Source organism: Carcharhinus amblyrhynchos, chromosome 2 (genome assembly GCF_965287045.1).
Source record: "Carcharhinus amblyrhynchos chromosome 2, sCarAmb.v2.hapA, whole genome shotgun sequence".
Classification (NCBI taxonomy): Eukaryota; Metazoa; Chordata; class Chondrichthyes; order Carcharhiniformes; family Carcharhinidae; genus Carcharhinus; species Carcharhinus amblyrhynchos.
This window is the reverse complement of record NC_137325.1, coordinates 109,487,307-109,620,950: the sequence shown is the minus strand read 5'-3', so window position 1 is coordinate 109,620,950 and position 133,644 is coordinate 109,487,307. Positions and strand designations below refer to the sequence as shown.

General features: G+C 42.4%; 2 protein-coding genes across 5 annotated transcripts; one reads left to right on the top strand and one right to left on the bottom strand.

The window, feature by feature from the left end:
• Window positions 1-60,431: 60,431 nt before the first annotated feature.
• LOC145357535 (ADP-ribosylation factor-like protein 5B) lies at window positions 60,432-84,380 on the bottom strand. 2 transcript variants are annotated; one of them, XM_080210989.1, is made up of 6 exons: window positions 83,981-84,371; window positions 78,983-79,043; window positions 77,008-77,155; window positions 69,307-69,390; window positions 68,348-68,499; window positions 60,432-62,100 (listed from the first exon to the last, which is right to left on the bottom strand). In XM_080210989.1, exons 1-6 carry the CDS (start codon window positions 84,024-84,026, stop codon window positions 62,052-62,054), a joined length of 540 nt encoding a protein of 179 aa, XP_080067115.1. In that variant the 5' UTR covers window positions 84,027-84,371; the 3' UTR covers window positions 60,432-62,051. The 2 variants fall into 2 exon arrangements, with proteins under 2 accessions (XP_080067115.1, XP_080067124.1); XM_080210998.1 differs by lacking the exon at window positions 69,307-69,390 and having other exon boundaries at window positions 83,981-84,380.
• A 314-nt stretch (window positions 84,381-84,694) lies between these two features.
• On the top strand, window positions 84,695-127,224 carry nsun6 (NOP2/Sun RNA methyltransferase 6). Of its 3 annotated transcripts, XM_080210959.1 has the most exons (14): window positions 84,695-84,824; window positions 87,474-87,588; window positions 88,525-88,637; window positions 93,516-93,671; window positions 102,374-102,462; window positions 103,030-103,139; window positions 105,175-105,328; window positions 107,456-107,537; window positions 108,857-108,976; window positions 116,344-116,488; window positions 117,500-117,648; window positions 118,683-118,808; window positions 125,147-125,217; window positions 126,408-127,224. In XM_080210959.1, exons 3-14 carry the CDS (start codon window positions 88,560-88,562, stop codon window positions 126,616-126,618), a joined length of 1,491 nt encoding a protein of 496 aa, XP_080067085.1. In that variant the 5' UTR covers window positions 84,695-84,824; window positions 87,474-87,588; window positions 88,525-88,559; the 3' UTR covers window positions 126,619-127,224. The 3 variants fall into 3 exon arrangements, with proteins under 3 accessions (XP_080067085.1, XP_080067091.1, XP_080067102.1); XM_080210965.1 differs by lacking the exon at window positions 87,474-87,588; XM_080210976.1 differs by having other exon boundaries at window positions 125,147-126,485.
• The last annotated feature ends 6,420 nt before the right edge of the window (window positions 127,225-133,644 follow it).

Below are 133,644 nucleotides of genomic sequence, written 5' to 3'. Positions count from 1 at the left end.
AAAAACATTGTGCCACTTAGCTCTGGTTTCAAACACTGTGTGTTAATTCTATGTGTAGGGAGTAACCATGCACAATGTGTTTCTCCACAGAGGTCGGGGGGGAGAATCAGACAGAAAGAACTCTCGAATTCATTTGCATAATTTTTCTTTATTCTTTATTCTTTTCATGGGATGTGAATGTCGCTGGCTAGGTCAACAGCCAAAGTCGGAGGTGTGGTAGATAGTGAGGAAGGGTGTCTTAGTCTACAGGGAGACTTAGACAAGTTGCAGAGCTGGGCCGAGAGGTGGAGGATGGAGTTTAATGCGGAAAAGTGTGAGGTAATTCACTTTGGCAGGAATAACGGATGTGTAGAGTATAGGGCTAACGGTAGGACTCTGAATAGTGTGGATGAACAGAGGGATCTAGGTGTATGTGTACATAGATCCCTGAAAGTTGGGAATCAAGTAGATAGGGTTGTTAGGAAGGCATATGGTGTCTTGGCGTTTATTGGTAGGGGGATTGAATTTAGGAGCTGCAGCGTCATGTTGCAACTGTACAAAACTCTGGTGCGGCCGCACTTGGAGTATTGTGTGCAGTTCTGGTCCCCACATTATAGGAAGGATGTGGAGGCTATGGAGAGGGTGCAGAGGAGGTTTACCAGGATGTTGCCTGGTATGGAGGGGAGGTCCTATGAGGAGAGACTGAGGGATTTGAGGTTGTTTTCATTAGAAAGAAGGTGGCTACGAGGGGACCTTATTGAAACATATAAGATGATTAGAGGTTTAGATAGGGTGGACAATGATAGCCTTTTTCCTCGGATGGAGAAAGCTAGCACGAGGGGGCATATCTTTAAATTAAGGGGTGGCAGTTATAGGACAGATGTCAGGGGTAGGTTCTTTACCCAGAGGGTGGTGAGGGATTGGAATGCCCTGCCTGCTGCAGTTGTAAATGCGCCTAGTTTGGGGGCGTTTAAGAGATCCGTGGATAGGTTTATGGCTGGAAAGGGTTTGGTTTAGGTTAGAGGGTCATTGTTTTTTAACTGGTCGGCGCAACATCGTGGGCCGAAGGGCCTGTTCTGCGCTGTAGTGTTCTATGTTCTAACATTTGTTGTCCATTCCAAATTGCCCTTGAACTGAGTGGTTTGCCAGGCCATTTGAGAGGGCAGGTAAGAGTCAACCACATTGCTTTGTGCCTGGAGTCACATGTAGGCCAGACCAGGTAAAGGTGGCAGATTCCATTCCCTGAAGAACATTAATAAACCAGATGGGCTTTTGCAACGATCAATAATAGATTCATGGTCATTGTCGGAGAAAGAAAGATCCTAGTAGGTTAGAGCAGATTTTAATCCATTAGCTATTTAAAACACTCACAGAACTACCAACATTGAGTTAAATGACTCTAAATCAGACTTATAAGCTAATGAGAGAATAGTTTACACACGTGAATGCTGTAAGAGATTTAAAACATGTGATTATGATTTAAATGCATATTTTGATATTTTAAATGTATCAATTGTATTTTCATAAAACAATTGTGCATTTTAGCCAAAAGCAAGTTGCTACAAGGCCTGATGGTACAGGGACTTTCAGGTAGAACCACACTCTTAGGAAACAATGAAACCTCAGAATGTGCAAATCCTTATCAATGAGAATTGCTAGCAGTAAGATTCTCAGGGCAGCTTATGAGTGGATTTTTTTTCACTATCCAGATAACACAATTCCTTTTCTGCGTTATTCTGATGTGGCCAATGTCATGGAGGAAAACGGTGGGTATTAACTTTGACCTCATCAACTGGGGCTACTAAGAAATAGAGGAAGTTGAGTCAGCAATAGGGAGAGGAAGTATCTGGATTCCATAGACCAATGAAATCCCATTATGTCAGGGGATAAAATGCAATTGGCTAAAACATATGACAGATGTATTCATGATTTAAGTGTACTGAAGATGATTGATTCAAACCTAATGAAAGATGGGAGAATTTGATAAGAAAAATGTATGATTAATCTATCCTAAACTGTATACATCAGAGTTGGAAATGTCAGGTTGCTCTATGCCTCGAGTGACCTAAGACTCTTTGATAACCTCTCTCTGCGACTCACTGGTTAAATAAAAGATGTATTTTTAAACTGGAGCACTGGCTTTTCTGAGTCTGTATTGGCTGGAGTTTTGGCGATACCAGGTACTCTACCACCTCACAAACCCCACTATCGATCATCATTAGCTTTCAATTCTAGAATAATTAATTGACATTAAATTCCACCAGCTGCTTTGGTGGGATTTGAACCAAAGTTCCAACATTCCCTATCCTTGACCTGAAAGAAACATTTTGAAGCAAATCCTGCCCACCTCAATTAAACCAGCAATATAAATACTGTGGCTAGAAGAGCAGATCAAAGGCTGGGAATTCTTGGGGAGTAACCTCCTGATTCCCCAAAGTCCGCTGTCTACAAGGCACAAGTCAGGAAGGTGGTGCAATACCCTCCACTTGCCTGGAAGAGTACGGGTCCAACAACTGTCAAGAGGTTTAACATCATCCTAGGCAAAGCAGCTTGCTTGACTGACACATCATCCACCATCTTCAATGTTCAGTCCCTCCACCACAGTGATGCACAGTAGCAGCAGTGTGAACCATCTACAAGGTGGACTGAGCAACTCCCCAAGTCTCCTTGGATAGCAATTTCCAAAACCCTGACCTCTGCCAGTTAGAAGGACAAGGGCAGCAGATGCATAGGAACACCAACACCTGTAAGTTCCCTTCCAAGCTGCACACAACTCTGCCTTGCAACTATATTGCTGTTCCTTCTCTGTGGCTGGGTCAAAACCCTGAAACACCCTTCCAAACAGCATGAAAACTGCAGTTATTTATGAAGGTGGCTCACAACCAACTTATCAGGTGCAATCAAGAATGGGCAGCATTTGCCGCTAATTCAATGATGTGCACACTCTGTGAAAGAATAAAACTCATGGCCCTACTATTTCTGGCCCTCTTCATTCTCAGTTTTGCAGAAGGCATAGAGGAGCCCCTCCATATTAACCAGTCCTTATGATTGCCTTTCTGTCTCAATCACATCCAGCTCTCCCTTTGGGGTTGCTGGTCATTCCTGGATTGGATCTCTACCTTGAGGAACAAAGCCTTCACTCTTAACAGGACAGCAAATGCAGAGGCAGCCAGTTAGGAGGCTGCCTCCTGGAAGTTTGCTTCAATTGGTGCCCAGATGTCATGCAAAGGCACAGGCTCTCTATTTCTTTCTGATGCCGGGATCTTGATGGTCACTGTAAAATTTGGCTTATTAAATCTGTTCCTCTCTCCCCAGATGCTGTGTGACCTGTAAAGTGTTTTCTAACTCTTTCTGTTTTTATTTCATATTTCCGGAATCCAAAGCATTTTGCTTTTGTTAAACTAATCAAGTTAATCCAGTGCTCTTTTAGTGGTTAAGCAGGTATGCGACTTGACAAACATTGACCAAGATCATTAGTTTAGCAAAGTGGAGTGAGAAATTGGACAAAGAAAATAATTCAATTTTCTCATAAACAGCTTTCAACGTTATCTACATTGTCACCACATTTAAAGAATCAACAACTACCATGAACATAGAGATAATTCTTTTTATCGAACTGATCCCTATGGGTCACATCTATCTTACATCATGATCCAAGGTACAAGCTCCATGCTCGTTCCAAAAGAAATAAGTCGCAAAAATCAGATGTAAAGTGGTGTGGCCTCAGAGGCCCAAAGTGGTATTTGGGTCATGTGTACACAGTCCCTATATGAGTGGCTCTGGATTGCTGAGGTTGTTAGTATGTGTGAGTGAGGGTCCACTGGATGTATGCAGAGTGGGCAGATCAGGGTAGATATGGATGGCGGATTTGGGGGCTGGGGTTTGGTGGGAGGAGTCACTTTAAAGTTTCTTACCACAAAATTAAATACTGTATACTTCTCAAACTTTTCTTTTGAATTTAAACAGGCAGATAATTTTTTTATTTTGCCCTAAAGTCGACACAATTCTGATGACATGTTGTGTTTACATACGAGATAATCTTGGGCCTCATCAAAACAAGTATAAGAAAATAAAAACAGGGTGTTGAACCATTCTCACTGATTTTATTACTCTTGCAAAGTCTGTGAATGTAATCCCAATTTGTCCCTAAGGTATTGCTCCAGGAAAGGTTTTACAAATCTCTACTCCATTTCAGGTTTACTCACAGCCCTCCCCCCCCCGCTCCCCCCTCACCCCCACTGATTCTGCACCATCCTACTTAACACCTCAGAGAATGTGGTCACACTGTGGGACTAAAGATTCTCTGGGGGTGAGGATTCCCGATCATCCACTGTAACTTTGGTAAAAACAAAATCCATTGAAATCCCAGAGAAACAGAATCAAGGGCAGTTACCACAGAGGTTGTTCATCGAAAGCACTTCAATGCTTCTATAAATCATTGCTTTGGAAGTTGATGTCACATTTTTTGCTGTTGGAACTTCTTATTTATTAATAATATTTTTCCACTTAATGTGCCTGGTTCTTTCACGCCTCAAACAAAAATGAGAATTTTTAAAAATACTATTTGCATATTTATTTACTACAAACGTAATGTATCGTTGTATGGAACCTGTGGATAGGCTGTATATTGATGGTGTGTAACACAATTCTACGACACTGGGTTGGCACCAGAGACATCAGAGGCTGTATTAGCTACTGAGTCAAATTGTTTTGTAATTATAGTGATTTCTTTCTAGTAACTTTTCTAAGTTGATTGTTTTATGATTAATTAGCCTTTGAGACTCAGCATTTTGCCTCCAAATTCGCCATTGTCCCAGTCACTCTGCCTATTGCACGCAGCTTTAATGACAGAACCTACAGTTCTGCAGTACCTTTCACAATGTCTCAAAGAGCTTTGCGGCTAATTAAGTACTTTCTGGTCATGGGTATAATGTAGATAATGTTCTCAAATAGCAGAGCCAAATGCTCTGCTCTTGCTCCTAATAAGTGTGTTCGCGTGTCATTCTGGATTGATGAGATGAGCTGGGTTAGATGGTCTTTATGGTCCATAATTATCTTGCAAACAGAGCGTGGAATTGTGTCTAAATTCAGTTTAATTTGGTGCTTATTTGTTTACTGTGGGCAGACTTTGTGGGGTGAAATTGCCAGTTTAGGACACTACATTAAATGGCCTGTATCTTTCGCCTGCCAGCTATATGCGCTCTGCGAGCCTGGAAGCAGACGCAAAATGTGTTCCCAGCCACAGTCAGTGCTGGAGCACAATTTCATGCTGGCTGACCAGTTAATGCCCCTCCAATGTGAAATATGCTCTATAAAAGGCTGAGTGCTCCCTGGAAGGGTGGGAAATGGGCATGTGCCAAGAAAAGGGGTGCCAAGAAAAGGGACTGGCATTTCCAATGTGTTCCCTCAGGGCACAGCCACTGCAGAGCTGTCTCAGGAAACAGCTGATCCATGAATAACTAAACCACAAGTATCTAGGCGACAGAATCAAGCACAGAGCTCAATCCCCAGACCCATTTGTTAATTTTATTTCAGCCCTGACAGTTCATCAAGGTTGAAGCTAAAAAGTAAAGGCCGTCTGGCCAGTCAGCCTGTAAAAGCAGACAGGTCACATAACATTACATTCAATTTGCCCCTTAATGGGCTATACTGCCTGCTTGATTTTTGGCAGGTATGCTTCCAACTTTCATGCAACCCATGGACCCAAAATGTTGAGTGAGTGCGCAATGACGTCGGGACGGGCACCTGTCTCCTTCACCCACAATTTCACACACTTCTGGATTGGGCATACAGCCAATCAATGTACATCTCTGGCCCATGTTATAAGATGAATTCTAGTTTACATTGAAAATGTGTTTTCTACAACAGCGTTCCCGTGTATTCCCTGCTGTTTTTCATCAAATTGATTACTAGGGAAAAAGATTAAACACCAGTGGCACAAAAGATTTTCAAACTGACAATTTTCCATGCAATCACTGATTCTAGGTTCAAACACACTGTTGATTTATGTATAAAACAACTTAGCAAACTAGTCATGTGCCTAGTATCATTCATCTGTAGTACATTTTGTCACTGCAGATTAATCTCTTACTAAAATGTGCCATTCCTTTAAAAAATATATACATCGAACTTGACAGAACTAATGTTTGATGTGATTTACTAATGTAAAAAAGGACAATTAAAAATACGCAAAAACAGAGCAATATAATACGCGAATGCTAGGTCCTACCCTCTTGTGCCTGCATGAAACCATCCAAACTAGAACTCAGAATTAAATGGCTGTTTGCTCTAAACCACTTTAAACTATCTTGTTTCACAAAAATAACTTATATTTCTAGAGCACCTAAAAGCATATTATAAAGCATCCCAAAGTGTTTCATAGGAACATTATCAGACAAAATTTGATGTTAGGACAGCTTGATCAAAGGGACGGACTGGAAGAAATAACCTAGTGTGAACAGAGGTCGAGAAGTGAGAAGTTTTAGGAACAGAATTTGAGACGTTAGGACTGAGTCAGCCAAAGGCTTGTCAGAGCTTAGCATGGCATAAATGGTGAAGTGATAAAAGAATGCACAAGAGTTCAGTATTTAAATAAAAATTCACGGACACTAGTCATTTCACAACGACAGTTACCAGTTTACTCCCTCTACTGAATCATCAACAGAAAGGTAGGAATCTTTAAGTGATTCAACACTCATATCACAATCTAAAATTCACAAGGAATCTATGAAGTTGGATGTGATATTTTTAACATACATTGGTAGGACAGATTTAGTGATGGCGTATTATGATTTGGAATTTACAATGTCGTTCTTGTGGATAGCAATTTTGACATTGGCCAAGATGGCAAGTGGGTGTCACTAATTCAACTGTTCATTCAACACCCAGAATCTTCATTTCTGGTTGAATTGAGAAATATGTATAAGGGGCAACCCATCTGATTACCACCCAACTTAAATTATAGCCAGAGATAACATTAGAATCATAGAATCATACAGCGCAGAAGAAATTGATTGAGTCAGCACCGACACATTAGAAACAGCTAAAAGCCCACTTAATCCCATCTGCCCATCTTGGCCCATAGAACTAAAAGTTATGACATGCCAAGTGCTCATCCAGATACTTTTAAAAGAATTTGGGGCAACCCGCCTCCACCACCCTCCCAGGTAGCACATTCCAGACTATCATCAGCCTCTGGGTAAAATAATTTGTCCTCACATCCCTCCTAAACTTCCAGCCCCTCACCTTGAACCTATATGCCCTCATAACTGACCCTTCAACAAGGGGGAACAGCTGCTCCTTATCCACTCAGTCCACGTCTTTCATAATCTTGTACACCTCGATCAGGCCGCCCTCAGTCTTCGCTGCTTCTTCAAAAGCAACCCAAGCCTACACAACCTCTTTCCATAACATAAATGTTCCATCCCAGGCTTTAACCTGGTGAACTTCCTCTCCACCCCCTTCAGTACAATCACATCCTTCCAATAATGTGATGAAAAGAACCGCATACAGGACTCCAGCTTTGGCCTCACCAAAGTTCTATACAACTCCAACATGACTTCTCTGCTTTTGTAATTTATGTCTTGATTGATAAAGGCAAGGGTCCCATATGCCTTTAGCGCCATCCTATTAACATGCCCTTCTGCTTTCAATGATCTATGGACAAACATGGCAAGGTCTCTTTGTTCTTCAGAACTTCCTAGTGTTCTACTGTTCATTGGATACTTTTTTGTCAAATTACTCCTTCCAAAGTGTATCGCCTCAACATATCAGGGTTAAATTCCATCTGCTACTTATCTCCCCATTTGACCATTCCACCTGTATCTTCTTGAAGCCCAAGACACTCCGCCTCACTGTTAACCACCCATCAAATCTTTGCCCCAAAGAAGCATGGATTATATGTTAATGTATGAACTAACACTCATCCAGATTTGGAAATTTATTGATGCTTCTTCAATAACACTGGGTCAAAACCCTGGTCCTCCCTTCCTACACATTATGTCTGCTGCAGTTCAAGAAGGTGGCTCATTACCAGCTACTCACGGATGGTTAAAGATGGACGATTAATGCTGGCTTTACCAGTGATGCCCACACATCATAAATTAAAGAAACAAAGCGATGTGAGGTTCTCTCGTCGAGGGAACACATCACTTCCCAGCGGAACTGCGTAAAACACTGAGATTGAATATAGAAATATATGAAAAGGAACAGGCTATTGGCCCCTTGAACTTGCTCCACCATTCAACATGTTTGATCTTGTATCTCAAAGCCAATTTGCTGCATTATCCCCATATCCCTCCCTACCTTTAACATCTAGAAATCTGTCCATTTCTGTGGGGTAGCGAATTCCACATACTCACCACCCTTTGAATGAAGAAATTTCTCTTCATCTCAGGAGAAATATTCTTCCTACTTCTAACCTGCTGAGCTCTCCGAATGAGCAACTCATCTAGTTCCAGTCCCCTACTTTCTCCCCTTAGACCTGCGCAGTCTTCCTTTTCGGAAGTGAGTCCAATTCTCTTTTGAATCCTTCAATTGAACAATTACCCCAAATTCTCAGGCAGTACACTTCAGACCCAAACCCCTCACTGCATGCAAAAGCTTTTCTTCATATCACTATTGCTTCTTTTACTAATATTTTAAATCCATATCCTCCCATTCTTGATCTTTTCAGGAGTGGGAACAATGTATTTCTATCTAATCTCTCCACACCTCTTATAACTTTGACTACCTGTATCAAATATCAATTCAGCTTTCTTTCCTTGATTGAAAATAATCCTAATTTCGCCAATCATAACTGAAGTTCCTCACCCCTGGAACCATTTTTGCAAATTTTTTCTGTACCCTCTGTAATGCCTTCACATCCTTCCCACAGTGCGGTTCCTAGAACTGGATGTAATACTCCAGCTGCAGGCAAACTAGTGACTATACAAGCCCAAATAACCTCCTTGCTCTTGCACTCCATGAGCCTAATAATAAAGCCCAGAATGCTGTCCACTTGATTAACTAGTCTCTCAACATGTTCTGCTACCTTCATGCATTCAGGTACCATTGCTCCTGCATCACCTTTGGATTTGTTATCTTTATTTTATACTGTCTCTCCAGGTTCTTTCTGCCAAGATCAATTACTTCACATTTCTCTGCATTGAAATTCTGCTGCCACCTTCCTGCCCAGTCTGTCAACTTGTCTCTGCCCTTTCAAAATTCTAGCCGACCTTCCTAACTCTAACTCTTCCTTGAATAAGTTCAATGATACAGCCTCCGCTGCTTTCTGTGATGAGAAGTCCACACTAAGAGAAAGAAAATCTCATGTCCATCTTAAATGGCAGTCCTCTAATTCTTTAGCCATGTCCCCTGATTCTAGTCTCCCTCACAAGTAGAAACATCCTCATGGTATCTACCATATCAAATCCTATCAGGGTCTCATATGTTTCTATGAGACCAATAATAATTAATAATAAAAATTCCACCATCGCAATCTGGTGAACTTTCTTTGCACTCCCTGTATGGCCAGTATATCTTCCTTAGGTAAGGAGACCAAACTATACACAATACTCCAAGTATTATTTCATCAAGGTGCGATGCAATTGCAACAAAACATCTTTACTCCTATACTCAAATTTTCTTGCAATGAAGGCCAACATACCATTTTCCTTCCTAATTATCTGTTAAATGTGCATGCCAGCTTACAGTGACTTGGAACAAGGACACTAGGTCCCTTTGGACATCAACACTTCTCAATCTCACATCAATACTGGGCATTTATTTTATTCTGGATTCATTCTGAATTACATTAATTTGAAGGTCCTACTGTGAAACAGAATATCTTTGCACCAAGATTTGATTGGAAATGCATCTTTAGTTGATTCAGCTTTTAAAAAATCACCTTGTCCTTGAACCATTACAGTCCACCTCATGTAGGTATGCCTACAGTGCTATTAGGAAGAAAGTTCATGAACTTGATCCAGTGACTATGGGAGCTGTGCATTGATCTTCAAACACAATCCCCCGATCACTTCAACATGAAATAAAGGAGAAAAACAATTAAAATGAATGATGATGACCTCCAATCCTTCAGATACTTAGAATTTTCATATAAATCTAGTTAAATGTGATCCGTAATGTAAATTAGCAATTGATTTTTGAATATGAATATGAATACACACATTGATTTGTTTGGATAATTTCATGTCACGTAATTATTTATTTGAAAGATCGCACACTGGTGAGAAAGCCAGACTGGTTGCAAAGGATTGGAAATTTGTTCTGCTAGATTACTCATGCACTGAAGATGCAAATCTACCTCTGTAACTCCCAAAGAAATTTCACATAACCTTGCAACCAGTCTTGAAAAGCAATTCGAACAAAAGGGGCAGCCCTAAGGGACTCTGAATGCAATAGACTTTGTTGATCATTAATACATAACTTACATTTCCAGCTACTTTTGTATTGCCAGAAAACTTAGATGTATTACTTCCTGTCGTCTCATCTAAGTCATTAATATAGATTTTAAATAGCTGAGGCCGCACCACTGATCCTTGTAGCACTTCACTAGTTAGGGTCTGCCAACTTGAAAATGCCCCATTTAATCCTGATCTCTGCTTCCTGCCTGTTAACTAATCCTCTATCCATGTGAATATATAAAGTAAAAAAAAGCCTATTTGTTATACACAAGGCAGGTTTAAAGTAACACTGCAATGAAGTTACCGTGAAATTGCCTTCGTCGCCACAGTCCAGTACCTGTTTGGGTCAATGCACCTAACCAGCACATCTTTCAAACAGTGGGAGGAAACCAAAGCACCCGGAGCAAACCCACGCAAACATGAGGAGAATGTGCAAACTCCACACAAACAGCGACCCAAGCCAGGTATCAAATCCAGGTCCCTGGCTCTGTGAGGCAGCAGTGCTAACCACTACACTACCATGCCGCCAAATTCTTTGAGCCCTTGTCTTGTGTATTAACCATTTGTCTGGCGCTTTATCAAATACATTTGATTCATTTATGTGATAAGAAATGGTTGAAGATGCTGAATACTGCAAAGACTATGGGCCCTGGCAACATTTCAGCAATAGTACTGAAGACTTGAGCTCTGGAAATAGTCACACAACCAGCCAAGCTGTTCCAGTATAGCTACAACACTTGCATCTATCTGCTAATGTGGAAAGTTGCCCAGTTATATCCCATCCACAAAAAGCAGGACAAATCCAACCTGGCCAATTATCACCCCATCTGTCTACTCTTGATCATCAGCAAAGTGATGGAAGGGGTGATCAACAATACTATCACATGGCAATTACTCATTGATAACCTGTTCGCTGATGCTCAGTTTGGGTTCTGCCGGGGCTATTCAGCTCCTGAGTTCATTTTGGCCTAGGATCAAACAGGGACAAAAAAATTTGAACTCAGAAGGTGAGGTGAGAGTGACTGCTCTTGACATCAAGGCAACATTTGAGTGGATGTGGCACCAAGGAGCCTGAAAAAAACCCTGCAGTCAATCGGAACCAAAGGGAAACGCTCCACTTGCTGCAGCTGTATAGGGCATTGGTGAGGCCGCAGCTGGAGTACTGTGTGCAGTTTTGGTCACCGCACTTGCGCAAGGATATTTTGGCCTTGGAGGGAGTGCAGAGGACGTTCACTAGGCTGGTACCGGAGTTGAGGGGGTTAGACTATGAAGAGAGGCTGAATAGACTGTGCTTGTACTCGTTGGAGTTTAGAAGGATGAGGGGGGATCTTATTGAGATGTATAAGATGATGAAGGGGATGGATAGGGTAGAGGTTGAGAGGTTCTTCCCGCTCAGAAAGGACAGCAGAACTAGAGGGCACAGTCTCAAGATAAGGCGGGGGCGGTTTAGAACGGAACTTCTTCACTCAAAGGGTGGTGAATCTCTGGAATTCTCTGCCCGTTGAAGTGGTGGAGTCTACCTCGCTAAATATATTTAAGACGCGGGTAGATAGGTTTTTGGTAGGCAAGGGGATTAAGGGTTATGGGGAGAAAGCGGGAAAGTGGAGCTGAGCCACTTCAGATCAGCCATGATCTTATTGAATGGCGGGGCAGGCTCGAAGGGCTAGATTGCCTACTCCTGCTCCTATTTCTTATGTTCTTATTTCTTATGTTCAGCACCGTTCCTTTAAAATTGAAGCAGTCCATGTCTAAGTGCAACATGACCTGGACAATATCCAAGCAAGTAACATTTGCATCACACTATTATCAGGTAATGACCATCTCCATTACAACATAATCTCTTAACATTGAATAACATTACCATCACTGGAATCTGTATTATTAAAATCTTGGAGTAACCAAAGATCAGAAACTGAACTGGATCTGCCAAGTAAATACTGTGGTTATAAAAGCAAGTCACATTCATGGCATTTTGCAGTGAGTAACTCACCTCTGGCTCCCCAAAACGTGTCCATCATCTACATGGCTCTAGTTAGGCATGTGATGGAATACCCTTCATTTACCTGGACGAGAGCAGTTCCAACAACACTCAAGAAGCTTGACACCATCCAGGACAAAACAGCCACTTGGTTGGCACCGCATCCACTACCTTAAACATTAATTCATTCAACCACCAAGACACCCTATTACAGAAAAGATATTATTGAACTAGAAAGAGTGCAGAAAAGATTTACTAGGATGCTACCGGGACTTGATGGGTTGAGTTATAAGGAGAGGCTGAATAAATGGGCCTTTTTTCTCTGGACCGTAGGAAGCTGAGGGGTGATTTTATAGAGGTCTATAAAATAATGAGGGGCATAGACAAGGTAGATAGTCAATACCTTTTCCCCAAGGTAGAGTAGTCTAAAACTAGAGGGCATAGGTTTAAGGTGTGAGGGAAGAGATACAGAAGTGTCCAGAGGGGCAATTTTTTCACACAGAAGGTGGTGAGTGTCTGGAACAAGCTGCCAGAGGTAGTAGTAGAGACGGGTACAATTTTATCTTTTAAAAAGCATTTAGATAGTTACACGGGTACGATGGGCATAAAGTGATATGGGCCAAATGTGGGCAATTGTGATTAGCTTAGGGATTTTTAAAAAAGGGCAGCATGAACAAGTTAGGCCAAAGGGCCTGTTTCCATGCTGTAAACCTCTATGACTCTATGACACCAACACAGAGTAGCAACAGTATTTGCCATCTACGGGATGCACTGCAGTAACTCACCGAGGCTCTTCAAAAGCATCTTCCAAACAACAAACCCAAATGTGGTGAACCCTGGAATATTCATTTCCCAACCTTCATAGAATCATAGAGTCCCTGCAGTGCAAAAGAGGCCATTGGGCTCATCAACACTGCACCGACTCAAGTATCTTACTCAGGCCCTTTCCCCCTCACTAGCCCTGTAACCCCATGCATTTTTCATGGCTAATCCATCTAACCTACACATCTTGGGACACTAAAGGCAATTTAGCATGGTCAATCCACCTAACCTGCACATTTTTGGACTGGTCAACTTGGTCACCTTGCAAACATGTCTCTTCATTGTGATTAGGTCTAAACCATTTGTCTCCATTTTCACAATTAATTCCTCTATGTTATGGCAAATTCTTCACATATTCAGATAAAAACCCTTTAATTTTTTATTTGCATGGAACTTATTCACTAATATACTACCACCATTAAACTCTCTGTCCCTTTCTGTACCATACTGTTTGCCTTTACCCACCAAATCATTACATTGCTCTGGTCTGCTACTGACTCAAGAACAGTTTCTCGCCTGGTGCCATCAGACTTTTGAATGGACCTACCTCGCATTAAATTGATCTTTCTCTATACCCAAGTTATGACTGTAACACTACATTTTGCACTGTCTCCTTTCCTTCTCTATGTATGATATGTTTTGTCTGCTTAGTGTGCAAGAAACAATACTTTTCATTGTATGCCAATACATATGACAGTAATAAATTAACTTAAATCAAATCTTTAGATTTCTAAATTTTCCTTCATCTGAAACTTGCCCCCGCTCCTTTTTAGTTTTTTTTGTACTACATATGTGTAAAGGCAAGCTGCGAGAGGCATACAAACAGTTTACAAAGAGATATTAATAGGTTAAATAAGTGGACAAAAAATTGGAAAATGGAGAATAATGTGGGAAATGTGAAATTACTCATTTTGGAAGGGAGAACAAAAGAACAGAATATTATTTAACTGGAGAAAAAAAATGAAGAAAACTGCAACATTAAGGGATTTGTGGGTACTTACGCACAAAACACAGAAAGGTAGCATACAGCAGGTAATCAGAAAGGCTAATAGAATTTTGGCCCTTAGTTAAAGGGAGCTGGATTATAAGAGTAGGAAAGTCTTGCTGCAACTGTACAAGACACTGGTGAGACCACATTTGGAGTAGTCTGAGCAGTTTTAGTCCCCTAATTTAAGGAAAGATATTACTTCACTGAAAAGAGATCAGAGAACGTTCACTAGGATGATTCCTATTAAGTGGAATTGTCTTATGAAGAAAGGTTAAATAAATTTGGACTCCACTCATTGGAATTTAGAAGAATGAAAGCTGATCTCATCAAAAAATATAGGATTCTTAAGGAGCTTGAAAGAGTAAACGCTGAGAGAATATTTCCCCTCATAGGACCAGAGGACATAGTCTCAGAATAAAGAGGGACAATTAAGATTGAGATGAGAATGAATTTCTTCTTTCAGGTGGTTGTGATTCTTTGGAACTTTTTGCCACAGAGAGCTGTGGGAGCAGAGTCCTTTGGGTGAATTTTCCCTTTGTCTCCACTACGAGAATTGCAGCAGGCGAGGAGCAGACCTCAGAAAGGTCTATTGATCTTGGGTGGGATTTTCCGGCTTTGGAGCAAGCACAGCCAGAATATCCCGCCGCTAGTGTATATTTAAGGCTGAGAAAGACCAGTATTAGATTTCAAAGGGAATCGAGGATTACAGGCAGCAAAGTGGATGTGAGGAATGTTAAATCAGTCATGATCCTATTGAATGGCAAAGCAGGCTCGAGGGGCCGAACATCCTACTCCTGTATCTATTTCTAGTGGCTTATGGTTTTATTGTACAGTGTTTGGTGAAACTTGGATATTGAATTATGCATATGAATACTCATTAGATGACAGTTGTGAAGATTGTTTCATATGACTGACCAGAGTGCATTTTGTGATGTTTATTTGAAGACTGCTCAGGGGATATACTGCAGGCATGTCTGATAATCTAACATTAGAAAACTAAAGGTGCAACTCAAGGGAGCTTACATTGTAGATTATGCTTCCATCAAGGTCTTTACTGAGCACACTAAATGTTAGCGTTCAGTCACCTAGACAATGCAGGTGAAGTGCTATTTAATGCAACCTTGTCAAGATTCAACATTCAATCTCACCTGCTCTATGCTGCCTTTTAAGGGGAATGATTGTGTGGGAGACAAATTAACACAGCAGCCAGAAAATAGGCAAATTCAACCAGAGGGCTGTAATTTTATGTCCATAACCAGCAATTGGATTGTTAAGTCTGTTCTGAATAATGTTAAAATTTAAATGGCATACTTGCTTTTTTGTTTCCCACTCATGGCTACTTTCATGCTGCTCTTTCTCGGACAGCGGAGGCACTCATCTGGATCAGATGGGACCTTCTGAATGATGTGCAATTATGGTCCTATCAGTTGATAGAATGCCAGTGCTAATTTAACTATCTACTGAACAAAGAGCCCTTCACTAGACAGCTAGAGGGTTGTTTTCTGCCAATCAAGTCCCTTGATCATTTTAAATAGTTTGATCAAATCACTCCTTAACCTTCTAAAGTCAAGGGAAGAACAGGCAGGTTTATGCAGCATGTCCTAATAGCTTAAATCTTTAAGGCCTGTTATAATTTTGGATAATCATTGCTGTACTTCCTCCAAGACCAATATATTAGTCCTGACATTTGCTGACCAAAATTGAATGCAGTATTGCAGATGGGAGGACTTATCTTTATAGGTCAACTTAGATTTCATAATGATTAAAGAGCCTGAATTATTCAATAATCTAACCGTAAGGGTTCACTTAACTAACAGTGGCCATATTATGATAGTTTTCAGTATTAGGTCAGAAAGGGAGAGGGTGAGTCACAAACCAAAGTTTTACTTTATGTAAGGCTAACTTAAGGGGAATAAGACAAATGTTATAAGAGTCACTGAGGACAACTGTGAAGAATTTTACAAACATATTAAGAGAAAGTAATACCCACAGTAGTGCGGGTTCCTTAACGATAGACGCAGGATGCAATTTGGAATTAGATAATAGGAGACTTATTCAGTAGTGACTTAGTATCACCCTTCGCATTAGATACGTTGGAAACTAAAAATAAGCCAAGTGTGAGGGGGAATTGGAGAAATTCAATATACCTATAAATATGGTGCTAGAGAAACTATTGAGTTCAAAGATATAAAAATTTGCAGGCTCCAATGTTTACTGTAATTACTGGACGCGATTCAATGTGGCTTCAACAGTAAAGGGTTTATTAAATTAATATAAATACATACAGGCTAAGGATCTGTCAGAAACATTCACACTTGTCTAGTCTCTTTTCATCCCTGCCTCCAACTGAAGGTCCTCCCCAGCCCAGGACACACATCCTTGCTCCCAATGCCAGGTTTTCCATATGGTCACTCTATAGAGTCCAGCCCAAGCATGTGCCTGCAAAGGATTGCACCTTGAAGGGCCACATTACCACAATTACCATCCCAGGATAATAAAATAAGTGAAAGAGGAAATTGTTGATGATTAGTTATGGTCTTACATAATTTAACATGGTCAATCAACCTAACCCACACATCTTTGGACTGCAGGAGGAAACCAGAACACCCAGAGGAATTGCGTGCAGACACAGAAAGAATGTGCAACTTCCACACAGACAGTCACCTGAGGCTGGAATTGAACCTGGATCCCTGGCACTGTGAGGCAGCAATGTTAAAAGTGTCACAGAGCGAAGGTGGGCAGATCAAGTTAAGAGACAGATCAGCCATAATCAACTAAATGGTAAAACAGGCTTGAAGGGCTGAATGGTCTTCTGTTCATATGTTTCCATGTATACAATTTACCTCCTAATTTAATGTCACCCCTAAATTTGGAGGTACAAATCTTCATTATTAATATATGTAGTGAAATTAGAGAATAAACACTTCAGTCTCTCGCTGTCTCTTACTTCTCACCTAGTTGTCAATTAGGAGAATATTCAATCCATTGATCTTGTCTGCAGACATCTTCAAACACCAACCCTACTGAACAAAGAGCTCTTCATTAGAGGATGGGAGGGCTGGTTTCTCCCTATCAAGCCACTTTATCATTTAAAGTAGGTTGATCAAATCATTCCTTAAGCTTCTAAACACAAGGGAAGGATAGCCAGGTTTATACAACATGTCCTAATAACTTATTTGCATCAGGCTAGTGGATGTTCATGAATTGTGATTGCATTTCTGTTGGCCAGAGGCAGCTGGAACATCTGGTAACTGTCTACCATTTTAGAGGGTGTATCCAAACGTTTCAACCCTTTATTCAATGCCACATGAACCTCCCCACACTACCTCACTAGGGCCTATTTCTTCTGTCGCAGAGGTCAGTGTGCCTCCTTTCTGCAGCAGACAGCCCCACATGAATGTGAAATATAAAAAGACTTTGGGCTGGCAAGTATAATTTTTCCAGCACTGTATCTATTTCAGCTTTTTGCATTTCCCTGATGAAGCCAAGGGCACTGCCCTTTCAAGCGAATTGCTTCAGGAAGCATTAATAGAATCCAATACCTTAGCACTGAAAATTTATGGAACATCGCATATGCACAATAAATTCAGGCGATAGCTTGACCCAAGAGGATGAGGCAGAGCCGGTGACTGACTATTTTACAGCTATTTGCCTGCTTTTTGTGGAAAAGAATGCATTTATGATTTCCATCTCTGTGAAGTATCTCCTGTTGTAATTTGCTATCTGGTCACCTCCACTATCTTGGTTTTCGATAGCTGGATTCTCAGTTGCAAAACCACTCGGGAAGAATAATGGATCTCAGTCAGGCAAGATTAGAATCTCCCATACTGCATGAGCAGCACCCAAATTGAGAATGTTGGGTAATCTTCAGAATGATCAATGATAACAAAAATGGAAAAAATTGTGAATTCAGGAAATCTGAAAAACAAAGCAAAAAAAAAGTGCTGAAATCGCTTCCCCTTTGGATGTTGTTAAAGGTTTCACACAGAAGGAGTTAACCCATTGTCTTCTCTTTCTGGTGCTGATCGAACTATTTCCCTAGATTTTACCAGCCCTCCGGAGGTGGACTAGGAGAAGGGAAGCCTGGTGAAATGGTGGCAGATGGTGCCAGGAGGGAAAGTCTTCATGCTGCCACTGGATTTTTATTTTGCTATTCTTTCATGGGATGTAGGCATTGTTGGGAAGGGTTTCAATTCATAGGGCATCTGCACTAGTGCTGCAGAAGGTGTACTAGGGCAGCACAGCGGTGAGCACTGCTACCTCACAGTGTCAGGGACCCAGGATCGATTACCGGCTTGGGCACTATCTGTGCAGAGTCTGCACATTCTCCCTGTGTCTGCGTGGGTTTCCTCCGGGTGCTCCGGTTTCCTCCCACAATCCAAAAGACATGCTGGTTAGGTTCATTGGCCGTGCTGAATTCTCTCTTAATGTGCCTGAACAGTCATCAGAGTGTGGTGGCAAGGGGATTTTCACTTCATTGCAGTGTTCGTGTAAGCCTACTTGTGACACAAATAAATAAACTTAAAATTGGGAGCTGTATTGTTGGAGTGATCTCCACTTGAATCTTGCTGGGATGAGTGTCCCAGCAAGTCATATAACGAGGGCAAACAGAGCAGGCTTTAATTTAAATAGGCAAGGGATCATATTTGGGAAGATGTGATCAGAGTAAGATAGGAATAATGGAATTTAAGATCAGATTGTGACAGGAAGGGACAGAGTGTACAAACCTAAGGATGCATCAGCAGATAGGGTTAGAGCTTTCAAAAACTGTTTTTACAAAAACTCAACAGAAGGTCCTGTTTCTGAATGCACGTTGCAGTCAATACAAAACAGCTGAATTGACAGCACAAATAGAAATAAATACATATGATCAAATACCCATTGCGCAGAAATGGCTGCAGGTTGACAAAGACTGGGATCTAGGTATTCAAGGTTACAAGACACTTAGGAAGCTAAAAAAAAAATGTAGAGGGTAGCTCTGTTAATTAGGGATGATATTGGTGTAATAGAGAGAGAGAATTTTAGTTCAGGAGGTCAAGATGTAGAATCAATTTGGGTAGAGAGGAGAAAATTGTAATGATAAGGAGTCATTTGTGGCAGTGGTTTACAGGCGCTCTAATAGTAATCACACTGTACAATAGGGTATACAGGAAAAAAATGCTTGGGGTTCATAAGAAAGATACTGAGGTAATCATAGGCAATTTTAATCGACATATAAATTGAACAAATGAGATTGGCAAAGGTTGTCTGGATGATTAGTTCATAGAATGTTTTTGGGACAGTTTCTTAAGAGCAGCACAATTTAGCGCCAATTTAGGAGATGCTACTAGATCTGGTAATGTGTGATGAGGTAGGATTAATTAATGAACTCTTAGAGAAGGCAGGTAGCAGTGATCATAATATGACTGAACTTCACGTTTAGTTTGAGGGAGAGACGATTTGATCGAAGAATAATGTTTTAAACTTAACTGCGGCCAATTGTGAGGGCATGAAAATGTTTAGGGCAAATTTTCCCTCCAAATGTCAGTAATTAACTGGAAAGGCTTTTATTGCAATCGAAGGTAGTTGTTGTTGCGATATGATGTATGTGTATATTTAAGAATGTGTATCTTAAACTGCTGTCAATCTAATGAGACAGGATATGATGTTGTAGCCCCATGCCATTCAAGTCAGAATACAGTGGCGTTAGTCAAAGTCAGATGCACCTCAGGGTAAACATTGTTGGGGGATAGGGGGCGGGGGGGGGGGTGGGTGCGGGATTTGAGCCCATATTCTCTGTCTGTGGGAATATTGGTGTGTGCTCATAATCCGGAAAGAGCAATTTGTGCCGGCAAGTTTCTGAGTTTTGACCTTACTGGCCCCTCACTGGTGGAGTGGCATAAAATGCACCACAGGACTGCAGAAAGCTCATTTCAATACATTAGAATGTCATTAGTGAGCACTCTTGCCAGGACTTCCCCTACCAGCAGATATTCAGCGGGCGTTGGCACGATGACACATTGGCACCATTTACAATAGCTCCACATGTGTGAACATGACACCTTTGCCTCCGAGGGGGGCCTCAGAGGTGAGTGCTCAGGCCAGTAGCACCCTTCACAGTGTGCACTGAGCAAGGAGCACTGGAGAGGGCTCTGGGGACACAGATACATTCATCGTGGCTGCAGGTGGTTCCCTGAAATGCCATTTCGGGGAGAGAGGTCAGGAGGTGTCACCAGCAGGCCTTACCTTCCCTTCAAGTCAGGGAACCCCTTGCTTAAAAGGGGTTGTGAAGTCTGGTATGCAGGCAACACTTCTCAGGACCTCCTTCCTTGATTCCTGTCTATATCACAGCTGAGGGAATGCCCTTCCTTCGTGGGAGCTGGCAAGTGGGTGGGAGAAACATGGCACTGCCATTCTCACACACCACAGGGATGAGGCACTGTATGAGTGCAGTGGTTCCCCCAAACTCGATGGCCTGAACAGGCAGGGTGGAAGCTCTGTGGTGCAATTTATTGCCAAACATTTAAAGCAAAATGGTGACCTAACTACACAAGTGCCTATATTCACCCATGTTCACCAAGTGCCTACGGTTTCTTAGGCGACAGTCCATGCAAGGGTGGTGAGTTCACAATTTTCCATCTTGAATATATTTGAATGTATTTAAATGTTATTAACCCAAACCCTCACCAGATATTGACCCCTGCCATATATTGACACCATACTGATGTGAGCCTGTCATGGAGCCCTGGTGATGCAAAGGAGAGGGAACTGGCCAGACAGTGGCCTGGCAATGCCCCTGGCATCAAGCCAACCTTGCAGTGCCAACCTGTGCCCGAGGGAAGGTCCTAGTGGGAGCCTCATGGGAGTGGGGGAGGGATTCATTTAGTAATAAAAGCAAATTGCTGTGAATGCTGGAATCTGAAACCAAAAAAGAAAATGCTGGAAAATCTCAGCAGGTCAGGCAGCACCTGTACAGAGAGAAAAGAGCTGATGTTTCAAGTCCAGATGACAGTTTATCAAAGCTTTTTTTTAAAAAAGGAAATAAGTTCAGTGGGGCAGGGGCATGCTGACTCAATGGGCCTACCTGGATAGTCCTTTTTGTGGATTTTGGGAAGTTGGTAAAAGTGGGCTGTCCGGGATTGGGAGACTACGAGGCTGGAAGCTGTGGGGACAAGGCATCCAGAGGAAATGAGGTTGGTAATGGTGTTGGAGATAATGGCTTGATGTTCAGTGGTGTGGTCATGATCCGGGGGAGGTAAGAGGAAGAATATGAGAGTTGGCGCTCAGTGCCTGTGGGGTAGAGGTCAGTATGCCAGATGACACCACCGCAGTGGGTCTGATCTCAGACAATGACAAGACAAAGTACAGGAATAAGATAGAGAACCTGGTGAATTGGTCCGGCAACAATAATCTCTCCCTCAATGTCAACAAAGCAAAGGAGATTGTCATCGACTTCAGGAAGCGTAAAGGAGAACATGCCTCTATCTACATCAATGAGGGTGAATTAGAAAGGGTTGAGTTTTAAGGTGTCCAGATCACCAAGAACCTGTCCTCGTTCCCCCATGCCAATACGATAGTTAAGAAAGTCCACCAATGCCTCTACTTTCTCAGAAGACTAAGGAAATTTGGCCTGTCAACTGTGACTCTCACCAACCTTTACAGATGCACCAAAGAAAGTTGGTTGTATCACAACTTGGTATAGCTCCTCCTCTGCCCAAGACTGTAAGGAACATTAAAGTTTGTGAACGTAGCCCAATCCATCATGCAAACCAACCTCCTGTCCATTGACTCTACATACACTTCCCACTACCTTGGCAAAGGAGCCGGCATAGTTAAGAACCCCATGCACCCTGGACGTTCTCTCTTCCACTTTCTTCCTTCGGGAAGAAGATACAAAAGTCTGAGGTCACAGGCCAACCAACTCAAGAACAGCTTCTTCCTTGCTTCAGTCAGATTTTTGAATGGACCTGCCTTGCATTAAGTTGATCTTTCTCTATCCACTCGCTGTAACTGTAACACTACATTCTGCACTCTCTCATTTCCTTCTCTATGAACGGTATGTTTTGTCAGTATAGCATGCAAGAAACAATACTTTTCATTGTATGTTAATACATGTGACAATAATAAATCAAATCAAATCAAACAGCGCCTCCTTTGTCGGCAGGTTTGGTGACAAAGTCGGGGTTGGACCTGAGGGAGCGAAGAGTGGAAAGTTTGGAAGGAGAGAGGTTGGAATGGGTGCGAGGGGTGGGCAGGAAAATTAAGACAGCCGATGTCCCATCAGCAAACAGTTGACAAATGAAAAAATTGAGGGCAGGTAATTGTCCCAGTGGGGGTGTCCATTTGGAGGCAGAATGTGGGAGACACATGAAAGGATCTGTGGAACGGGGGAGGACTTTTGCTCAAAGAAACATACACGAAGACGAAGGTAATGGAAGAAGAGTTCAACATCATGTCAAGCCCGGAATTCATTATTTGTGAGGACGTAAGGGTACAAAGCTGAATCCTTTGCTGAGAACAGCACTCTCAGCCTCAGAGAGGGGAAGGTTGGAGGTTATGGTAAAGACACAGCAAGGGCTGGGGCTAGAAGAGATGGAGTTCGAGGGATTGGGACTGGTGAAGGGCCTGGGATGGGGAGTGGTGTTGACGAGTTGTTCTTTTCTGTCTGCAGGAAACAGGAAAAGTTTTTTGTTAAGACTTTGAATGATGCAGAGGGTGAAATGAAACTGGGGACAGGGACAGCTTTGAGAGACGTCAGACAGTACTGCTGGTGAGAGATGTTGAGTGTCTTCATGTGGCGGCGTATGGAACTGAGTGTAGCTTTCAGGATGTGGCAAGAACAGCAGTTTGAAAAATGTTGTATATCCTGGAGGTACCTGTAATCCTGGAAGTTACATGCAGGATGGAATTTGAATTGAAATCCACGTGGGCTAAGCAGAGACGAACCAGTCAAGGACATGTGGTTGTGGAAGTGAGTCCTAGTAAATACCTTGTCCAACACTAAGAGAAAATGGAAAGGAGTGAAGGTGGATGGTGGGGGGAGAGACATACAGAAATCCTGTCGGACAGAAGAGCAGTACTTCTTCAGGGTAAGCATTCCTAGAAGAGAAGTGGCAGTGAGTTAAACACTGGATAAAAGCAAATTACTGTGGATGCTGGAATCTGAAACCAAAAGAGAAAATGCTGGAAAATCTCAGCAGGTCTGGCAGCATCTGTGAGGAGAGAAAAGAGCTGATGTTCTGAGTCCAGAGGAACCTTTGTCAAGAAATTAAGACCCTTCATTTTGAAGTTGTGATGGTCGGGAGGAGACAGAGGAGCTGGGGATCCAGCAATGGTCATTTGGCGGGGAGGGAGAGAATGGAGATGGGTGCTGGCTGAAACTTTGTGGGGGAGAGGAGGCAGTGGGGGAGGGTGAAGGGGCCAATGATTGGAGGGATCCACTGGAATGATGTGAAACTCACGGGCATAAAAATTATCGCTTATGAGGGGTAAGATTCAGTCCAAAAACGTGCTGGTAGCATTAGCAGGAAACACTCCATTTTCGTGCTGGAACAAACAAGTTCACAGTGAAACCTACCTATCTTTCTAGCTGCTTGTTGGCCTCTGAGGTCCCATGGTGGCAATGGCCAACCTCATGGTGAAGGCTGGAATGTGGAATTCTCATTCCAAGCCAAGCACCGGGGCTTGCTTGCCTGGCTGCACACAATAAGAGATGAAATCTTGCCTTTTTCCTCTCTCTCATCCTGTAGAATCATCAGTACCGTTGCCAAGACTGCAGTGCTTCTTCCCTCTGACTGGCCTGACAGTTCTGGGAGTTAGGCAGCCATTCTCAATTCCAGTGATGGATTTTTAATTGGTCACTGCCCATGCGGGCGACACAGTAGCACAATGGTTGTTGAAGCGGAAATTTTCCTGCTTCTTGACTGCGATAGTAAGACTCAACAAAAGTAATTCCGACAAAATAACTAGTCTTTATTTAGGAAAGACTGCATGCTGTATTGGCAGTAACTTGAGTTTGGAGAGCAGTCATTACGACTTGCTAATTCTTTCTCAAGTCTGCACTTACCTTAAAAATCAGCTCAGTATTTATTCATAATCATTATCAGTTTGCGTGACCAGAGCTTATTCAGGAGTTTTATCAGTAGTAGTGTCATAAGCAATGTCATAAATCATGGTACAACCTGCTGACCTCCTAGAGCTCTTTGTCTCATCAGTCATACCTTTACCTTGTCATTTGATAGAACAGAAGGAGGTTGATGATTCCTTCATCCCTGACCTTATCTTGTCATACTCATGCAGCCCTAGGTTATGCGGAGTCAGCCTTATCAAGTCTTGACCTTCTCCGGTCTTATTCATGTCTTAGGTTATGGTGAGTCAGTTTTCCTTATTTTGTACCAAATAGTTGACCAATTTTCCCATCATGCCATTACTTCATTCGTACAATTTCACATGGTTAGCACTGCTGCCCCACAGCATCAGGGACTTGAGTTCAATTCTGACCTCGGGTCACTGTCTGTATGGAGTTTGCACATTCTCTAAGTGTTTGCGTGGGTTTCTTCCAGGTGCTTAGATTTCCTCCAACGCTCCAAAGATGTGCGGGTTAGTTTGATTGGCCATGCTAAATTGATCTTGAACCCAGAGGCAGGGGGGTTAACAAGGCTAAATACATGGGATAATGGGAATGGGGCCTGATTGGGATTGTGTCAATGCAGACTTGATGGGCCGAATGGCTTCTTTCTACACTATAGAGATTCTTTGATTCTAATAAAGTGCCACCTAAAGCCCTGCAACCCGTCCATGTGGGCTCAGGTCCAGCTCTCAAACCAAATGTCAAGGTTACTTACCTGCCAGGAAAATTCAGCCCCTTGTAAATTTCCAGAACTCTGCGCTGTCATAAAAATTATTGCCAACTTCTTCAGTGTTGTTAAATGTTCAGGGCTCATTACAATCCCAAAAGACACACCGCTATCTAACTTCCAGCTATCTACAAAATACTATTACATTTGCCAGTGCCACCTTGAGCCATTTTCATTGGGATCCCTTCAATGGGTGATGGAGAACCTATCTTGGGGGACCACCCGGAAATTCAGTAACAATAAAATGACAGCTGGGGTAGCAGATGGCCCTTAATTGGGCACTTAATTGTCTCAATTGGTTGCATGGTGGGCAGACGTGCCACTGAGGTTTCCTCCCGCGACAATATGCCATGGTGTTGGCAGGATGTCGGGAACACCTCCTGACACCTTCCCCAATTGTATTACCAGACCTCTCAACTCCCAGCCATCTCCTAGGGAATGCTAAGATTCTACACATTAACTCTCTTTCTACCTCTCCACGGGTACTGCCAGACCTGAAATGTACTGCCAGTATTCTCTGTTTTTATTTCTGCCTTCAATAATATTGGACAAAAGAACTGGGAGACTTAATGTAATATACAAGCATCAGGAGTGTTAGCCGTGCAATTACCCTGAATGACAATGCAACAATTACTTAAGCTATAGGATCAAGAACAAAAAAGTTGGAGTAGAATATATGTCTCATTGAGCCTGCTTCTTCATTAAATAAGATCATGGCTGATCTTGGGCTTCAACTTCACTTTCTGCCTACTCTCCATATCCCTTGATTCCCTGAGTAAGCAAAAATCTATCTATCCCAGCCTTAAATATATCCAGCGAAGAAGCATCCACAACCCCTCCAGAGGCTAGAATTCTCTGCCACTGCTGCCAATGACAAAAGAGCTTTTGGCACTCAGCCAAATCTCCGTATGGCAGCAGGACCTGAGTATTCCTTCCCTGGGAGATCAGAGAATTCCTGTCAGTGAAGAAGTTGCTCCTCATCTCATTCCTAAATGTCTCCCCTTACCCTGAGATTGTGGCCCCAGCCAGGGGAAGCAACCTCTCAGCATCTACGCTATCAAGCTCCTACAGAATATTGTGTGCTCCAATGTGATTGCCTCTCATTCTTCTAAACTCCAGTAAATACAGACCCAGTTTACTCAGCCTCTCGTCATGGGAAAATTTCTCATCCCAGGGACCATCCAAGTGAATCTTCACTGGACCACCTCCAAACAGGATTATCCTTCCTGAACTATGATGACCAAAACTGCACATAGTAGTCCAGAAGTGGTTTCGCCAAAAAGCCTGTGACCTAATTCTTTATTCCTGTACTACAATCTCCTTGCAATAAAGACCAACATATAATTTGGCATCCTAATTGCTTGCTGTGTTTGCATGCTGACTTCCTGTGTTCCTTATACAAAACATACCCAAGTCTCTCTAAACATCAACATTTACAAGTTTCACACTTTAAAAAAAAAATTTGCTCTTTGATTCCTATGATCAAAGTGAATAATTTCAGAGTTCCCAACATCGTTCTCCATCTGCCATCTTCTTACTCACTCATTTAACCAGTCTCTATCTTGATTATGAGAAAAGTGGGAATGAAATATCAATGTTAAACTTAAAGAAGTGGTATTCTGAAGATACGATAATGGAATTGACCAAAGCAGATTGATCATATAGATTAGTAGGCAAGATAGTAGATGAGCAGTATCAGACATTTAGGGAGATAATTTATCACACCCAGCAAAAATACATCCCAATGAGGGGGAAAGACAATAAAAGGAGAAAGAATCTATCATGGATAATCAAGGAAGTTGAGGAAGGTATTAAGTTGAAAGCAGAAATATATAAAATGGCAAAGGTTAATGGTGCGAATGGGCCAGGAAATGGCAAATGGAATTTAATGTTGGCAAGTGCGAGGTGGTACACTTTGGTAGGAATAATGGTAGGAAGGACTATTACTTACGGGACGAAAAACTGCAGCAGGCGACAGTGCAGAGGGACCTCGGGGTCCTTGTGCATGAGTCGCAAAAACCCAGCCTGCAGGTGCAGCAGGTGGTCAGGAAGGCTAATGGGATGCTGGCCTTCATAGCGAGGGGGATTGAATATAAAAGTAGGGAGGTCTTGCTGCAGCTGTATAGGGCATTGGTGAGGCCGCAGCTGGAGTACTGTGTGCAGTTTTGGTCACCGCACTTACGCAAGGATATTTTGGCCTTGGAGGGAGTGCAGAGGAGGTTTACTGGGCTGATACCGGAGTTGAGGGGGTTGAGCTATGAGGAGGGGCTGAATAAACTAGGCTTGTACTCGTTAGAGTTTAGAAGAATGAGGGGAGATCTCATTGAGACGTATAAGATGATGAATGGGATGGATAGGGTAGAGGTGGAGAGGCTCTTCCCGCTCAGAAAGGATAGTAGGACTAGGGGGCACAGCCTCAAGATAAAGGGGAGGCAGTTTAGAACGGAGTTGAGGAGGAACTTCTTCACTCAAAGGGTGGTGAATCTCTGGAATTCTCTGCCCGTTGAGGTGGTGGAGGCTGCCTCGCTAAATATTTTTAAGACGCGGGTTGATGGGTTTTTGATAAGCGAGGGGATTAAGGGTTATGGGGAGAGGGCGGGAATGTGGAACTGAGCCACGACAGATCAGCCATGATCTTATTGAATGGCGGGGCAGGCTCCAAGGGCTGGATGGCCTACTCCTGCTCCTATTTCTTATGTTCTTATGTTCTTATGTTAGGCTAGAAGAGTATAGAATAGATGGCGCAGTAGTTAGCACTGCTGCTTCACAGCTCCAGGGACCTGGGTTTGATTCCCAGCTTGGGTCACTATCTGTGTGGAGTTTGCACATTCTTCCTGCGTCCGTGAGGGTTTCCTCTTGATACTCCAGTTTCCTCCCACAGTCCAAAGATATGTGGATTTGGTGGATTGGCCAAGCTAAATAGTCCCTTAGAGTCCCAGTATGTGTAGGTTAGGGGGATTAGCTAGATAAATGTGTTGGGTTGTGGGAATTGGACCTAGGATAGGATTGTTCTCAGTACAGATACGATGGGCTGAATGGCCTCCTTCTGTGCTGTAAGGTTTTTACTTTCTGTGAAGAGTAGAATAGATTCAAAATGCAGCAAAAATGGGCTAAAAAATCAGGAAAGATTAAATCAATTATGAGGGCAAGCTAGAAAGAAACATAGATAATAAGAACTTTTTAAAATACATTAAAAGGAAAAGTAAAAGAAAGCATTGGTCACCTATAGAATGAAATTGGGAAGATAATTACAGTAAAAAAGGAAATAGCAGAGGAGTTAAAAGGATATTTTGCATTGGTCTTTACTGTAGAGGATATTACAAGCATCCCAGAAAGTGTAAAAAAAGAGGGAGGATTTACATCCAGTCACTATCACCAGAGAATTTGATTTAGACAAACTAATGGGGTTAAAGGCTGACATGTCCACTGGATCAGATGGTTTTCACCCCAGGATCTTAAAGGAGGTAGCTACAGAGATTACGGGTGCATTGATGGTCATTTTCCAAAACTCCTTGGATTCTGGAAGTATGCCAATGGACGGGAAAACGGCTAATGTGGTACCTTTGTTCAAAAAGGGAAGGCGGCAAAATGCAAGATGTTACAGGCCAGTTAGTCTAACTTTGGTTATTGGAAAATATTAGAATCAGTTATTAAAGTGAGAATAGCAGTGCATTTGGAAAGTAATAATCTGATCAAACCGATTCAGCATGGTTTCATGCATGGAACATTATGTCTGACAAATAAATGAGAGTTCTTTGTGGAGGTATCAACCAGATTAGATAGAGGAGATCCAGGCAATATTGTATATTTAGATTTTCAAAGGCATTTGATAAGGTACCACAAAAGGCTGCTATGCAAATTAGGAGCTCATGGTGTTGGACCATCTGAACCATCTACCTCCAGTTGTTCCCATTGTTCATCAGCTGGAATATTTTGTATAGTTCTAGACACCACACAATAAGAAAGATGTGAATGCATTGGAGGGGGTGAAAAGGGGTTTACAAGAATTGTTCCAGGATAAGAAACTTCAGTCATGAGGATAGATTGGAGAAGTTGGGACTGTTCGCCTTGGAGAAAAGAAGGCTAAGAGGAAATTGACAGAGATGTTCACGGTCATGGAGTGAGGGGAGAGGGTGGTGATGGCTGGTGGATGGGCTGAGTAGAGAGAGATAAACTATTCACACTCATAAGGATCAAAAATGCTCGGGCATCGACTTAAAGTGATTTGCAAAAGAAGTAAATGTGATGTCCGAAAAATCTTTTTCACATTGAGTGGTTCAGGCCTGGAATGCATTGCTGGAAGTGTAGTGGAGGCAGTTTCAATCAAGATGCTAAAGAGGGCATTGGATGATATGGAGGGGTATGGGGAAATGACAGGGGAATCGCCGTAAGTCATGCTGTTTGCTTGGAGAACCAGTGCAGGCATGATGGACTAAATGGCCGCTTGTGAGCTTGTGCAATCTACAGACATTTACTACAGAAATAACTGTCTGGGATTACACTGCATTCTGCAGATTCCCGCATGCTACAGGCAAGGCACACCACCATCTCTAGTCTGTTACACTCTTTAGTTTGGAGACAAAGGAAGAAGACTCACCAGCCACTGGAGGCTGATAATAAATAGGAAAATGAGTACCTCTTTCTGCCTCTGCACCAAATTGCAACATGAACCAAATTCCCAACTTCACATTCAGTCTACATCACATCTTGGTGTCAACTCCTTTTAGACCATAAGACCATATGATATAGGAGAAGAAGTAGGCCCCTGGGCCCATTGAATCTGCTCCGCCATTCAAGCATTGCTGATATTTTTCACATCCCCATTCTCCCAACTTGAGGTTTTCCCATAACCTCTGATCTACTTATTAATCAAGAACCTATCTATCTCTGTCTTAAAGACACTCAATGCCCTGGCCTCCACAGCCTTCTGTGGCAAAGAGTTCCACAGATTCACCACTCTCTGGATGAAGAAATTCCTCCTCATCTTAGTTTTAAAGGATCATCCCTTTAACCTGAGGTTGTGCCTTCTGATTCTAGTTTTTCCTACTAGTGGAAACATCCTCTCCACATCCACTCTATCCAGGCCTCGCAGTATCCTGTAAGTTTCAATAAAATCCCCCCTCATCCTTCTAAACTCTAACGAGTACAGACTCGGAAGAATATGAACAATCTTCATGTGTTCCCTCACTCCACTGCCAGACAAAGACATAAGCACTTCAATTCACAAGTAAAAGGCACTAATGCTATCCACAAATGATGAAAGAAAACCTAACACAGCCAGGAAGAATAGGAAAGATTAACATTCAGAATGATGTGGCAGTTTATGTTGCCCCTACACCCAGATTAATTTTGACACAGCTAGGAAATACAGCAAAACCAAGTTTTAGAGAGCTTATGGCCACAATTGCAAATTTTTGGAGGAGTTTTGAAAAGAGAGCTCTTGAAGAAAAGTTAACACCGCTGCACTTGCTATTTAATTCGAGAATTGAATGTATGAATAGCTTTTACCAAGTGGATACAATGGGATACTCGATGGAATAAAGGATTAGACCAGGAAGAAAGAAGGCTCAGATATGGTGTGAAGCCCCATCTAGTGGCTGGTAAAGGGTAACACTTATTCCATGTGTTATGATTTCAGAATTGTATGTCTGGTCAGAAAGGTCAGTTTTTAAGGAGCAATTTCAAGGAAGAAAGGAAGTTGGAAAGTCTGAAAGTTTGGGGGAAAGTATTCTAGAGTTTAAAATCTAGGCAGCTGAAATACAGCTGCCAATTGTGGGAGCAATGAAAATTGGAGATGTGCCACATGAGAAAGGGGAAGGTGATTCCATGGAGTAATTTAAAAATAAGAACGGGGATTCTAAATTTGAAGTACTGTTTGTCTAGGAGCCAAGAATAGCAAGTGCAGGGGTTATGTGTGAATGTAACTCCAGGGGGGGTTTTACAGTCCCATGCCATACCTTGGTGGGCATGTTTACGGTAGGTGGAGGATATGTAAAATAGGTTGAGCAGACAGTCCATTGTCTTCCTAGTCCTTGACCTGGAGTTCTTATAAGGGTGGAAGGTAAGGCACCCAATCTTAGGACTTATTGAAGGCTTTAACTGAATAATTAAGTGGCAATGAAGGGCCTCCATCAACTTTACTGCTGTAATAGCCTGGGCAATGGAAGGCAGGCAAGGGTGGGTGGGAAGGCCATTTCCTCACCAAAGTTGGTGTAGAGAAAGATGAGATATTACTTCTTTCAAGAAGTGTCCCATGCGCATTGGGAATACCCACCATAAGATCGTATCCCCTGCTATCTTTAGTGATTCTTGGCCTGGCCTCCAGCACCCAAACTCCACCACCCTCGCAGGATGCCCAATCCCTTCCAACCCAAGAACCCATCGACTCACCTTGTCCGGTATCCTTGACCCTACCTCATGGGTAACCTTGAGGTCTAGGATTGCCAACCATCCAGGATTAGCTTGGTGTCTCCAGGAATTGAATAAAAATTTCCAGGACAATCTTGGAGAAAAAATGAGAAAATTTGAATTTTTTTTGTTACTTTCTTTGAACATTTACCTTTACTCGACATTAAAGTATTGAAAATGGGATGGGAGGAAGTTGTTAAGCTGACACTCAAGCATCATCCAATCAGGGAATGAATCTTTTTGCTTTCCAAATGGCAGAAGAAAGTTATGGATATGTTGGCCAACTAATAACTGGGAGTCATGTGATGAAACCTCCAGCAATACATTTCATCACAGTTACTAATCCTGTTGCAGTCCCAGCAGCACCCACTACACTCTTGCGGCGCTGCTGAGACTGCAAGAGCTGTCAGCCAATCTACATACAAAACTGAAATCCTTCATCCCTAGATCCATTCTCATAAATCTTTCTGCACTCTCTCCAATGCCTTTAAATCCTTCCTAACGTGTGGTTCCCAGAACTGGAAACAATACTCCAGTTGAGGCCATGCTACTGCTAATGAAAGTTCACCATAATTGATATAATTGACATTGGTCTCTAGGATTTCTCTGAAACTCTCTTCAAATGTGAAAGCTTTTCCTGAGGCGCTTCCATTGCCAGGGCTTACCCTGAGACCTCTAACTTTTAATGTCTGCCAACTACAGGCCTGTTTCTGCTTGGAGCCTTTTTCTCTGCTCCTCTTTCTTCATAACTGAACAGGGATATCTGTCTCTGACCCCTGTTTCTGTTCCCTGTCTGAGTCTCCTCTTTCGGGACCTCTCCCTTTCCCTTGCCTGGGACTACATGGGTCTTCACAGCTTTTCCTTTTCTGTGTCTGTGCACTGGGCCCATCCTCAGCCCAAAGAACTTAAAATGCTGAATTGCACATATGCAACCCGTTTTCGCTCTACACTGAAGCACTGAGATTTGTCAGGATTTAGAGTTCCCAACCTCTGCTCTCAGCAATGAAGTTAGTTAGATTTCATAATACTAACAGGTTTTGTCACATCCACAAATTTTGAAATTGTTTTCTCTACACCCATGCCTGAGCCATTATTAAGCAGTGGTCTTCATACCCACCCATGGCATATCCTCCTCCACTCATGAAAACAAACATTTACTCCTCTTTGTTTCTTGTCACTCTGCTAATTTTGTATCCATGCAGCCACTTTCCTTTCCCATATCCATCGTTGTTTTTTCTTAATTTACCCACAATTTCCCAAGAGACTTAATTTTGTCCAGGGTTATTGTTTCTTTAAAGCTTTCCCACCAATGGGGTTAAATTGGCTGGTATATTGTTTGGTTTCTCTTAACATCCTTTTATGAAACATTTACAGTTCTCTGGTACTCTGACACCAGTCCCATAATGAAGAGGATTAGAAGATGCCAATATCTCTGCAATTTCCACGCTTTCTTCTCTCAGATTTTTCCCATCTGACTCTGGTGACCTATTGATCTTGATGCAAAGCCAACATTTCTATTATCTTTGCTTTATCAATTTTTACCCCATCTAGTATCTCAGCTATCTCCTCTTTTGTTCTGACTTTGGCAACATCTTCTTCTGTGGTAAAAACACATGTAAAATACTCATTGACTATCTTGGCCATCTTAGTGCTGCTACCCAATGCTAACCCAATAGCAGCAACATGGTTGAAGACCTGCTGACGATTCATGGGGGAGATTGGGAATGGTCTTGCAAAATGACATTGAGCTGTTCTGACCTTAAACAGCCTGGCTTCAGGCTGCACAATCTCTGCATGCGTGGCAGCTGTCTTGCTGACTGCCTGACAGAAGGGAAGTGCCATTGTGGCAGTGGTGTGAGGACAAATCCTGAGAGAAGACAATAGATTTGTACAGCAGAGAGCCACTGGCAATCCCTGTGCAGCATTTCAATAACCCTAGTGATGAGTTAGAGGACAGGTTTGCTGGACTGCCATGACTCCTTGAATACTTACATCCATTGGAAGCAGCCTGAGTTTGTGTGGCAGCTTGCTGATCTTGTGTGATTTAAATCTGATGTCCCATTGTGGCACTTATTTTCTGCTTGCACTGCCGTTAAGAAATAGGGACTTGGGAATGTAGGACTTAGGAGCAGAAGTAGGCAAATTCCTAGCCTGCTCTGTCATTCAGTCAGATTAATGCTGATCTTTCCCGTGTCTCAAATTCACCTCCTCACCTGTTCGCCATATCCCTTTCACCCATTTTTAAAATTAGAAATATACCTATCACCTTCTTGAAACCACTTAATGCTTCAGATTCCATCATGCTATGAGGCAGCGAATTTCACAAGTTCACCGCCTTCTGCAAGAACTAGTTCCTCCTCATGTCAGTTTTAAATCTACCACCTCTCAAACTATACCTGTGAGTGCTTGTTCTAGTTTGTCCCACAAGGGGAAGTATTTGGTCTATGTTTACCTTATCACTCCATTTTAGTATTTTATATACCTTGATCAGATCCTCTTTTATCCTTCTAAACTCCAGCAAGTATAAACCCGAACTGTTCAATCTCCCCTTGTGCGTCAACCCTTTGAACCCCGGAATCAATCTAGTGAACCTTCTCTGAACTGCCTCCAGTGGCACCATATCCTTCCTCAAATAACGAGACCAAAACTGGACACAATACTTCAGATATAGTCTCACTAACACTCTATACAATTGCGAAAGCACTTCTCTACGTTTATACTCCAATCCTTTTGCAATAGGTCAGACACTACACAATGGTATTATACTCAAGTGTGCTAATGAAATTGGCCTACACTTCTACAATGGAAAAGATAGGCACCAAGCTCTTCAGAAGCCCTCTGCTGAACTCCTCCATGGTCCTTTTTATTGACGACAGGCTTTCTGGCAGATCTACAAATTACCAAATATTTCATTGTGCGTAGCCATTAGACTTCTTCTGTGGCCGACCCACCGAAGTCCTCCTCTGAGTGCTCTGCAAAAGAACTCATTTTCTGATGAGTTGGCATCTACTCTAGTCTTGTGCCCTACCAGGCCGCATACCACTTGTGCCTGGTGCCTCCACATATGCAGGTCTCAACTCTAATTTATCCCCTAAAGTACACAAGGTATGAACATCTGAGCTGGTGGCTGTGGAAGTCAGATTGAGTGATGATATTTCTTCTCCATCATTTCTGCTCTTCTACCATTGTCTGGTCAGGTTGCAGCTCTTGGATACCTGAAAGGAGACAGGCACAAGGTTAGGATTCCTGGAGAGGGGAATTGGAGGGAAGAGTGGAGGGGTGTAAAAGATGCATACTCACACCATCTGCAGCTTGTAAATTAAGACATTACAGGTTGAGGGCAGGGGAGGTAGGATGCGTGAAGGACTGTAAACTATGATTCCATCCTTTTAGATGTCACTCAATCTGAGTTTGGTCCACTGCAATTATATAGAGCACTGTCTGCTTCATGAGGGTGAGGACAGCAACTGTGCCTTTCCCCTGTCAGTTGGATGCTACTATCTCTGATATGTACTACCTGTGTACATTGTGTTTGGGTAATGTGACTGTCACATTTGAATAGCTGGCAACGTCTGCAAGCTGCAAGATGTGAGTTGATATTTCCATCTTGCTAGGTGTGTGAGAGTGAGGTGAGACTATGAATGTTATGTATGAGTGATATTGGCAGAAATTATTTCTATGAGTATTCATGTGTTACATTGAGCAGTGTGTGAAGCCAATGGTATAGTAAATGAAATATGACATTTGAAATACATTCATCAACCTCGACTACTCCTGTTAGGTTATTGAATTTCGTGCTTCATTGTATCCAGGTCCTCAAGGCTAGACTCCTGGTTCTAACCACCATAGCTATCAGGTTCCATTGCCTTAACAAAGTTTGTCTGGAGTGCCCCTGGTGGATAGATGACATCATGCCTACAGTACAGGATTGGGAAGTCTTGATGTCCGCTATCTCCAAGGCCGTGCCCTTCTACTGGCTTTCCCAGATCAGAATCAGTCATAGAATGCTGTCCAGTGCCTGCTGCAGCCACAATACACCACTCATTTATAAGGTGCAGGTTAACTTTAACTGGTGCTAGTTGCTCACAATGTTGTACTTCCATTCAGGCATGCAGCTAACTAATAGCTTCCCTGCCACTAACTGTATACTGCATCATTTATATTAGTGGATGGTGCAATAATCACGTGCTGTCTATGTACGACACCATGCACGCGAGCTAATGCCACATTGTAACCCCTGCTCCTGTTTCCAATTTTATGACTTATAATTTAAAACTGTGGTGATTATTTGTGACTTGTATTCAAGTGATAATGTTAGCATATGCTTAATAAAGCAAAAGGTATGTCTATATGTGTATTATATGTAAAAGACCACTTCTGCTGCAAAATATAGGGGGAGGGGGACACAGAGCATTAGTACAATAGGGACACAGCATACTATAGTAAAGGAACTAAGGCAGAGGGAATTCAGTCATGTTGAGTCCAAGGGAGTAAGGCAAGGCTGGATGGCTTCTACTTTAATGCTAAGAGTGTTAAAGGAGTTAAGAGTGTAGATTGACATGTAGAATTGTTGCTATCCCGGAGACATTGTTAAGTGGGGGGCAGGACCAGCAAAACAACATTCCAGGGTATAGAACCTGCAGGCAAAATGAGAGAAGATGTAAAAGAAGAGGTCCTGTCACAGTATTAATTAAAGAGTCAGTTTCTGCAGTAATGCAGGACAATATCTTGGAAGGGTCTTCAGTTGAGGCTTTGTGGATAGAGTTTAGGAATAAAAAGGGAGTAGTCACTTTGCTGGAACTATATCATATGCCGTCAAATAGTCAGCAAGCAATAGTGGAGCAGATATGCAGACAATTTACCAGAATGATACGGAATGGGATAGCTTGATCTTGGGTTCGGACATAGCTCGGCACAACATTGAGGGCCGAAGGGCCTGTGCTGTGCTGTACTGTTCTATGCTCTAATTCACTGAGGTGTGTAAAAATAATAGTAATAGGGTAATTATGTTAGGAGATTTCAACTTCCCCAACATTAACTTTGAAAATCATGGGCCGGAATTTAACCGGCACACCCACCAGAGATTTGTAAGGTCGTGCCCGAGGCCGATGGAGAACGCCACTCTGCAAACTGATATCAGGGCAGTCGTGCCGGTAAAATCAGGGCCCTAGTGTTTAGAGGGGGCAGACTTCTTGAAATGTATACGGAGAGTTTTTTTATATAGATACGTAGAAGGTCCAACAAGGAAAGGTGCTGAATTTAATTCTGGGAGATAAAGCCAGATTGGTGTTTGAGATGGCACTGGGGAGCATTTTAGTGATAGTGACTCCGTCAGATTATGATTTAAATTTAGTATGGAAAAGGAAAAGGATGGTCTGCAACAAACGAGCAAAGGTAGATTTTATTAAAATGAGGCAGGATCTGGGAACAGCTTCTTGTGGGAAAATCTACAGCAGAGGAGGAGAGGGTGTTCAAAAAGGAAATGGGGAGAGGACAGACCCAGTATATTCCCTTCAGGGTAAACTGTAGGAGCAACAAGCCCAGACAGGCCTGGATGCCTGGGAATATTCAGGTCTCAAAAGAAAGATAAGAGAGGCGTTCAGCAGGTACGGAGGGAATAAATGAACAGGGGCCTTAGTGGAGTATAGAAAGTGCAGGGGTGGAATTTAAGAAAGCAATTAGGAGAGCAAAAATGGGGATGAAAAAGCATTGGCAGGTAAGATTAGTAATAATCCCAAGAAATTCTCTCAGTATATTAAGGAGAAGAGATAACCAGGGAAAGAATATGGCCCATAAGGGACTAAGTGGACAATTTGTGCTTGGAGACAGAGGACCTTATTAGGGTTCTAAATGAGTACTTCATATCTGTTTACACTCAGGAGAAAGAGGATGAAGGTACAGAATTCAGGAGAGGGACTATGAGGCTCTTGAACAATTTGACATCAGGAGATATTGGAGGTTTTGGAGGGTTTATAAGTGGACAAATTCCCAGGTCCAGGTAAGTTGTATCCCAGGCTGCTGTGGAAGGCCAGCAAGAAAATTAAAGGTGAAATGTTTAATTTGTTTCTAGCCCCAGGGGAGGTGCCAGATGGTTGAAGGACAACTAATGTGGTTCCTCTTTTCAAGAAGGGTGGTAGAGATAAACTAGGGAATTGTAGACCAGTGTGTATCAATCACATCAATGGTAGGGAAACTACTGGAGAAAATTCTGAAGGAGAGAATCTACCTCCACTCAGAGAGGCAGGGTTTGATTAGGGTTAGTCGGCATCGCTTTGTCAGAGGGAGGTCATGCCTCACAAATTTGATCAAATTTTTTGAGGAAGTGATCGGGTGTGTCGATGTTGGTGTGTAGACGTGATATAGGTGTGTCAATGTAGTTTATATGATTTTGGCAAAGCCTTTGACAAGGTCCCACATGGGAGACTGATAAAGAAGCTAAAAGCACATGGGAAATTGCCAAGTTGGATTCAAAACGGTTTACTAATAGGAGACAGAAGGTGTTGGGAAAAGGCTGTTTGTGTGACTGGTAGCCAGTGTGCACAAGCGTACCATAGGGATCAGTGCTCGGTCTCTTAATGTTTATTATATATATAAATGATACAGATGAGAATGTTGGGGGGGATGATAAATAAGATTGCAGATGACATAAAGATTGGCAGGATGGTTAATAATGAGGAAGAATGTCTTAGGTTGCAGGAAGATGTAGACCGGTAGGTTGGATGGGCAGAACAGTGGCAGATGGAATTTAACCCTGAAAAGTGCAAGATGATGCACTTTGGAAGGAGTAACGAAACTCAGTGAAGGGCAAGGCACTTGAAAGCTCCGAGGAACAACGGGACCTGGAGGTGCTTGGTCACAGATCCCTGAATTCGGCAGGATAGGTTAATAGGATAGTTAAGAAGGCATATGGGACACTTGCCTTTATCAGTCGTGGCATCAATTAAAAAAGCAGGGAGGTTATGTTGGAACTATACAAAACTTTGTTTCGGCCACAGATGGAGTACTCTGTGCAGTTCTGATCACCTCACTTTAAGAAGGATGTGATTACGCTGGCGAGGGTGCAAAGGAGATTCATGGGATATTGCCTGGGGTGAGTTGAATGACGAAGAGAGGCTCAATAAACTTGGGTTGTTTTTATTAGAGCAGAGAAGGCTGAGTGGGGACGTGATTGAGATGTACAAAGTTATGAGGGGTATGGACAGGGTGGATAGGAAACCACTGTTCCAGCTTAGTTGAAAGGTCAATAAGAAAGGGGTATAATTTTACGGTGAAGGGCAAGAGGTTTAGTGAGGAATTGAGGAAAATAATTTTCAGCCAGAGGGTAATGAGAGTCTGGAATGCATTGCCTGGGAGAGTAGTACAAGTGGGAAACCTCATAGCTTTTAAAATGCATGTGGATAAGTGATTGAGATTTCATAACACTCAAAGCTATGGGCCAAGTGCTGGGAAGCAGGATTAGAAAAGTTTTTTTTAATGTTTATTTATTAGTCACAAGTGGGCTTATATTCATCCTGTAATGAAGTTACTGTGAAAATCCCCTAGTCGCCACAATCCGGCACCTTTTCAGGTTCACTGAGGGAGAATTTAGCATGGCTTAACCAACACATCTTTCGCACTGTGGGAGGAAACCCAAGGACCAATGACCCGGAGGAAACCCACACAGACACGGGGAGAATGTGCAAACTCCATACAATGCTGACCCAAGCTGGGAATCAAACCCAGGTCCCTGGTGCTGTGAGGCAGCAGTGCTAAAGACTGTGTCACCATGCTGCCCCAGTGTGGATTTAGTGTAGTTTTGTCGGTGCAGACTCGATGGGCTGTTCTGTATGACTATGACTCTACATTTGTGTCCTGAATCTTGCACATTTATGTGATTGATCCAGTCCCACTTTGCTAACTGTAGAGATGATACCCTTTTCCCTTAAAATAATTGGCAACAAGTATGTCTTCACTGTACAAAGTCTGACTTATGAAGCTATCTGATTCCCATTCAGCAAAAGACAGTGTCTCCGATCTATCCTGCAGGTGGCAGTAAATGTTTGTGTTCCCTCCACAACTGAACATGTCTGGTAAGTACTCCAGGTTAGAGTCCAACCAGTTTATTTGATAGTAATCTTACTAGCTTTCAGAAATGGTGTTCCTTTGTCAGGTGTGTGGTCAGGTTGTCAGGTTCATCAGGTCAGCCACACACCTGACGAAGGAACACCGTTTCCAAAAGCTTGTGGGATTACTATCAAATAAACTGGTTGGACTCTAATCTGGTGTCGTGAGACTTCTTACTGTGTTTACCCCAGTCCAATGCCAGCATCTCCATGTCAAATACTCCAGGCCCAGAAATTGAGCAGTTTTTTATCTTTCGACATATTCCGGGGCATTTTTGCCACGTAACCTTCAGTGATGTTAGCAATAGAAATCTTGTCAATTTGACAACTGAATTCAAATTGAAAAGTTAATTTACTGTATAATGACTAGTGCATAGTCAAGTTCGGTAGTGTGCTGCAAAATCTGGAAGAATAAAACATAGTTGTGTACAACATGCCAGGCAGTGGAACCAAAGGAGAGAGGTTCATATAGGTTTACCTCTCACACGGCAGGCTGATTTGATTTGGAATGCTACACATTCAGCATGTGAGTGGCACGGTAGCACAATGGTTAGCACTACTGTCTCATAGTGCCAGGGACTCAAGTTCGATTCCCAGCTTGGGTCACTGTCTGTGTGGAGTCTGCACATTTTCTCAGTGTCTGTGTGGGTTTCCTCCGGGTGCTCCAGTTTCCTCCCACTGTCCAAAGATGTGCAGGTTAGGTTAATTGGCCATGATAAATTGTCCCTTAGTGTCAGAGGGACTAGCTACAGTAAATGCATGGAGGTGGGGTATGGGTGGAACTGTGGTTGGTGCAGACTTGATGGATTGAAGACCTCCTTCTGCACTGCAGGATTCTAATAGGCAAAAGGAAATTGGATGAACACTTGAAGCAGAAAGAATTGCAAGTCTATGAGGAAAGGGCAGGAGGGTGTGACTAATTTGCAAACTCCTTGATGGAAATAAAAGAACAGACGGTTTCCTGTTCTTTATGATTGTATGATATCCAATGGGTAGAATTTTTACATCTGCAAGCCAGGAGGGTATGTGCCTGACCTGGAAACATGTTAATTTTTTTCAATATGTAAAAGGTAAGAGAGAGGCATAAATAGACATTGCACCACTGGAAAATGAGATCAGAGAAGTAATAATAGGAAACAAAGCAATGGCAGAGGAACTGAATAGTTACTTTGTATCAGTCTTCACAGTGGAAGACATCAGTGGGATGCCAAAGCTCCAGGAGAGTCAGCAGGCACAGAGGAGTGCAGTGGCCATCACTATAGAGAAGGTTATATAGAACATAGAACACTACAGCACAAACAGGCCCTTCGGCCCACAAGTTGCGCTGATCACATCCATACCTACCAAGCCATAGAACTATCTGTAACTCCCAATCCCATTAAATCCCATATACTCATCCAGAAGTCTTTTAAAAGACCCCAGTGAGTTTGCCTCTACCACCACTGACAGCAGCCGATTCCACTCACTCACCACCCTCTGAGTGAAAAACTTACCTCTAACATCTCCTATGTACTTGCTTCCCAGCACGTTAACCTGTGTCCTCTCGTAGCGACCATTTCAGCCCTGGGAAATAGCCTCCGAGAATCCACCCTATATACTCCTCTCAACATTTTATAAACCTCTATCAGATTGCTTCTCAACCTTCGTCTCTCCAGGGAGAAGAGACCTAGCTCCCTCAACCTATCTTCATAAGGCATGTCTCCCAATCCAGGCAACATCCTTGTAAATCTCCTCTGCACCCTCTCAATAGGGAAACTGAAAGGTCTGAAGGTGGATAAATCACCTGGACTGGCTGGACTACACCCCAGGGTTCTAAAAGAGATAGCTGAGGAAATTCTGGAGGCATTGATGGTGATCTTTTAGGAACTGGAGGCAGGGAGGGTCCCAGAGGACTGGAAAGAAGCTAATGTAACATCGCTGTTTAAAAAGGGAGGGAGGCAGCAGATGGGAAATTACAGGCCGGTTAAACTGACTTTGGTCATTGGCAAGATTTTGGAGTCAATTATTAAAGATGAGATCACAGAGTTCTTGTAAGTGCATGATAAAGTAAAACTGAGTCAGCATGGCTTCGTCAAGGGGAGGTCATGTCTGACAAATCTTTGAGGAGGTAACAAGGAAGTTAGATAAAGGAGAACCAGTGGAGATGATTTATTTAGATTTTCAGAAGGCCTTTGACAAGGAGCTGCATAGGAGACTATTAAATAAATTAAAAGCCCATGGTATTAAGGACATGATCCTGGCTTAAATAGAGGATTGGCTGACTGGCAGAAGGCAGAGAGTGGGAATAAAGGAGACTTTTTCAGGGTGACAGCCAGTGACTAGTGGTATGCCTCAGAGGTCAGTGCTGGGACCACAACTTTTCACAATATACATTAACAATTCGGAAGAAGGAATTGAAGGCATTGTTGCTAAGTTTGCAGATGATACAAAGATATGTAGAGGGACAGGTAGTATTGAGGAAGCAGGGGGACTGCAGAAGGACTTGGACGGTCGAGGAGAGTGGGCAAAGAAGTGGCAGATGGAACGCAATGTGGAAAAGTGTGAGGTTATGCACTTTGGAAGGAGAATGGAGGCATAGACTATTTTCTAAATGGGAAAATGCTTAGGAAATTAGGTATGCAAAGGGACTTGGGAGTCCATATTCAAGATTGTCTTAAGGTTAACGTGTAAGTTCAGCTGGTAATTAGGAAGGCAAATGCAACATTCACATTCATGTCGAGAGGGCTAAAATACAAGAACAGGGATGTACTTCTGAGGCTGTGTAAGGCTCTGTTTAAACCCCATTTGGAATATTGTGAGCAGTTTTGGGCCCTGTATCTAAGGAAGGATGTGCTGGCCTTGGAAAGGATCCAGAAGAGGTCCACAAGAATAATCCCTGGAATTAAGACCTTATCGTATGAGGAGCGGTTGAGGACTTTGGATCTGTACTTGTTGCAGTTCAGAAGGATGAGCGGGGATCTTATTGAAACCTACAGGAGGCTTGGATAGAGTGGACATGGAGAGGATGTTTCCACTAGTAGGAAAAAACTAGAACCAGAGGGCACAACCTCTGGTTAAACAGACGATCCTTTAAAACAGAGATGAGGAGGAATTTCTTCAGCCAGACAGTGGTGAATCTGTGGAACTCTTTGCTACAGAAGGCTGTGGAGGCCAGGCCATTGAGTGTCTTTAAAATAGAGATAGATAGGTTCTTGATTGATAATGGGATCAGGGGTTGTGGGGAAGCGGCAAGAGAATGGAGATGAGAAAAATATCAGCCATGATTGAATGGCAGGGCAGATTCGATGGGCCGAGTGACCTAATTCTTTTCCTATATTTTATGGTCTTAAATAACACATAATGATGGCGGGCGCGTGTCCCACACCAGTGAGCAATTGTGTGATACTTCGGTGAGTGGGCAGATTGGTAGCACTCGCCAGCAGTTACGCTGCTTGTTGAGGAGATTAAGTCCCCAGTTGTCCAGGATTTTATATGTCCCATGCAATTTCAAACTCAGCATACAAGAAACACAGGCAGGCGGCCCAATTTTTTTTTAACTTTTTGAATACAAGATGGGCTCAAAGGAGAACGGAGCAAACACTGATTGGGAAGTTGAGGGTTTCAGGGAGAGAGAGCCAGGTTGGTGTTTTGGGTTTTGAGAGGGTGATTTCTGTGTGGGGCTCAGCACAGTATGGTGTTCTCTGCACGCTGCTGACCTCTGGCACTGGGAATTTCCCTGCTGGTCTAGTGGATGAATTTCCTGGTGGTCTAGTGGTTAGGATTCGACACTCTCACCACCTTGGTCTGGATTCAATTCCCGATCAGCGTCAGGGACTTGGGTTCAATTCCGGCCTTGGGTTACTGTCTGTGTGGAGCTTGCACACTCCCCCCATGTTTGCGTGGGATTCCTCCAGGTGCTCTGGTTTCCTCCAATAGTCCAAAGATGAGCAGATTAGGTTGACTGGCTGTGCTAAATTGCCCCTTAGTGTCAGGGGGACTAGCAGGGTAAATTTGTGCACTTTATTCCTCTGGATCGTTCCAGAATGTTGTGATCCTGTGGAGTCTCTCAGTTGGCTGTACAGAGCTGTGTGAAGCTGGTCACTGATGCTTTGTTCAGCGAGTAAGAACATTCATTTCAGGATGGATCGGGTCAGCCAGGCTGAGCAGGCCAGAGACTTAGCCACCATTGGAGGTTTCCCTTGTATCCAGGGTGCCATGGTTTGCAGCCATGTGACCATTAAGGCGTCAACTCTCTCGAATAGTCTACCATACCCAGCCCTCCAATAGGTCCATGGGGATCACCTCAAAAACCCCGGGTGTCTATCCACTGCCATTTATGAAGTTCAAGCACATGAGACACTGATGTTTAATGAGCAATACAAATTTTATGGTGACAAAACTCATGTTACACAGTATCCAGCTGAATGATCTACAGGAAACAGTGAGAGGGAAGGAAGTCAAGAGCAAACCCCTGGTCATGCTCACTGTGACTGAAGTTTATGTTTGCAGGTGTTAAGTCCAGGTGCCCCCAGCCGCCACCCCACCTCGCTGTCAATGGCATGAGAGGCAGGTTGCTGACATTGATGCCCTGTTGAAGCAGATGACCTGCTCCAAGCATCCTTACAATATTGACCAGCAATGTGTGGAAACCAAAAGAAGGCATGCAAGTTTGAGGGGCAGAACGGTGGCACAGTGGTTAACACTGTTGCCTCACAGCACCAGGGACCCGGGTTCGATTCCCAGCTTGGGTTACTATCTATGTGGAGTTAGCACATCCTCCCCATATCTGTTGGGTTTCCTCCTGGTGCTCCATGTCCTCCTATAGTCAAAGATGTGCAGATTAGGTGGATTGGCCATGTTAAATTGCCACATACTGTCAGGGGAACTCGCTAGGGTTAATGCATTGGGTTATGGGGATAGGGCATGGGTGGGTTTGTGGTCGGTGCAGAACCAATGGACAGAATGGCCTTCTTCTGCACTGTAGGGATTCTATGAACAAAGTCAAAAAAATGTATAACTACCTCACAAGATTCAGCTGCAGCATTACAGATTAACTTCTTTGAGTGACTGGAACACAAGATGAATTATGCACAGGAGCTTGCATTTTCCGGCCATATTTGTGTCATGATTGAAGATATGCCCATGCTAAATTTTGACTTCCAACCTAAGTTTGCACTGATTTCAAAAACTATTGTTGAACCATAGAACCATAGACATGCAGAAGGAGATCTTGAGTCTGCACCAACTTTCCAAAACAGCATCTTACCCATGCCCACCCTCCCCTTGACCCTACACATTTACCATGGCTAGTCCATCCTAACTACACATCTTTGGACATGAAGGGGTAATTTAGCATGGCCAATCCACCTAAGCAGCAGGCTTTTGGAGTGCAGGAGGAAACCAGAGTACCCAGATGAAAACCATGCAGGCATGACGAGACCATCCAAACTCCACACAGACTGACACCCAAAGGGTGGAGGCTGAGGAGAAGAAAGTGGGGAGAGGAAGGAGAGAGACTGTGAGGGAGAGAGGGAGTAAGAGGGAGGGATTGTGACATGGAGAGGTGGAATGGGGGAGGAAAGGAGGGAAAAAGTAAAGCTGTTAGGGTGAATGGGAGAGGGAGAGAAAGAGGAGAGTGGAGTGGAGGAAGGGGATGGTGGCAGTCAGGAAAAAGGAAAAAGGGGAGGTGGGAAAGAGAAATAAAATGAGGAAAGAGGGGAGTGAAGAAGAGGAAGGAGGGAATAAGATGAGTGCAGGAGAAGGAATGAAGAAGAATGTGAAAAAAGAGGCAGCGGTAAGGGTGGGAGAGATGAAAGTCAACCATTGCCTCCAGGAGTGACAGCAGGAGGGGATAGTGTCAATCTTGCAAGTAATGAGTTAGTGAAGGTAAAATGCATGGTTGAATGGTTGCTTTTTTCTTTGTGCAGGGACATGATCTGTTGTTTACCAATTGGGAGTTTACAATTCATCTTGGTGACTAGGAATGTCAAAGGAGAAATTACTTCCAAACTAATCTTGTTGGAGATTCCATTTGGTTCCCTCAGGGAGTTAGTTGCTCACTACAACATCTTTCGATAAGTTGCGTTCAGCCATGGCTGACCGCAAGTGCAGTTTAAGTAGATTTGTTAACAAACTTTTTCAATAAGCTTTGAGCTCCATCGTTACGCTGATTTAAAGATGTAATTGTGCCATTATAACTGGGCTGTCGTAGAAGATTGTTGTTTTAACAAGCATTTCTCTCACTTTCAATACCATTGAGTCATAATAATAAAGAGTAGCTCTGTCAGTCGCTCAACCAACATCGAAACAATGTGTACAATGATCTATGTTTTGTGGGAGGATTTAACAAGGGAATTCATTTTGTTGTCTTGAAGCAAAATTATAGTTTAATTAAGGAACTAGAATGTAAAAATAGGTGTTGTGGCTCACGACAATGATTATACTTCAAAATTACTTAAGTGACTGTTAAACACTTTGGGACATCGTGAGGTTGTTGAAGTGCTAAATTATTATTCTTTTATCCATTCATTCACGCAATATGGTTGGTGCTGGCAAGACCAACATTTATTATCAATCTCTATTCTCCTAAGAAGGTGGTGGTGAGCTGCCTCTTGAACCACTGCATCTTGTGGCGTTGATACATCCACTGCACTGTTAGGGAGTTTCAGAATTTTGACCAAAAGACAGTGAAGGAACAGGGATATACTTCCAAGTCAGAATGGTGAGTGGTTTGAAGGAGAATTTTCAAGTGTGGTGTTCCTGTATGCTTACTGCCTTCTCCTTCTAGATCGTAGCAGTTATTGGTTTGGAAGGTGCAGTCTAAGGAATATTGGTGAGTTTCTAAAATGCATCCTGTAGATGGTACACAGGGCAACAACTGTGCATAGAGGTGGTAGAGAGAGTGAATGTTTGTGGGTGATGTGCCAATCAAACAGGTTACTTTGTCCTAAATGGTGTTGAGCTTCTTGAGTGTTGTTGGAGCAGCACTCATCCAGGCATATCCCATCATATTCCTGATTTGTGCCTTTAGATTGCAGACAGACTTTGGGGAGTCAGGAGGTGAGTTACTCACTGCAGGATTCCAAGCCTCTGACCTCCTCTTGTAGCCACAGTATTTATGTGACTAGTCCAGTTCAGTTTTTGATCAATGATAACCCTCAGGAAGTGGATAGTAGGGGATTCAGCAATGGCAATGCTATTGAATATTAAGGGGTGATGGTTAGAATTTTGTTTATTGGGGATGATTATTGCCTGACATCTGTGTGGTGGAAATGTTACTTGTCACTCGCTCAAGCTTGGATATTTTCCAAGTCTTGCTGCAGTTGAATATTGTATCATCAGTATCTGAGGAATCACGAATGGTGCTGAACATTGTACAATCATCAACAAACCTCCCTCTTCTGCTCTTATAATGTAGGTTAAGTTATTGATGAAGCAGCTCAAGATGGCTGGGCCTAAGTCACCACCTTGAGGAGCTCTTGCTTGCTTGGGAACTGAGATGATTGACCTACAATAACCACAACCATCTTCCGTTATTCTAGGTATGACACAAACCAACAGAGTTGCTCCCCTGATCCCATTGATTCCACTTTTGCTGGGGCTCTGTGACACCACAATTGGTTAGGTTCTGTCTTAATGTCAAGGGCAGTCACTCTCACCTTGCCGCTGGAGTTCAGCTTTTTTGTCCATGTTTGAACTACTGTTGATGGCCCCTTCCATCACTTCACTCTTGATCAAAAATAGATTGATGAGGTGGCAATTGGCCGGGTCAGATTTGTCCTGTTTTTTGTGGATTGGACACACTTGGGCAATTCTCTATTTTCCTGGGCAGATATCAGTACTGCAGCTGTACTGGAACAGCTTGGCTAGAAGTGCGGCAAATTCTGGAACACAGGTCTACAGTGCTTTTGCCGTAATATTGCCAAGGTCTATAGCCTTTGCAGCATACAATACCTTCAGCCATTTCTTGACATCACATGGAGTAAATTGAATTTGCAGCATCTGTAATGCTGGGGCCTTCCAGGATGGGCCGAGATGGATCATTCACTCAGCCTTACCTTTTGCATGGATGTGCTGGGCTTTCCTATTATTGAGGATGTTAATGTTTGTGGAACCTTCTCCTCTAGTGAATTGTTTAAATGTCCACCACTATTCACAACTGGATGTGGCAGGACTATAGTGTTTATATCTTATCTGCTGGTTATGAAATCCCTTAGCTCTTGCTTGCTGCTTCCGCTATTTGGCTTGCAAATAGTCCTGGTACATTTACCAGGTTGACATTTCATTGTTATGTATGTCTGGTGTTGTTCTTGGCAAGCCCTCTTACATTCTTCATTGAACCAGGATTGATCCCATGGCTTGAGTAGTTGTTATAATTCTGCTGCTGCTGATGGCCCACAGCATTTCATGTTTCTCAAGGCTTGAGTTGTGAGATTTCTTCAAAATCCATCCCATTTAGCACGGTGATTGTGCCACACAATGTGGAAAAAACATGGGAAGTCAATGGCAATAAATGTTTCTTGCGGTCGGTTAGACACTGGAACTGAGTTCCAGGTTAAAAATGAGACGGGTTGTGATCAACACAATAGATCGTTTTGTACCATTTTCCTTTCCCCTGTGGTAAGAATGTTTTTTATGGTTCGCCCTCCGTGTCGGGGAGTTTTTAACCTCTGTATGGTGTTCACTCTGATACTATGGTGGATAGATGCATCTGCAGCAGACGGATTGGTGGCCTATGGAAGCAGGTTGTTAGGAATATGGGGCGGAATTATAGAATCAGGAAAGGTGGGGATGGAGTTCCTGCTGTCTTTTTGACGGTGTGCAATTATCTCATCAGGACTGCCTTTCTGCCTAAAGACCTAATGAGAGCCTCAAGTTGCCAATTAAGAGTCACTTAAGGGCTTCTTCCTTCAATCACTACTTGCTAGGCCCCCTACCATTGTGGGTGACCACCCAGTAGAAGTTGGTGTCCACCGTGGGCTTGGGGGGACCCTCCTTATGGGGCCTTAACAGAGGCTCTACATGGCAAAAAGGGCCAATCTCACTATAAAGCCCTCTCCTGCCCTCACAAATGATACATCACAGGGGTCTGCCAGTCCTACTCGCCTTCCACAATGTTGTTCTGGGCTAGGTGTTCCATCAGGGAACACTGCTCCTAGTGGCATTGTTGGACCTGAAGAGTAGCAGGTCCTCTGACTGGTCACCAGCTTTTGAAGATGGAATCTCCACTCTTAAAGGGAAGGCAGACCTGATGCCAAGCAACTAATTGCCTGATGGATACAGAATCAGACTGAGGCGTCAAAAGCAGCCAAATCTGGCTTAACTCTGGCTTTCTGATCGTCTCTTAGGATCACTGCCACCTGCATTAAATTCAGCCCATAGATACATGATGTTCATTTGCAGCAACTTTTCTATTTCTATAAGTTTAATGTTAATCAAATTTCACACTTCCTGTCTGACTTATTTGAGGGCTGTTTCTTAGTACCAAGAAAATAATATGCCAAGCTCACCCATACAGATCAGTTCTGAAGCACAGCTATTTTCACAGAGTTCATTTCCTTTTAGGACTTTTGGTTAAAAATATGAATGTATCACATGGGTTGTGAATTAGGGAAATAACAGGCATCTTCAGGTATGTTTTAATAGCTATTCATTCTCAATGCTGTGAATGAAATAGTTATTATGTCAAACTGTGAAGAATTTTAGTTTCCACGTGGTATAGTTTCATGAACAAAAAGCGGTCAGATAATCAACCTATGATGATATCTACTGATCAAGCTTTTGTGAAATTTTCAATTTTTCAGTAAGAGTAAACTGAAAATTAACACGTTGCAAATTGAGCAGCAATGTTGTGATTATATACAAATTAGAAGAAATGGCAAGACGTTGACATTACTAATATTTTCTGGCTGGATGAATTGGAGTTGTGGCCCAATAAAATGACAAGTACAATTTTACGCCTGAAGTAAGGTAAGATTGAACCAAGAAATCACTGTCAAAGTCGAACCACAGGAGAAGTAATTATTCATGAACAACACCATCAATACCTGCTGGGAGGCATAACAAACAAATCCAAGTAAACCTTAACCGAAAGCATAATAAATACATTTTGTATGTTTGGCAGAACCTGTCCCGATCGCAACCAGATTCAAACAAACTGTAACATTATTCAAATGAATTCAAAATTTCAGGAGTTTACACATGTTGATTTAGCAAACTGTCATTTCTTGTCTTGCATCTGAATCCTACACACCTGATTAATAAAATATAAATCTCCTTTCTCTTCTCAGTCATTGTCAATGTGTCTAAACAGAGTTCTAAGTTCTAAATCAGCTTCACAGTAGATGGAGCAATGGCACAAAACCCAATACCCCACAATTTGATGCTGATTGAAAGCCCAAGTAAGCAGCTGAGTGGAAATAATCCTCTTGCAGTTAGTATTAAAATGTAATATTTAAGTATTGTAAAGCGAGTCGGAACCATGAAAATGCAATGAGCCAGACTTTGCTGCAGCAGGATCACCATGAAGTGTGCCCCATTCCTTAAGCTTGTTCATGCACAGTCATTATTTTTTGCCCAGGAAGTTGCTAAAATTGTGAGTGGTGCAGTAAGGGAAAAAAACATCGGGACCTTGGAGAACAAACAAGCAGTCTATCTCCTTAACTATGAGAACGGATTGAAAAATGAGCTGGTGAAGGATTGAAAGGAGAGTGAATTAGAGTGCATGGATTGCATATCAAATTTGATACAAGAAGAGAATCTTAAAATCAGACACAATTCAAAAACTGAAGGAATGACACTCCACACTAATATATGTTTACTTTCTTGGCAAGAAGGATTAACATTTACCAACAAAGATCACATTATGACAAAGGTATTTGCATCATTAATTACTAGACTTAACTTTCTGCGGAGTGTTTAATAGGCAATTAAACTGCAAATGCAGAAACTTCGCAAATTACAGGAAGATTGACTGTGAGATACCACAAGGCCGAACAGTATAAATCATCCAGCAACTTGTGATGATTCACAATTTTCAGATATCTCTTCCGCACCACAAGTTGCTGCTGATTTATATAACTAACTGCCTGCGTCATTCACTGTGAATTTGTTCTAGCAAAATCTGGTGCAGTGTTGACTAGGGAATAATTATGTTGACCTAGGAGTGCACTGGTACTGGGCCCAAGATGACATACGTGCAACGATACATGTGAACATACATACAAACACACAAATTAGGAACAGGAGTAGGCCATTTTTTCACAGTAACTTCATTAAAGTGTTAATGTAAGCCTATGTGGGACAATAATAAATTAAAAATAAATTGGCCCCTTCAGCCTGCTCTGCCATTCAATAAAATCATAGCTGATCTGTTGTGGCTTCAACTTCACATTCCAACCTATACCCAATAACCTTTGGCTTCCTAAACTGTCTCTGTGGTGGAGAGTTTCAAAGATCATGATCCTTTAACAGAAAAAAAAATTCTCACCTGTGTCTTAAACTCCAGTTTTTTAAACTCTGTCATCTAGTTCAAATCTCTCCCACAAAGGAAAACATCCTCTTCACACCACCCTGTGAAGCCCCCTCAAGATCTTATATTTCTCAATAGTATCACCTCTCACTCTTCTAAACTCCAATGGATTGAGGTTCAACCAGTCCAACTTTTCCTCATAAGGAAGCTCGGGTATTAATCTCTAAACCACTTCTAACATATTTATATCCCTTCTTAAGTCAGGACACCAAATCAGCACACAGCAGAGATATTTGAATCATCAACAGCCACAGGTGAGGTGTCTGAAGATTGGAGGGTGGCAAACATTGTGCCTTTGTTTAAATAGGGCTGCAGGGAAAGCCTGAGAACTACAGGTTGGTGAGCCTCACATCTGTAGTGGGTATGTTATGAGGAAGTATTCTGACAGATAGGATCTACAGGCATTTAGAGAGGTAAGGACTGATTAGAGACAGTCAGCATGGCTTTGTGAGTGGATAATTATGTCTCACAAATTTATTGAGTTTTTTGAAAGGGTAACCAAGAAGGTAGATGAGGGCAGTGCAGTTGATGTTGTCTACATGGACTTTAGCAAGACTTTTGACAAGGTACTATATAATGTTAAATTTCACAGGATCCAGGGTGAGGTAGGCAAATGAATATAAAATTGGCTTAATGACAGAAGACAGAAGGGTTGTTGTTGAGGGTTATTTCTCAAATTGGAGGATTGTGACCAGTGGTGTGCCTCAGGAATTGGTGCTTGGTCCACTGTTATTTGTCATTTATATTAATGATTTGAATGAGAATTTAGGAGTCATTGTTAGTAATTTTGCAGATGACACTAGGATTGGTGGCATAGTGGACAGTGAAGAAGGTTATCTAGGATTGCAACAGGATCTTACCTAGACAACAAAGAGACCTATGTCAGACTCCTATTTATTGGCTATAGCTCAGCCTTCAACACCATCATTCCTATGAAACTTATTTCTAAACTTCTGGGCCTCAGCTCCTCCCTCTGCGACTGGATCCTAACTTCCTAACCCACAAACCCTAAACAATTAGGATAGGAAACAATGCCTCTTCCACAATTCTCAACATTGGTGCCCCAGAAGGCTATGTTCTCAGCCCCCTACTATAATCCTTATACACCTATGACTATGTAATTCCCCTCCAATTCGATTTTCAAGTTTGCTGACCACACCACCGTAATGGGTCGGATCTCAAACAATGATGAGACAGAGTACACAAATGAGATAGAGAATCTGGTGAACTGGTGCAGCAACAATAGTCTATCCATCAATGTTAACAAAATGAAGGAGATTGTCATCAACTTCAGGAAGAGTAGAGGAGAACATGCTCCTGTCTACATTAATGGGAATGAAGTAGAAAGGGTCGAGAGCTTCAAATTTTTAGGTGTCCAGATCTCCAACAACTTGTCCTGGTCCCCCCATGCCGACACCATAGTGAAGAAAGACCACCCACGCGTTTACTTTCTCAGAAGACCAAGGAAATTTGGCAAGTCAGCTATGACTCTCACCAAATTTTACAAATGCACCATAGAAAGCATTCTCTCTCATTATATCACAGCTTGGTATGGCTCCTGCTCTGCCCAAGACTGCAAGAAACAACAAAAGATTGTGATTGCAGCCCAATCCATCACACAAACCAGCTTCCCATCCATTGACTCTGTCTATACTTGCCGCTGCCTTGGCAAAGCAGCCAGCATAATTAAGGACCCCGTGCACCCCGGCCATTCCCTCTTCCACCTTCTTCCGTCAGGAAAAATATACAAAAATCTGAGGTCACGTACCAACCGACTCAAGAACAGCTTCTTCCCTGCTACCATCAGACTTTTGAACGGACCTACCCTGCATTAAGTTAATCTTTCTCTACACCCTAGCTATGACTGTAACACTACATTCTGCACTCTCTTGTTTCCTTCACAATGAATGATATGCTTTGTCTGTATAGCGTGCAAGAACAATACTTTTCATTGTATGCTAATACATGTAACAATCATAAATCAAATCTAATCAAATCAAAATCTTGATCAATTGGGCCAATGGGCTGACGAATGGCAGATGGAGTTTAATTTAGATAAATGCAAAGTGATGATTTTGGTAGATCGAACCAGGGCAGGACTTAGAATGATAGGGCTCTGGGGAGAGTTATAGAACAAAGAGATCTGGGTTACAGGTTCATAGTTCCTTTAAAGTGGAGTCACAGGTAGAAAGGATGGTGAAGAAGGTATTCGGCATGCTTGGTTTCATTGGCCAGAACATTGAATACAGGAATTGGGCTGTCTTGTTGAAGTTGTACAAGACATTGGTATAGCCACACTTGGAATACTGTGTACAATTCTGTTCACCCTATGATAGAAAGGAAATTATTAAACTAGAAAGTGTGCAGAAAAGATTTACTCGTATGCTATGGGACTAGATGGTTTGAGTTATAAGGAGAAGCTGGATTGACTGGGACATTTTTTTCTCTGGAGTGTCGGAGGCTGAGAGGTGAGCTTATAGAGGTCTATAAAATAATTAGGGGCATAGGTCAGCTAGATAGTCATTATCATTTTCCAAAGGTAGGCGAGTCCAAAACTAGAGGTCATAGGTTTAAGGTGAGAGGGGAGATATATGAAAGGGTTCAGAGAAGCAATTTTTTTCACACAGAGGGTGGTGAGTGGCTGGAATAAGCTGCCAGAGATAGTAGCTGGGTACAAATTTGTCTTTTAAAAAGCGTTTAGATAGCTACATGGATAAGATGCTATAGAGGGATATGGGCCAAATGTAGGCAATTGGGGCTAGCTTAGTAGCTATAAAAGGGATGGCATGGACAAGTTGGGCCAAAGGGCCTGTTTCCATGCTGTAAACCTCTATGGCTCTATGAGATTGCACGTTAATGATCTGAGACTATGTAATATTGCCTCCTGAATCAATATTGTAATAAAATTTTAAATGTTCCATTCTTCAGCCCCAAGAAATTTTGATTTGTTGAGAACAAAGCTATAAATGAAAATAATTGAGAAATTATAAATAACAAATTGATAAATGATTGAATAATAAGATCATTTTGCTTCTAGATTGTTAGCTGATGGAGTCTGGTTTCTAGCTGAAAAATTACTTCAAGCTTGGCATGTATCTGACCATTAAGTCTGCCTTTTGGCCTTCTATTTTCTATGTTTCTATGTATCAACAACCTCTCACTAACTTTACAGCACTTTTGTTTTCTCAGGTCCAAACCCAACATTTTCATTAATTCTGCTGACAAAGGTAAGAACTACTAAAAAAATTTGACTTTTGTTTCAGATTTTCCAAAATCCGCTGTTTCTTGCTTTTTTTTGATACATACAAGGTAGGAGGTACCAGCACAAATGTAGCAAAAATCTGAATGCAGCTTCTATTAGCAAGATGGTAGTTTGATTTGAAATGTCTCCTCTGCAAATTTAAACATAATAAAAGACGGTGTTGGTGTGAATGTAGGTGGTTTAATAATTTATTGGATCATAAAGTATTCAGCAAATCTTCAAGGACAGCACCAAACTGATCCAATCTCCTAATAAATATCAAGGATGACTCAGGGACTTCGTAACCAAGCAGGTTCTGTCGGAGAGTAATTTGTATTTCTTTGTAAGATTGGTAAGTTAGCTGGAAGCAGTAACAGGATTCTGCAACTTAAGCCTCCTTTCTCACTGAGGCTATATGCCTTAGCTGAGTCATCACTAAACTCCAACATGCCCGAGCAAATTGCTTCCAAGTTCTCTGTCCTCAATTTTAGTCATCTCCTGGAAAGTATCGAAGGAAGCCCAGTCCATCACTCAAACCAGCCTCCCATCCATGGACTCTTATCTACGCTTCCTGCTGCCTCGGAAAAACAACCAGCATAATTAAGGAATGCATGCATCCTTCTTCTGTCAGGAAAAAGATACAAAAGTCTGAGATCACATACCAACCTTCTCAATGTATGGTGCGCTTTGTCAGTATAGCGCACAAGAAACAATACTTTTCACTGTACGCTAATACAAGTGGCAATAATAAGTAAAATAAAATCAAATCATAGTATCCAGCCAGCACATCACTGCTTGCTTCTGACCTGTACATGCCCCTCCTGAATTCTCCCTCAAAACCACTTTGCCTTGCGATCTCTCCCTGCCAAGTCTGAAGTCTATTACTCCAATTTCACCTTTGGTTTGTTTGCACCTTCCCGCAAATATTTTTTGGCTCCTGATTGGCACTTAACTGCTTAGAAAGTACTGTGAGATTTGTATATGTGACAAGTGCTACGTTGTTTAAATGTATGCTCGGAATATTTAGGATAATGCTGGTTCCCTCCATGGCACAATACTTTCCAACTCCCCTCACAACATGACACATATGGTTTAACAGTGATTTTATTCCCAGGGCTGTTGATTAAAGCGGAAGCAACAGCTGCACCGAGAGTTTGGCTGGAGATTATTAGCAGATTCTGTAACAGTTTGACAAACCCAGAAATGAAATTATCTGCAAATCTGCATCTTTCATTATATGTATAATAAAAGAAAACAATATTGCTATGTCTCTTCTAAGTTACAAAAACAAATATTCCGAAAAGTCAAAGCTGAAAAATTGGTCACATTCACAGCCAACTGAAGGAGTCAGATTCTCAACAGCACCTCCACCAACCTAAAGGGTTATGTTGCAGCTGCTGGTAAGGTTGAGATTTGCTGGTGCATTCAGACTAATCCTAATTTTCCAACCAGACCTTCCTGTCTGTGTGAAGATTTTAGGCCTGAATTCAGAGGGTTGTGTTGAGTGTCCCGATGCAACATTCCAATTATTAATCTATGATCAGTTAGTATTCAGCTGGGATAAGTAAACAGTGGGAATTATGGGTTATCAATCTGTATGTGAATGCAGGATCTGGTAGGAAGTAATTGAATTTGGATTTTTCGACCAGAGATCATCCATGTCATGTTTACACTTTAACCTCGGTTATCAGACAGCATTGGCACCAGTTTAAGTCCTATATAGTTGTGATAGTTCATGACCACTTGCCTCCTTGAATTGCCCCATGCTCGATGTCGAGTAATGTCCCTCAACTCTATGGTTACTTGTCTCCGATAGAGCAAAATGCCTATAGCCCTATAGGCTATGGCTAATTATCCATCTACCTAGGGTGTAAGCATGGTTGGCAATGCCAGTATTTGTCGTTCATCCCTAATGGCTCCTGAGAAGGTTCTGGTGAGTCATCTTCTTGAACTGTAGTAACAAACGTGGTACGAACACACCCGCAATACTAACTCTTCTATGACAGTTTTGATATAATTGAATGATTTCTGAAGACAGCTAAGCAGAAACATTATTGGTCAGACCAGGGAAGGCCAACAGATTTCCATCCCAACTTGAAACTATATTGTCATTCTTACACTGCTGCAGGCCCAAATTTGTGCAAACTCCCTTCCAGTTCCATGGGGTACTCACACCATATGGAATTCAGCAGTTCAAAGTGACGGTTCACCATTACCTTTTTAAGACCAATCAGGGTTGGGCAAAATGTTGCCCAAGCCGATAACACCCACATCCTTTGAAAGATGCCTCTGATTTGTCTGATATGCCAAGCTCCTCATCCAACATTGGATGACATTATTTCTTCCAATTTAGTGAGGAGACTGAAGCAATTGTCCTTAGTCCATGCCACAAATACAATTCCCTAGCCACCGTCTCTCTCCTAGCTACCTTTCAAGGTCAATCCAGACCAATGGCAATTTGGTATGCTTTTTGACCATTTGAGCTAGTCTTTCCCCTTGCTGCAGATGTAAACTCTTTTTCATTTTCTCAAATAGGTATAATACCATTTTAAGTCTGCTTTTGACTTTTTTGCCTGTACTATTTGCTCCATATTTAACCTCAAATCTGCCATTTCCCTACATTGTGCCCATCTTTTGCACTCTAATTAATCCCTCTAATCATGTTTTTGTCTTCCTAGAACATTAGTTAGGTCACATTTGGAGTATAGTGTTCAGTTCTGGTTGCCACACTACCAGGATATGGAGGTTTTGGAGAGGGTACAAAAAAGATTTACCAGGATGTTGCCTGGTATGGAGGGCATTAGCTATGAGGAAAGGTTGGAGAAACTTGGTTTGTTCTCAGTGGAACGATGGAGGTTGAGGGGAAACCTAATAGTAATTAAAAGATTATGAGAGGCATGGACAGAGTGGATAGTCAGAAGCATTTTCCCAGGGTGGGAGAGTCAACAACAAGGGTCACAGGTTTAAGGTGTGAGGGGCAAGGTTTAAAGGAGATGTACGAGGCAGATTTTTTACAGAGTGGGTGCCTGGAACTCATTGCCAGGGAAGGTAATAGAAGCAGATACGGTGGTGAATTTTAAGGGGCATCTTGACAAGTACACAAATAGGATGGGAATAGAGGGATATGGTCCCTGGAAGTGTAGGGGGTTTTAGTGGGGCAGCATGGTCAGTGAGGGCCAAACGGCCTGTTCCTGTGCTGTAATTTTCTTTGTAAAAGACTGAAAAAGGCTTAAAATCATGAGTATCTCCAGTAATTGCTTCTCTTCTCATTCAAGGGATACAAGGACAAGTGGCTAGATTGGTTGAGAACTGGCTTGGTCACAGGAGACAGAGGGAAGCAGTGGAAGGGTCTTTTTCTACCTGGAGGTCTGTGACTAGTGGTGTTCTGCAGGGCTCCGCACTGGGACCTCTGATATTTGTGATATATATAAATGATTTGGAAAAAGAAGTAACTGGTGTGATCAGCAAGTTTGCAGATGACTGGACTTGCTGACAGAGATGAACAGTGTCGGACAATACAGCATGATATAGATAGGCTGGTAAATTGGGCAGAGAAATGGCAGATGGAATTTAATCCAGATAAATGCAAGGTGATGCATTTTGGAAGAACAAATGTAGGGGGGAGTAATACAATAAATGGTAGGACCATTAAGAGTATAGAAACACAGAGGGACCTAGGTGTGCAAGTTCACAAGTCCTTGAAGGTGGCAGCACAGATGGAGAAGGTGGTGAAGAAGGCATATGGTATGCTTGTCTGTAGAGGAAGGGCTATAGAGTATAAAAGCTGGCATCTGATGTTGCAGTTGTATAGAACATTGGTTAGACCACATTTAGAGTACTGTGTCCAGTTCTGGTCACCGCACTACTGGAAGGATGTGGAGGCCTTAGAGAAAGCGCAGAGGAAGTTTACCAGGATACTGCCTGGTATGGAGGGTCTTAGCTATGAGGAGAGATTGGGCAAACTGGGGTTGTTCTCCCTGGAAAGATGGAGAATAAGGGGAGACCCTAATAGAGGTGTATAAGATTATGAAGAGTATAGATAGAATGAACAAGTGTGAGGTGGTCCACTTTGGTAGGAAGAATGGTAGGAAGGCAGGTTGATGGGTTTTTGATAGGAGAAGGGATTAAGGGTTATGGGGAGAGGGCGGGAAAGTGGAACTGAGCAGCGACAGATCAGCCATGATCTTATTGAATGGCGGGGCAGGCTCGAAGGGCTGGATGGCCTATTCCTGCTCCTATTTCTTATGTTCTTATGAACAGTAGGAAGCTTATTCCCAGGTTGGAGGCTAAGATCACGAGGGGTCACGGGCTCAAGGTGAGAGGGCCGAGGTATAACTCAGATGTTAGAGGGATGTTTTTGTACACAGAGGGCTGTGGGGGCCTGGAATGCACCGCCAAGTAGGGTGATTCACGCTAGGGTTGTTTAAGACTTACCTGGATAGGCACATGAGCAGACTGGAGATGGAGGGATACAAAAGAATGTTCTAGTTGAAGATCAAGAGCCTCAGAATATTCCTGGGAATTAATAGATTCCTATCAGTCGTCCAACAAATTTTAAGGCTCACCTTGTCACTTACTTTGGAGCTATTGGGGATCTTCCATTAATGTCTGTATAGCCTGTTGTATGTCTATGTTTACTGATGTCTCCTTTTACATCCACAGGCGATTTGGTCCACCTTGTTGGCCAACAAGGGGCATATACGCAGTGGGTCACGTGAGGGTTGCTCTTGGATGTTGCTTTGAGGGTTGCCTAGTGCTTCACGTCCATTAGTGTATGCTTAAGCTGGACCAATTGATGGGCAACACGACAGCTCTGTGACTATCACTGCCTGCTGTGCAGTTACAGGGACCCGGGTTGGATCTCCAGCTTGGATCAATGTCTGTGGGAGTTTGCACATTCTCCCCGTGCTTGCGTGGGTTTTCTCTGGGTGCTCCAGTTTCCTCCCACATCCCAAAAAACGTGCTTTTTAGGCTGATTGGTGTCAATACATTGTCCCTGAATTGGATCCCCCTTAATCTGGCGTGCATATAATTCCCTAAATTTGCATCCCCTTTATTGTGGAGTCCACTAGAGATAGACAAAAATGTCAATGATAGACAAAAATGTCAATGATCGACAAAAGACTTGAATAAGGCACTGAGTGTTAAAATGGGCGGCACAGGCTTGTAAGGCCAAAGGGCCTGTTTTCTGCACTGTTCATCACTTTTACAGTCTTCACGAATCTAATCTTGGACTAAATGCTGTCACTGGCCAACTTCAATGTATATGCAAATCACCAAGAAGTTTACCCTCCAACTATTTTGTTCTATCCGTTCTATGCCTCTGAACTGCCAAATTACTGGTTCAAAGCAGTTACTTCTGCATACACTCCAATTCTCCTACATCTCAGGCTCAGCCTGGCTCTGAACTTCTTTAAGCATGGAAGTTCCTCAATCACTGTCTCCAAATATTCCCTCAAGCAGTCCAGGGACCAGCCCCCTCCCTGGCCTCCGCCCTCCTAAAGTCTTTTCATGCACCAGCCACGAGTGCTAGCCTCTTCCAAAAACAGATTGCAACCTCATATTCTCAGATGCCAGAGTTCCCAAGACCATTATTTATCCTAGAATCTAACTACAATCCACAATCAGCTTTTGGTTTATGGCATTACCTCCTTCCTAACCTGAAATTCAATCCTTGTTTCATTTTACCTTGTATAGATTGCAAGGCACAAGAAACTGACCAAGCAATCCATGCCAGTGTTTTTGTTCCGTTCAAACCCCTTCGTCTAAATCTATCACCATAACCTACCATATGCCTAGATTCCCCTGGAATAGTATTCATTTAAATCACTCAGTGATAGTGTTCCACATTCTCATCTCTAGGTCAAAGTTCTTGTTCATTGTATATGCCTGTGTGGTGCAAACTTTACAAAGCCACATACTCAAGTATATCAGTAAATAAACAGGGTGACTAACACATATTGGGGATTACAGAAAAAAAAAGCTAATAAAATTTGAGAAGTATGCCAGTCAAGCATCAGTGAAAAATGAAGAAAAAAAGACAAAGCTAATACATGAACAATGTCATGGACGATCAATGACATTAGATTGCAATGTGCTGTGGTCAACTGCAAGGTAGTACCCCAGTTATGAATTTTAAATAAAATTTCAATAAGTCATACTGTAGAGAGAGTTAGTTTTATTTATTGGAACAAGTATTGCACAACCAATGCCTCACAAATGTTTTATAAAAAAAAATCACCACAAGATGTTATTGTGCCACAGTAGAATACAATATAGATAGAACATGTTCAAACTGAGAAACAGCCAGTTTCTCTCACGAATATGTTTTAATAAGGCAAAAAACTCCCCCAGAGTTACAAACATACATGGTTTAAAAATAACTTTAAAAATTGAAGAGCTATATAACCAAAAATATAAAAGTTTGAGCTTTCAACCTAAATTCCAAAGTCTGTCAAAAATTTCACAAATGTACATTGCTGACACTGCATCCCTCTTGCACATGATAATTTTTGAAAAATCTTGATTAAAAAACAAGTGCTTTAAACATAAAATCTAAATGAAATATCCTGAGGCAGAGCAATTCAATGCCACAGGTAAATGCATACTCAGGAACCAAACTCACATTTTGTAGCAAAGAAATCATTTTAATATTCTTCAAATAGAAACAATGACAGATGAGCCTGACTTCCCAGACGTAATAAACTTGTACACAATGTTGATGCTTGTGAACCACTGAAGAGCTTTATAATAGGAACAGGAAAGAGTCAGCTAATTCTGGCAATTGGTTAATGGACTAAAAGGTGGTATTGCCACTAATCCTGGTTAAGGTTCAACTATAATGATTTAATACTATATATTTTGCTTATTATGTTAAAAGCACATTAGATGCAAATATCATTGTTCCTCTTTAAAGGATAATTGAACAAATTTTTTCTGTGGCATTTACTTTTTGGATAGCGTTAGTTCTCAAGTATATTCCAGATTTATCAGCATAAATATAAATACTGTTAGCTTAGCAATTGATGCACTCAATTAAGGTACTGTGCCTGTGATTTGTTCACCAGGAATCAGATTGTGTTAGTCAATTCAATCCTAAAGTAACTCCTATTAAATTTTAGTACATACATCATGCTGGTGATATCGTAAAGTAACGATTGAGAATTTCAAACAGAGACTAATTCAGCAGAAAATAGTGGTTAAGATATCCCTAAGAGAAATCAATCCAAATGTGACTACCAGTAGCTACAACTGACAAACACGCTATCCTGACAAATGATGTAATTATTCAATGATAGTGATATTAACTTAGTTGTTTAAAAAAAGTATGTGTCTACAATCTACCAGGTAGGTTGCAAATCTATCTTTGCAATCTACCAGTTGCAAAGATATTCTAGTTTCATGATTTTGTGGTACAAATTCACTCACCAAAGCAGTGAAGATGTGAGACCTAAAAAAGTACAGATGAAAAGAGTTGTGATCCAAATCCGTATTATCCATTTAATTCACTATGTATAGTTTTCATAAATAAAAGACAATGGATTTTTATTAAAAAAGTTACCACCAATATAAAAGACAGGAGTGTGAAAAGTCTGTCCAATGCATACCAAACACTGCCTCTTTGTAGTACAGAATTTGACAGTGCACAATATTAATTTGACTGATGTTATAGAAAACACAAAGAGCTTTTAATTCACTTCATTGAAATACAGCTAGCAATTTGCAACTTCATAAGTTTGTCATAGATGCAAGGTAACTTCATATTTATGGAGTGATAGCTTTATCTTTATTTTACTCCAACTCTAGTTGTCATCCATTCAAGGCCTTGACACAACCTAAAGGAGGAAAAAAATATTTTTAATGATAATCTCTGCCCTATGCATCAAAAGAAATGCTAAAATAATAAAATCAAGTTTTTGAAAAAAAGATGTGCGTGTATAAAAAGTAAAGGTAAGTTGGCAAGGCCTATAGGCTGCTTTCTCTGTTGAAGGGGAGAGCTGACTGGTGGTGATTTTAACCTAAGGGTTTGCACACCTCAGGTATGGGACAAACTTGAGAAGACATGCCTTCATGAATAATGTAATACAGTAAAAAGTCTGACAACACCTGGTTTTAGTCCAACCGATTTATTTGATAGTAAACGCACAAGCTTTCGGGTTAGTCCCTTCGTCAGGTGAATGGAGAGTTCTGGCCTCAGACAGAGCATATAAAGCACAGACAGTTTACAGATTACTGATTAGAATGCGAATCTTTACACCTAACCTGCTGCTCAAGTCTTGAAGTGGCCGACAATGTGAGTGGAAGGAGCACTGATCACAGGTTAAAGAGATGTGTATCATCTCCAGGGGGGTTACAGATAGTGCGACATGAACCCAAGATCCTTGTTGAGACCGTCCTCATGTGTGTGGAACTTGGCTATCAGTCTCTGCTCAGCGACTGATAGCCAAGTTCCACACACATGAGGACGGTCTCAACAAGGATCTTGGGTTCATGTCGCACTATCTGTAACCCCCAACACTTGCCTGGGTTTGCAAAACCTCACTCACTGTGCTGTCTGGAGACAATACACATCTCTTTAACCTGTGATCAGTGCTCCTTCCACTCACATTGTCGGCCACTTCAAGACTTGAACAGCAGGTTAGGTGTAAAGATTCGCATTCTAATCAGTAATCTGTAAACTGTCTGTGCTTTATATGCTCTGTCTGAGGCCAGAACTCTCCATTCACCTGACGAAGGGACTAACCCGAAAGCTTGTGCGTTTACTATCAAATAAATCGGTTGGACTAAAACCAGGTGTTGTCAGACTTTTTACTGTGTTTACCCCAGTCCAACACCGGCACATCCACTTCATGAATAATCTCAGACAGCATAGGAATTGAACCTATGCTGGTTGGGGTGTCGCTAGACTCCACGACTTCTACAAAGCATGTTTTCCTCAAGTTGATAAATGGAGAATTAACATATACAATAAGAAATTTTGGGGGCTTGTGATAAAGGGATAGCAATAATCATGGGTGATTTTAATTTACATATAAACAGGAACAGTCAGATTGGCAGTAGTAGCCTGGATGATGAGTTCAAAGAATACTTTTGAGATAGTTCTTGGAGCAGCATATCCTGGAACCAACTAGGGAGGAGGTTATATTTGTCTTGATGTTGTTTAATGTGATACGGTTAATTCATGGTCTCAGAGTAAAGGTGCCTTTAGATAGCACTGATCACAATATGATTGAATTTTACATCCAGTTTGAATGGGAGAAGACTAAGCCTAAGTTGAGTATTTTAAACTTAAACAAGGACGGGAACAAAAGCTGAGCAAACTAAAATGTACTGGGATATGAAGCTAGAGGAAAGGGAGAGGAATTTGGTGAAATTACAATCACTAGGAAAGCTATATTGAGCTAACTGGTGGCACTGCGGGCTGACAAATATTTAAGTGCTGATGGATTTCATCCTAGGGTCTTAAAAAAGGTGGGTAATGAGGTAGCAGTTGCACTTCTGTTAATTTTCCAAAACGTGCTGGCTTCTGGGAAGGTTACACCAGACTGGAAAGTAGCAAACCTGACCACTATTCAACAGGAAATCATAGACCTATTAGTTTGAAGTCTGTCATTGGAAAGATGCCAGCATTGAACAATAGATTGTAGCAAGACATTTAGTAAAACAAGGTATTCAAGTGTCATCATGATTTTGTGAAAGGGAATCATGTTTAAACAATAAGTTATTTGAAGAAATAACATGCAATGTGGATAAAGGGGAGCCTTCAGACATGCTGACTTGGATTTCCAGAAGGCATTTGATATCAAAAGGTATTGCAGGAAATAGAAGCTCATGGTGTAGAGAATAACATATTAACATGAATTGAAGATTGGGTGGCTGACAGAAAACAGTAGAAATAACTGGCTTATTTTCTGGTTGGCAGGATGCGATGGGTGGAAGAGTCCTGCAAGGATCTGTGCAGTGGTGGGGGGGGGGGCCTCAACGTTTTACAATTCCTATCAACGACTGAGGGGAATGAAGGAATGGTAGCTAAATTTGCAGATGACAAAAGTTAGTCGGAAAGTGAAGAGGACACAAAGAGGTTGCAAATGGATATAGCTAGGTCGAATGAGGGACCAAAAATCTGGGAAATGGGAGCATAATGTGGGAAAATGTGAAGTTTGTTCACTTGGCTGGAAGAATAAAAAGGCAGAGGGGGCAATCATACCATAAAAATTCTAAGTGTCGAACGAACATGAAAATGGGAGAGATGTCTGCAGAGAGATTTGGATAGGCTGAGTGAGTGGGCGAGGATCCAGCAGATGGAGTATAACGTTGGCAAGTGAGAGGTTATCCACTTTGAAGGAATAATAGTAAAATGGACTTATTTAAATGGTGATAAATTACAACATGCTACTGTGCAGAGGGACCTGGGGGTCCTTGTGCGTGAATCGCAAGAACTCAGTTTGCAGGTGCAGCAGGTGATCAAGAAGACAAATGGAATGTTGGCCTTTATTGCGAGGGGGGTGGAATATAAAAGCAGGGAGGTCTTGCTGCAATTGTACAAGGTACTGGTGAGACGCAACTGGAGTACTGTGTGCAATTTTGGTCCCCTTATTTGCGAAAGGATATATTGGCCTTGGAAGGAAATACAGAGAAGGTTCACCAGGTTGATACCGGAGATGAGGGGGTTAGCTTATGAGGAGAGATTGAGTAGATTGGGCCTGTACTCGTTGGAGTTTAAACGGCTGAGGGGGGATCTTATAGAGACATATAAGATAATGAAGGGGCTCGATAGGGTCGAGGCAGAGATTCTTTCCACTTAGAAAGGAAACAAGAACTAGAGGACACAGCCTCAAAATAAGGGGGAGTCAGTTTAGAACAGAGTTGAGGAGGAACTTCTCCTCTCAGAGGGTAGTGAATCTCTGGAATTCTCTGCCCATTGAAGTGGTGGAGGCTACCACGTTGAATATGTTTAAGTCACAGGTAGATAGATTTCTGATCAATAGGGGAATTAAGGGTTATGGGGAGCAGTGGGTAAGTGGAACTGAACCACTTTCAGATCAGCCATGATCTTATTGAATGGCAGGGCAGGCTCGAAGGGCTAGATAGCCTACTCTTGCTCCTATTTCTTTTCTTATGTATGCCCATTTTTTGGGCAAGCTCCCAGTTGCAATCGTATGACATTTCAACAAAAAAGGCAAAATGTGACTTTTTTCCTGTAGGGGGAGTCAGTGGAGCCTAATCACACCAGGAAGTTGATTGCTGAGCTGTGGGGCACTTTTGCACAAGCAGCCCGATTGATCAGTGTGATGGGCCGATAAGATCACCCCAAAGTGTTACTTAAACAGAACAACTGCAGAAGGATATAGGTGTTCTCATGCATGAGCCACAAAGAGATAGTGCACATAGAACATAGAGAAACTATGGCACAAACAGGCCCTTCGGCCCACAAGTTGTGCCAATGATATCCCTACCTACTAGGTTTAGCTATAACCCTCAATTCTATTAAGTTCCATATACTCATCCAGAAGTCTCTTAAAAGACTATCGAATTTGCCTCCACCACCACTGACGGCAGCCGATTCCACTCACCCACTACCCTCTGAGTGAAAAACTTACCCCTGATATCTCCTCTGTAGCTACTCCCCAGCATCTTAAACCGGTGTCCTCTTGTAGCAAGCATTCCAGCCCTGGGAAAAAGCCTCTGAGAATCCACCCGATCTATACCTCTCAACATCTTATACACTTCAATCAGGTCACCTCTCATCCTTTGTCTCTAAGGAGAAAAGACCAAGCTCCCTCAACCTATCCTCATAAGGCATGCCACCCAATCCAGGCAACATCCTTTTAAATCTCCTCTGCACCCTTTCAATAGCTTCCACATCCCTCTTGTCATGAGGTGACCAGAACTGAGCACAATACTTCAAAAGGAATCTGACCAGGGTCTTAAAGCTGCAGCATTATCTCCCGACTCTGAAACTCAATCCCTCGATTGATGAAGGCCAGTACACTATACACCTTAACCATATCATCTACCTGTGAGGCCGATTTAAGAGTCCTATGGACATGGACCCCAAGGTCCTTCTGATCCTCTACACTGCTAAGAGTCTTACCCTTGATATTATACTCCTTCATCCCACTTGATCTGCAAAAATGGACCACTACACATTTATCCAGGTTGAAGTCCATCTGCCACTTCTCCGCCAGTCTTGTATCCTATGTCACGCTGCAACTTCTGACATCCCTCCAAACTATCCACAACACCACCAACCCATCCCTCCACTTCCTCATCCAGGTCATTTATGAAAATTATAAACAGCAAGGGTCCCAGAACAGATCCCTGGGGCACTCCACTAGTGACCAACCTCCATGCAGGAAAAAACCCATCTACAACCACTCTCTGCCTTCTGTGGGGAAGCCAGTTCTGGATCCACAAGGCAACAGCCCCTTGGATCTCATGCCCTCTCACTTCCTCAAGAAGTCTTGCATGTACTGCATTTAATTAAGAAGGCCAATTAATGGAATGCTGTCCTTTATTACAAAGGGAATCAATCATAAACTTCACTTATACAGGGCATTGGTGAGACCACATTTTGAATACTGTGTGCCGTTTTGGTCTCCTTATTTAAGGAGAAATGTAAATGCATTGGAGATGGTTCACAGGGGGTTTACTGGATTGATACACAGAATGAGCAGATCGTCTTATGAGGAAGACAGGACAGACTGGGCTCATTTTCACTGGAGTTTAGAAAAGTGAGGCATGACTTTATTGAAGATCCTGAATGGTCCTGATAAGGTGCAGTGAGAAGTCTCACAACACCAGGTTAAAGTCCAGCAGCTTTATTTGGCAGTACAAACTTTCAGAGTCTCAGACTCCTTCTTTAGGTGAATGACAAGTTGTGTTACACAAGTCTTCGCTCACCTGAAGGAGGAATTCGAGACTCCGAAAGCTCATGCTGCCAAATAAACCTGTTGGACTTTAACCTGGTATTGAGAGACTTCTTACTGTGCTTACCCCAGCCCAATGCTGGCATCTCCACATTCTGACAAGGTGGACAGAGAGGATGTTGCCTCTTACAGACGAGTCAAGAACTGGGGGCACTGTTTTAAATTTAGGGGCTGCTGTGAAAGGACAAGATGAGGAGAATTATTTTCTCTCAGAGGGTTGTGTGACTTTTAAATCCTGCTTCTAAAGATGATGGAAGCTGTGTCATTGAATATGGTTTGTGGGGCCAAATGGCCTAGTTCTGCTCCTCTTTCATATGTTTGTGTATATGTCTTTTAAAATATAGATAGATCTCATACTTCAGAGCACTCTGCACTTGTTGGAAAAAAAAGTCACCGATTACAAGTGTTTCAAATTAGTCTCGGTCGTCTTCTAATAAAAGAAAGGGTGAGCTGTAAAGGAGGCACTTTTGCAATTTAGGCATCCAGAACCAAGCACTCACTGATGGAAGGCTGGTGAGACATGATCTTCCACATACAAACCTTGTTACCTGTCATTAACTAGTCAATTTTTCTTCAAACGTGCATATATCCTGTCTCTCAGTATCTTCTCCAAAAGCTTCCCCACCTCTGATGTCAGGCTCACTGGCCTGTAATTTGCTGGATTATCCCCGCTTCCTGTCTTAAACAAGGGAACAATATTGGCTATTCTCCAGTCCTTTGGAACCTTGCCTGTGGTCAAAGACGATGTAAAGATGTCTGTTAAGGCCCCAGCCTTTTCTCCCCTTGCCTCCTGCAGTAACCTGGGATGGATCCCATCTGGCCCCAGGGGCTTGTCTACTTTAACTAAGAAACAGCTATTGACTTCAGGGATTATGGACAAACTGAATAGAAATTTTGCCTTTTGGGAAATGAGTTTGGGGAGCCTGTTGGTTGTTTCATGATATTTGCAAAGAATGAGTTGGGAGATAATTATTTTAGGAGCTGTAAAAGGGACAAGTCTATTTTGTTGGAAAGGATTTTTTTTTGTGGTATGGGTTGGAAAACTAGGAGTGAGGGATTTCATATATGAATGATTAGTACTAAAATCCAATATTTTATATTAATTCTGGTATTTTAAAAACAAGCTGATTGTAAAACTGAACAGTACACTCACCCTTCTCCTGTAAGAGCACAACAGGCTTGAATATGCCATGGATGATCTTTGATAGCACTTAGGGTAAGGAATTTTGAAATTTCGACTGCGGACATACAATACTTCTTATCCTGTTTATTAGCAAATATAAGTACAGCGGCATTCCTTAAATCCTGAAGGGAAGAACATTTGATAGCTTTCAATTCCAAAGCCTGGTAGATTTTTTGTGCACTTCAATTTTTGAATTTCTTTAATACTCCAATTCAAAAATCAACCTAGAAACCAAAGAATCCCTACAGTGCAGAATGAGGTCATTTGGCCCACCAAGTATACTTATTCTCCAAAACAGCATCTTAGCCAGACCCACTTCCCCCAGGCTCTTTCCCCATACATTTACGATTGCTAATTCACCCAATCTGCACATCTTTGCATACTAAGGGACAATTTAGCATAGTCAATCCACCTAACCTGCACAACTTTGGACTTTGGGAGGAAAACGGAGCATCCGGAGGAAACCCATGCAGACATGGGGAGAATGTGCAAAGTTCATACAGTCACCCAAGGCTGGAATTGAGCCCCAGTCCCTAGTGCTGTGTTGCATAAGTGATAACCTCATTCAAGAAAATTAAACACAACCCCTTGTTTTGTAGCAGAATCTATAAAATTCTTCCCAAGATTGACAAGATGAATACCTGTTTTGGTAAAAACTAAAGGTTGAGACATTATAAGATCAAGCATAAGCCATTCAGCCTCTGAGCTGCTCTGCCTGCTAGTCAATTAAATCATGGCTGATCTGCATCTCAACTCCATTGAAAAAGCTTCAGTGAGTGACCTACAAATCAATCTTTTATTGAGACCAAATTCATATTTCATCATGTTCAGTAAAGTCTCTGCCAATGTGTAACAAATTAGTAAGTCTGGTTTAAAAATCTTAGAGTCTTTATTAAATATTTTAATTGCTAATTTAACAATGGACTTACCTCATGAGCTAGCATTCTATACAATTCCTCCTTGGTGATCGACAATCTCTCTCGGTCAGTGCTATCCACAACCAGAATAATAAACTGAAAATTGTAAAATTAAACCTTTTAAAATAGTAGATTCAGTTCTAGTTTGAGAAAGAAACAATTCATTCTCCATATATGGATAAATTCCCAAAAAACCATTAAGCAGAATTACAGATATGCAATGGTTAACCAAGTCAGCACTGAACTTTAATAACGACAAAAATGATACTGCCATTAGAAAACCAGAAATCACTGAAGATTCAAAACCCTAAGCATTACTTCAAGGCTTTATCTTGAATCTTGGAACCAGATACAAAAAAATCTTCAATTATCTCAGAACTGACAACTTTCAAGTGCAATTCCATATACTTAACAAAATAGATTTAATTGTAGATTTTTTTGAATGCAACAGATTCACAATCCTATCAGAAATCAGACCAGCCTCATACATATACAAGGTACGGCAGATACAAAAAACATTTGATACGTCTACAAAAGGTATTTTAAACTATTATGGTGAAAATCTGGCAAAATATTTGGATTGGTAGGTAGGTGAAAGGATACAATATTTTTAATTTTTTTTATAAAAGGAGAATAAGAAATTCCTTCTCAAGTTACAAAAATAGTCAACTGAACGCTCTACATAAGAACATAAGAAATAGGAGCTGGAGTAGGCCATCTAGCCCTTCGAGCCTGCCCCGCCATTCAATAAGATCATGGCTGATCTGTCGCTGCTCAGTTCCACTTTCCCGCTTTCTCCCCATAACCCTTAATCCCCTCTCTTATCAAAAACCCATCAACCCGCGTCTTAAAAATATTTAGCGAGGCAGCCTCCACCACTTCAACGGGCAGAGAATTCCAGAGATTCGCCACCCTGAGTGAAGAAGTTCCTCCTCAACTCCGTTCTAAACCGCCCCCCTTTTATCTTGAGGCTGTGCCCCCTAGTCCTACTGTCTTTTTTGAGCAGGAAGAGTCTCTCCACCTCTATCCTATCCATCCCATTCATCATCTTATACGTCTCAATGAGATCTCCCCTCATTCTTCTAAACTCTAACGAGTACAAGCCCAGTTTATTCAGCCTCTCCTCATAGCTCAACCCCCTCAACTCCGGTATCAGTCTAGTAAACCTCCTCTGCACTCCCTCCAAGGCCAAAATATCTTTGCGCAGGTGCGGTGCCCAAAACTGCACACAGTACTCCAGCTGCGGCCTCACCAATGCCCTATACAGCTGCAGCAAGACCTCCCTACTTTTATATTCAATCCCCCTCGCTATGAAGGCCAGCATCCCATTCGCCTTCCTTGACCACCTGCTGCACCTGCAAGCTGGGTTTTTGCGACTCATGCACAAGGACCCCGAGGTCCCTCTGCACCGTCGCCTGCTGCAGTTTTTCGCCACGTAAGTAATAGTCCTTCCTACCATTCTTCCTACCAAAGTGGACCACCTCACACTTGCCAACATTAAATTCCATTTGCCATTTCCTGGCCCATTCGCCCAGCCTATCTAGATCCTTCTGCAGACTCTCCACACCCTCCACACAATTTGCCGTTCCCCCTATCTTGGTGTCATCAGCAAATTTCGACACCCTACACTCGGTTCCCTCCTCCAGATCATCTATATAAATGGTAAAAAGCTGAGGCCCCAGCACCGACCCCGGGGCACTCCACTAGTCACCATCCGCCAATCCGAATAGCACCCGTTGACCCCCACTCTCTGCCTACTATTTGACAACCAATCCTCTATCCACGCTAACACCCTACCCCCAACTCCATGTCCCTCGACCTTCTGCAATAACCTCTTGTGAGGTACTTTGTCAAACGCCTTCTGAAAATCTAGAAAGACCACATCCACCGGCTCTCCTCTATCCACCGCCCTAGACACATCCTCATAGAACTCCAGTAAATTTGTCAGACACGACTTCCCTTTAATGAAACCGTGCTGCGTCTGCTCTATCAAGCAATTCCCTTCAAGATGCCTCGCAATTTCCTCCTTAATGACAGATTCTAACATTTTACCCACCACAGACGTTGAACTAACCGGCCTATAATTCCCCGCCTTTTGCCTGGCACCCTTCTTAAACAACGGCATAACATTAGCCGTTTTCCAATCATCCAGCACTTCCCCGGAATCCAGCAACGTCTGGAAAATAACCAAGGCATCCACTATCACCTCCGCCATTTCTTTCAGAACCCTCGGATGCATTCCATCCGGTCCTGGGGACTTGTCCACAATCAGCCCCTCCAGTCTGTCGAGCACCGCCTCTCTAGTAACAGTAATGTCATTAAGACCCTCCAGTCCTACCACCTTTCCATCACTAACACCCAGCAAATTATTCACGTCCTCCTCCGTGAAGACAGAAACAAAAAAGTTATTCAATACCTTAGCCATATCCTCATCCCCTACCACTAGGTCCCCTTTCTCATCCTCTAAAGGACCAACATTCACCCTAGCCAGCCTCTTCCTTTTTATCTGCAACACAGCAGTCTATTTTGACTGGATAATATCATAAATATGAAACTGTGACCCAAACTTAATATCCCAGTTAGTGTGAAAGACCATGCTATGCAGGGAGAATAATTCTTTAAGTGTAATGTTAATATGAATGCTACGTAAAGGTGCTTAGGGATTGTGAATATTGCACTAAAAAAAAATCTGCAATTAATGTATTTTACTATGTAAATGGAATTGCACTTTAAAGTCGTCAATTTTGAGATAAAGATTTTTTGTATTTGTATCCGAAATGCAAGATAAAGCCTTGAAGAATCCTTCAAAATTTTAAGTCTTCTTGAGAAGGTGAGAGGGCATGGGATCCGAGGGCCTTTGGCCTTGTGGATCAAGAACTGGCTTGCCTGCAGAAGGCAGAGAGTGGTTGTGGATGTGTCTTTTTCTGAATGGAGGTCAGTCACCAGTGGAGTGCCCCAGGGATCTGTTCTAGGACCCTTGCTGTTTGTCATTTTCATAAATGACCTGGATGAGGAAGTGGAAGGATGGGTAAGTAAGTTCGCTGATGACACGAAGGTCGGTGGTGTTGTGGATGGTCTGGAAGGATGGCAAAAGTTGCAGCAGGACATAAATAGGATGCAGGACTGGGCGGAGAAGTGGCAGATGGACTTCAACGCGGATAAATGCGTAGTCGTCCATTTTGGCAGAACCAACGGGATGAACGAGTACACTATCAAGGGCAGGAGTCTTGGTAGTGTTGAAGAGCAGAAGGATCTTGGGGTCCGGGTCCACAGGACTCTTAAATCGGCCTCGCAGGTGGAAGAGGTGGTCAAGAAGGCGTATGGTGTACTGGCCTTCATAAATCGAGGGATTGAGTTTAGGAGTCAGGAGGTAATGCTGCAACTTTATAAGACCCTTGTCAGGCCTCATTTGGAGTACTGTGCGCAGTTCTGGTCGCCTCACTATAGGAAAGACGTAGAAGCTATTGAAAGGGTACAAGAGGAGATTTACAAGGATGTTGCCTGGACTGGGAGGCATGCCTTATGAAGTTAGGTTGAGGGAACTGGGTCTTTTTTCCCTGGAGAGACGTAGGTTGAGAGGCGACCTGATAGAGGTTTATAAAATGTTGAGAGGAATAGATAGGGTGGATTCTCAGAGGCTATTTCCCCGGGTTGAAATGGTCACTACAAGAGGACACAGGTTTAAGGTGCGGGGAGGAAAGTACAGAAGTGATGTTAGGGGTAAGTTTTTCACTCAGATGGTGGTGAGTGAATGGAATCGGCTGCCGTCAGTGGTGGTGGAGGCGAACTCGCTGGGGTCTTTTAAAAGACTTCTGGATGAGTATATGGGGTTTTATGGGATTGGGGGTTATAGATAGGTGTTGATGTGATCGGCGCAACTCGTGGGCCGAAGGGCCTGTTTGTGCTGTAGTGTTCTACGTTCTTCATTATTTCACTATTTTAGAAGCTAACTTAGTGATACCTAGCTTCCCACTTTTGCGTAATTATTCGGGCAGCACAGTAGTTAGCACTGCTGCCTGACAGCGCCAGGTTTAATTCCGGCTTCAGATAATTGTGCGTGAGGAGTTTGCACATTCTCCCCGTGTCTGTGCTCCAGTTTCCTCCCACATTCCAAAGATGTGCAAGTTAGGTTGATTGGCCATGTTAAATTGCCCCTTAGCATCAGGGGGATTAACAGGGTAAATACGTTGGGTTACAGGACTTGTTGTTGATGCAGGCTCGATGAGCCAAATTGCCTCCTTCCACACTGCCAGGATTCTCTGATTCTTCTATTAAAGCACATTACCGACTTATCTAACCATTGCATCTCTGTACTTCTGCTTAATGGTGTTTTTTGGAATTCTAGAGGTTATCTGCTACAATGGTAGATTCATAGTAACCCGGAGGAATTATTCTGTTGTTTGCCTGGAGTGAAGTCAGTCTTTTGCTGATGGGATAGCTGATGAGGTGTATACGGGCTTTCAAAAAAGATTTGATAAACGTGCCATACAAAAGATTTGTCAGCAAAGTTCAAGTTCATGGAATTAAAGTGACAATGATCCGGGGCTGATTTAGAATCAATAGCAGCAAATGATTGTTTTTCAGCCTGGAGGAAAGCATACAGTAGAGTTCCCCAGTGGTTGATACCAGAACCACTGCTTTTGTTGCTACTTTATGTATTAATTATGAAATATGTGGCTTTCAAAGGGAATTGGATAAACTGAAGAGGGAATAAAAAATGCTGGACTACTAGGAAAGGGCAGAAAGTGGAACTAGCATAGTTGCACTCAGCACAAGCAGAGCAGGCTGAATAATCTGCTTCTGCACTGCATTCTATGATTCTATAAGCTACAGCAAGTTGGAAGAATCCCCATGAAAATTGAATTATCCTTGATTTTTGTTTGAAAAAGATGCATGTATATAATGGTATGTGCCCCCAAATTGCTGTTACCATCAAATTGGCCATCTTTTCAATGTTGTGTTTCAAATTTATCCTCTTATGACCAGAGATGGTATATAAAAATCCTAAGGGAAGAATTGTAGAAACAAACCGCATTCCTCAGCTCCCTTCATCAGGCAATTGAACCTAGCTATCTGCTTGGTGCCACATTTGACCTCAAAATTAGCTTCCAACAATGTAGCTATGCCACTCAGAACACTTCTTTCTACCTCCACAAAAATGACCAATTCCATCACTACAACTTCCATCCATGCCTTTCTTACCGCTAGTCATGGCTATTCAAATCACTCCTGACCAGCCTTCTACATTTAATCCTCTATAAATTTGAGGGCATCTAAAAATCAGTTGCCATGTCTTAACTCGCATCAAATTTCCTTTGTCCAACACCCATGTACTTAGGTGTCTACAATGGCCCCTAGTTACGCAATGCCTCAATTTAATTTTTTTAAATCTTTGTTGTCAAATCCCTCACCTTTTCTGATCAGTGATCTACTCCTGCCTCACAACCCTCCAAGATATTCACACTCATCTAATTGTAGCTTCTTTAGCATCCCTAATTTTAACTACTTCACCTTTAATGGTTGTGCCTTTAACTGCCTAAACCAAGCTCTGGAATTTCTTCCCTAAACTGCTGTGTCTCACAAGAAAGTCTTTCTGTCTTGCACTCGTCAGGACTGATGCATGAAAGCCAAATTTTAAAGGAAGCAATAATTTATACAACATGAGAAGACGTTGCTGATTGGTTGGCAAGCTGACTTGATCAGTCGAAGTGTTACCATGGAGAATCAGCAGGAAGCTTTTGTCCCCGCGTTATTTTAAAATTCAAAAATGGTGTAATGTCTAAACATTTTTTTTTGCCTGCAGAAGATACGTTCCTGCTTATGACAACATGCAGCTCCAGCAAACGTTAGAACGCCACATTGCAAACCTAACTAATAATCTTAAATTGGCCGTAATTCTTAATTGGTCAATAAATGTTTTGGCATTCTTTTGGCTCTTCAAGCTAAAGACGGACCTAATGACAATCTCATAAAATAAAACTCAAGCCATTTATTCACTGTGTAAACTCAGCACAGAAATAGGACATATTAAAGCTATTCTGTGGCGTAACAGCCACACCATCAAATCACTGCTCACTTTTTCACACACACTCAAGGACAGGCCAAGTAAAGCTAGGCATGACATGCTGAAATGGATGCTACTGTCTAGTCACAAAAACATTCTACGTATCACACAAGTCATAGAATCCCTACAATGTAGGAGGCAATTCAGCCCATCGAGTCTGACAGAGCATCTTACCCACCACCCCCTGCCCTATCCCCGTAACCTCACACTTTTACCATAGCTAAGCCACTTAATCTACACATCTTTGGACACTAAGGGGCAATTTTCTATGCCAATCCACCTACTCTGAGACATATATGATGTTGAATGGAATGGATAGGATAGAGGTGGAGAGGCTCTTCCCGCTCAGAAAGGACAGTAGGACTAGAGGGCACAGCCTCAAGATAAAGGGGGGGCGGTTTAGAACGGAGTTGAGGAGGAACTTCTTCACTCAAAGGGTGGTGAATCTCTAGAATTCTCTGCCTGTTGAAGTGGTGGAGGCTGCCTCGCTCAATATTTTTAAGACGTGGGTTGATAGGTTTTTGATATGCAAGGGGATTAAGGGTTATGGGGAGAGGGCGGGAATGTGGAACTGAGCCACGACAGATCAGCCATGATCTTATTGAATGGCGGGGCAGGCTCGAGGGGCTAGATGGCCTACTCCTGCTCCTATTTCTTATTTTCTTATGTTCTCTGCATAGCTACGGATAATGGGAGAAAACCAGAGCACCCGGCAGAAATGCACATAGACAAACTACACAGACAATCACCCTAGACCAGAATTGAACCTGGATTCCTGGTGCTGTGGGGCAGCAATGCTAACCACTGTTCCACCATGCCGCATAATGAGTAATGTGATATACAAATTTCAGAATCAGTGTGATGCCAGACATGTAGGCCATATGTTCGAAGGACTGGTGGATGTTATCAAACAGCATATCCCTTTGGCTGTTTGCAATTCAAACACCCAATGCTTGCAGAATTCAAAAAATGTCTAAAACGCTCATTGTAATTATATGACCAGACAGAAATCCCAAATGTGCTAATTACACTATTAACCAATCTCAGATTATCAGTTGACTTGCAATGTGGCTCACTTATACTTGCTAGAAGTTGCACATACAGGAATTTTTTTTTTGCCTGCAGAGGACGTGTCCAGCCCTTGCATATTTTTGAATTAAACAAAAGTGTGAGGGTCAACAGTTTTCTGGTACCATGGTGTACTCTCCTTGGCAATGAATCCTTCATTCAGAATGGACTTGCCAACCAATCAGCACACTTTTCTCATACAGTATAAATTGCTACTCCCAATGAAATTTTGCATTTTTCACCTGTTTTGATGAGTGCAAGATGGAAAACTTCCACAGCATGCCTCCTTTTTCAGCAATATTCAAGCTCTGTTCTACCAAATAACTATACAAATATATTTTTGGTTTTCATTAGAAAGGGATGGATACAGTCAAGAAATCTACTAATGAAGCAGCTCGAACCACATTGAAGGAGGTGGCACAGTTAGTGATCGGCAACTTCCTAACCCTACCCTGAGGTTCCATTGCAATATTGGAAAGTTTAATTAAGATAAATAAAATCTGACAAAGCCTGGTAATGTCTAAAATCAATCACAACAGTTTGTACAAATCAATTACTTCTATCAAGGTCGTTTCACATACCTCAGTATTGGTGTAATAGGTATTCCAGGAGGAACGCAGTGAGTCCTGTCCACCAATATCCCACATTAAGAAATGTGTGCTTTTAACCACTATCTCCTCTACATTGCTTCCAATTGTTGGTGATGTGTGAACAACCTCATTCACTAGGCTGCAAAGCAGTTATAATGTACTTAAAATATCATACAAAGATATTGTTGTGTTGAGCTAGCTATTTTAAAAACTGCATAATCTCAAACAATTTACAAATTGAACTAAATAATGTTAAGTTACCACACAATAACACAGAAATGCACCCGACATTTATCACTAAGTAATTCGCAGGCTGCTAAGTTTAAAGGAAAGAGCAAAACAGAAGGTAAGATTATACCTAAATGAAGTGAGATTCATCAATTCATACCAGTTAAATAGCAACATCAGCAGAATATTTATCAGTAAAATAAAAGCCCTTGGGCACGACCGATAGATTTTGATCTGAGATAGAGGGCATTTTTTACAGGTATTAAACCAATATAGCTACATAGCCACATCAGAGAATAGAATCGTTACCACAAGCTTGCCTCTCGCCTGCTATTACATGACCACACTAGATCTGTGAATAAATACCCTGCAGCCCCAAAGTCTGAAAATCTAAGTCTCAATAACTTCACTTATTTTAAAGTTGTAATTAAAAAATGAAATAAGTTTCAGCAACATTTAAAAGCATTGTCTCATGAACAAGCTCAACATTGAACTTATGGGTATTTGTGCCAGAAGTGACAGAGATTTCCCCAAACATTTAAGATCACCATGGGATATCAACTAATATATCATGTCATTTCAGGTCTACAAGTGCAAGATAGAAACATTGTGTTTAATTAAAGATGCTGAGATTTCAGGTCTAAGGCTATTCTTCAATGGATAACAAATCAAGCCATTAGCTCTCAGGCAGACTGAGAAGATCAAATGCCATGCAGCATAGCACACTGCATCTCTGGCAGGAAATCATTGTGGTTACAAGCTGAACTGAAAAGCAGTACACTTGATTTTTTTTTTGCCATGACTACAGTTAAAGTAGAAACAAGCATTCCTGGTGCTTGGACTACAAAAACTATAATATCAATATTTTCAAAGCATATCCCATTTTATTTTGTGAGGAAATCAAAAAATGCAGTATTCATTAAAAACAAAATCATAAAACTGCCCTAATTTATAAAGTTTGATTAGTTCATTAAAATGTGAAGTCATAAATCAGTGTCCTAAGAATGGAAGATTGATAGTAAAAAAAAGCTCTAAATGTTTGTAAGTTATATAATTCTACTTTAATAACCTTTCTTTCAAATATCAAAGAAATCGTCCCTTCAAAGTGTTTTAAATATAACTCAAATTTTGACAGATTAAGAAATTGACTTCAGAAGTCAAGAACTAGAAGTAGGATTTTGTAAGTTATTCAGATCATATGCAGTATAGAATCCCTACAGTGCAGGAGGCAGCCATTTGGCCCATCGAATCCTACCAACTCTCCAAAAAAAGCATCTTCCTCCTCACCCCCCACCACCACTAAATTTGGTACTAAATTTAGTCATAGAAATTCTACAGTACAGAAAGAGATCATTCGGCCCTTTGAGTCCACACCGAACACAATCCCACCCAGGCCCTATCCCCATATCCCTACATATTTTACCCACTAATCCCTCTAACCTACGGATCTCAGGACACTAAGGGGCAATTTTAGCATAGCCAATCAACCTAACCTGCACTGATTTGGACTGAATTGATAATCTTAAAAGAGTGCAGAACAAGAGGTGTGACAAATGGGGGTTCTCTGCTGGCTAGATGGAACTTTAACTAGGGTACTGTGTTCTGGAAGAGGTTATGCATTCATTTGATGCCTGAAATGAAAAGAGCAACATCACATGCAAAGCTGATATCAGAATTTGTGCCATGAATCACAACTCGATAGCATTTATTAACGCTTACAAAGACAACCACTGCTTACAATTGATAAAGGATTGTGGTCTTTCCAGCATTGTCCAAGCCGACTATTATAACCTTGTGTTCTGTAAAACAGAATTTTTTTAAGAATGCAAAGCGCATCAGTAAAACATTGTAATAAAAGCATACTGTAAATAACTGCAAATTTTGATAAAAACATATAATTTATAAATATAAAACTAAGATGGTTAAACTGTAAAGAAAAACAATACAACTAATTATAAAGAGTAGTTCAATAATTCAGGGGGTATTCCACCCTCCTAACGATTCACCTGAATTATACTTCAGCACAGGGTATAGCCTCTGCTCTGTAACAAATTGCACAGTTTGCGCAATGGACAGGACAGACTCTGTAAATTAATGTAAAAATATGCTTCCTGTCCTCACATTTTACTACAATTGTTTCAGGTCCAGTCACTGCAAAATTATAGATCTGTTTATTATTCTCAAATCAGTCAGGTAGATACAAATAAGGAATGCACCCAAATCTAACTTGTCCATAAGTTAACTGATCTTACAGTTCTCCATTCCCATCACTAGCATTTCTTAATGACTTCCAAGTTTTTGCTTTACCTCCACTATCTAGAGATCCATTCCAATGGCTACTCATTCTGTGTATGAAGAGTTTACTGGTACCATTAACCCAAAAATTTTATGACACAATCCTCTTAACACTATAAACTCCTTACTCTTTTCCACACTACCTTTAAATATTCAATGCTCCCCTTATGTATCAGTGATCACAAATGGGCAATTTACTTAAAGACACGAGTTGGTCAGAGCACTGTACAGGTTATGTTTTCTCTGCTTTACTGATTGCAGCTCAGTGATTCAATATGTTGAGAACTGTCAATATCTCAGATCTCTTTAACTTCAGCCACATGCAGCAAAAGTAAACCTCAAAATGGTATCAATCTTTAATACTTGCACTCATATTAAAGTACTATCTGGTATACCATTATCCATTTATGGATAGTAAAAAGCAGTATTTCTTTGCAGAGTTCTATTCAACTACAAAAATGTGTTACTTCAAGATGCAGTGGAAATGAACCTCAGTATATCCAGTTTCAGTATCTCTATACTCTCACTGTATTGCTTTAGTGAGATGGGCAAATTTTCATGATCCATATTGACCAAGGAAACTCAGCTAGACTGATATTTACCTATTAAAGCACAATAAATTCTATCCTTAAGTAATATAAATCTACTTGTTTTACAACGGAAAAGCTGCCAGGCTCTATTTACATGATGCAAAATAATATTTAGGACACTTCAGAGGTAATGATGGTCAGCATATATTCCCTCCAACTCCAGGATCTAAGATTGATTTTGAACCAAAGGGGCAAGGTTTTTGTCAAATGTAGGAACATGACAAGTATAGGGCTCCTTTAACAAGTTCTCAATATGCATATACAACCATAGCTCAAATTGTTCCAATTCATCACAAAGCAGGCTCACCCAGAAGTCATACTTTTGGGTTTGTTTCCCCTTTCACAACCATTCTCTCGCCGCTGCCACCCCCGACCGCAAGAAAAGTATATTAATTTCTGGCTGGAACACAGAGGAGCAACATGTAATTTGCATCTAGTCTATGTAATATATCATATGATTTGATAATAAATCTGATAACAAAATAAACTATTCCTCATCAATAAAACAAGCAAAACGTTCACCAAAAATAATCAGCCCTTATACAGGTATAATAATTTGCAATCATAAAACACATCAGACTGATGAACTGAAAAATGTTAATTGGCATCCTATGATGTATATTTGTGGCAAATGTTCAACAGTGCTACGACAGTTACTACAGGGAAAAGAGAAGAGCTGCTCACCCCAGAGACTATGCTGCAACTTGTTTGACAGCACCAGAAAGATTGAGATAACCTCAAACCCATTCTTAGAAATGTAGAGGGAATTCCAAATTACTAACACTGATCATCTAAAATACGTAATGTAATTTCATACAGAACAAAAGATTGCCATGAAGACTTGTCTTCAGTTCTGTAGAAGCGTCACATGGACTCAAAGCTGCTGCCTCAGTGCTAGGGACCCAGGTTCAATTCCAGTCTTAGGTGATAGTGTGGAGTTTGCATGTTGTGTGTGTGGTGTGTGTGGGATTCCTCCAGGTTCCTCCCACAGTCCAAAGATGTAAAAGTTTGGTGGATTATCATGATAAATGTGCAGGATTGGGGGGTATTCTTTTAGGTTATGCAAAGAGGCCTGGATAAGATGCTCTTTTGGAGAATCAGAGCAGATTCAATGGGCCAAATAGCCACCTTCTGCACAGGAGGGATTCTATGGTTCTTTGGAAATGTCAACTCAGTTTCTCTCTCCTTGGATGGTGCCAGACCTGCTGAGTTTATCCCCCATTTTCTGTTTTTATTTAAGATTTCCAGCATCCGCAGTATTTTGCTTTCATTATCATAAGAATTAACTGGTTTTTGGTCATTTCAATTTATGCATAATAGTTTATAAAGTATGAAAATTGACAGATGCAAGACACAATCACATTGGAATAATAATGCTTAATAGCAGTCAAAAAAGTCAATAAAATATTCACGCTGTATAGCCAAAACTGAGGATTAAATTCCAGAAGAATTCATGACCAAATGCAATACTCTGGCCAGGCTGCATTTTAAGTACTGTGTCAAGTTCAGGCCATTGACAAGTAAGGGAAACATTCAAACACAGGGGCCAGTGCAGAGAAGAGACAGCCTTAAAGCTGTACTTTGTGTCAGAAGTCTGAGTTATAGGGAAAAATTGTAGAAATTTGGTATTTTAATTATGCAATGCATGTGTTTGGGAGGTAACAACGTAGAGTTACATTTACAGAACATAAAATAAATCATGCGGTAGTTATTTTAAATTAACTATATCATTAATAAATTAAGGAGCAGGTCAAGTTAACTAGTAAAAGCTAATGAGAATTAATATTATAAAGTTGTTCTTCTACAGTATTCAAAACTGGGAAATGGACTTCCAGGCATAGAGAGGTGGAGCAGAATATCCTGCAACACTAAGAAATTAAAATAAGGGTAGCAGCAGTTTGGAGGAGCACATCGGGTGAGTTAGGATGGGGGGGGGGGGGTGAATTATTTGTGAGCCAAATGTCTTTCTATGATTTTAAGAATCCTGCAATCAGAATTATACTTTTGGTTCCTACTGATCTACTGGACAACTTATAGTCCAAGTAATAAGAAATGGGGGGGGGGGGGGGGGGGGAGTTCTTTTTAGGTTCTTTCAAGTCATTCTTTTGGGTGGGCCGAACTAAGCAAACAAACTTAAATTACATTCGGACAAAGAAAAAGGGGGCAGCTCCCCAAAAGGAGGGGGAACGGCCCGAACAGAAACAAAAAGTACAAAGGAAACTTAAGACACGTCAAATCAAAATGTGATTGTCGGGGTCTATAATGCACCTCAGCCCCTGCGGTGCCCAGCAGGCACGGAAGGCCTCGACAGTGCCTGCGGACAACTAGTAAACTCAGCTGATACAGTTATTCTTTATTCATACTTAGCAAGAGCCAAGTGCTCTCAATTTTCTTCCCCGATTACAGCCACCCACTCTTTGGCCGGAATTTTACCAGCCCACCCACCACGTGAATCAGAGGGGGTGAGGGGCAGAGCAAGGGAAGGTCTGTTGGTCTCAGGTGGGATTTTACAATTTCAGGATGAGCGAGGTCATAAAATCTTTATTCCTCGTTTCCATCCGTTTAGCTAAAGAACCCCGAAAATTTCCAGCTACTTCTCCCTATTACCAAAGGCACTAGACTGTCATCCTATCCCTATCTCAGCCCATTACTGAATCTCTCACTGGGCGAAATTTTCCTATCCTGGCTGCTACAGGAACTGTTGTGGACAGGGGAAAACTGACCATGCAAAGGTCTGTTGACCTCCAGCAGGATTTTCCAATTTTGGGATGAGCACGGCCAGAAAATCTCAACCATCATTTCTGTACACAATTATTCCAATACTTCCCTTGAAATGATACAAGTGATGGGAGAGTTGAAATAGCATCATCAGGGTACATGCTCAAGTTGAGTTTATGTCTGTGGAACAAAAAAGGCCATTCAGCCTCTTGAGCATGCTCCACCATTCAATACAATCATTGCTGCTCACCGCTTCAATGCCTTTCTCCCACACCACCCCCATATCCCTTTATCACATAGGTATTGACATTTATAAATGTCAATACCTGTTTTAAGCATACTCAATGGCAAAGTTTCCACAGCACCCTACGTTATAGATTTCCAAAGACTCTCCTCATCATGTGAGATACTGCTGCCAAAATGCAGCCAGTAGACAAGGAGGGGAAAACATGGATAATGGATTGGCAGACTGCAAGTTATAGGTGCATGAAGTAGAAGATGAACAAAATCAACCTTCCAGTTCCAATTCACTGGGGAGGAGTGAAAACAAATCAGGGCAGCCCTAGCGACCAAGAAGAAATCATGAGAAACCAACAGGTGTGATCAGCTATGTAAAAGGTGTAGAAAAGGATAGAGAGGTATAAATTCATCAGGGGAACGAAGCGTAGTTTGCAGCTTTAGTGTTGCAGAAGGGATGAATTTCTAGCTGGCAGGTTTTGAAAATTGAGGGGTGGGTGGTTGTTGGAGACGGGAAGATATGATAGGTAGTGATACCCATTCCCTCCCCACCCCTAGGGGAAGAACTGGTAATTTAGGGCTTGGGAGGATGGTTTGCCTCGGTCCTGGGCAAGGGGCAATTGAAAGGATGGGGAACAACTAACGCAACCAGATCATTTTAAAAGATGCAACTGTCAACGAAGCTGAGTGTAACTTGCGATGCCCACCGATTCTTGGCGCGGGGGGAGGAAGGAAGGGGCTCCAGAACACAAGACAAGCTTAAAAATCATTTTTAAATCACCATATGCGGCAGCGGAGTCTTATAAACTTTGTAAAACCAGCGGTATTTCTCGGAGCAGCTGGAGGGAGAAGCGCCGGCGCCCAACGGGGATAATAACTAACGGCTCCACCTTTACCTTGGTCACAAAAGAAGCTCCACAGTTTGGAGAAGAGGAGCCCCATGACCAGTGGTCTGCAATCCGACCTTTCCTGACCCTGATGGCGGGCCGGGGTGGGGGGACAGCTGGCTCCGACCCAGGCCGCTCGCCAGCTCTACCCGGCACCGCAAACAGCGGCCACCCGGCTCTTTAAATCCTCTCTCTCTCTTTGCAAAGCTGCAAGTTGCAGATCCCCAGCGACCCCACCCTGGCTTGGCCACACGGCAGCTAGCTAAACTAGCGCGGTTCGTCCGCCTTCCGCCGCCGATAACGCACCGCGGACGGCATTGCGGCTGACGGGCGGGCCGCTCTCTGCAACAACAAGAGAGACCGCACCGACCGTTACTCCAGGTGGCTGCCGCTCGCCGACCGACACTAACCCCGCCCAGCCGCCAGCACGTGCAGAGGCACACTGCCCTGACGCAAGGACGCAGACCCCGCCTCTCATTGTTCTGGCAGCTCGCTGCCAGAGGACGAAAGACAAACGGAGGCGTTTCCCGTCAGAAAATGGAAGAGAAGGGGGCGGGGCGCGGTGATCAGATGACGGGACAGGGATGACTGTCGAGCGGGTGGGGAGATGGGGTTGGCGAGGCGGGGAGGGCAGGGGCTGGGGGCGGGGTGAAATCTGACTGACCGGATTGGACCGTACGGTCAGGCCTTCACCAATAGGCATGGGTGGTGGTCGGGGCTGGCGCATGCGGTGACGGACGGCAGTAGCGGGCGCCGGCAGTGAGCCGCATGAAAATATTGACCGCGGATGTTGAGAGCCGCAGGCCTCGTTCACGTTGGCAGATTCTGGTTGCAAGTCGTGTGGCCCACACTGGTAAAAATGATACAGCCGGGACACCAACAATTAGAGAGTCTGAAAGTCACTGGGAGGAGGGGAAACGCTGGTGGAGCTGGAGAGGTGTTCTATTGTCTGCATTGGAGATTTTCAGATAATTGGTCTGACAGCCACATAATGTTGGGCAGCTTAAGCTGGGTGTATTGTTGGTGCCATTACGGGAGAGAATATCAGGCTCTGGAGATTGGTTGGGAGATGTGCTTGAATGAGTTTGGGCTGACAATCCTGACTGAAAGGGAGTTATTCTATGAGGTAAGTTAGACCAATAAATATTGGAGGTAGGCATGATGTGGACATGCCAGCATTGGACTGGGGTGGGCACAATAAATCTCACAACCCCATGATCAGGTGAGTCAGGGCTCGTGATTCCAAATAAACCTGATGGACTTTAACCTGGTGATGTGAGAATTCTTACTATGCCCACCCCAGTCCCAATGTAGGCATCTCCACATCGTGGCTACCACCGACACTGCAAACTGCTGGCTTAAAAGTGGAGAGGATCTCCACTCACCTGATGAAGGAGCAGTGCTCCAAAAGCTCGTGATTCCAAATAAACCTGTTGGACTTTAACCTGTGTTGTGAGACTTCTTACTATATCTATTGGAGTTTAGAAAAATGAGCAGTGACTCTATTGGAACATATATTTTGGGATATAACGAGATTGTAAATGTGAACAGATTTTGCTTTGATTTATTAATATCCCATGCATTTGTATACAGTGACAAGTATTGTTTCTTGCGCACTTTATAATCAAAGCGGACAGAATAGTCTACATGGACTTCAGTAAGGCCTTTAGCAAGGTCCCACATGGGAGATTGGTCAAGAAGATAAGAGCGCATGGGATCTAGGGTAGTTTATAAATTGGAACCAAAGTTGCGTTACTGGCTGGAAGCAGAAGCTGATGGTCAAAAGTTGTTTTTATGACTGGAACCTTGTGTCCAGTGGTGTACACAGTGACTGGTGCTGGGCCTCTTGCTGTTTGTAGTGTACATTAATGATCTGGACATGAAAATAGGAGATATGATCAGTAAGTTTGCAGATGACACCAACATTGGTGGTATGATAAAGAGCAAGGAGCATAACAGTGGCAAATGGAATTTAACCCTGAAAAGTGCGAGGTGATGCATTTTGTGAGGGTTAACAAGGCAAGGGAATACACAATTTTTGGTTGAACGTTAGGAAGTACCAGAGGACCAGAAAGAACGTGGGTGCATGTTCAAAGATCCCCGAAGGCAGCAAGACAGGTAGATAGAGTGGTTAAGAAGGCCTACGCAATACTTGCCTTTATTGGCCTATGCATAAAATATAAGAGCAGGGAAGTTATGATGCATAAAACACTCATTAGACCACAGCCAGAGAACAGAATGAAAGGGTAGATTTTGAGTTCTCTCCTGTCTACCATAACACAACTGCGGACAGAGACCAGGGTTTGTATCAAGTGTGACATAAGAAGCTTTCCTTGTCACAAGAGTGGTCTGACACGTGACCATTTATTTGTTCCAAAAAAGGTGCCCTTTCATTTCTTTATTTGCAAAAGCAGGTGTAGATGCTTTGTGCTCGAAAGCCTCCAATTGGCTTCAACGTTAAGAACCCTCCATCCTCAATTAAATGGCGAGCATGGCCTCTGACCACAAATTTGCCAGATCAAGCAAAATTGATGTAGGGTGACTGTTCTTGAAATGTTGGGTGGAATTCTGCCATTTTGGTCCCATGGCAGGGCTGGAACGTGAAACAGGAAAGCACGCCAAAACTCCAGCCCTGACCTCATTACTTGTGTGATTTGTAGCAGGGAAGTCTTGATTGCGCATAGACTACCATCCAGTTAGGCACCAAGTTGAAAAGGCATCCAACATCACTGAGCAACTATTGAAGAAAGAAGATAGACTTCCTGAAAATGAAAATGGATCTCTGGGAGCATCCTGAGGCTGGAAGATGGACCTCTTGAGCAAACAAGATCTGGTGGGAAATTCATACCGGTGTAAACAATCTTTGGGCTCCCACCATCGAACCCACTAGTGGGGGCCTGTAAGGATTGTGCATGGTGTGTGGTTGGACGCTTCACCTTTCAACTTGGTGATGGACTCCTGACGCAAGACTGAAGGTCCTGTCCCAGGAATCTGTCAGTATTTATTGGCAAAATGAGCTCTGTATAGTGTGGTCAAAAGAGGTAAGTTTTAAGGAGGAAAGTGAAAGGGGTCAAGGATCGTCCCTTGTGAGAAATTATTCATGTGTGAATGTTAGGATGACAATTCTCCAGCTATTTCCCTAGATGTTCCTCTCAGTCAACTTTGGAAACTGCACAGTGTCATACTTTCAAGTATCTGAACCTATGTAAGCAACGCAAGATGGAAGGACTGTAGAATCTGAACCAGAAAATGCCTGTTAGGATAGTTAATTCAATGCCCCATCAGGCACAGCAAGTGAAATAGAGGGAATAAAAGATTGGATTACAAGAGATTAAAAAAGATAAAAATATATTTAACTTTCCAATGTTTGTATTTCACTATTGTATTTGTGCAAAATAATAAATGTATGTGTAAATTAGCTCAGAATTCCTCTGATGCTTCTGTTAAATTGAAATATGTCAGTAAATTGTTGTAATCCTGGTTTATTGCTTTTTTTTGTTAGTGGGACATGGGCATCGTTGGCTGGCCAGCATTTATTGCCCATCCTGAATTGATCAAAGGCAGTTGAGAGTCAACCACATTGCTGTGGCTCTGGAGTCACATGTAGGCCAACCTAGGTAAGGATGGCCATTTTCCTTCCCTAAAGGACATTAGTGAACCAGATGGGTTTTTCTGATAGTCAACAATAGTTTCATGATCATCCGTAGATTCTTAATTCCAGATATTTTTATTGATTTCAAATTACAACATCTGTCATGGCGGGATTTGAATTTGGGTCTTCCGAACATTAGCTGAGTTTCTGGATTAATCGTCTAGCAATAATACCACTAGACCAAAGTCTCCCCTGTTAGTTTTTACTTTCTTCAAGCTAAACCCTTATGCACACTTCAGTTATCATAGGATCATAGAAATCCTACAGTGCAGAAAGAGGCCATTCAGCCCATCGAGCCAGCACTGTCAACAATCCCAGGCCCTATCCCCACAACCCTACGTATTTACCCTGCAAGACCCTCTGACACTAAGTGGCAATTTAGCAAGGCCAATCCACCTAATCCTCACATTTTTGGACTATGGGAGGAAACTGGAACACTGAGGGAAAAAAACCCATGCAGACATGGGGAGAATGTGCAAACTCCATACAGGCAGTGACCCAAGGCAGGAATTGAACTTGGGCCTGGCTCTGTGAGGCAGCAGTGCTAACCACTGTACCACAGTGTGCCCAATATAATCTAATGTATTTTTGCATTCCTGCAAATTCTGAATACTAAGTTATCTGATTATATTTTTCATTTTGTGCTCTAACTATTCTTCACTCTTTTAATTTTCAGTATTTTTTCACCTATTCTGTTGTTCAAACTTTCTGGAAATGATTTCCTCTTTTACTTCTCTTAAATTTTCAGAACCAAAATTCTATTTTTTTTAAAATTAATTCATTGGAACTGAAAAGGCCAGCATTGGTATTAAAACATTGCAATGAAATAAACCCTGTATTCTTGAATATACTTCAGATTTTTGTGCAGAAATGACCTTTTGTGTTTGTCATTTTATTTCAGTGAACTTGCGTTCTGAGATTATTGAATAAAGAAAAATGGTCTCTGTCTTCCCCAAAATTTCCCTGAAGCCAGAGGTGGAGGCCTATCTCCAAAGTGTCTTTAAAAACAACGAGGTAATGATTTATATAACAATGCTTGGACTTAATGACACAAGTTACTGTGCAAATGTTTTGACAAAGAACAAAGAAAATTCCATGCTGTCTGACTGAACTAAAACCCCAAAGAGAACTAAAATGATTGAATATTGTCAGAGAATACAGCAGGATATTGATAGGCTGGAAAATTGGCAGAGAAATGGCAGATTGAATTTAATCCAGATAAATGCGAAGTGATGCATTTTGGTGGAACTAATGTGGGCGGGAGCTATACAATAAATGGCAGAACCATCAGGAGTATAGACACACAGAGGGACCTGGGTGTGCAGGTTCACAGATCCTTAAAGGTGGCAGCACAGGTGGAAAAGATGGTGAAGAAGGCATGTGGCATGCTTGCCTTTATAGGACGGGGCTTAGAGTATAAAAGTTGGCATATGATGTTGCAGCTATATAGAACGTTGGTTAGGCCACATTTGGAATACAGCATCCAGTTCTGGTCGCCACACTACCAGAAGGACATGGAGGCTTTGGAGAGAGTACAGAAAAGGTTTACCAGGATGTTGCCTGGTGTGGAGGGTCTTAGCTATGAGGAGAGATTGGTAAACGGGTTGTTCTCCCTGGAAAGACGGAGGATGAGGGGCGACCTAATAGAGGTGTATAAAATTATGAAGGGCATAGATAGGATGAACAGTGGGAAACTTTTTCCCAGGTTGGAGGTGACGAACACAAGGAGTCACAGGTTCAAGGAGAGGGGGGCAAGGTTTAACAAAGATGTCAAAGGGATGTATTTTACACAGAGGGTGGTGGGGGCCTGGAGTGCACTGCCAAGCAAGGTGGTAGAGGCGGACACGCTGAGATGGTTTAAGACTTATCTGGATAGCCACATGAACAGACTGAGAATAGAGGGATACAAACGAATGGTCTTGTTGGACGCATGAGTGGCGCAAGCTTGAAGGGCCGAAGGGCCTGTTTCCTGTGCTATATTGTTCTTTGTTCTTTGTTTTAAAACTCCCAAACATTAGCAATTACTGAATTTCTTAGCAATGTAGAGCACAATCAACAAATTGGAGTCAAAATGTTCAAAATCGTTTCAATGAACAAATTTTCAATCTTTCATCCTTAGATTTCTTAAATCAAAGTTTTTGCAAGCGTACAAATTAGGAGCTGGAATAGGCCATTCAGCGCCTTGGGCTTGCTCCACCCTTCAATAAGATCGTGGCTGATCTAATTGTGATCTCAACTCCACATTCCGTCTACACTCGATAACCTTTGATCCTCTTGGTAGTCAAGAATCTATCTAACTCTGCCTTAAAAATGTTAATTGGCCCTGCCTCCACCACAATTGGGGAAGAGTTCCAAAGATTTGCAACCTTCTGAGTGAAACAATTTCCCTCAGATTTCACCATATTGCCATTGAAAGTATGTTCAGCTGTGTGAGGTTAGGCTGCAGCATATCATCACAATCTACCTGCTGTACATGCTGCAGGCGTCATTAGGTTCCTGTGTGCAAAGCCCTTTATAAATTGGCTTCCAGTGTATGTCCCATCAGCAGCTGCCATTTTTGTAGTGCCAAATAGTACTCAGTAAATGTATGCTACAGAGACTGATTTCACCCGACCATCTTTCAGATAAGGCATTAAACCAAGGTCCTGTGTCTATTCAGGTGAACATAAAAATTCTCGAGGCACTACTTAGAAAAGGGAACAAAGTTTTAGCATCCTGGCCATCCTCAGTCAACAAATTATCTGATCATATGGCTATTTGCCAAGCACTTATCATGCACAAATTGTTGCTTACAACATACAAAGTAAGACGTGGTTGGATTTGTGCTGTTGGAGGACTAATGTTCTATTCATTGAATATGATCTTTCTTTAAGAAGTTATCAAAATGATTTTTATGAACACATTTTCAATCTTGGATCCCTAGATTTCTTTCATCAAAGTCTTTGCAAACATAAAAATTAGGAGCTGGAATAGGCCATAGGCTTATGAGAACATAAGAACGTAAGAAATAGGAGCAGGAGTAGGCCATCCAGCCCCTCAAGCCTGCCCCGCCATTCAATAAGATCATGGCTGATCTGAAGTGGCTCAGTTCCACTTTCCCGCTTTCTCCCCATAACCCTTTGAGATGTGAAAGAACCAGGCACATTAAGTGGAAAAATATTATTAATAAATAAGAAGTTCCAACAGCAAAAAATGTGACATCAACTTCCAAAGCAATGATTTATAGAAGCACTGAAGTGCTTTCGATGAACGACCTCTGTGGTAAGACATAAGATATAGGAGCTGGAGTAGGCCATCTAGCCCCTCGAGCCTGCCCCGCCATTCAATAAGATCATGGCTGATCTGAAGTGGCTCAGTTCCACTTTCCTGCTTTCTCCCCATAACCCTTAATCCCTTTGCCTACCAAAAACCTATCTACCTGTGTCTTAAATATATTTAGCGAGGTAGCCTCCACCACTTCAACGGGCAGAGGATTCCAGAGATTCACCACCCTTTGAGTGAAGAAGTTCTTCCTCAACTCTGTTCTAAACTAACCCCCCCCTTTATCTTGAGGCTGTGCCCTCTAGTCCTGCTGTCCTTCCTGAGCGGGAAGAATCTCTCTACCTCTACCCTGTCCATCCCCTTTATCATCTTATACGTCTCTATAAGATCCCCCCTCATCCTTCTAAACTCCAACGAGTACAAGCCCTGTCTATTCAGCCTCTCCTCATAGCTCAACCCCCTCAACTCCAGTGCTATGAGGCACAGTGGTTAGCACTGCTGCCTCATAGCAGCAGGAACCCAGGTTCGATTCCAGCCTTGGGTCACTGTCTGTGTGGAGTTTGCACATTCTCCCTGTGTCTGCTGCATGGGTTTCCTCTAGGTGCTCCGGTTTCCTCCCACAGTCCGAAAGGTGTGCTGGCTGGGTGCATTGGCCATGCTAAATTCTCCCTCGAACAGCTGCTGGAGTGTGGTGACTAAGTTTCACAGTAGCTTCATTGCAGTGTTAATGTAAGCCTACTTATGACAATAATAAATAAACTGTTTTAAAACAATTTAGTAATATGGATATTTATACTAATGGCCCATTCTTTGCAGAGACAACAGTGATTGCTGTTGATCTCCCAGAAAGCTACGCTGAGAGATCTAGCGATCTCTGTGGCAAAAATTTTATCTCTCCTGAATTGCATTGGATTATAGCATTGTTTAATGGGGCTTCCTGGCATCAAGCTGCAGTGATGCCATTGGCCATCTGAGCACCTGATCCATTAAAAAATTTTCACAATTCGCAAACCAGGAAATAAAATGATCAAACCTCTTTTTAAGAACGTTCGAGTGAAAGAAAAATTGGGACATGCACGAAGTTTTGAGGTAGAAGCTGAAGTATGTACAAACTACACAAGAGGATTCTTTGAAACATCTAGTTTAATAAATTGGTAATTGGCCATAGTGGAGAAATTTAACAACGTCCCACATTTTTTCAGAAGTGACTGGTAACATAGAAACATAGAACAGTACAGCACAGTACAGGCCCTTTGGCCCTCAGTGTTGTGCCGAGCTATGTCTGAATCCAAGGTCAAACTATCCCACTCCCGATCATTCTGGTGTGCTCCATGTACCTATCCAATAACTGCTTGAAAATTCCTGAAGTGTCCGACTCCACTATCACAGCAGGCAGTGCATTACACACGCCAACCACTCTCTGAGTAAAGAATCTATTTCGGACATCCCTCCTATATCTCCCACCAGGAACCTGTTAGTTATGCCCCCTGGTAACAGCTACATCCACCCGAGGAAATAGTCTTTGAACGTCCACTCTATCTGTCCCCCTCATCATTTTATAAACTTCTATTAAGTCGCCTCTCATCCTCTTCCGCTCTAAAGAGAAAAGCCCCAGCTCCCTCAACCTTTCCTCATAAGACCTACCCTCCAAACCAGGCATCATTCTGGTAAATCTCTTCTGCACTTTCTCCAATGCTTTCACATCCTTCTTTTAGTGACGTGACGAGAACTTGGTGATATTAACACAAAAACAGAAAGTGCTGGAAAATCTCAACAGGTTTAACAGCATCCGTGGAGCGAGCATAAAGCCAATGTTGAGTCTGGATATCCTGATTCAAAATGTTGGCTGTATTGTCTCTCCACAGATGATGTCAGACTAGTTGAGATTTTTCTGCATTTTCTGTTTTTGTTTGCGATTCCAGCATCTGCAGTATTTTGCTTTTATCATATAGTTGTAGATATTATTTGGGTCAGAATCAGTGAATCAGGCTGATGGAGTTTTTGACAGCAATATTAGAGCAAAAAGATGAAATGGCCAAATCGAATGATTGCTAGTTCTTGGGATGCCCACTGTATGGCAGAGCAGTGAATGACAGACTGCAATTATAGGACTTCTGTATTTATCTGTGCTCGGGTAAAAAAAAGTTTTGCATTTTATTTATTAGTCACAAATAAAGTTTACATTAACACTGCAATGAAGTTACTGTGAAATTCCCCTAGTTGCCATAGGCCGGTGCCTGTTCAGTCAGTGCACCTAACCAGCACGTCTTTCAGAATGTGGGAGGAAATCGGAGCACCCGGAGGAAACCCATGTGGATACGTGGAGAATGTGCAAACTCCACACAGACAGTGATCTGAGTCTAGAATTGAACCCAGGTCCCTGGCACTGTGAAGAAGCAGTGCCAATCACTGTGCTACCGTGCCGCCCAAAATCCTGATGTTCAGTCAGAATCAGTGCGGTAATAATGGGAAAAACCAATAGTCACTGTCGAAAACTGAGCAAACTCCAGGCCTATAATTCCAAGCACATTAAGTTCTGTATTTGCTTATTTGATGCAACCAAAACACCAGACTTTACTGCACTTTTTAATTGCGAAGATTTGTTTTTAAGGATAAACATTCTGCTTTTAGCTTTTGGCAGCTTTGGGACCTGAGCAGTCTGAGTTCAAATTCAATGCCCTTTTAAGCCGTTTGTCGCATCCTCCAGCTTTCACGAGCATCAGAGTGCATACTTGTGCAGCCTCCACTGACCATGTTAAAAAACTGTTGATTGAAGAGATCCAGAAGGTTTGATTTGCTTCAGTCTGTTCATTTTTCGAAGATGCTAAGTTGAAATGTAACTGTACCAGGCAAACTAGGTCTTGCTGGTCTCTTAATTTACATATGTAAAATGTTTCTGTTTGAATATAATGCATTAATTGCCTAGTTGAATCTACTCACAATATATGGCTCAGAACAAGATGGTGATTAGTTTTTTGGATTATTACCAGTAAGTTTTTAAGATGTCGAACAATGAAGTTTGGCAGTGGCAGAATAATTTATTTTCATTGAAGTACCTTTACCAATGCGTTACTGTGATAAATACTATGATAAATTTGGGTGAGAACTAATTTTAAACTCCAAAACTATTTTTTAAAAGAACTAGAATGAAATAAACTTGAAAATCCCTTGTTGAAATCATCATATAGTTAAAATTAAATCTCATCAGTAGGAGAGGTGATGGCCTAATATGTTATTGCTAGATTATTAATCCAGAAACTCAGTTTATGTTCCAGAGACCCATGTTTGAATCCCACCACAGTAGATGGTGGAATTTGAATTCAATAAAACAAAACCTGGAATTAAGAATCTACTGATGACCATGAAACCATTGTTGATTGTCAGAAAAACCCTTCTAGTTCACTAATACCCTTTAGGGAAGAGAATCTACCATCCTTACCTGGTCTGGCCTACATGTGACTCTAGAGCCACAGCAATGTGGTTGACTCTCAACTGCTCTCCAAGGGCAACTAGGGATGGGCAATAAATGCTGGCCAGCCAATGATACCCACACCTCAAGAATGAATAAAAAAAGATAGGACAGGGTTCTCCCAAAAAAATTCAAAGTTTCCCATTCACGTGAAAATGTAAGTAACTTCCACTGTTTTTTTGCAGTGTGATTTTCAGATAGAATCTCCGATACTATGTGCATCACAGTGTGCTCTGAAACCGTCTGAAAACACCCCTGAAAATTGGGGTGAAACCTCGCTAGAGAGGCCGTGAGTGGACCACTGTGTATACGCCGATCTGTCAGCGTGGAGAATGAATGCATGCGCAGTGGTCCCACATTGCCGGTCTCCTGAACGTTGGCCAACCCTGCAACCCCTGATCGCTGGCCTTCCGGCTCCCCACCCCTGATCGTTGGTCTCACAGACTGCCCCGAGCCAGCTCCAATGCCCCACTCCCTGGCCAGACCCAATCTCCTCCTGGCAGATCCGACTCCCCCACAGGCTCGAAGGGCTAGATGGCCTACTCCTGCTCCTATTTCTTATGTTCTTATTAAGACCTGATCACCATCCTCCCTCCCGCTGCCACCAAACCTGAATGCAGAGTGGCAGTGGGACCCCTCCCCCCCTCACCCCCACAAATTGCCCTGACGCCTTGAAACTGCCTGATTCCAGGTAGACAGTGCCAAGGTGCCCTTTGGCATTGCCAGTTTGCCCTTTGGGCAGTGTCAGGGTGCCACTGGGAGGCTGGGTAGATGCTAGCGGTCCCAGTGACTTCAGTCCTGGCCCTGCTAGTGATATGGAAATCTGGGTTAGCATATTGAAATCAGCTTTGTGCCGATTTCCAGCACAGGGCTGATTACTCTGAAAATGTTAGGCTGGGAGATGCACTGCGTCTGGGGGAAGCCGCGAAATGGCCTCTGCTGATGTTTTCCAGCTCAGATCAGCGCAGCGGGCTGGAAGAATCGCTCCCATCGAGTCTACTAACTTTACCATGACTGTACAGTGACTTACTGGTGTGCCACTGACATATACATTGGATGGTTTGATGTGTATTCTATCCAGTTTCTCAAACAAGTCTTTGCCCATCTGCACACATTCTAATCAGTTATAAGCATTAGGACGGTATTAACACACACTACTGCAGCGTATTTTGCTAATTGAGAAAGAATTGCAGACTGAGGAAATTGCCTGCCCATCTTTTAAGCAACGGAGATGATTAATTATCAATAAAATATTTGCTGCACTGGAAGTGATTGCCAATATCTTTTACAATAGTCATTGATGAACTATGTCTGCTGAAACTGTGTAAGGTTGAAAAGCTGCAAGTGAAGATCAATATTGTTTTTATAATTACATGCACATTTTAAAATTTATAGAAGAAGACAGAAAAAGGTTTTTCTCTTGCAAAACAGAAAACCTTTGCACAGTTTTGTGCAATGTATGAGTTTCCAAAGCTGAAAAGTACATTGGTTGCAAACTTCTGAAGTAATTGAAAAACTGCTTAACTGAAAAATGTAACTATTCATTTTCGGCGTACATCTGGGGCAGTCATGAATATTAGATTGAAAAGCTTAAAAATTGCCTGGAAGCACATTGTACCCTCACGGAACACTAACCATTCTGTTTTACAAAGAAATTTTGAGAATCTAAATATTTAATTGTCTGATTGTAATGTGAAGCTTTATTTGAATGTATTCTACCATGAAATGAATTGGGACTTCAGTATAATGTCTGCTTAACTGCTGCTTCCGCATCAGAATAGTGGAGGTTGAAAACTATGGCAGCTGGATATTTTTGCATTTAAATAACCTCCTGTTCATTTAGTTTTCATGCGTTTGCACGTAAATCATTGAACTAGAAAGGCTTGCAATTCTTAGCTGCTGGGGTAATTTGGGAAATTCAGACTTGGTGAGGGACTTTGAAAATCGTGGAACCATACATTCCAGAAGGATGCCATTCACTACATCATTCCTCTATCAGTCCTTTCAAAGAGCTACTCAAGTAATTCCACTTCCCTGCTTTTCTCTCTCTTCAGTATCCCTGCAATTTACTGAGACTGGAAAGAGAGTAATGCAGAAGTAAACTTAAATATTTAGGGCCAGTTTGGATTTTTTGATTTTTTTTTCTGGCTTAAACAGTTAATTATGATATAACTGCATTACATGTAGTGATAAACTGACTCCAGCTTTCTCATAATTAATTTTCCTCCATTACAAGTGCTAAATTAAGTTTTTTTTAAGGAAATATTTGATGTTTTCAGACATTGTATTAAGCAATTTCTGTTTGAGAATTCCACTGTTGTGAAATATGCCTCATTTAGAATTAAAGAAGTTCAGTAAAAAATTAGCAAGCAGGACCTCAATTGTAGTAATCTCTGGATTATTCCCAGTACCAAGTAAGTACAGAAATAGGAGGAAAAAACAGATGAATGCATGGCTGGAAAGATGGTGCAGGAGAAAGGGCTTTAGATTCCTGGGACATTGGGACTGACTCTGGGGGAGATAGCACCTCAAGGACCATAATATACAGGAGCAGAATTAGGCCATTCAGCCCATCAAGCCTCTCTGTCATTGAATCATAGCTGATAAGTATTTCAACCCCATTCTCCTGCCTTTTCCCTGTAACTTCACCAATCAAGAACCTATCTATACTCAATGACCTGTACATGCTGGACAGATTGCACCTGAATAGACCTGGGACTGAATTCCTTGTGGATGTTTTTGCTGGTGCTATTGGGAGGCCTTTAAACAAACTCAGCAGGGGTACCAAGGGTAAATATTAGAAAGGAATACCAGAATGCTCAAAATACTGAGAAAGACAGAAAACAACTAGTTATAAAGAATAGTAAGTAAATAGGTGATGCCGTGATCAAGGGAGAAAGTAATGATGTCAAAGTCAGAGTTGGTGTGAAGATACAATCAGGGTTACATAAGAACATAAGAAATAGGAGCAGGAGTAGGCCATCTAGCCCTTCGAGCCTGCCCCGCCACTCAATAAAATCATGGCTGATCTGTCGTGGCTCAGTTCCACTTTCCCGCCCTCTCCCCATAACCCTTAATCCCCTCTCTTATCAAAAACCCATCAACCCGCGTCTTAAAAATATTTAGCGAGGCAGCCTCCACCACTTCAACGGGCAGAGAATTCCAGAGATTCACCACCCTTTGAGTGAAGAAGTTCCTCCTCAACTCCGTTCTAAACCGCCCCCCGCTTTATCTTGAGGCTGTGCCCCCTAGTCCTACTGTCTTTTTTGAGTGGGAAGAGCCTCTCCACCTCTATCCTATCCATCCCATTCATCATCTTATACGTCTCAATGAGATCTCCCCTCATTCTTCTAAACTCTAACGAGTACAAGCCTAGTTTATTCAGCCTCTCCTCATAGCTCAACCCCCTCAACTCCGGTATCAGCCTAGTAAACCTCCTCTGCACTCCCTCCAAGGCCAAAATATCTTTGCGCAGGTGCGGCGCCCAAAACTGCACACACTACTCCAGCTGCGGCCTCACCAATGCCCTATACAGCTGCAGCAAGACCTCCCTACTTTTATATTCAATCCCCCTCGCGATGAAGGCCAGCATCCCATTCGCCTTCCTGACCACCTGCTGCACCTGCAAGCTGGGTTTTTGCGACTCATGCACAAGGACCCCGAGGTCCCTCTGCACCGTCGCCTGCTGCAGTTTTTCGCCACGTAGGTAATAGTCCTTCCTACCATTATTCCGACCAAAGTGGACCACCTCACACTTGCCAACATTAAATTCCATTTGCCATTTCCTGGCCCATTCGCCCAGCCTATCTAGATCCTTCTGTGATCTGTGTTACTGTGAATATATGTGAATGCACATAGTAAATAAGATTCAGAAATTACAGGCACATTGCATTATGGAAATATGATGTTGTGGTGACAACAGATCTGGCTCAAAGAAGGGCAGGACAGAGTGTTAAATATTCCTTGGTACAAGATGTTTGGAAAAGACAGGAAAGAGAGAGGGATGGTGGTATTGGTTAAGGAGAGCATTGCAGTGCTGGAGAAAGAGCGTGCCCCAGAGAGTTCAAGGACAGGATCAATTTGGCTAGAGCTAAGAAACAAAAAGAATGCAATCATATTGCTTGGTGTAGTCTATAGACCTGCAATTAATGAAAAGGATGTAGAAAAACAAATCTGCAGGGAAATTATAGAGAGACGCAAACATTATAGAGTAGTTGTACAGGGGCACTTTAATTATTCAAATGTAAACTGGATAATGGTAGTGTATTGGGTGAAGAAGGACAAAAATTCCTAGATTGTGTCCAGGAAAATTTCCCACAGCAATACATATCCAGTCCAGCAAGAAAGGATTCAGTGTTAGACTTGGTTCTTGGAAATGAGATGGACAAATAGATCAAGTATCAGTGGGGGAACATTTAGGAGACAGTGACCATTGCATTGTAAAGATTAGGATGATGATAGAAATGGAAAATAAGCAATTTAAGGTAAAAATAATTAACTGGGGAAGAGCCAATGGGGCAAGAATGGAGACCGGAACTAAAGGTTGGAGGGAAAAACTGCAGTTGTATAATGGGCTTCCTTCAAAACAGGAATGGTCCAGACATGTCAAGATATATTACCTTAAAAAGGAACGAAAGGGCAAACAAATCCAGAGTTTCCCTGTTTAGGAAGAAAAAGTCTGCTTATGACAGGTATCAGGTAGAAAATGCAACTGAGAACAAAGCACATTCAAGAAGCAAAGAGGCATTATGAGAAATGATTGACAGCCAGCATAAGGGGAATTCCGAAGTCTTCTAAAGGCATACTGTTGGAGCTTTCTTGTAGAGGCTAAGTATTAAACTGGTTTTCACTTAAATATGGCTCAGCTAACACAAAGACTCACAGAGACAGTATTCTGGTTAAAGACGTTTCTTCATTTTCCAAGTCTGGTTCAATGTACAGGGGAGACTAATTTGGGCAGTTCCAAATCACTCGGAAATTACATCATTCTCAGTATTGCAGTCATACAATTTTCAAAAGCCATTTGCCCACCACTTTGTTCACAGCAACTGGATATGAGCCAGTTATTATTAGTATGGATTATTTACCTTAGCCAATAATATTTACCCTCTGACAACATGTGACCATGTGAGTTTGTGGATTTTGGAAGTCTTTCTCACAGTTATCTGATACTTTGTTACTGAGTATAATGCATGTTCTATTCATTAAAATTGCCTGGGACCTCTGGGACTGTCCGGAGTCCACACTGATATGAGTTGCTTTTCTCTTTGCTGAACAGCCGCATTGTTCCAAGGAATGATTAGGTCTTATCATGCCTTAGAACATTGTATCATTAGCCAAGGTGCATGCTTTTAAAACAATATAATATGTTTTCAAAAATACATGTGTAAATTCTCTAACAGTCTCTATGCAGAAGTACCTTTGTAAACTATATTCCAGGCACTTAGTGACCACTCTATTCACCCTGATTTGTCAGCCTTTTAATCCCAAGCTATTCTAAACTCCCTTGAACACATATAGATAGTAAAAGGGTGGTAAAAGAAGAATTAGGGCTGATTAGGGACTTAGAAGGGAATTTACACATGTAGGCAGGGGGTATGGCTGGGGTATTAAATTAATATTTTGCATCCATCTTCACCAAGTATGTAGATGCTACCCAGGACATAGTGACAGAGGAGGATATCCTCTCCCTAGAAAGGTCCAAATTTGATAAGGATGAGTGCTAAATCGTCTTTTGATACTGAAAATTGATAAGGCACTGGGACTGGCTGAGATGCATCCAAGGCTATTGAAGGAAGTGAGAATGAAAATCGCATGGACGCTGACCATAATCATTCAGTTTTCTCTAGATTCAGAGGAGGTTCCAGAGGACTGGAGAATTGCAAATGTTATACCCTTATTCAAAAAATGTGTGGATATTCCCAATAATTACAGACCATTCAGTTTAACATCAGTGGTGGGCAGTCTTCTAGAAACAATTATTCAGGATAGACTTAGCAGTCACGTGGAACAATGGATTGATTAGGAAGAGTCAGCATGGATTTCTAAAGGGGAAATCATGTTTAATAAACTTGCTGGAGTGTTTGAGGAATTAACAGAGAGGGTTGTTGGGGGTAATGCTGTGGATGTGATGTACATGGACTTTCAAAAGGCATTTGATACAATGCCACATACCAGACACAGAACAGACAATATGAAATAAGGGGTAAAATTCTTAAGGGGATGCAGGAGCAGAGGGGTCTGGGGGTAAATGTGCAGAGATTTAAGGTGATAGGACAGATGGAGAGAACAGCTAATAAAGCATATAGTTTTCTGAGCTTTATCAGTAGGGGCATATAGTACAAAAACAAAGAGATTATGCTGAACTTATACAAGACAATAGTTAGACTTCAACTGAAATATTGTGTATGATTCTGGGCACCACACTTGGCGGGCAGCTGTTTTAATGAGCATTCATGAAATGCAAAGTATGTTCACAGCACCAGCCAACAGGAAGACCAACTTGCCACTGGGAGAATTGCAGTGTGATTTTATGCTGGCAGGTTTCTGACTTTTTGACTCCCGTTAGATTCCCCACTTCCACCCGCCACCAACCCCACCATGGGCAGGACCGGAAAACTCCACCCAGTTTCTGTATAGCCACTGGCTGGTTGTAATTCTCGAGACTACATTTTGCATTGGTCTTTGAGTTCTACAGGCATCAACACCACCTCATTTGCTTTAAGTCTTCTAAGTTACATGTGGTTGAAATCAATCGTAGGCTAGTGATTAATTGAAGTGGAAAAGCAAGAATGCAATTCTAAATAAAATAGAATTCTGAAACCTGGTGGTGTAACTTTATAATTCCTTGAAAATATGTATGGAGGTACATGAAGTCAGGAAACAGCCAGTGGGCCCTATTCTCGCTTCTGATGGCCAGCAGGGATCCATGCCGTGGTGAATGGGGCATTGGCCAAAAATCAGGATTTCCAATGGGATAAGAGCTCCAAGGCCGCCTTGCCCCGCCGATCCCAAATGGGTTCCCGCCCAGAACAGATGGCAACATGATAATTATGCAAACCCGCTAATTTGCATGTCTTTAGTAGGTTCCACAGCCAATTCACCAGCCTCCCACCATTCACTGAGCCTGCCAGCAGGAACAGCACCTGGCAGGCTTTACATGTGACCCACAAGCGGAGACATGGTGTGCTGGACCCTGAGGTTGCAGGGGAGGACCACCAACTTCTCAAAAAAGAGGGGCATCCTCCCCCCCGCCCCACCACCACCACTCAATTGCAGATCACTTCGTCTCCCACACCCCCCGCCCCCCCCCAACACACCTTCCACCCATACCACGCAGATATAAGGGTAGCATGACCCGAAACCCTCCTTAGGCCCTTTCCCACTCTCAGAGACTATCTGACCTTCCCCATCCACCCCCTGTTCTCCCCCCCTCACATCCCTCAGTCAGCCAGGCCACATACTTTCGCTGTGCATTGCATCCCAGCACTCACACCCTGGCCTGGCACCTTGGGTCTTGAGGCAGTTGAGGAAGTAGGTCCAGTGGCCATTTTCCTCTCTGCAGCTGGCAGAATCCCGGCCCTTTTTGTTTTGAGAAGAGTTAATACTTTTAAACAAAGTTACTTCAGTTCCAGAAAGATATAAGTTTAATTTGTAAGCAATGTAGAGAATGCTACAAAGCAGCCGTTACCATACATTTGATAACGTACTGTACTCTAGCCAGAGGGGACTTGGAGCAGTATATAAGACACTATTCAATGCTAAGCAATAGAGCAGGAGAAGCCAAAAGCGAGGAATGTGGTTTTAGAAGCAATGGATTATACCCTAAAAGCATGCTGAGATTGATTTGAACAGGTAACCAAATGAGTGGGTAAGGGTTATTCAAATTAATTTATTCATGTTTTCAGGAAATATTCGAAGTTTTACATGTTTTCTTAATTATATATATTTCCACAATTAAGGACATCTTGGTGACAATGAGGCTTGAATCTTAACACCCTTTTTATTACTTCATTCACAGCAGTTTAAAGGATGGCCTATCAGTGATATTCCAGTATTGGAACATCCAGAACTTCCAGATGTTCTTCTAATTCCAGTTCTTGGCCCCAGGTATGGAAATACGATTATAGAATGGAATTTGCTCTACAATGACAACTTGGCATTACTTCTTCACCCCTCAGCTTTCCCTTTCTCCCCCTTTCCGTCCTCTCCCTTCATTTTTCCCCTTCCCTTTCTCTCTTTTCTCTATCTCTCCTTCCCCCTCCCCCCTTCTTTTATGCATACTTCCCTTTCTTGCTCCGCCTCCCCCCATCCTCCCCATCTTTCTCCCTTCTCCCCATCCTTCTGTATGCTCTGTGACTTATCATCTTTGGTCCATAAGAGAATGATTATTTTAAACAATGTCCTTTAGGGAAGGCAATCTGCCGTCTTTACCCAGTCTGGCCTACACGTGACTCCAGGGCCACAGCAATGTGGTTGACTCTCAATTACCCTTAGGTGACTAGGGATGGGCCAAAAATACTGACCAGCCAGCAACACCCATGCCCCACAAATGAATAAAAAATATGTACATTTCTAAGGAAGTTGTGAAGTGTATAAAAGTGGAAGGAAAGGAATCTAATTCATTGTTAAGTAGTTCAGGAACTCTGTTTAAATGCTGTTATTTCCTGTTTCCAGGCTAAATCTGCAGAGACATTCCATTGAAGTGATTGTGGGAGCCCAGTGTGGGAATGCTGTACTTCGTGGAGCACATGTTTTTATTCCTGGCATATTGTCAGCTCCAAAACGTGAGTTGCGTTGTTTGTTATTTCATCTTGCTGCTTTTCTCTTTAGGCAATTACCTTCATTCTGCAGTATGTGGCTTAATGCTCTACCTAAAGTGACTGCCAGTGGCTTGTCCATTTTAGGGGAGTATTACAGTTAGTCCTGGGGTGAATCTAGTCTCTGTGCTCATATTTGCAGCTGAAGCCATTCAATGGAAAATGGGCACAAGAGTACAGGCCAGTTTCTGCAGGCTGGCAGTGCTGGAACTTACATTACTGATCCCAATGCAATTCTGAGTGAGGCTAATTAACTCTACAAAGATTTAGGGGTTTAATCTACAATGTTTATGGTTAGTGTCATACCACATGAGGGATTTACTCATTCAACTATCAGAAATCACTGCTTAGACGAATTGTTGATGAATCTAAGATAACATTTTGCATGCTTTCTTCACCCATTTTAGTTAACACTGACAAAAGTAAATTCTGTCATTTGCTTTAGATTTATAAAATTTAATTTCAGTCCCAGTTTCTATCACTTGTACCTACTATGTAGCAGCTTTAATATGCTCACAAAATGGATAATCATGTCTTTGATTATTTTGTCCGTTCATCTCTTCCTCTCCCCTTCCTGCTGTCATTTTCTGCTCCCTCTTCCCCTGTCAGGTGTACACTAAGTTCTACACAAGAAGAGAGGAAACTTCTTGGACAATTCAACAGGCCTATTCTCTTTGTTTAGGTTTTGCTTGTGTAATTTTAAAACAAGTGGTATTTGGGCTTGTGCCATTGTCAGTAAAATGCTGATTGGGGAACAAAGGTTCTAAAGTTCTGTCCAAAGTAAAATAATCCAGCAGAGGGTTATTATCCATTCCACTCATCTTGATAACTATTTAAAGAATAATTGCTGTCCTCAAATATAATATCATGGGCCAGATCCTCAAATCAGCAGCAATGCTGAGCACACGCCTGCTGACAATGGAAATAATTGCATGCTGACCTTTTTGTGTACTTGCGGCTGGGACTTCTAATCAGATGGGGGATTGGGTTGATGAGAGTGGGTGAGACTTTGGGTTGGCAGGGTGGGCAGTCGGGCTGGGGAGGGGCAGGAGTTGATTGGGGGTGTGAGCAGGGTATGTGTGGAAGTTAATGAGTTGAGTCCATCACTGAATTCTAGGGTAACAATCAAACTAAGTTGTGTGTATCTAGCTCAAATCTATGAGAATGAGATAAGTGTAAAGAGAGATTTGCAGAGGCCCTAGGACAGCATAAATCAACCCATCGGAAATTTAACCTTCCTGGGCAATTAAGGTGCATGTGTAGCCATCAGGATTTCCTCATGATCCTGACATGTACCAGTATCGCTGCTCTGGGTATTTGATGATCTGTCCAGTTGGGCGGGGGGGTGGAGTGGAGGGGGGTGGGAGTGGAATGGCATGTTGCAGGAACAGGAGTTTAAAGTCCTGAAAAGTGCTGGTGGGTCAAAACCCCACATTTTCAAGTTTACTGGGGTGCGTTTGGAGGTGTACACAAAAACCCCGTGAAGCAGGTTTAAGTAGTTCAAGTAAACAATTAATTTGGATTTAATCCAGGATTCTGTCTTCCTGTCGTTCTCATTCTTTCTTCTTTCTGCACACGGAGTGTTGGATCCAGCCATTCTGATCCCTGCCAGGCCCCCTTTAAGTATAAAACCTTCCATTGACTGGTGCAGGTTGTTATCCCAACTGTGCTCTATTACTGTTCAGGAAAGCCAAAATGAGCTGCTAACGCTGTGGCTGAGTTAAAGAAACATTTTAAACCCGTTACTGAATCAAACAGGTTTTAATCCACTGCTGACCCTTCTTTCCCTCTACTGCTGCGAATAGGTCAATTTTAATAAACTTCTTTCCCATGTATCTGTGTGTGATCTAACCATCACATGGTAACCCATTGAAAAATATTTTTTAATCATGTTTTTCCACCACCCTCTAAAATCGAACATCCTCGCCTTAATCCTAGATTTTATGTTGTATTTTTCATTTATCAAACAGTATGAAATGAAAAGTCTCTTTCTCTGTTTCAGTAATGAAGGCGGGTGATGCAGTTTCAGTTTATTCAGATATCTGTGGCAAATGTAAAAGGGGTGCAGTTGAATTCACGGGATCAAAAACATTTGTAGGGAACGGAATTGCTGAAGTAAGCCGCAATGAAATATTTTGCTCAAATCATACTCTAAGGTAAATATTTTGGAAGTACTGTGTGCTTTTACATGTGAATGCTTTATTAATTCCAAAATATACATGTCTGCATATTGAGCCAGAACCAAAATTGATATTAATCTTGTTGTAATGTTTGTTAAATTATAATGTGCAACACTTCTTAAGTCCAGGCTCTCCTCAAATACATCTTGTAAAATGCTCAACCATCAGATCTAAAATTTGGGATGCACATGTGAATGGTTTTGAAGAGTTTTAGTTTCTTCACTTTTTTTTAAAGTAAGTGTTTTGTATGTGAAATACAGAAATAGGACCATAGGAATTAGATCCGTCTGTTCATCCCCTGATTCTTCTCGGTCTCCTACTCCAGAGACTCCCAGCATCAGAGATGCCAGTCTTCAGCCAATTTGATTCTTTCCATGTGAATCAAGAAATGGCAAAAGGCATTGGATATTGCAAAGCATATGAGTCTCCACCCTGTTCTTGAAATAGCATTGAAGACTGATACACCACAATTTGCCTAGTCAATCTGTTCCAATCTGCCAGAACACTGGCATCTACCTGGAAAATTGTCCAGGTATGTCCTTTACACAAAAAGCAGGACAAATCCAACTTAGCCAATTATCATCCCATCAGTTTTGATCATCAGTAAAGTGATGGAAGGTGACATTAACTATGCTGTCAAGCGGCAATTGCTTAGCAACAGCCTGTTCAGAGATGCTCAGTTTGAGTTCTGCCAGGGTCACTCAGCTCCTGTCCTTGTTACAATCTTGGCTCGAATATGGATGAAAGGCTGAATTCTAGAGGTGAGGTGAGAGTGACTGCCCTTGGCGTCAGAGCAGCATTTGACCAAGTATCACATCAAGGAACTTTAACAAAATTGGAATTGGGAGAAAGCTCTCTGCTGGTTAGAGTCATACCTAGCACAAGGGAAGATGGTTGTTGGAGGTCAGTCATCTCAGTTTCAGCATATCACTGCAAGAGTTCCTCAGGATGGTGCCCTAGGTCCAACCATCTTCGGTTGCTTCATCAATGACCTTCCTTGCATCATAAGGTCAGAAGTGGGGATGCTTGCTGATAACTACACAATATTCAGCATTGTTCACAGCTCAGATATTGAGGCAGACCATGTCCAAATGCAGCAAGACCTGGACAGTATCCAGGCTCAGGATGACAAGTGGTAAATAACATTCATGCCACACAAATGCCAGGCAATGACCAACCCATTGGTTAGTTGGAGTGGGGGGACGGGAGTGGGGGGGGGGGGGATGGGACGTGATGGGATAGGGGGTGGGGGGAATGGGGTGGGAGGGATTGGAGGGGTGGGGGGGCGGAGACTAATCTTGCCAGTGAAGCCAGCTCCTGAGCTCTAGAGGTGCTGTTGCACCAGTCCCCACCCCCTGCCCCGGTCACCACCCCGAACACTGATGATAAAACAAAGGCTAGGTTATCGAGTGCATTTAAGACAGAGATAGATGGGTTTTTGATTGATAAAGGGATCACGGGTTACAGGGAAAAGGCGGGAGAACACGGTTGAGAAACTTGTCAACCTTAATTGAATGGCAGAGCAGACTCAACGGGCCAAATGGCCTAATCTATATCTTATGGTTTTATGAACCCCTTGGCCCCAATCGCTGCCTCAGCCACACCAGCCAACCGGCAAGGCAAGTCGGTAAAGTTGACCCCAAAGTGTCCTGAATTGCAATGTCTAGAACTTAATGAAATATTCTAAATGAGGTTTAATCAGACCTCATTAGGTCTGATTACAACTGTAATTACAATTGATTGTAACATAACATCCACTCCTTTGTATTGCAATTCTCTAGTGATAAAGCCAATATTCCATTAGCTGACATGTATCCCATCATATTTCATACATTATTAACAGGTTTCATTTCATTTCAAATTGCAGCTTTTTACAAATGAAGTTGCTTCTGAAGCAAGGATAAGTTTGTCACAGATTATAAAGCACATTATTTTAAGATTGATATATCGTGAACCTTGTATTCATGTTCCTAATAAAGATACAATATCACTAACATTTTGGCACTTAAAATAATGCTATTAAAATCCTTAGGAATAGAATTGTGATGGGCATATGTGTACAATATTTTTCACATTTTGTATTTGCTCTGTATTCACTTTCAGGGGTGTGGGAATCAGGATGACAGAACCAGTTTACGTCAGCCCATCATTTGACAATCTCTTATCTAATTTTGTGTTTTTACAGGCAAGTCTGAACTCTGACATATCTTTAAATTATAGGTGCAACATTGGTTCAGCCTTTATCATGTAGTCATTGTCTGCCTTTATTCCACTCTTGTTGAGCGCGATTATAAATAATTCACTTTTTATTCCATTCTGATACTAAATTCTGTTCTGATAGTTCTGTACGTCCTGGGTGGCATTCACAAAAAAGATTTAGCTTGCAGCAATACAGGTAGAAAATGCTGGAAATACTCAGCAGGTCTAGCAGTATCTCTGAAGGGAGAAACAGAGTTAGGATTTTATGGATTGTTGTTGTCCCCACTCATGCTAAAGTTTCAGGTGGAAACCCCTGTGAGGGGTTGGACGGGGGTGGGGGTAAGGAAGTAACAGTTACCTTGGGGCCTGAACTGAAGTTGCAGCTACCCAGTACAGCAGAACCACTGGGAGTAATGATCGCTGCTGGAGCTGCAGAAAGGGCTTGAGGAGATATTCACTGCTGGATTGTGACTTAATTGGTCTCGCTGGGGTCATTTTGATTAGCCCTGGAAATGGGGGGGAGGGGGACTTAGGGGATTGAGGGACCATGGGGAGAAGAGAACCTGGTGAAGAGAAATGGAGGAGTGGGGGGAGACATCTGATGTGTGTAAGGACTACAGCACCACACATACATACACACCACACACACACACACACCTGCACTTCCAGTTGCTCTGGGTACTTGGTGTGGGCCACACTCACTGCTCCTTAAATCCCGGTGGTGCAGTTTGAGGTTCTGAAGTCAGCATTATTTACCTATATCAGGGTCGAAGGTGGTCCACTGGTATCCCAGCCTAATGGTATTATCACTAGACAATTCATTCAGAAGCTCAGCTAATGTTTTAGGGTAGCACAGTGGTTAGCACTGCTGCCTCACAGCTCCAGGGACATTGGTTTGATTCCTGGCTTGGATCACTGTCTATGGAGTCTGCACATTCTCTCTGTGTCTATGTGTGTTTTCTCCGGGTGCTACAGTTCCTTCCACAGTCCAAAAATTTGTAGGTTAGATGCATTGGCTAAATTGCCCCTTAGTGTCCTGAGATGCGTAGGTTGGAGGGATTGGCGGGGTGAATATGCAGGGATTACAGGGATAGGGCCTTGGTGGAATTGTCATTGGTGCAGGCTGGATGGGCCAGATAGCCTCCTTCTGCACTGTAGGACTTATATGATTCGATTCTAAGAAAATAGTATGCGGCATTGTTTAAGCGTTTAACTTTGGAGAAATACAGGAAACCTTTACTTAGAATGCCACAAAGATGTAAAATTAATCGTGCAGAGTGATAATATACTTTTCTTCATGTTCAGAACTTACCATCTGTGGTAGTGAGTTACGTGTTGGATCCCAAACCTGGAGAGAGAATCTTGGATATTTGTGCTGCTCCTGGTGGGAAGACTACTCATATTGCAACATTAATGAATGATAAGGTGGGACTAAAACATTGAAAATAATCTGCTTTGTGGAAATAAAAAGAACTGTTTTGACCTAAATAATACTCATATTCTTATGATGAAAAACAGAAGAATGTTTGTTTTTGCCAACAGAACAGCAACGTGTGTAATATCGATTTTTAAAGCTGAACACTTTAACAGTTGTGATAGGGAGCAGTGCGCAGCTTAAAGTAGTGAAGTCAGATTTGGCAATCAGCAGCTAAGCTTAGTGTGTATATTTATCCTTCAGTGCATGGATACAAAGCCAATCAAATGGCCATTCGGTCAGCAATGGCAGTATAAAGAATAAAGAGCAGTACAGCACAGGGACAGGCCCTTCGGCCCTCCGAGCCTGTGCCAATCCTGATGCCTGCATAAACTAAACCATATGCACTAATGGAGTCCGTATCCTTTCATTCCCATCCTGTTCATGTATTCGTCTAGATGTCCCTTAAATACTGCTATTGTTCCTGCTTCCACCACCTCCCCGGGCAGCGCGCTCCAGACATTCACCACCCTCTGTGGAAAAAAAACTTGCCTTGCACATCTACTCTAAACTTTTCCCCATGCACCTTAAACCTATGTCTGATAGTACTTGACTTTTCTACCCTAGGCAAGACCATCTGACTATCTACTCTGTCCATGCCACTCAAAATCTTGTAACCCTCTATCAGGTCACCCCTCAACCTCCACTGTTCCAGTGAGAACAAACCGAGTTTATCCAACCTCTCCTCTTAGCTAATACCCTCCAAGCCAGGCAACCTCCCGGTGAAGGAAATCAGCTAGGATCTAAGCAAAGGCTTTGGATTTGCAGAGTAGATCAACAGAGATGTGATTTTCGTTTCAATTAAATGATCAATTTTAGTAGACTGCAAATCAAAGTGGGAGAGGCTGGAGACTGCAATATTAGTGACTGCATTAGAAACAGTGCTCTTGTCACAGCACAAAGTAACTGGAGGGATTGAGCGGGATGAAGGTTTTGTATAAGAAAATGGAGCTGGAGATGTGTGGGGAAAGAGCCCTGTCACTATAAATTATGGAGTTCTTGGAGCCACGTGCAATGGCAGTCAAGGGACCTGGTACGTGAAATGCGGGATGTGGGATATGAGGTTAAGAGAGGAGAATCAAACACGGAAATCAGATTGCTATGGTTGAAAAGTCAGTTAGAGATGGAAATTGGGTTACTCAGCCACCTAATCCATCACTAAGATACCTATTTCCAACTCTGTAACATCATCTGTCTCGACCCTAAATCAGCTCATCTGCTGGTGAAACATTTATCCGTGCCTTTGTTATCGCTAGACTCCTCAGTGTCAATGCTCCCCCCTTCTCCTACCTTTCTGCTCTGTAAACTTGTGCTCATCTAAAACAGTACTGCTGGTATCCTAACTTGCTGCAAATTCCATTCATCCATCACCCATGTGTTTGATAATCTACATGGAAACATTACTGGATTGGGATTTTAAACAAAGAAACATGGAAAGTAGAAGCAGCAGTAGGCCATTTGGCCCTTCGACCCTGCTCTGCCATTCATTTTGATCATGGCTGATTGGCACATTCAATATCCTGATCCACCTCCCCCCCAACCCCACACTTCTCCCCATATCCCTTGATCACTTGAGCTATATTTAATTTCTTCTTGAAATCAGACAACGTTTTGGTCTCAACTACATTCTGTGGTAATGAATTCCACACATTCACCACCCTCTGAGTGAAGAAATTTCTCCTCAATGCAGTTCTAAAAGGTTTACCCCTTATGCTCAAAACTACAACCCCTAGTTTTGGACTTCCCAACCATTGGAACATTCTTTTTGAATCTATCTTATTTAACCCTGTTAGAATTTTATAAATTTCTATGAGATTCTCTCTCACTCTTAATATAATCCTAACTGATTTGGTCTCTCCTCATAAGGCAGACCTGCCATTCCAAAAATCAGCCTGATAAAGCTTCACTGTACTCCCTCTATAGCAAGGACATCCTTCCTCAGACAAGGACACCAAAACTGCACACACTGCTCCAGATGTGGCCTCACCAATGCCCTATACGATTGCAACAAAACATCTGTATCCCTATACTCAAATCCTCTTGTTATGAAGGCCATCATACCATTTGCCTTCTTTACTGTCAGCTGTACCTGCATGCTAACTTTCAGCGACTGATGCACAAGGACACCAAGGTCTTGCTGAGTATCCACCTCTCTCAATTTGCACCCATTAACTTCTGGTTCCTATTTTCAAATCCCACCATGGCTTCACCCCTTCCTTTCTCTGTAACTTGCTGTTACTCCACAATTCTCTGAGAACTCTGCGCTCCACTAATTTTCTAGCTTTTTGTACACTCTTGAGTTATGTTTCTCCACAATTGGCAGCTACTATTTGCAGATGATACAAAATTGAGTGGGAAGGTGAGCTGTGAGGAAGATGCAGAGATGTTTTAGCGTGATTTAGACAGGATGAATATGTGGGCATATGCAAGGCAGATGCAGTGTAATATAGATAAATGTGAGGTTATCCACCTTGGTAGCAATAATAAGGAGACAGATTATTACTTAAATGGATGTAAATCTGTTTTGATTTGAGTTAGTTTATTATTGTCACATGTATTAGCATAGCGAAAACTATTGTTTCTTGCGTGTTATATAAAGCATACCATTCATAGAGAAGGAAACAAGAGAGCGCAGAATATAGTGTTACAGCCATAGCTAGGGTGTAGAGAAAGATCAGCTTAGCGCGAGGTAGGTCCATTCAAAAGTCTTGACGGCAGCAGGGAAGAAGCTGTTCTTAACAAAGAACAAAAACAGCCCGGGAAACAGGCCCTTCGGCCCAACGAGCCCACGCCGCCATCCTAACACCGCCAGTCCCCCCTCCTCCACCCATGACCCTCATCCAATGTTTTATGGCCATCCACATTGATTGATATATTACCTTAGACTTTTGTATTTTTTTTCTCAAGGGAAGAAAGTGGAAGGGAGAATATCCGGGGTGCGTGAGGTCCTTAATTATGCTGACTGCTTTGCTGAGGCAGCAGTAAGTGTAGACAGAGTCAATGGATGGGAGGGTGATTTGCGTGATTGATTGAGCTGCACTCAACCTTTTGTAGTTTCTTGCGTTCTTGAGCAGTGCCATACCAAGTTGTGATAAAACCAGAAAGAATGCTTTCTATGATGTATCTGTAAAAGTTGGTGAGAATCATAGCTGAAATACCAAATTTCCTTAGTCTTCTGAGAAAGTAGAAGCGTTAGTGGGCTTTCTTAACTATAGTGTCAGCATGGAGGACCAAGACATGTTGTTGGTGATCTGGACATCTAAAAACTGGAAGCTCTCGACCCTTTCTACTTCATCTTCGTTGATGTAGGCAGGGGCATGTTCTCCTTTACACTTCCTGAAGTTGATGACAATCTTTAATTTTGTTGACATTGTGGGAGAGATTATTGTTGCTGCACCAGTTCACCAGATTCTCTATCTCAGTCCTGTACTCTGTCCTCTCATTGTTTGAGATCCAACCCACTACGGTGGTGTCATCAGCAAACTTGAAAATTGAATTGGAGGGGAATTTGGCCACATAGTCAGAGATGTCTAAGAAGCATAGTAAGGGGCTGAGAACACAGCCTTGGGGGGGGGCACCGGTGTTGAGGATGATCGTGGAGGAGGTGTTGTTGCTTATCCTTAATGATTGTGATCTATGAGTTAGGAAGTTCAGGATCCAGTCGCAGAGAGCAGATGCAATTTATTGCAGCAGCTGGCTTTGGCATAGTTGATATTTGATTTGGTCCACGAGTCATTGGGACCTGGGCTAATGTACCCAGCAATGCATCAACACAGAAATTCATATACTGCCTTACTCATTTGTGTGGTAGGCAGAACACCTTCTTGGATTGACGGCAGCATTCTTCTAAATGGAAAAGGCCACTCATTTTGCCACTGCATAACACTGGTGTGAAACATCTGGTGTAACCATTTTAGTGCTGGTATGATGCTAGGTGCGTATTCCCTATGACTGGTGAGTCATATCAAACACCACGTCCCTTCAGCTATTCCCAAAAGGAGGTGTACTGACCATACACCGTCAACTATGGCTGGCAAAACTCAGAAAGATAATGTCTAACATTAGATATAATTCTGTGATTGGATAGCACTTTTGGAACAATCCTGAGTGTGTTGAGATTTACACTAAGAACCTTTCTGAGAGTTTCAGTCAGGCTAGCAGTGTGGCTCACTTATGCTTGCTGGAAGCTGCATATATTCAAAAGTAGGGACCTATGCTCTGCAGGCAAAAGGAAAATGTCCAGACATTACGCCTTTTTTGAATAAACACAAGCACGGGGTACAAAAGCTCCCTGGTGCATTTGCCATGGCAGTGCTTCAACCACTTGAGAGCTGACTTGCCAACCAATTCACATTGTTTTCCTGATGCAGTATGAGTTGTTGTTCACTTTGAAATTTGGCATTCTTGCATGTGCCCTGATGATTTGCAAGATAAAAAGTTTCAACAATATGTCCCTTATTTCAAGAATACTGAAGCTTTATACTGTCGAGTGTCTCTTAATTTGTGGTACAATTTGTGGTACAGTGGTACAACCACTGTGTCTGTCTCAATTTTTGAGGAGTATTTGGTATTGCAAAGGCAAATTATGAGTGAATTTAGAAGCGTTGTACAGTAGCAGAAAGGCCAAATACTCTTATTTGCTGAGCGTATTTATCATATTCATGTGTCTTGCTTATGTGTACTGCTTTAACTGATGTATGACTTTGGTTCCCTCTAGTGGTGTTTTGATGTATTGGATCCTTTTTATATAAAAATAAATCAGAACAACTTTGGAAAGATCATTATGCGTTTATCATTAACTTGTCAGTATTAAGAAAAATAACAACACAAGTTGAACTCTTCGACATGAAACTGCCGTCATCTTGCCTGGCAAAATACTTGTGCACCAGAATTGTTTGCTGCCATTTAGAATGTTATCAGTTATTAGCAATTGTGGAAAAGCTTGAAGTTGTAAATTTAAATTTTTAGTTTTGGTACATGAGTCATCAGATAAAATTTCCCATCTTTCAATTTAAAGAGAATTTTTTCTCACTGAACAATTCAAATCTAGCATTAAAATTCCAATGCCACTTTAATACCAGTAAAAGAGGGAGAGAATGACGACAGTGAATCCTGATGAAGGAATCTACATCGAACATCAAGTGCTTCCATTTCTGCAATGATTTTGCCTCATTTCATTTGATTCAATTTATTATTGTCATGTATTAGTATATAGTGAAAAGTATTGTTTCTTGCGTGCTATACAGACAAAGCATACCAAACATAGAGAAGGAAATGAGAGGGTGCAGAATGTAGTGTTACATTGTAGAGAAAGATCAAGTTAATGTGAGTTAGGTCCATTCAAAAGTCAGCAGGGAAGAAGCTGTTTTTGAGTTGCGTGATATGCGACCTCAGACTTTTATATCTTTTTCCCAATGGAAGAGGTGGAAGAAAGAATGTCTGGGGTGCCTTGGGGTCCTTAATTATGCTGGCTACTTTTCTGAGGCAGCGGGAAGTATAGACAGTGTCAAAGGATGGAAAGCTGGTTAGAGTGATGGACTGGGCTTCATTCACAACCCTTTGTAGTTTACTGCAGTCTTGGATAGAGCAGGGTCCATATCGAGCTGTGATACAATCGGAAAGAATGCTTTCTATGGTGCATCTGTAAAAGTTGGTGAGAGTTGCAGTGAACATGCCAAATTTCCTTAGTCTCTTGAGAAAGTAGAGGTGTTGGTGGGCTTTGTTAACTATAGGGTAGTACACGTTGTTGGTGATCTGGACATCAAAAAACTTGAAGCTCTTGACCATTTCTACTTCATTTCCATTGATGTAGAGAGGGGTATGTTTTTCTTTATGCTTCCTGAAGTTGATGACAATCTCCTTTATTTTGTTGACATTGAGGGAGAGATTATTGTTGCTGCACCAGTTCACCAGATTCTCTATCTCATTGCTGTACTCTGTCTCATCATTGTTTGAGAGCTGACCAACAATGGTGGTGTCATCAAGAAACTTGAAAGTTGAATTGGAGGGGAATTTGGCTGCACAGACAGAGGTGTATAAAGAGTATACTAAGGGGCTGAGGGCACAGCCTTGTGTAGCACCAGTTGCGGATGATCATGGAGGAGGTGTTGTTGCCTGTCCTTACTGATTGCAGTCTTTGGGTTAGGAAATCTAGGATCCAGTCGCAGAGGGAGAAGCCGAGCCCCAGGCCACGGAGTTTGGAGATGTGTCTCTCAGGAATAATGGTGTTAAAGGCTGAGCTGTAGTCTATGAATAGGAATCTGACATAGGTGTCCTTGTTATGGAAGTGTTCCAGGGTTGAATTAGGGCCAGAAAGATGGCGTCTACTGTGGACCTGTCACGTCACTAGGCAAACTGAAGTGAATACAGGCAGTCTGGGAGGCAGTAATTGATTTGCGCCATGATTAACCTTTCGAAGCACTTCAGAATGATGGATATCGGAGCCACTGGATAGTAGTCATTTCGGCACACTTCCTGGCTTTTCTTTAGTACTAGGATGATGGTCGTCTACTTGAAGAAGGTAGGAACCTCAGATAGATGTAAAGAGAGGTTAAAGATGTCTACAAATACCCCTGTCAGCTCATCTGTGCAGGATCTGAGTGCTCGTCTGGGTACCTCATTTGGGCCATTTGTTTTCTGTGGGTTGACTTTTGAGAAGGCTGCTCTTACGTCGGCAATAGTGACCTTGGACACAGCTTCGTACGAGGCTTCCGGGATGGAGGCTGTGCTCTCACTGACCTCTTGCTCAAAACAGGCATAGAATGCGTTGACCTCATTGGGAAGGGGTGCTTTGGTGCCAGCGATTTTACATGCCTTCATCTTGTTGCCTGATATGTCTTGCAGACCTTGCCACAGTCGGTCGGAGTCCATGTGGCTAGCCTGGGATTGTAGCTTGGTCTGGTACTGTCCTTTTGCATCTTTGATGGATCTCCATAGATCATATCTGGCTTTCTTGTATAGGTCAGTGTTGCCTGACTTGAATGCCTCAGACTTGAACTTCTGCAGGAAGTGGATATCCCTGTTCATCCATGGTTTCCAGTTGGTGAACACACATATTTGCTTCTTTGGCACACACTCTTCTACACATTTACTATTTGTGGTGGTGTATATTTTGCCCTGCGCAGTCTTCACATCCGCTTGGGGTGGGATGTAAACTGCCATCAGGATAACAGAGGTGAACTCCCGCAGATGATAGTAGGGGTGGTATTTTAGTGTCGGGTGTTCTAGGTCCAGGGAGCAGAAACTTACCAGTCTAGGCACCACAATGGTGAACAAAAACACTTATTAATACCTCATTTAAAATGTACTTTCTCCACAGGGGGATGTGATAGCAATGGATAAGATTGCAAATAAGGTGAAGAAGATAAAGCAAAATGCTGAGAACTGGCAACTGAAGTGTATAAAAGCGTTTTGTTATGATGGAACTAAAGCCCTGGCAAAGGAAGGCATTTCGGATGGGCAAGGTATGAATGAAAGCAAGAGCTGAATAGCATTTGACAGCATGGACAGGTTGAGATTGTATGTGTATGTAAAAATGTAGTCTAAATTTAAAAATTTTTAAAAATTCATTTGTGGGACATGGGCATTGCTGGCTGGCCAGCATTTATTACCCATCCCTAGTTGCCCTTAGGAGGTGGTGGTGAGCTGCCTTCTTGAATCGCTGCAGTCCATGATCTGTGGGTTGACCCACAACGCGTTAGGGAGGGAACTCCAGGATTTTGACCCAGTGACCATGAAGAAACGGTGATATATTTCCAAGTCAGGGTGGTGAGTGGCTTGGAGGGAAACTTGCAGGTGGTGGTGTTCCCATTTATCTGCTAACCTTGTCCTTCTAGGTCGAAGTGGTCATGGGTTTGGAAGGTGCTGTCTAAGGATGTTTGGTGAATTGCTGCAGTGCATCTTGTAGATAGTACACGCTGCTGCTACTGAGCGTTGGTGGTGGAGGGATTGAATGTTTATGGATGTGGTGCCAATCAAGCGGGCTGCTTTGTCCTGGATGGTGTCAAGTTATTTGAGTGTTGTTGGAGCTGCACCTATCTGGGGAAGTGGGGCGTATTTCCATCACACTCCTGACTTGTGACAAAATGTGACAAAACTGTATTCTCTAATATTCAGTGAAAGCCTAAGTGCTTGCCAGCATTTAGTTTTGTACCTTTAATGTTTAAAACTAGACTATTAGTATGTTGTCCTGTCTAAAATATAGGAAAAAGAGGAATCAGATAGATTTGATGGTGAGAACGAACATATCGTAGTTCTTTTTTTCAATTTTGCTTTTGTTGTAGCCTAAGACAAAAGGACTTTTCTTACTCAGAAAGATACTTTGAAAACTGTTACCAAAAGAAAATCTGTTTTCATTTGTTGTGTTTCTAATGCAATGCTTAAACTCAACTTGGATCATATATATTTTTTAAATTTAGGACTTTCGGAATTATGTTTGGTTCTAACAACATGATAACTATTCATGATTTCTACAGCAGGACCCCCATTCCTACCGGAATCTTTTGATCGCGTGCTCCTGGATGCACCTTGCAGTGGGTTAGGTCAGAGACCAAATATGGCCTGTGATTGGAGCTTAAAAGAAATCACTTCTTATCCGCCGTTACAGCGAAAGTTGTTCAGAGTGGTAAGTTTTCCCTTTTATAGCCTCTGGTAAGTTTTCTAACTCTAACAAAATTAGGGAAGACTAATTTTATGTACTTTCTTGCAATTAGAGACTGAATTTTAAGTATTGTTCTGCAAACTTGAACATTTTATGCTATATTTTTGAATTATATGTTCCTCTTGTACTAATTAATAAACTCGGATGTTGTCGGAAGTTGATGTATACTTATTTTAAAAGTACAAGGGATTCTGGACAAGTACATTTCACTGCAGCTTCCTGATTTGCAATCTATAACCCTATAATCTATATTTTGGAGTAAAATTCAGGGAAGCTGCTTAGAATCTAGCATGTGCTCCTTAATATCTCAGTGATGAAATGTATCTTCAGTTAGCGATTGGGAATGGAGGAGGAATGGGCTGGTGCTTGGGCCACAGATCCCCTATCACCTGGTTGGTGGAGAGGTCTTCATCCAAGGTGTCCACCTGACCTGAATTCACGACTGTACAGACCATTGTAACTCTCTCTGTTTTGCAAGATTCTCATGTTTTTCTTCTCTGTGTTCGCTGTACCATTCAGACCTCACTGGACTCATCTTTTCTTTCTATCCTCAATGCATTACTACCCCATTTGCCTTCCACCATCAACCATTTTGCCACGTAATCACCTTTGCCGTTCTTCGTGCGATAGACTTCCCCATTTTGCTCTTTCCTTTCCTCTCTATGTTTTGTATCTGCAAGTTCAGGTGGAAGATCATCAACGCTGGGACAGTGTTTTTTTTAATTCATTTACGGCATATGGGCATTGCCGACTGAGCCAAAGATACTGGCTGGAATTTTACCACCCAGCACACCACGGAAATCGGAGCGGGTGAGGGACGGACCATGGAAATGTCCGTTGACCTCGGGCAGGATCTTACGGGTCTGGGACGAGTCGGGCTGTAAAGTCCCATCCAAACTGAACGTTTCCAGCATTTTCTGTTAATATTTCTAACACCTGCACTGTTTTGGTTTTCTTTATATTTGTCTCTGGTTTTTCATTATGAAATATTTTCTTAGGCAGTCAACTTACTGAAACCTGGAGGTGTTTTGGTGTATAGCACCTGTACAATAACACTGGCGGAAAATGAAGAACAAGTTGCCTGGGCACTCGATTCATTTCCCTGTTTACGCCTACAGCCACAGGTCAGTCTTACTTGGTGTGTGGTTAACTTAGTTAATGCAGCTTTTAAAATAATACTTTCACACAATTATGTTGTCATGTTTATTGCACAGTACTTACAGTCAACCCACATATTTCTTTTTAAAGTTAAGAATTATATTTGGTTCAGGCGACGCCGATAAATTTCTGATTTGTACGACAGGGTTGATATAGACTGTTTTCTCCAATAAAACAATTTGTGTGATTTTATGCAGTTTAAATTAGAATTTTTAAAAAGTTTGAAAAAAATTACAAAATACAAGCTTAATGTGTCAAATCAATTTCTGAAATGCAAAGCTGTTAACAAAAGATGTATCAATTTGTTGACCTCCCTGAATGCTTAGTGTAGCTTTCAGATGAAGCAGGGTTAAAGAGTACAGGATAATTGGAATGTAAGTGAGTCCTCATTTTAAATGTAATTAAGTCCTCGTTCTATCCAATACTCCAAACTGCAACTAATACTGTGATCTCTGTGGCTGCAGATGGCAATGGCAACCAGCAGAGACCTGACAAGTCTGAGAGAGAGACTTGTCTGAAAGACCCGTCAGGCCTCTGCTGTTGCAGCCAGCCTTGACCCAGTCCCCACTCCTCCAACTGATCGTGAGCCCCACACTGCCCGGAAATATACCCCCCGCCACCCTTCCCTCTACCGATCACAACTGCAGAGTGCGTAGCAGCCCGCCCCATCTCCCCACCAACTGGCTCCCAGTAGGCCCCATCCCCTTGGCTCTGCCTGGTACCCATTGCGCAGTGCCAGGATGCCAGGCTGGTACTGTCCAAGAGGCACCCTCTTGCTCGAGACTTCCCTGGGGAGGCCTCAATGGCCTCTGGTTCTACCAGCGAGGCCATCATGACTGGTCCCTGTTCATAGGGACTAGCTGTTTTCCTCATTGCAGACAACCTCTCCGGTGAGGCCACAGAGGCAGGTAAGCCCAGATGATTGAGTCCCGAGCTCGCTAATTTCGTCTACGTTATATGGAAATTTGATTTAAATAATTTATTCAGTCTTGTGCTGGATATCTGGTGCTGGCAGGATCACGAGAAGCAAGAAATCGGGCATGAACCTTATTTCTCGGCTCTCGTGCAATCTTACCGGCTCACCCCACCCATCGGCCAGTGGCGTGCCATGGTAATATTGCCCCCTTTGTGTCTGTTCTAAAAGTAACATACGTCAGAATAAATCGCAATCCGCTATTCCAATGTGTGTTCTTTAACTTCTCAAATTGACTAGAGCAGGTTGCATGACCTCCTTCTATAATGTATCATTCTAATTCTTTAGGTAAACTGAAGGATCTTCCTCAAGGAGGATTGAGAATTAGAAAGGTGGATAAATTGAGGGTGGGTGTTCCAGAGAATAGTGTCAAGACAGTCCAAGGTACGATGCTGGTCATGGGATGAGGGCTCCTGGAGTACTCAGAAGCAGAGTTACAGAAGTGCATAGCTCTCAGGGTTTGTAAAAGATCACAGAAAGAGGGAGTGATGAGACATGGAGGAATTTGAATGTGAGGATGAGAATATTGAGGGGAGATTTAAAGAAAAAAAAGACTTGCATTTATATAGCACCTCTCTTACTCCCAGAGCCATGAGCTCCATTGAAGGTGAGGCTCGAGTAACTGTCTTTCATATCAAGCCTGTCTTTGTTTGAACACTGATGAAAGATCATCCACTTGAGCGGCATGGTGATACAGTGGTTAGCACTACTACCTCACAGCGCCAGGGACCCAGGTTCGATTTCCGGTTTGGGTCACTATCTGTGTGGAGTTTGAACATTCTCCCTGTGTCTGCATGCATTTCCTTCAGGTGCTCCGTTTCCTCTCTCAGTCCAAAAATGGGCGGGTTAAGTTGATAGGTATGCTAAATTTCTGCATAGTGTTAGGGGGATATCAGGGGGATTAGTAGGGTAAATATGTGGGGTTACGGGGATAGGGCCTGGGTGGGATTGTTGTCAGTGCAGGCTCGATGGGCTGAATGGCTTCTATCTGGAGTGTAGATATTCTATCATTCTATGAAATGTTAACTCTGTTTTCTTCTCTCCACCAATGCTACCTGATCTGAGTGTTTCCAACATTTTCTGTTTTTAATCCTTTTACAAATGTTGGCTATGTGAACCAACATTTTCCAAGCGGCAATTAATTTGTTTTGGATTGCTGTCTTTCATAGTGTCTGACCACTGATGTTAAGCGAACTGACCTGTAGTTGCTGGCTTTATCTTTCTTCACATTTTCTGAACACGGGTGTAATGTTTGCAATCTTCCCAGCCTCTGGCACTCTCCCAAAACTAAGGAGAAATGGAAGATTGTGGCCAAAGTCTTTGCTATTTCCAGCCTCACCTCCCTCAGCAATTTTGGAAGTATCCCATCTGAACTCAGTGACTTTGAGCACTGCTCATTTTTACAGTACCTTCTCTATTTTTATCCTGTCCAATTTCTCTATACACCTTCCCCCTGCTGCGCTATTGGCGCTGCCTTTGCTTTAGTGAAGACAGATACAAAGTACTGATTAATTACTTTAGTAATGCCGTCTGCCTTCGCACGATCTCCTATTTGACCCCTAATTATCCTTACCCTTCCTATGAACATTGTTAGTATGTCTTTAAAGACTTTTTTTTTGTTCTTTACACTACCTGATCATCCATTTTTGTTCATTCCTATTGCCCCTGTTGGCTTGTTTCTCATTTCTCCTGTTCACCTGTGGATTTGTCCTTCATTTATTCTAAACAGGAGTAAATTCCAGTTTATCCAACACTGGGGCCGGAAGTTTACCTCCTCACCCGCCACGGAAATCTCCATTGACCTTGGGTGGGAATTTCCGGTCTTGCTCAAGCAAGGCTGTAAAATCCCACCAAGGATGTCAGGCAAACAAGAGGGCTAGTTCAAGGATTGATCTTTCGGGTTGCCAAGGTAATGGCGTGAGGGTTGAATGAGAAGATATTATTGCTGCTAATTTGGCAACCGAGAGGGAACCATGCTAGTGAGCTAGGTGTGAGAGAGGCATTGGAGAAGGTTGTTGCTGTTAGCCATGTGAAAGATGACAGGGAGGAAGGGGGATAATGACACATGGTCCCAATATTGGGGAGTTGGGTGGAAAGCAGTTCAATGGAAGTGAGCTGAAAAAGCGAAGGGATGGGTTACCTGGACCAAATGAACTTGGGAAGAAATAGTGGAGGCTGGAGTTATGGCCAAAGGGAAACTGAAGATATATAGTAGGGGCAGTGCTAGTTTGACGAAGCTGTGAGGGAGATTGGCTTAGCAGACATGGGAAGGGAAATGATGTAGCATTGGCATGTTAATGCATGGTTTCTCGATTCACAACAAACAAGTTCATGAGTTCCTTTCATTTGTTATTTGGCTCGGCAGTTGGGGTAACTGTCTTCCGTGCCTTTAATACTATCCTTTCCTGTTCTAATGCACTTCTGGCTTGTCTTGAGCACTCCACCCACTGTAAACTGGAGATCAGCCAATCTTCGCTCGCCATATTCTTATTTGCAAGAATTCCTGTTCACCCATCACCCACCTGCTCGTTGGTCTGCGTTGGCTCTCAGTTAAGCACCAACTCAATTTTATAATTCTTACTCTTGATTTCAAATACTCTTGTAATCTGATGCCTTCCTATCTCTACGATAAAAGCAAAGTACTGAAGATTCTGAAATAAAAACAGAAAATGCTGGAATATTTCAGCAGGTCTGACAGCATCTGTGGAAAGTGAATAGAGCCAACATTTCAAGTCTGGATGACCCTTTGTTGGGACAGATGCTGTCAGACCTGCTGAGTTTCTCCAGCATTTTCTGTTTCTGTCCCTCCCTATCTATTCTCCCCCAGGCTTACAACTCTTTGAGAAGTCTACAGTTCTCTAATTCTGGCCTCTTACGCAGCCCTGAATTTAGTCAATCCATCATTGGCTGTTGTGACTTGAGCTTAAAGTTTTAAAGTTTATTAGTGTCACAAATAGGCATACATTAACACTGCAATGAATTTACTGTGAAAATCGCCTAGTTGTCACATTCCGGTGCCTGTTCAGATACATTGAAGGAGAATTTTCATGGCCAATGTACCTAACCAGCATATCTTTCAGAGTGTGGGAGGAAACTGGAGCACCTGGAAGGAAACCCACACAGACATTGGAAGAACATGCAGACTTCGCACAGACAGTGGCCCAAGCTGAGAATTTAACCCAGATCTCTGTGCCGTGTGTTAGCAGTGCTAACCACTATGCCATCACGAGGACCTCAGCTTCCCTCGGCTATTCTGTCCTTAAATGCCTCCACCTCACTATCTCTCTTTACTTTTTAAAGATACTCCTTAAAACCTACTTTTGTGACCTCCTTCTCATGTGATTTGATATCAAAAGTTTTGTTTGCTAGTGTTTCTCTGAAGCATTTTGGGCTGTTTCACTATGTTAAACATGCTATATAAATGCAAGTTGTTACAGTAAGAGTGGGCAGTCAGAGAGAAGGAGACACATAAAGACATTAAAGAAGCCCTTGTTCTTCAGAATGATCCTAGTGTACGGGATGGTTTTGGTGGAAGAATGTGGGGTTGGATAAAGCTTGAAATACTTGAGGGGAGAAATAGAACCAGAATTGCTTCTGTAGATTTCCATTCCTGGAACAAATGAGTAGCCATTCTATCCACACAGCTTTTCTTGGTAGTGTGTCATTCCAAGCTCAGGAGGACACTCTGTCACCAGTAGCTGAAGAGAGATTGGCTTGATGTTGTCTGCTGACTTTTTCTCCTGCCTGCCAATTTTGAAATATCCTTTCCCTGGGCAGTCTGTCAAAATCAGAATGTTGGTTGTTGTGCAGTCACAAACATTTGGGGGCGATTCTTCCAAATTGCTATGCTGCTTGAGGAACGCAGTAGGCTGGGATATATCAGTGGAGGCCGTTTAGTGGGCTCCCCACTGGGTGCCAACAGCTCCATGCAGGAATTTGGAGCAGAGCTGATTTAGATATTAAAATCAACATCCAAATCTTATTAGCGAACCCTAGACTGAAGTCTCCAAGTCGACTAGCCTCTTCTCCACCCTTTCCTCACCCCCACCTCCCTCGCCTTGCGTGGAGTGTTTCAGTCCAGTGAGATTTACAACAGCTCCCCACTAACGGGGAGCTGGCAGCCTGACCCCACTGGAGTGGAGGGAGGCCACAGACGACTCCCAGAAGGTCGGGTGTAAGGAGTAGTGTGCCCCGTTGGCATTTCTGGCTGGCACTGCCAGCCTGGTCCCCTGGCACTGCCTGAGTGGGCAAAGTGACAATGTCCAATGGGCACCTTGACATTGCTCATCTGGCACCGGGCAGTGCCAAGGAGTGGAGCCTGAGGGAGGTGTGGCCTAATGGAGAGGGAGATCAATGGGAGTAGGATGGTCTTGCTGCTACTCTACATAGGGATCGGTGGCAGAGGGAAGGAAGGGGCTGATCATGGCTGGCCGTTGGGGAGGGGGTGAGGGGCAGGCCCAGAGACGTCGGGGAAACTCACGATCGGGGGGTTTGGGGGTTGGGGATTCCCACGGCCAGCAATCGGGAGACCGGCATGCACAGATCTCTACTATGGTAGATTGGAGCATGTGCAGTGTCCTGCTCAGCGCTACACTGCTGGCCTCTCCAGCGGGAATATGCCCCATTTCCTGATTTTCAGTTTGAAATCCCTGAGCCACTCTGTGATGCTCAGAGTATGGGAGATTAATTTTGAAGATCATGCTTAAAAAAAACAGGGAGTTACTCCCATTTTTACACGAATTTGGCACTTAGAATTTTTGCCTTACTCTGTGTTGCTGTGAATTGGTACACTGCCTTGGGAAACCACAAAATGGTAGTTGTCAGTATTATTCATCTTAGATTTGTTCTTGGTCACTACCTAAACCCCCACAATTATCATTGCTCCATCATCCAGATGTGACTTTAACAGTCATGATTCAGAAAGCTAATATTGCTGTGTGTTGACTTACCTCAAGAAGGAATGTTCTTTTTTGGTGGGATAACATGGTTAACTAATTCTTCATTCTGGGATTTTAGTGTTGGCCTGTATGTCAAGAACTCAGACAAAACTCAATACTGAAAGTTATAGTTTGATAATGAATGTTTATCTCTTCTTACTGTTTAAATGGTGATTCACAATATCACAATATATGTAGCATTCGTGTTTAGAAACTAATTTTGTAATAATCACTTGATATTATTGAAATAAAAGAATATACATGAAGTTTGAATTAAATGTCATTTCTTCAACGTGCTTAATTTCTTCACAAGTTCAACAACTGTCCTGTTTCAAAAGCACTCTGGATTTTTAAGGGTTAAATGCATGTTTTTAACAAGCATCTTCTTTCATAGAAACCTCACCTAGGCGAAGAAGGAATGATGGGCGCTGGACTGTCACATGATCAACGGAAGTTGCTGCAAAGGTTTGATCCATCCAGTGTGACTAAAGACAGTTTCAATGTTTCTTCAGATCTGAATAGCAGTCAGAGAGCACATTTAATCAAGTCTGCCAATAGAGACACAATAGGCTTCTTCATTGCAAAATTCGTGAAGATGCAGGGTGTGTCATAATCCAAAACAAAACATCAAATACCGGAAATTCAAAATAAAAACCAGAAGATTCTAGAAATAAAGAGCAGGTCAGTTAGCATCAGTAAGGAACAAAGATGGGTTATTGATGTTTCACCTGTGTACCCTTTAATTAATAGCTAGATAGTTGGTATGCTGTTTGTAAACTGGTTAACACCTGAAGCTCAACTGTGAGCGCCAGCAGTTATTGTTCCCATGACAGCAAGCCAAAGGCATTGTTGCCATGGTAGCAATAGATTTTGCCAGCTGTTCAATGAATCATACACCATGTGCTGAAAAAGGTCATTAGGAGCTCTTGCATTTCATATAGAACCCGGATTGCAATATTTAGTCATATTTCTAATGTTTTGCTTATGGAGACAGAAATGCAACATAGCAACAGTTTCATGTGAAATGCTATGTACGTAATGTCAAATTTTTGACTTTTATTTTACATTTAAGCATAACTTATTTCAATTTTATAGTCTACAGAAAGTATTGGGAAACATTTTTGTCCTTTTTACATTGTGTTATTATTGACAGTTAAATCTTGTATTATTTTATGTGAATTTCTTTAGTAAAGAAAACAGACCGAACTATCCATGATTATATTTCCTTATTAATTTTGTGCACCGTCCACAGTAAGCTTATTTATAATGCCCCTATTTTTGAGTCACAATTTTTATATCAACATTTTTAAATAATGATATTTTATCAACAATGATAAAACCTGTTGGTTAGTATTTGCTGTTGTACTGTAGGGCCAGGTCTTCAGCCACAGCATGAGTTTCTTAGATCTGCCTGTCATTTGGGTTTTAACACTCAATTGGAAATCTATTATGTTTGAAGTTGCCCAATTTTGAATAGTAATTTGCCTAGCTGTGTGGTTTGGCCTTGAAAACCTAGCTCTTGCAACCAACTGATTTTACAGCTGACAGATTTGGCCACTTTGTAACTAATGATTTATTATTTTCCTTGAGCCTACTACATATGACTCTTGCTTCCTCACGCAGTGACCTCTTGCTTGTTTTCATATCCCTGCAAGTGATAGAACAAAGCAGAATGATGAGACAGAGTACAGGAATGAGAGAGAGAATCTGGTGAACTGGTGCGGCAAAAATAATCTCTCCCTCAATGTCAACAAAATGAAGGAGATTGTAATTGACTTCAGGAAGCGTAGAGGAGAACATGCCCCTGTCTACATCAATGGGGACGAAGTAGAAATGGTGGAGAGTTTCAAGTTTTTAGGTGTCTAAATCACCAACAACCTGTTTTGGTCCCCCTGTGCCGACATTATAATTATGAAAGCCCACCAACACCCCTCTTTCTCAGAAGACTAAGGAAATGTGGCATGTCAGCTACGACTCTGACCAGCTTTTACAGATGCATGATAGAAAACATTCTTTCTGGTTGTATCACAGCTTGATATGGCTCCTGCTCTGCCCACGACCGCAAGGAACTACAAATGGTAGCAAATGTAGCCCAATCCATCACGCAAACCAGTCTCCCATCCATTGACTCTGTTTACACTTCCTGCTGCCTCAGCAAAGCAGCCAGCATAATTAAGGATCCCATGCACCCCGGACATTCTCTCTTCCACTTTCTTCCGTCAGTAAAAAGATACAAAAGTCGGAGGTCACATTCCAACCAACTCAAGAACAGCTTCTTCCCTGCTGCAGTCAGACTGTTTAATGAACCTACCTTGCATTAAGTTGATCTTTCTCTACACCCTAGCTATGACTGTAACACTACATTCTGCACTCTCTCCTTTCCTTATCTATGAACGATATGCTTTGTCTGTAGTTGCGTACAAGAAACACAGTATGTTAATACATGTGACAATAATAAATCAAATCAAATCAAAAGCCTGTTGTGGGTAGAAGCATTTTATTCATACCAGTTACAGAAGAGATTCTACAAATTGCCGTGAGCAATGCCATGGAAGATCTGCCAGTAATATGTCTCGTTAAGATTTTCACTTCCTGCATTTATTAACCATGAATGGAATCTTGTGGCCTCCCCTGTGGCAGGGAATTTAATCAGGTGAGAGGGTAGCTTGTGGGGACACTGTCATCTTCTATCCTTGCTTAAGCCCACAGATAGCCTACCTACCCGGCCTCCAATTGAAGTCCTTAAGTGAGCAATTAATGCCCACTTAATAAGAACAAAGAACAGTACAGCACAGGAAACAGGCTCTTCAGCCCTCCAAGCCTGTGCCACTCATTGGTCCAACTAGACCATCCGTTTGTATCTCTCCATTCCCAGTCTGCTCATGTGACTATCCAGGTAAGTCTTAAATGATGCCAGCTTGTCTGCCTCCACCACCCTGCTTGACAGTGCATTCCAGGCCCCCACCACCCTCTGTGTTAAAAATGTCCCTCTGATATCTGATACCTCACCCTACCACCACTGGTATTAATCTAGCAGTGTGTGAGAGTCTCACCATTTGAGGAATGGAAGAAATTCTTGGCATGTTTGCTTGCAAGCTCCCAGGGTTGGGTGGTGAGGTGGTATCTTGTTGAAAGGCATTCAGTGCCTGATCTGCGTTGGGAAGCATCAGGCTGAGGGGGTTTGAGAGCCACCTACCTCCATGCCCTTGAGGGCTCGGGTAGTGTTTGAGGGCTCGGGTAGTGCAGTAGAAAGCTTTAGATTGGCTAGGAGGGAGTTGAAGAGGGAGTTAAGAAGGGCTAGAAGAGGGCATGAGATGACTTTGGCTGATAGGATTAAGGAGAATCCTAAGGCGTTCTATAGGTATGTCAAGAACAGAAGGTTGGTTAGGGCAAGATTAGGGCCAGTTACAGACAGTAGGGGGAAGTTGTGTGTGGAACCGGAAGAGATTGGAGAGGCATTGAACCATTATTTCTCTTCGGTGTTCACGCAGGACGATATGAATGTAGCTGAGGAGGTCACTGGGGTGAAGGGGTGTAAGATAGAAAGTATTGTAGTTGATACAGAGGATGTTTTGGATATTCTAGATGGGTTGAAAATAGATAAGTCCCCTGGTCCGGATGGGATTTACCCTAGGATTCTATGGGAGGCAAGAGAGGTGATTGCAGAGCCACTGGCTCTGATCTTCAGGTCGTCGTTGGTCTCTGGTATAGTACCGGAAGATTGGAGGACAGCGAATGTTGTCCCATTGTTTAAGAAGGGGAGCAGAGACTTCCCTGGGAATTACAGACCAGTGAGTCTTACTTCTGTAGTGGGCAAGATTTTAGAAAGAATTATTAGGGATAGGATTTATAGTTATTTGGAGAGTAATGAATTGATTAGAGATAGTCAGCATGGTTTTGTAGCGGGAAGGTCGTGCCTTACTAACCTTATTGAGTTCTTTGAGAAGGTGACCAAAGAGGTGGATAGGGGTAAGGCAGTAGATGTGGTATATATGGATTTTAGTAAGGCGTTTGATAAGGTTCACCATGGTATGCTTCTGCAGAAAATGCAGATGTATGGGATTGGTGGTAATTTAGGTACTTGGATCAGGAATTGGTTAGCAGATAGGAGACAGAGGGTGGTGGTTGATGGTAATTATTCATCATGGAGTGCGGTTACGAGTGGTGTGCCTCAGGGATCTGTTTTGGGGCCACTGCTGTTTGTAATCTTTATTAATGATCTGGATGAGGGTATAGTTGGGTGGATTAGTAAGTTTGCTGATGACACCAAAGTCGGAGGTGTGGTAGATTGTGAGGAAGGGTGTCGAAGTTTGCAGGGTGACTTGGACAGGTTGCAGAGCTGGGCCGCGAGGTGGCGGATGGAGTTTAATGCGGAGAAGTGTGAGGTAATCCATTTCAGTAGGAATAACAGATGTGTTGAGTATAGGGCTAACGGGAGGACTTTGAATAGAGTGGAGGAGCAGAGGGATCTAGGTGTATGTGTACATAGATCCCTGAAAGTTGGGAATCAAGTAGATAAGGTTGTTAAGAAGGCGTACGGTGTCTTGGCGTTTATTGGTAGGGGGATTGAATTTAGGAGTCGCAGCGTCATGTTGCAACTGTACACAACTCTGGTGCGGCCGCACTTGGAGTACTGTGTGCAGTTCTGGTCCCCACATTACAGGAAGGATGTGGAGGCTTTGGAGAGGGTGCAGAGGAGGTTTACCAGGATGTTGCCTGGTATGCAGGGGAGGTCCTATGAGGAGAGACTGAGGGATTTGGGGTTGTTTTCACTGGAAAGAAGGCGGCTAAGAGGGGATCTTATAGAAACATATAAGATGATTAGAGGTTTAGATAGGGTGGATGGTGATAGCCTGTTTCCTCGGATGGAGAAATCTAGCACGAGGGGGCATGGCTTTAAATTAAGGGGGGGTAGTTATAGGACGGATGTCAGGGGCAGGTTCTTTACCCAGAGGGTGGTGAGGGACTGGAATGCCCTGCCAGCTGCAGTTGTAAATGCGCCTAGTTTGGGGGCGTTTAAGAGATTGGTGGATAGGTTTATGGACGAAAAGGGATTGGTTTAGATTAGTGGGTCAATGTTTTTTTTTAAAAATAAGACTGGTCGGCGCAACATTGTGGGCCGAAGGGCCTGTTCCGCGCTGTAATGTTCTATGTTCTATGTTCTATGCCCTTGTTGCCTACCCTACGACTCCTTTCTCACAATCACTCAGTCACCTGTGCCTCAGTCCCTTCATGGTTTGAGGCTTTAGGTGGATAATGGCAGCAGCCACTGCATCCCAGGTGGCACTGTTGAGCACCGAAGAGCTTCTGGTCTTGGATTGGCTGGCAGCTCAGTGAGTGGAACTTGTAACCCTGGGTCCTTGGTCATGGGCCCACTGCTGGCTCTATCAAGTGCCTGAGTGGTTCAAGATATTGCAGCCCTCCCAAAAAGAGGTATTATAAGGCCCTCACTAGCTATTTAGCTGGCAGCGAAGATTCCCGTCGCCTCCACAAGGTTCTGTCCCATATTTCCTATGCCATGATTTGAGTTTAAGACTTCTTATTTCAACATTTAAAATGGGAAAATTTTTTGAAATGAAATCTTTTGCTATCAAACTTAAACCAGTGAAGTCACCACGGCTTTTTGAAAAATTGTGTTTGCCTTTTTCCCTCTAGCTGTAAGTACTAATGCGCAAAATAACATTTTTTAATAATCTGAAGACAAATATTCCACAACAGCACAACTAATATTATTGAATTTTCGTTGTATATCTTTGATATCTCTGCTTCATGAGCTCAGCATTTAAAAATCCTGGGCTTCAAGTAGATATTTGTTCCCAAAAAGGAGTCAAGCTAAGGAAAACCTGATCATAAGAGATAGGAGCAGAATTAGGCCACTTGGCCTTTGAGTCTGCTCTGCCATTCAATCATGGCTGATTTTTTTTCTCATCCCCATTCTCCTGCCTTTTCCCCATAACTCCTGATCCCCTTATTAATCAAGAACCTATCTATATCTGTCTTAAAGACACTCCATGACCTGGCCCATGATCCATCTCCTTTGACATCCTTGAGAAAGTGATAACTTAATAGGATACTAAACATCCAGAAGGAGTTTGGCTGCAGTCCTTGTGGAATTCTCTTCCCCATACTTTGGATATGGATAAGAGAAACTGGCTGCATGATAAACCATCTGCTACTTATTGGAAAAGATACATAAGGTAAGCGTGAGGAGAACACTGAGTGGGCTACTCCAGGATTCATTCCAAGGTCATGATTGTTTCTAATTTACAGCAACAACTTGGACTGAGAAACCTAACGCAAATTGGGTAAATTTGCAGATGATAACAAACTTGGAGGAGCAATGGGAAATGGAATTGGGCCAATTATTAGAGGACAGAGTGCCAGCTGATTAAAAACTGCAAACAAGATTCTGAATAAAATTAAATGTATAATTGACAATATAGATAAAGGGCAGCATGAGATAATGCATAAGATCACTTGCAAAACGCCTGGAACAGATGTGGGAACTAGAGCAGTTTGGCAGTGCTCACCGACATGTGGTAAAGTATGATGACCACATAAGCTTAGAAAATCTGCAGCAAGACACAGCAGTTAGCAATTCGTGCCAGAAACAAGACTTGTGCTATAAAGCAACCTTGACAGCATTGTGCAGTCAGGTTTCGACTCGGGGATAGTACATTTTGCTAGGGTTACATCAAATTCTGTGGTCAAACTAAGGTGCGTTTTAGTGGAAAATGCAAACATGGGATTAAATTTGTGTTCTTTGTTACCCAAAGCTTAGAAATATCTTGGATCAGCACCTAACTTGTGGGTATATTAGATATATTCACTTGAATGTAATTACATATGTAATTATTATGGCACTTGAGACCATTCGACCCATCAACTCCATGCGGCTCTCAGATGAGCAGTCTAATTTGTCCCATTATCTTGCTCTATCTTTGCAGCTCTGGAAATTTATTTCTGTCAAGTGCATATCAGTTTCTTTGGGAAATTGTTCATCGTCTCTGTGTCCACCACCCTTGCAGGCAGCGAGGCTCAGGTTGTTAGCGTACACTGCGTAAAATAAGTTCTTCCTCACATCCTCCCTGCAACTCTTACCCAAAAACTTAAATTATGTTCTCTAGTTCTTGTACTATTAGCTAATAGGAACAGCTTTGCCTTGTCTGCTTTGTCCAAACCTCTCATAATCTCATGCATATCTACCACATCTCCCTCCCCTCACCAAGGAGGACAACCTCAGCTTTTCCAAACTAACCTCAAGCGGTGAAATCATTCTGATAAATCTCCTCGGCACCTCTTAAGGGCCTTCACATCTTTTCCAAAGTGCGGTGACTAGAAACTGAATGCAACAATTTAATTGCGGTCTAATCAGAGCTTTACAAAGGTTCAGCACAACTTCCCAGCTTTCCAATACCACCGCTTATAAAACCTAAGATACCACATGCTTTGCTAAGCACGCTCTCAACATGTTCTGCCATCTTCAAAGGTATAGGCACACAAACCCTTCAGGTCCCTCAGCCATTTCTTCTCTTCTATATCACCGCTCTGTATCCTTCCTGTCACAATGCACCACCTCTCTGCCACACTTGTCTGCCCACTGCCCTGTTACAGTCAATTAGTTTCATCCTCACTGTCAGTCTCCCCAAATTTGGTATCATTGGTAAATTTCAAAATGTTACTTTCTGTTCCTATGTATGTCAAAATAGCCATGGTCTAGCACTGAAAGCCTTGGGGAAAGCCACTGTATGCATCCTCTACATGGCGGGGTGGAATGCAGCCATTTATCACAACTCGTTGGGGGCAGTTCTCCCATTCCAACCTGCTAATTTTTTGGTGGATCAGGCTGGGAGATTTGCGCACATGTTCCCGAAGCGCATGCATCTCCCAGTGATGGATATCCAGCACGATCGGGACCACACTGGAAACTGGTGGGAACAGCAGGCAAGTCATTTTAATCTTATTTTAATGTGATTATGGGGACTGGGATTCAATTTTCCAGGCCCAATAGCATCTCCCACCCGCCTGTACAATTTCATTCTAGTGAGGTTTAAAGTAACTACCCACTTTCGGGGAATTGGTGGGAGATTTCGCTGGAGTGAAGAGGGGTCAATCAAGAGGTTGGGTGGTGTAGGATAGTGCCCCCAGGCATGGGCACCCTAGCAGTGCCAGCCTGTGCCTCTGGCACTGCCCACCAGGTATTGGGCAATGGCAAGGGGGTAGGGCCTATTGGGGGTGGGGCTTAGTGGGTAGGGCCTTGGCGGCGATCGGTGGAGGTGAGGGGGTCCTGCTGCCACTGACATTTGGATTGATTGGGGCTGGAGGGAGTTTAGCAACTGGGTGGGCTGGGAAGGGGGGGTAGGGAGGTGGTCTGCTGGGGGAGGTCTGCCTCCTGTGAAAGGGCTGTGTCGGGGATGTTCATCATCGGTGGGGCTGGCCTAGGAATGCTTGTGGAGGTCACGATTGGACCATGGGGGATGCTGGAGGTGCAGCACTGCAGGGGTCCCAGGCCTGGCCAGCGATCGAGCTGACCAGCAAACTGCAGGCTCACAGTTTGGGGCCACTGCGCATGCACAGCATTCCGGAACTATCAGACTCCTTTGTGAAAGGGCCCCACCCCTGAGCTTTTAATGATATTCACGATTGTGACCTCTGATTGCACAGAGTGGGAAGATTTGTCTGAACCCCCACTGAGAAAAAATAATAGTGATTTATGACATATTTTCTGTGAATTCAACACTTAGAATATTTTTTGGGAGAACCACCCCCCACTGTTTTGTCTTTAGCCCATTTTTACCCAAAATGACTCCTATTCCATGAGCCTCAATTTATTTTACGTGGTATTTTGTTGAAGGCTTTCTTAAAATCCATACCAACAGTTCCATTGTATCC

Excerpts from the sequence above, each read along its gene's own strand:
- LOC145357535 (XM_080210989.1), bottom strand. The coding sequence starts at position 84,026 with ATGGGGCTCCTCTTCTCCAAACTGTGGAGCTTCTTTTGTGACCAAG. Across the intron at positions 77,156-78,982 it reads ACCACAATCCTTTATCAATT|CCTAGTGAATGAGGTTGTTC; the intron begins GTAAGCAGTGGT and ends ACTGCTTTGCAG. Across the intron at positions 62,101-68,347 it reads TGTGCTCTTACAGGAGAAGG|GTTGTGTCAAGGCCTTGAAT; the intron begins GTGAGTGTACTG and ends TTCCTCCTTTAG.
- nsun6 (XM_080210965.1), top strand. The coding sequence starts at position 88,560 with ATGGTCTCTGTCTTCCCCAAAATTTCCCTGAAGCCAGAGGTGGAGGCC. Across the intron at positions 102,463-103,029 it reads ATTCCAGTTCTTGGCCCCAG|GCTAAATCTGCAGAGACATT; the intron begins GTATGGAAATAC and ends TCCTGTTTCCAG. Across the intron at positions 103,140-105,174 it reads CATATTGTCAGCTCCAAAAC|TAATGAAGGCGGGTGATGCA; the intron begins GTGAGTTGCGTT and ends TCTCTGTTTCAG.